General features: G+C 42.7%; 1 protein-coding gene across 5 annotated transcripts; it reads left to right on the top strand.

Annotated features, from left to right (window-relative positions):
- Positions 1-19,801: 19,801 nt before the first annotated feature.
- TMEM131L (transmembrane 131 like) lies at positions 19,802-103,479 on the top strand. 5 transcript variants are annotated; one of them, XM_050896709.1, is made up of 35 exons: positions 19,802-19,925; positions 20,302-20,372; positions 27,829-27,872; positions 55,950-56,021; positions 56,940-57,063; positions 58,129-58,245; positions 60,289-60,399; positions 66,659-66,736; positions 68,617-68,770; positions 71,044-71,102; positions 71,473-71,581; positions 72,546-72,651; positions 73,343-73,496; positions 74,153-74,323; positions 74,625-74,694; positions 76,693-76,810; positions 77,570-77,708; positions 78,717-78,826; positions 80,477-80,549; positions 82,683-82,825; positions 83,460-83,602; positions 83,934-84,120; positions 85,156-85,341; positions 86,943-87,092; positions 87,670-88,286; positions 90,670-90,824; positions 92,143-92,267; positions 93,822-93,979; positions 94,911-95,096; positions 96,180-96,258; positions 97,341-97,423; positions 98,750-98,870; positions 100,523-100,611; positions 101,450-101,592; positions 103,067-103,479. In XM_050896709.1, exons 1-35 carry the CDS (start codon positions 19,802-19,804, stop codon positions 103,343-103,345), a joined length of 4,848 nt encoding a protein of 1,615 aa, XP_050752666.1. In that variant the 3' UTR covers positions 103,346-103,479. The 5 variants fall into 5 exon arrangements, 4 of the variants coding, with proteins under 4 accessions (XP_050752666.1, XP_050752664.1, XP_050752667.1 ...); XM_050896707.1 differs by having other exon boundaries at positions 97,338-97,423; XM_050896710.1 differs by lacking the exon at positions 85,156-85,341 and having other exon boundaries at positions 97,338-97,423.
- The last annotated feature ends 6,557 nt before the right edge of the window (positions 103,480-110,036 follow it).

The following is a 110,036-nucleotide window of genomic DNA, read 5'->3' as shown; positions in this document are numbered from 1 at the left end:
AACTAGCCATCTGCATGCTCTGTACACCACCAAGCATGAACTCTAGGGCTCCTTTTCTGGTACTTGCAGAGCATTAAAATGTTAACAGTCACAAGGGTTTAGGTTTTGATGTAATTCAGCTGCTAAACCTTTCATTAATGCGTCCTCTGAAATGTCATTACTTTTGGGGGGTGTAGTAACCTACGTGTTTTAAAAGGGAAAATCCAGGCTCCGAAGCAAACGGCACAGTGATGCTGTGACCAAGTGGCAAAGCTGGAACTGAAACCTACTGGGAGAACGATGGGAAAAGAAACCCAACCTGTGATGGTGACTAAGAAGTTTGATGCAAGAGTTCCTTACAGAGTCCTCCTGTCACCCAGGCGTATTTCCACTAGTCAGATGATCTGGCCGATGCTTATCTTCACCTTGTTTCTTGTAGAGGTGAGGCTTGTATGATTATGTTTTCTGTCACTTCTCTCCTCCTTTTCCCTCCCAGGGTTTCTAAATTTTGCAGTGAATTTCAGCCAAATTTAGTCTGAGGGGCTGCGGTGCGAGCTCGCGATTTATCTGTTCTGCTTGGCTGGCTGCCTGATAAATACAGGCTTTCCCTTTCCCACCTGCCAGTTTAGGGACCCGAGAAGGGGCAGAGCAGGCTGGGGGTGGGAGGAGGAAGGAAAAATGTCAAAGATGGCTGTAAAAGACCTGGAAGCATTTGGTGCCTGCTGGTGGTGGAGTTTATGTGAGGGTCTGGCAGCATTGCTGGGGCTGAGATGGGACGGTGTGTGCATCATTTCAGTGGGAAGGAACAGGGATCTAGGAAACTGGTCTCTTGGCAGCCAGACTTCATTACTTCTGCTGCTCATGGAGCTATGATTATTAGGCTGGGGGTTTGTAGCACTGTAAATTTACACAAGGCTTTGCTGAGATGGTGATTAGATGTCTTGCCTGCTCTAGAGAATCAGCACACCCCAGAAGTGCACGTCTGGTGGCTTCAACAGCTGAAGTCCTTGGCTAATCCTCGGTGTCACACAGGTGACCGGATTCTTACATTTGCAGTTAGCTGCCATCTAGATACAATGCCTGTGTAAATATTCCTGTGCTTAAGGGATCTGCCTTCACAGCAGCAATAGCCTTTCTCTTCAGCTTCCTTTTCTCCTTGGCCCTTTTGCGTTTTCTCTTCCATCCCTCCACTGTCATTTCCCTTTCAGATCTGCTTACAGAAACTACGTAGGCTGAATGAGCAACATGCTGCAGTCTGTACAGATGGTCGTCTGTCTTACTCCTCCTCTTGCTGACACGCCTGTCAGCGCACACACCTTCCACTGCACAGGCATATAGGAAGTCAAGCATCTATACATTAGACTTGCCTCTTTAAACTGTATGTGCAGAAGGTTGCATGTCAAGAAGACTAGAGGACAAAAACGTCTGTGAACACCACAAGCACAACTGAACTTTTCAGGGTCACTTCAGAAGCTTTATAATGCCCCACAAATGAATGAACGGGTTTTATACTATGGATAATTTGGTCATCCCGTCATTATTTCACCTAACCTAGTCAGAAAAATTTTCCTTTTGGGAAAAAAAATTCCTGGTGAAGTGTTTATAAAGAACAGCTTTCAAGCAAAACCTGCTGGGCAATTTTCTGTTTCCAGTTGTTTGATGAAAACCCAAGTTATTCTGAGAAACGAAGAGCCCTTCCACATGGAAGACTTCATTTTAAAAAATAGTCCATCCTTTGGTTTCAAAGAACCTTACTGGTCTATCGGCAACCAGCTCTAAAGTAAATCCTATAACCAGTCCGAGGGGTGCCTTTTTTCAGGGGAGGTGATGAACTTCAACTGTGCTGCTGCTGCTGAAGCTCAAAAGGAAAAGCTGTTAAAAATGATGGCTCCTAGAGAAAGCCAGTGGAGGAAGGCGTTGTGTTTGAAGTGAAAAGGGCCTGAGTTACCACCTGCATACCGAAGCCATGCCTTACAGGGATCCACCTCTTTCCCTGGCCACCTTTGTTCGTGTCACCTGCCTTCAGGCCGTGCCTCGGTGGCATTCTGGAGATCAGATTTTTATGTTGAGGTGCAAAAACATTTTTTCTCATTTCTGCAGACTACAGTGGGAAAAACTATTATTTTCCCCCCTTCCTCTTTCTGTTAAGAAAAAAAGGGAGGAGAGGAAAAAGGTCAATCATATCATGTTTTCTTGCATTACCATTACTAGCCATGCAAAATAATGCCTCTGGCTGATCCTAGCATTCTGGAGGATTTTTGAAGGAAGATAAAAGTCAGATTTTCATATCTTGTTTTCAGTTTCTCAGAAAAATTAATTGGCTATTGAGTCAGATTAATTTTTTTTTTCCCCTGTTATGCTGTACTTGGTCAAAGACATATTCCCAGTGGCAGAAATGCTTTTTGATTAATTTTTTGCATGGACATCAATTAACCATCATAATAAACTATATTCCTCTGTAGGCTTTCTTTCCTCCTAAAATATATTCTAGGGAATATGCTTTTCACTATGTTTTTAAAAGTCACTCGGTTCCTGAGATCAGTGATCAAAAAACCAAAAGTCAAGGCTCTGTAGCAGACCTGTTTGCTATTCCATGGTCATTAATACTGTATCTGTTTGAGAAGGATATGTAAGAAATAACACTGAAGAACATTATACCAAGAGCTCCAAAACACCACTCTCGGTATCATCTGGTGAAAGGCAAGGGGCTTTAGTTTTGGTTTTCCACTATGCCCTGATTTCAATTAGGTATTTATCATTAGCATCCTCAGCTATTAAAGAAAAAAAAAGGAAAAAAGCCTGGATGATATGTTCCGGTTTTGGTGTAACTACTGTCAAAGGTTTAGCGAGTGAGTAATTTTTTTTGAACAGCTATTTTGAACAAACCAGCTTCAAATCCGTCTTTGGAGTCCATCAACTTTTTCTGGTCCTTTCAAGTAAAGGTGTTATAGAAGTACTGGTTTACTGTTCTGTCCTTAGATTGGAGGTGGTAAAAATGAAAATACTTAATTCAAAATCAAAACTTCCATTTAAAATGATTTGTTCAAAATTGGTTATCACATCTTTGAAGCTGTCTTTTCCTTTACCAAAAAAAAGAAAAGGCTAGGAGCCCTTTCCTTATCATTAACTGTCTAAATCGTTAGAAGATTGTACAAACCTAGGAAAACCATGCATATCTGAGTAGGACATATGTCTTCACTCTTTTGAGTAGGCATGATATAAAATCTGCATTTTGGGGTTGCGTATTTTCATTCTTATTCTTTCTTCAGTGCTTATGCTAGTTACTGAAATGGATTTTTCTGTTAAGTGCCCTTTACTGATATGCAAATTTGGCTGTTAACTTGATAGGAACTTGGGAAATGAAAAAGAGGAATTTAATTTTTAGTTCTTTTTAGGCTTTCGCCTCGTCAGTCTTGAGCCAACGGAGTGGGCATTGTCTGACCTCTGTTTTGGACCGACTCCCAGATTAGAAAATTATAAATGAAAAGCATGGACTCCTGACTTGCTATGCAAATATTTCCTATCTCAACCCCCAGCTGCATCATCCAGCTTTTGGTAGGAAGCAGGTATAAAGCAATAGTGACAGGTTTTTGTGAAGTTTTTTGCCTTTTTTGGTTACTATTATTGGTTAGCGTGTCTCCGTCCTGAATTAGGGCCACAGGGAGGAGGGCTCACTGCTTAAAAAGCACTAGCAAGATCTATGCTTAGATCTACATTTGAGAGCAGTTCCCCTCTCAGCTCTTCTAGACAATTTTATTTTTGACACAGTAACCCTAACAAACGCTTATCTTGGCAAGTGAGTGGTGAATAATTGTACTGCAATGCAAGTGCTTTTGCATCATAAACTAGTACGCAATAGCGTAAGCAATCATTTACAATTAAATAAAAAATTCAGAGGACCAAGCTTGCAGGTGTACTATGGAGTTACTGAAAGGAAGCATTTGATGTCAAGCTATCTACTTGACGATGTAATTTTTTTCAAGGTAATATATTTCAGAGGCTTTAGTTTCATTTACCACGCCAATGCTAATAGAACGGTTCTGTCACCTCTTATATGAAGGACGGCAATGATGGTGGGACACATGGCTTCAGCTTTTACTAAAATGAAAGAAGTTTTGCCAAGAAGCCACCAGAGGAAGAACCTTCTGAGCAGAATCAGTCTACCTGAAAAAGAAACGTTTCTGCAGTAAAGTCTTTACAGCTTGCTTGATTTCTGAGTACTTTAAAAAGCATCCAGATCTGATTACGTTAATTTATTTTTCTCATCCACTTCTGCGCTCACATCCTGCAAAAGCCCAGTATTTGCCTCTCGTCTTTGCTCCACCTGACAGGTGTCATCTTATCTTGGGTTTTAACCGTTAGAGGCTGGCCCCGGGAGTTTGGGCTGCGAGGTTCTCCTTCCAGCGCTGCAGGTGGTTGTGAGCGGAGATACTGCTCCTCGGTTACTTATGTGCAGAGAACAGCCTCGTATCTGTCTGGAAAGCTGAAAAGCTCTTGATAGCCTTGCGTGAAAAATTTTGTGGCAGTGCTAGTAGAACATTATTGCCTTTATTTTAGAGCTCATGTCCACGTATTCTTTCTCTTTGAAGTCTGAAATACAGATAATGCATGTGTCCAGCCTCCCATCCCTCTGCCTTCGAAGTTCTAGGAGAAGCAATAAAAATAGAAAGTAAATACAAAACAGAGCAAAGACTGAAGATGAGGGGAAGAAAAAAACCTCATGACTTCTACTCTGAAGTCAACATTTTAACAGTATGTGTCAAGAGAGACCCTAGAAATGTCTTTTCCTATCTCTACCTCATGCTTGAATCCCAGATCAATGTAAACCAGACTTTTTTTCTTCACAGAGGATGACTATTATCACTTGCAGCCTCGCGTGGCTACTCCCAAGATGAGAAACCTTGGGGCAATATATACAAGTAGCTTTTATTTGCTTGCATTTCCATTTAACGGGAATGAAAATTTTAGGTGCCAGTGACTTCACGCTCGCAATAACCATTATTATAGTGGCTTTTTATTCCCCGCTGCAGAGGGACGCTCTCTCATTGAGAATACCTCCGGCTGTGCAAGGTAGTATCTCCTCCTCCTTCCTTAGGACTTGAGCTACCCTGGCAGAAATTAACCCCTTCACCGTAAAGAGCAGACTCACAAGGTGATGGGCCCGTCCAAAAGGTCACAGCTCTTCCTGGCTTTTCGAGATCAAAGGGCTGGGAAAATGGGAAAACCCCTCCATGCTCAATGTAAAGGGGTGACCTGCTTCTGCTTCGGCTGGAGTAAATCACAGCTGGGCAGTTTGCGGCTATGTGCTTGTTTCAACGTATGCTAGATTTTACAGGTAACGTTAGTTGCTTTTTTCAGCGGCTTCCCCGCAGCTGGTGAGGAAAATATCTGCCACCAAGGTGTGCAGTCAGCATCACGGTAGCCCTTGGGGTAGCAGGCATTTCTCAGTTTCCCTTGTCCATGTGGCAGCCACAGGAAGAAGCGAAATATGTGAGCGTAAAGGCACCGTGGGGAGCAGGAGCACTGCCCTCCTCACTTTGGTCAGTCACGCATGCCCTTCTGTTGGACAACTGTGAATTTTCAGTCTACCGGGGGAAAAAAAACCCTCCTTTGTAGTAAAACTGAATGACACAAAAGAAAATGACAGGCTAATTGAATTAACTCAAGGAGAGGTGCTCATCAGTCTCTGGCTTTCGCTTGCCGAGAGATGCGGTGCCAGTCAGCCTGGCTAAAGCTGTGTCCTGGGAGAAACTTTCTTTCGAGTCCCCTCTCCACAGCTTTGAAGGTCATAAAGACACAGTGATACGAAGCTGTGACAGCTCCATTTAGCACTGCTGTTCCACAACACTTTAAAACGTGTTATTTTAGTTCTTTGGGCCATCTGATCAGGTTATCAGTCCAGTTAGGGGAATGGGATGCTGCTGGTTCACCATCCTTTAAAATAAGCTCTGTACCATAAATGCTTTCTTGTTATTCTCAAAATCGGTTTCCATGGTAACTCCGTCACTGGAACAATCTTTTTGTCTATGAAAACGAGGAAAATAATTTCCTTTTTAGGAATCCTCTGCTCAGCCTAGTAAAATTCCCTTTTTACTTGAACGCTATTCACCTCTAGGGAATCAGGATTCTTTTCTCCATTCACCTCCACCAAGTGTGCCCTGGGTTTCACCCCCACAATTTCCCTCTTCCACTCCTTTCTGCCTTCTGAGTTGAAATCGGTGCCTTTTGCTTCGGGGATAAAAATCTGGGAGGTTTGTGGTGCAGAATTCCTTGGCGTGTGGCTTCCATCTTACCTTTTGGCTAATGCTTCTTGAATTGCAGCCGGTTTTTATCAAAACAGAGTAACTTTGCTGGAGCACGCTCTGCAGTGGGTCTGGGAAGTAGTGTAATGCAAGATGATGCAGGATATTGTGCCTCTGGCCTTCCCCTCATTGCTGATTTCTTCTTACGTCTTGGCCCCAGGACGCATTTTAGCCGGAGCGCTTGATGCCATGGCAGAGTCCGGTAATCTGCTGTACGCTGTGGAGCTTCTCTCGAGGAAAACTTGTGATTGCTCAGAGATTAGTCATGCAAAGTGCCTCTGCGAACAAGCCTCGAACGCTCCGTGTTTTGTAATGTCTTGCTGCAGAAACAGCTGTCGCGTGTCGAAATGAGATGTGAGATGCAGCTTTAGCCCACTGTGGAGAAAAGTAGTGCGCTCTGCAGCATCAGAAGGCTTCGAGACTGAAGAGGTTTTGCTGAAAAATGTGCTTCCATCAAATGCAACTTACAGTGCAGTTGTATTGCAGGCTAGCCTCTGGAAGGGACCAGCCTGAGCATATCTTTTCATGAGCATCATAAACAGTATTGCAATTTTTTTTTTCTTTAAATGAATTATTTTTTACTTATACCTCTATTTTACCTGTGAACTAAGGAAAAGATCTTACTCCATGGTGTAATTTTTCCAACTGAAGCTTTCCTGGCGTGCTTTCAGCACAATACAGCCTCTTTTGCCCGGGCCCCTCAGCAGGTTATTGAGTGTTTTTCAGCATCTGCCTTGACGTCCCCGGGGGTTCGGAGTACAGCTCTGCTAAATGCCGTGCAAGGCACTTGGGAATCTGTGTCTCTTCAGAGATTTTCAGGAGACCAAGTTCTACTGAAATCACTGGCAGCCTTAAAATCTGAGTTAGTCTCAGGTCTCTTCCCTAGGGTAGCTAGATGAATTCAAGTAAATAAGGGAGATTTTGTGAGATTTTTTCCACTTAAGCTTTCTGTTGTCAAAGACAGCAGGATTGTAAATTATCCTTTATTGCAGGAGCAATTGAGCCTGGTTCTGAATACAGCAGGAATATGCAAACTAGATGAAAGTCATTTTGCTTACTACTGTTTTCAGAGCCCAAAATGCCTTGGATAGGATCTGGGGTCTCAACAGAGACCGGCAGTAAAGCAGATCTTTTTTTTTTTTTCCCCTGAATAACTGTTTTTTGGAATTGACAGAAGTCTCATGTCCTTTTTCAGTTTGAGAATCAGTCTCATCAGCTTTCAATGCTTTTGAAGGATGGATGCATTATCTTCAACTACTTAAAACAGAAATTGAAACTAACCAAGTTTCAAGCTTCGTCCATTATGCTTTTTTTCCCCTTGTTTTCTCGTTTGGAATGGGAAGGTTTTCCAGGAGAGTTAGAGGTGAGTTTGCACTCTTTTTCCTTGAGAAAGTTGCATCACGCATCCTCTGTTTTCTTTTCACATGTTGATCGTGCTAAATAGAATAAAAAAATCTTCTGAATTTTTCCCAAATGGGTGGAATTGAAATGCTTAGATTTGTATAAAGGAAAGAAAGATAGCCTAGCTCTCTTGCTGAAGATTCATGAGTTGGCATAAAACCTAGATGTGTCCCTTCGTAGGTTAAGAGTTACAGTATGTCCATGCAAACTCTTACCTCAGGTTGCTAGGACTATGAATCATGTGGAATATACAATTCTGGTATTTTCATTGCTGGTTACTTGCACAAAAAATTGACCTTTTAGAAATATCAGTCTGTCCTCCTTGCTACTGTACATCAGATTAGAATATAAATATATAAATAATTTTAGAACATTTTCTCCTATGACTTTTACTTTTCAGTTTCACGTATTTTCTGTTGGTAAGATGATTACTTAATGAATGCATTTAATTGTTTCTGATCAGCCACAATTGTATGGCCACAGATAAATCCAAGTAGCGAGGCACCAATTCAGAAGTTTGCATTGAGTAGTGATCGACTTCTTTATATGCTCAATTAAGAGAAAATAAAATATTATGCCAACAGACAATATAATTCCTTTAGACAGTATTTCTCGCTTGAGTGGTAACATGCTTTTACATCCATGCTTTTACATATGATTTACTCTCCCTCTCTGTCTGTCTAGTCCTCTGGTTCATGCTCTTCACACATGGCAATTACCAAATCACAAATGTATTTTCAGGCTGAAACTTTCACCCTTTTTTGCTGCAGGAAAAGAAGTTACATCCCTCCTCTTGGTGTTCTGGGGAATCATGATAGCGATTAAATTGCCTCTTGAGATTCCTATACTAACAGTTTCTAGTACATCTCCAAAAGAATATTATTAGCATCAATTCTACTTAATGATTCAAAGTGTTTAACCTAATTGTAAACAAGAAAAAGAAGTCAGTTGCTAAGTTTGGGGTTTTTTTATTGTACTGAGGAATGCATACCCATGTGCAAGACAGTAAGCCTGCTCCTGGACCTGAAGAGTTTGGAGACTGAGAACAGTCCTGGGGTTACCCCATGTGCACGAAGACGGGTTTGCCGTGCCTTGACCTGAGAGCACAGGGTTGCTCAACCACCCCTCAATGGCACGTAGAGCAGGAAGGGAAGACACGGGCAGATGTTGGCCTTGTGGCATTTGGGCTTCTCCTCAGGTCAGATAACGGGCTTTGGGCAGCTGGACGGTGGTGCAGGCTGCTGGAGCAGTACTGGATAATGCCTGTGGGGAGTCAAATCTACCCCACGGGATTTCATCCTGATTTTTTTCTTCCAGGACTTAGATGAAACTGCTAAACTGAGCCACGGCAATGGCGGGCAAGGAAAAAGCAGGTGGATATTCACCGCCTCACAGACCCCAGCACACAGCTCTAACAAGCCCGCACCATATTTCTGGCTGATTTTTTTTTTTTTTTCTTTGAACTTGCTCCTCAACTTTAATAACTGAATGGATCTCAACATTGGAACAAAACCGAGAGCGGCGGGGCCCTGAACATCCCCCAGAGCGTCGGCAGTGGGTGCCGAACCGCGGCGGCGCACGTGCCCGCCGGCTCCCACGCAGCCCGAGGGCAGGGCCGAGGGGCAGGCGTGGGTCCCGCCGCGGCAGCGGCTCGAGCCCCTCCGGGGCCTGCGACGGGAACACGTGCCGCGCGTCAGGAACGCACGCAGCTGCAGGAGGCTGTGGCGTTACCAGGCGGCCTCCCTACGCCCGCCTTTCGCCTACCTCTCCAAACAATTAACGCGCTCAAAAATAGTTTAGCCGCAGGGATGCACTAGAAATTTCCTTAGTTAAAAATGAACTGGCACTTTTGTGACTTGCAGGGACTACATCCCCAACTGGGGTTAAACAGGGCATGTGTTGTTGCCTGCCTTTTTACATCTGGGAATAAGCTAGTAGCTTGTTAACAGTACCTAGCAAGTGGGAGAAGAAAAGTGGCATTAAACCCAACTCTGGCAAGGAGAAAAATCAAATGGAAAATATGCATTTTTAATATGCCACTGGGTAAGTATATAAGAGCAGAACAACATTCGTTGTAACCTGATATCCCTCAGGAATGAGGGAAAAGCTGACTGCTTGCTCCACTGAGCCAAAACCTAAGAAAACATGTAAGTGCAAGTGTGTAGTCAGCAGCATAAGGAATAATGCTTCAGAAAGCTGAGAGCAAAGCTGGAGCGTTGAATGGTAAAAGGCTAATAGTTTTACACAGAAACACAACCTATTGTTTGTAACCTATTTGTATGACAGTCTTCAATATCCTACAGAAAGTCCCGATCCTTCTGCATTTCCCCAGCCACCAGATGGCTGTTTTGGCAGAATCTAAGGAAATATTGCATGTTGGCCATCTTCTGAGTTCTTGCTGGAAACTAAACAGATTTTGGATGTAAACATGTAATTCATTAGAATAACCAAAATGTATTTCCTAGGACGGATGCGTTGTTTTCAGAGGTCTCCTTGTTTAATATTTTATCAAGCCCTTTAGAGCAACACCGCAGTTGCATTTCATTTACGCATCACCCAGCATATATAACAGGTTTGGAAAAGCAACCCTGCGTGGTCTTCGGGCACCCAGCAGAGTATATTTTCAGCATGGCATGCGGAGAATTAGGCACCCGGCTCCTGTGGCTGATGGGATCTGCACGGCTCCTCATCCAGACTGTGCTGGAGCTGTACTGCTTCCCGTCCAGCTGTGAGTGCCGTGCCGCTGGGAATAGCTGGTGAGTGAAGGGCCACGGCCCCTGGGATGTCAGTACAGCAGATGAATGCATGCACGTCCCTGGGGAAAGGGCAGAGGTGCTGTGAGGTAAAGCCCTGCGCATCAAAAATGTGCTCCCCTACGGAACTGAAAGTACCTGCAATTATTTGGAAGGAGGCTGTACAAGTGCCAGTGTCATTTTCAGAAGACAATGACAGCAATTACAGTTGCAGGGAATTGCAGATGTTCTGTGAAAAGAAATGAAGAAGTCTAAAATTGCTTTCTGGGAAATAAAAAAAATCTTCAAAATGTCCAAATCATCTGATTTTTCTGCAAAGCTTTTCGAAGTAGCATTTGAAAGTGGATTAGAAAGTCGTAAGTATCTAGGCTGATCCCTGGCTATAGAAATAAGAGAAAAAAGTTGCTCTTTTGGCTTTTCCCAGGGCGGCCCAGGCTTCCCTGTTCCCTGCTGTGCTCTGGGGTCTACCACATGGCAAGGATTTCTGTAGAGCCTCCTCCAGAAATGAAACCATTTCAAGTGAGGGGGGTGATGTGGCTTCTGACCCAGGGCTTTCCTCGGCTGAGCCGTCTGTGGGGCACCACTTGGTTGTAGGTCAGCGGGGTGGGGGGTTCGGGTATATTTTGTGCCCTTTGAGGAATACTTGTTTGTAGCTGGGCACCCATGCCTGCCACCCCTGGAAGAAGCGTCCCATGTTCACACGTGACTTTTGACTTCAGTGGCGGCGGAATTGGGGCCCTGGAGAGGACTTCAGTACCCTGTATCTGCAGGACTGTCATGAGATACTCAGCTCTTGCCTAGGATTTTACTGCTCTATGCAATATAGGCATCCAGAAAGGACCGTTGTTGATGCTGTGGGTTGAGCTCGGGTCCCGTCATCCTTCCCATTTCTATGTCAGATGAGTTGTACTGCTCTATCTTTGCCTGCCGCCCACCCCACTGCTCCCCACGCAGCCTGGGTGCAAGGCAGTGCCTCTCCTCATCCCCCATTAAAACCAGCCCTGACATCAGTAAAATCAAATGCCAATGCTTTGGGGTGGTCACGGCAACTTTGTAATAGTGGTCCTTGTCCTCAGGGACAGATTCATTTTCTGCCTCATAACACACTGGCTTTTCTTTTCCCAACAGGATTAGCCCCTCACTCAATTTACTGAAAGAGCAAGGTGCTGGGGAAGGGCACTGAGTGAAAAACTGGCGGCTGCAGCCATGCCAGTTGTCTGGAAATAGGCAAGCCGAGAAGACGGGTTGTGCCCAGAGGTGATGCTGCCTCATCGCAGCTCTCGCACAGCAGGCAGCGAGCCCTGTCCCGGCTGGAGAGCCCCATCTGCGCGTGCATCGTGACACCCTGGCGCCGAGCTGAGCAGCGGCCAGCCCCCCTGGTTTCTTCGGGGGTGTAAAAAAAGAGATGGCCTTAAGGCTGTGGCATGAAAAATCCCTGGTACTTCACAAACCGTGTGCATTACGTTGTTTTTCTAGGTTACCTAAATTCCCCCCTCAGTTTCAGATGGAAGTGAAACTCTTATTTGCTGTCGAAACGGGGGGGGGGGATAATTTTGCACGGCAACATCTTTTTCTCAAACGAGTTATTCGATCAAGTAACTGCAACTCGCAGGTTTCCAGTTGCTCCCCTAACCGCCCTCTGGCCTGTACCACAAAAGAAATAAACACATTCAACTTCTTTTTCTTACAGGAGAACATCTGTGACCCATTAACGTGGGATCCTGGGCTGCAAAGCCAGCTTTGGAGCCAAGCCTGAAGCACGGCTCGGGCAAATTGGTCATTCACTTCTCTGGGAGTTTGGCATTGCTGTTCTCTAATATTTTATCAGCATGTTTATTTTTGTTATAGTAGCACTTCAGGACTTCAAAAAAAGAGCTACAGCAATATTTTACTGTGTTTAAGTAAGCTTTTAACAGTACTGTTTCCAATTTGGATGTATTTTGAAATCTTTCTTATTTTTGTGCTGTGTTCTTTTAATGTCATCAGTGCATCTTCCTCCCTCAAATGCATCTGCACACACATGGAACTGCTGCATCCTTGACACCTAAGCTTTTTTCTGACGTACTGCGGTACTAAATTGATTCTGGTTGCTTTACGTCTTTACCAGGCTTTAACCCTTTGGGCTAAAATTTCCCATGCCCGTTATCTGCCTCCAACTGGTTCATTTTCCTCATATTTAGTTGCAGTGAAAAACAGCTCTGCTGGACTGAGGTTAAGTAAAACTACATTTTACCCCTGTTAAGGCCTTCTACAGTGATCGAAGTTGAAAATTAAACCACATGGTAACTCTGCCATGGCTCACGCCGTCTCCTTTTCCGCTCCATCGAGCTTTGCCTGCAGCTGCGCCCCGATGAAATGCCGTGGTCTTACGAACGAGATGCAGCCTGCGAGACACGATGGGGCTCTCCAAGCACCGCCTTGGCACCGGGGAGCGCCCAGCTTTTATTGACCGTATTTGTGATGCTGTGGAATCCTACTTTTCTGTTTTATTTCTAAACCCACTCAGGCCCGATGGCTTTTCACAAAGCTGGTATTTACTACACCTCTTTGCTACAGACCGTCCTTTTGATCTGCTTATGGGCATCACGTAGCTGACTTGATCCATAAGGTACTATTTTACATGGATCATTCCTATTTTTGCATGGGTCTCCCTCTCCTCGTCATTCCTGCTGGCGGCCGAGGTGGCTGAGAGGCTGCTGCTTGCAGCTGAGCACTGGGGGTTTCATGGGGAAGTCCTACAAGGTGGGAGCAGGGACTTCATGCCACTGCAGCCCAAGGATGCGGGTGACCACCACAGCCCAAGCGAGGTGGCATGGGTAGGGTGGATGCTTATTTTTGGGACTCAAGGGGATGTTTTCCTCTCGCCTTGAGATGTTACCGGCACAGTTTATCACTGTGGTTATACAAATGACATGCCCTTGCCTAGAAATGGTGACAGGCAGGGTTGTACATTGAAAAATGAGTGCCTTTCAGAAAAGCACAGCTTTACTGATGCCTGTTTTGCAGCTATTTCCCTCAGCTCGTTGATAGCTTAGCTCTGCGTTAAATGCTGCCTCTTGCTCAGTCCAGGGATGTGCAAACCGCTTACACCAGCGCGGCGCCGCAGGACGGAGGAGTCACAGAAGCCGGACATCTCCCTGTGGCACGGCTGCTGCGTCACCGCTTGCTTTTATTGTGTGAGCTCCGGGCGTTGTTTTCTTCTATTCGTAACAGCTTAGAAATGCACATAGCAATGGCTTAGAAATCACTCTAGAACGAGAGAATAAACACGCATGGGTACAAATCTCAAGGGCAGGGAAAAATTAAGGAGGCTTTTCTTCCCGTCGGTACAGGCGTGACCTTCAGTAATAGAAACTCAACGCGCGACCCAGATTTTCTGCTCCCCGCCTCTCCCCTGCCTAGGTACCGCAGGGCTCTAAGAGCAGCGTGTCATGTTTTCTACATGATGCCATCACTTCAAACCGTGCAGTGAACTCATGGGTTTAGGGAGTCCAGCGTCATTGTCTCTGAAGCTTTCAAAGCTTCGCTTTAGTTTTAAATGCCTCTTTAAGCACAGACAATGCTCCAACAGGCTTGCTGAAACTAAATGAAGCTTATAAAGCTTTGAACGCTATTGTAACATGGTGGGTCCCGCAGGAGACTGCAAAATCCTGCTGTGTGCAAGGATCCACCACGCTTTCAAGTGGATGCACTGTATGTGCTAAAAAACGTAGGCAGAGCAGGGCAAGGAAAGGACAGAGCGTGTCAGCATATTTTTTTAATTACCTAGCATTCGATTGATAGCACAACAGTAATGTTGCTTTCTAAAACAAAAATAATTTACTATCCTTTTTTCTTTTTCTTTGGTACTCAGAGAAGTTTGGGACAGATATAGATATGTATACCGTTTTCTTATTTGAGATTCCAGAGCCAGTGGGTCTTTTTGAATAGATCTAACCATAAAAAATTGGGTCTTTTCCTCAATCTCTCATAAGATGCACTGTTAAAATAACTTAAGATTGTCCTACGTTCATGAAGTCTTCTATGTGATCATATAGACGCTTGTTTTTTTTTTTCCGATGAAAAATGCATGAGAAGGGGAGAAATGAAAAAAGTAGGCCAGGTAAGCACCCTATTTTTCTGGCTGTGTTTAATCACAGCCTAGAAAGTCAAAGCGAGCTGGCAAAAATTCTGCTTAGAAACAAGAGCGCAATGTTTGTCATCTGTGGTAATGAGTACGGTGTCGTTAACAGCTTATTGGGGCAGTGCCGTGCTGCCTGCTCGCTTTCCCGTCCTCAAACAGGCGATGGGCTGCTGACCCAGATCAGGCGCGTAAGACGAGAGCGATTCCTTCCCGACAAGCCCCAACAGCGACGAGTGGTCATTAATTGTAAAAATTCTGCCAGCGTGAGGTTTTAGAAACAATTTGTACTTCTTTAATTACGCTGCCAGGGCAGGCTTTGTCCTGGGCACTCTTATCAGGCTGAATTAGTCTTTAAAAGAATTAGGCTCAGCCCAGCAAGAGCTGTACTCACCGGCTTTGCTAAAAATCTTTGCTGGGGATGCGAGGAGGGGGGAGGCGCACGACGGTAATTGTCACGAGGAGGAAGAGAGAATCTCTTGTTCCCATATTGTTTTATTATTCTAATGATGCAGAGGCACCCTGACGGAGATCGCGGCCCCGCTCCGCCGGGAGTTACACAAACACTGAGATGGCAGGAGAGTCTCTGCTCCCAGAAAGCTGGCTGGCTAAGCAAGCTAGCTGGGCAAACACTGGGGAGAAAAGGGAGGGCTGCTTATCTTCAGTTGTCGCACAGGGAACCGAGCACAGAAATTTATGGCTGTGCCCTGCCAGCTCCTCTTTCTCTATTTTTTTTTCTTTTCCCCTCCCTGTGCACTCACCCGTGAGCTGGTCTTTGGGGAGCATGTAGCCCTGCGGCAGAGGTCGGTGGGACTCGGCTTTCCTTGGACTGATTTGTACCCTGGTGATTTGTCTGGTCACCCGGCTGGCAGGTGTTTGGTGAAATGCTGCCCCTTTGATGAAGAATGAGCTAGCTGGGTGAGGAGATGACCCAAGCGAAGGCGTTATCCCCCCTCAATCTCTCTTTGGCATTCGTAGCCTTATCAGGGGGGACTGGCCACTGCTGCACTTGCCGATAGGGCCAGCCCCGGGTGTGCCGGGCAGGTGTGGGGATGTACAGCCGTGGGGCTGATAAAGTGGAGCCCGGCGAGGGAGGGAGGCTGCTGGGGAGGGCGGGGAGAGGCCCTGGGCTCCACCGGAGACTGCTGCAGACTGCAGGACGGGCACATTTCAGCCCACGCCAACGGGGCTTATCACTGCCGATTTCCCGGCTGGGCATGGCAAGGTGAAGATAACACTCCAGAGCAGGCTGACCACTTCCCTGGGGCTTTTTTAAAAAAAATGTATCACCTTCGGTGCATACCGCCTCTCAAACTGTACCTAATGGAAACCCCTAAACAGATGACCAGTATACTTATGTTGAGCATTAACCGCATAGGGTGCAATACGTGGCTGCAAATGAAATGATTGCATACTTTGACTAGAAAGGCTTCTGCTGGGCTCAGTTCCCCCAGAAATTAATTTTGCCTAGTGTTTCCATAAAGTGTCATGTCTTTTTTGAAACGCAAGTAGCTATTCCCATGCTGAAAGTAATGGGGATTTGTGATGGCATTTAGGGCTGGATTAATTGCTGTGTGCTTTACGATTTGCAGTTTACAGCAGTATCTCCAGACTGCTGTAGGTAAAACTCAGCTCCTTTTCCTTGTAGTTCAAGGGCAAGGGAAACAGCAAAAATAAGTATTTCAGCAGCACATCCTACTACTGAAAAACAAGTCAAAGACCTTCAAGTATGCCAGCGCAGGGATTTGTTTCACATGAATAGTAAGTACATGTATAGTCTCAAAAAAATCTTCCCTAGCTGGAAAACAGCATCGTCAATAGGTCTGCAAGCTTTGGAAGAGCACTGACACATTTGCAGGTAGCTGGGGGAGCTGCAGGGGCCGGACCATGCCGGGTTCACGTGGCGGGACCATTCCCTCCCCATCGCCCGACGAGTTCCTCATCCAAATGTTTTAGCGGTTGTTTGCTTTTTCAGGTGGAGCGGGGTGAATCTATTGGCTCTGGATTAGTCACTAATTTCTGGGGAACGGAAGAGTACCATGGCGGCCCATTGAAGAGGGCCAGCAGGGACATGCTGGCAGCCTTTGTTTCCCCCCGCTGCGTCCTGCACACCGAGCTCCTTCTCACCGACAGGTCCACAGCGAGGCTAGAGGAGCGAGGCTGCTCTAAATAAAATCGAGCTGTGGTGGCGAGGCGGCGGCAAATGTAGGTCGGATGCAGTTGGAAAGCTGGTGGTGGCGGTGCCGATGTGTGCGCAACCAGACGGTGAGGGATGTGGTGCTAGGGATGCCCAGGCTGCCTAAAGGCGATGTGAGCAGAGAGCGGGGTTGCATGTCACACGCCGGCTCACTGCAGGCAGTGCCGCGGGCGAGGAGGAGCAGCGCAGCCCCCACACGCAGCGGGGGGAGGTGAACCCTCCCTGGGGGAGTGTGGGGCTGGCACCCGATGAGTGTGGCTGAGAGAAGATGGGGTGGCAGAAACCGGTGGGGCAATGGGTGCTGTGGGACACAGGGGTCTCAGGTCCCCTCCTGCACAACCGAGGCCACTAAAGGCAGAGGTTTCAGCCTGGAGGAACCCAAATATCCATTCTCTTATGATTGCAGAAGTCACTTCGAGCCTTACCTGGGAGGAAAACCTTCCTCCTCCGCTTCCCTTCTGCTCTGCTCACCCAGCATCGTCCTTGCCCTGTCTTCCCCTGCACCCTCAATGGCGGGTGGCAGCTCTCCAGGCTTCCCTGGGACTGGCTCAGCAGCATCTCTGTGTATTTAGCAGCAGGTACATTTCATTTCATCTCACGCATGAGGCACAGTCCCAGGCGTATTTTGCTGGTAAAGGGATGCACGGAGGCACAAGAGCGGGAACGTAATTAGGTTGCCTGCTCCCATCTGATGTCTGTTACGCAACACCCATCTCCCCATCCGATCGCAACATCTGCATCCCGGCCCTGATTTCCTCCCAGTCCTGCCCACAAGCCTCCAGAAAGCAAGGTGTTCAGCCGTGCCGTTGAGTTGGGGTGGCTCTGCCGCGACTGCAGAAAGCCTCATGCCCCCCCCCCCCCGCCTTTCCAAAGCTGCAAACATGCCCCTTGCTTTTCAAGGGGGAAGCGTCTCCCAGGTGAGCCTGGTCCCAGCCCGGACTGCGGCTCAGGCCACCTCTCTCGCCTAATATTTTAAAACCTGTTTAGCTAAACCAGTCTCAAGACTGTCTAGGAGAGTTTTCCTCTAAACCTCTACCTACTGCCAGCCAGACCGCTTTCTGCAGACACTGAAAACACAGGCGACTTTTAGACTCAGACAGGCAAAATCATCAGCTCATGCTGGCATCGGTTTTAAAAACTCGGCAAGAAGAAGCTAATAATTTAGAATAATGTCAGCTTATGGCTCTAACTGGTATTCCACCTGGGACCAGTTGCAAAAGTGGTGGGAACAGTTCGCTACTGAATGCACAGTATGTTCATGGTGCCATGCAGCCCCTGGCTGGGGTCGTGATATAAAGTTTACGCCATTACAAGCCTCTTTCTCTCTAAAGCAGCTATTCAAGCACCTGTCCTAGCGTGGCTGCACGTTCGCCGGCAGAGAAACATCCAACCATTCCCCTTTTAAAAGGAGCTGTTTCTCTGCAAGCCCCGGGGCGCTCTGGGGCACAGGCGGAGGGGTGCCACGGGGTGCGCCCATACAACTGGGGCAGTCGTTCCTCTGCCTGCGTGTGGGGAAGCATGTGCAACGCGATTAAAGACGCAGAGGGATGGGGTGGAAAACAAAAGACCCATCTAACAGGCAGAGAGCAGGAAAAAGGGGGGGAAGAGAAGAAAGCGAGAGGAGGATGTGGGCAGGAGACAAGACAGCATCGCCATACATCGGCCGTTGCGCAGTGTTGGCGAACGCCAAAGTCTTCTCCTTTAGGGAGGGGGTCAGCACTGCTTTTGCCGCGAGCAGGGACACGCTCCCCACACGCAGACCCACCCTCACCTCCAGTCAAACCTGGATGGCCTCTGGGTGGGAAAAGCTTTTACAATCGCTAAGCAGAGAGGGCATCGCGTAGCTGTCCCACTGCCGATGGGGCCGAGGTCTCAAAACGGCCTCATGTGTTGTCTCAGTCCAGGGCTGAAAATGGGGTTTGTCATTTGTTTGGCTTTATTTATGAGCCTTTGGTGAGTACGCACCATGTTTCCATTGTTTATGTGAGTTACTACGTGCAATCAGTAAGGAGAGAACCAGATGCAATTTTGGGGTTGTGCAAACCTCGTTAGTGGAATATTTGCTTTCTTTTTTTCCTCAAGGTTTGCAGAACTAGTTTAACAACTGTTTTTTTCCTGTAATTTAAGCATTTGAGGCTTTATTTTTTGAGGAAAAGGGACAAGTGCTTTAAAATACGATTAGAAGGGCGTGTGGGACGCATGTTAAAAACCGCATGACCAGCATATGCTATTGCTGGGCTCTGTTCTACACTTCTGTTTTATAAACGCCGTAATTACCAGAGACACCCATCAGGCACCAGAACAGCTACTTAAAACCAAACCGGATCAGAACAGCAGCGGTAATCCTCCAACACCCCGCGCTGCTAGGCAGTTCAAGGAATACTAAGGCAAATAAACCCCACTGCCCGTTTATTTTCCGAACCGTACGCCCGCCGTTCGCTTTGGCAGCGTCTTCCCTAAGAACATCTGCACGAAGGTCACCAGATCGGGGCTATTTTGGTTCTTTTCCCTCCTCTCCCCCCTCCCCGCACTCTTCCTCTCCGTGCTCTCCCCTCCCCCTTCGCGCTGCATCCTGGTTTTCTTCCTTCGCTCTTTTAATGCTTTTTTTTCTAAAAATAACGGGAGCGCCGAGCCCCGGCCCGGTGACATCCCGCACGGGCGTAAGGGAGGGAGGGGAGCTCCCGGTCCCGCCGCAAACCACGCGCCAACTGCACAAACGCGGTAATAAAACCGATTTTGCATCATTTTGCCCCAACGCCTCCCCCGCCTCCGGCGCTGCCCTCTTGCTTTTGGGGGGCGGGGGGGTGGGTTTGGGTCGGGCACCTCCGGGCGCACCGGGCGCTGGGGGGCGGGGGGCTGCCCGCCTGGCGGCGCGCCATGTGCTCGACGCTGCCGGCGGCAGGAGGGGGCGTGGCCGCGGGCGGGGGCGCGGCGGCGCGCAGCCGCGCGGCGTGGCGGTGGGCGGTGCCGCGGGAGCCGCGGCACCGCCCCCTCCCCCCCCCCCCGCTGCCCGCCGCCCCCGCCCAGCCGCAGCACGGCGCGGCACGGCATGGCGGGGCTGCGCTACCCGCAGCAGAGCGGCTACTGCCGCGCGGCCGCGGCCATGAACCTCCTGCTGGGCGTCTTCCACGTCCTCCTGCCCTGCTTTCGCCCCGGGGAGGCGCAGGGACAAGGTGAGGGCGCCGACGGGGTGGGTCGGGTCGGGTGGAGGGAGCGGGGATGCCGCCGCTTGCCCGCTCCGGGCGTGCGAGCGGGGCCGCCGCCGTCCCTCGGGCGGCTGCCGCGGTGGCAGCCCGGGGACACAAAGGGAGCCGGGACGTGGCTCGTATCCCGTCCCCCCGTCCCTCCGCTTTCTTCCCGGTCCTGCGCCCCGCGGTGCCCGCCGCGTCCCGGTGTCAGCCGGGCCGCGCGTCGCTGCGGGCCTGCCCCAGCGCGGGGAGCCCCCGGCCGCCGCCGCTGCCGCCTGCGGGCTCCGGCCTCCCGCCGCCGGCCCCTACGAGCGCGGCCGGCCCATCAGCGGTCTCTCTCTGTCTCTCTCTGCCCCCGCAGCCATCGAGCCCATCCCCGGCGTGGTGGAGCTGTGGCAAGCCGAGGAGGGGGAGCTCCTGCTGCCCGCCCAGGTGAGGGGGCGCCGGGGGGGGGGGGGGCGGGGACGACGTGGGGCCGAGGCCCAGGGGGTCGGGGGCCATTACGGGGCCGGAGGGGGGCGGGTGGGTTTGGGTTTGGGCCCGGGGGCGGGTGTGGGGCCGCGGCGGGGCCGGGGCCGCGGTGGGGGCGAGCCGGGCCGGGCCGGGGCCGCGGTGGGGCCGGCGGGGCGCGGGTCCGCGGGGGCGGCCTCGCCCGCTGTCACGCCGCAGCCCCGTCCCCGCGGCTTCCCCCTCCCCGCGCCTTGCCGCTACCGGGGCTGCAACCAACAGTGTGATTTTTCGGCTTTATTTTTTTTTTTTCTGTTCGTCCCCCCCCCGTTTTCTTTTTACTTTTTTTTTTTAATGAATGTACTTGTGCACGGTAAATACTGGATGTGCATATCATGAATATGCATGTATTTATATCTCAGACCTGCTCAGATGAAGCCATTTTTTCTCCTCAAATGACACATCATTTATGATGTTGTTCCTCTCGTCCTAGCGCATTTTTGTTTTGTTTTGCCGCTTTTGTTGAGTGCTAACAAGACTTTTAAATTCTGTATTGGGAAGAGGAGCCAATATGGTGAAATGCATGGCCGGGCTTGTAAGCGAGGAGGGGTGCTGGAAGCGGTGGTCTGGAGTTTATGGTATTTGAGGCAGTCATTTAACTTGCACTGACGGACTCTGCCATGTGTTGAGCTGGGCCTTCCTAGACTTCAAGGCACCAAGCTCGTAAATGGGAAGAAGCAGTCCTTAGGGACGTCATCTTATGTGAGAGGGAAAAGAGAGTAATTTATTTCTCTTAAGCCACTATATCATTCTCTGTTTAGTGCTCAGCCGTTGATATCCATTAACATAGGGATAAATAGCAGAAGTGTTATTTCTTTCCTCAGCTAGCTAACAATTGATGCTGCTTACCAGGGCCCAGCATTTTGTATCACAGTGTTATGAAAGTATTAGCTGTTGTAGATACAGATAATTTAAAAAAATACATGTATTATGCTGTTCAGAATTTGCCTGGTGCAGATGTGGTAGTAGCTAAGGGAAGGTGCAGAGTCTCTGTGCCCAGGGATGCTTAAGGAACTCGGCCTTTTGCTTGTGCATTTTTTACCTTGAAGACATTAAGATGCATTAGATGTAGAACTGTGTAATGCAGTCATTTATAGTTGCTTCTCATAGCGAAGCTGCAATTGAGTGATGATGACGTGATGTTTACTTCTTGAGGAGATTAGGTCCTCTTGGATAACACTTTGTTCTTGAGCATCCTCATAAAAATAAGCTGTAGCGTGGCTGAAGGAAAACCAGGCACGAATGGCCCGTGAACTTGGTGTGGTTGAGCATATGGTCCTGCCGAGTCCTTGCAGCAGTAAAAGGCAAAGCTGAGGCTGCTGCTCTGTTGTTTCTGTAGATGCTGCATTAGGTATGCAGGAAAGAAAACAGGTCTTCTGGTTTCAGTTGCGACAGAGCCAGAAGTAAAAATCGCAATAGGCTCGTTGAAATAAAAGGTAGATGCTAAAAGCCAGATGAACCAGTCCCTGAGCACTAGTGGTGCAGCGGCTGTTTTGCATGGCTTTCCCCTCCAAGCTTGGGGACCGCAGCAGCATCTGATGCATCGGTGACTGCTCAAGCTGAAGTAGAAGGGCCTGGGTTCCTCAAACAGGTTTGAAGACCGAAGCTTGGTTCCAGGCCGAACCCCGATGCCCAGATTTCTGTTCCCTTGCGGGCTTGGGCTTTACCCAGCACCTCTTGGACTTGAGGCCTGTGGCTGAATTTGAAGCTGCCTTTTCCAGTTGTCGGGGGGAGGAGGAAAGGAGATCTCTCTCTCTGTCCCTGTGGATGTGGTGAGGGACCCTACCAACATTGCTTCCATGGAGTCGTGGCACTGCTCTGCGATGGCTGGTTGTAGCTCTTCTCTGAGCGCCCGAGGAGTCGAGGGTTACCCACCCTGTCGCAATCCCCTGCAGCGTCTGTGAGGTCCTGAAGGCAGTTCGGCATCATCACCCTGCTGGGTGACCGTTCGGGTTGGTGAGGGGCATTGGCGGAGGTGCCAGCATCAGCTCCGGAGATGTGGAAAACCAGTTCATCTGTTAACATCTGACTGCCCTTTCTTTGGTAGAGGGATGCTTAAACTTGCAAGAGGTTTATTGCTTGTCAGTCTCCACGCTCCACTAAAAAAAATGGTCTGACTTACCCCTACGAGGAGGTTGTCCATATTCTCTTCCTTGCAAGAACAGATTTTCTCACTTAAACCCTCACAGAAGGTTGTTGCCTAGTGTTTGAGCACCACAGCAGTGGTGACGCACTGGTGAGGGTCTAGTAAGAGGAAGAACTTCCTTGCTTTTGAGTGGATAATAAACATTTGATAGGGAATATCCAAGCGTTGCTTCATTCACGTGTTTCAAGATAGGTCTCGGGGAAGACTTTGGGAATGGGAAGTGTCCTGGTTCCTTGATCTGGTTCTTCCTGTTCCCTTTTGGAGGAGGACGGGCGCAAGTGCAGCACAGGAGAGCGAGGACTTCGCATGCAGAAGTGAAAAATCCAGGGAAGGAACCGTGCATGCTCCTCTCCCAACGCACCTCCCTCCCGCCTGCGTGTCGCAGGCTCTGAGCAGGGATATGGATTAGGTTGCCCTGTCTACCCAGCCCTTTTGCATGTTTCTGGCGGGTTACCAATGCTGTCTGATGGATGTTTTTTCCTTTCTGTCGTGGCTTTGCACTATTATCTTATTTTCCATGCATCATCAGCTGCCTGTGACAGAGCAGTTTTGAGCATTCCTTGCTGCCTGCAGAATTTGAGGATGAAAGTTGGACGGGTCGGTAGCCCGTTCAGCTATCAGGTTGCCCGCGCGTGCTTTTGTTCCAAGAGTACGTAGCAAATAAAGACATCGTGTCAAGAAGCAAGGGAGTGGAAACAAAGCATTTTAATATTTGTAGTTGCTTTCTAGGCCTCTCACGGCATCGCTTTGTCTACGTGAACTGCATGAATTTGCATGCTGGAGCGCAGCCGCCCAGGGCCCCCGCGCCTCCACCCCGGTTGGTCGTTCTACCTTCTGTTTCCTCTTGCTTCCCTTTCATTGTTTTGTGCTTCTCGTGTGCCCACTCCCAGCTTCCCTCTTACATGTGTTTGTGCTTTTTCTTCCCCACCCCCACCCCCCCATGCTTGTGATCTTTTGATTTCGGCTTCCTCTGAAGCCTGCAGAGCCATTTGGGGATGGCTCACCTACCGCTCTTGCTCTGCAGCTGAGCCTGAAGGGTGCCCAGAGCATTGCAGTCGGTGAGGGTGTGCGTGGGCTTGCACGCCGGAGCTGAGGAGGAGCTGGCTGTATCTAGCATGCTGACAGTCTTCCACCGGTCTGCAGCTTCCTCCAGCGTTTTAATGTTTCTTCCTGGGTTCCCTGTTTGCTTTGAGACAGGCTGGGTTTCCCGGTCGGATGTGGTATCTGTATTCCCTTGCACCCAGTTCCTCTTTCTTGTTGAAGGTGGTGTCAAGTGTGGGGTAGCCACAGAGCTCCCACCTTGCTCTCCTTCTCTTCCTTGCCCTTGACCTCCTTTTTATAGCAAACGTCCCTGGAGTGGGTAGCTGGATTTTTGTTTTTGTTTTTCTTCCCATCATTTGTCCTCAGTGTGAAATGTGAAGTCTTGCCTGCCCTGATGGTTGGGAGATGCATGGAAAACCAGTTGGATTTTGACATGGAAAATCTCAAGTGCGAGAGGCTTGATTAGAGCAGTTATAGTTTTTATTCAGACTCCTTATAATTTTGTGGTTTTGTTTGCTTGTTTGTAACTTGTTAATACTTACTTAACTGAAATGCTTGGGAGAAAAGCTCGTTTGTGTAGGACTTGACACCCAAGCCCTTCACCATTAAAGGCTGAAAAATAAAAGGCTCCAAAATATAAACAGCCATGTTGGAGCACTTCAGTGCAAAGCTGAAAGGTGGTTAGTTTTATTTTTTTTGCTGAAGAGGAGGGGAAGGAGCCCAAGGAAAAGCACAGTAAGGGTATCGGGCCTGCTGTTTCCACGGCCATGAGTGTATGAAAGGAGAAGGACAAATGCTATTTGTTGTTCATGGTGCACACCACTTAAAAGAGCTATTGGAGAGTCATAGTTGTGTTTCTGTCTGTTGGAAACCGCTTTGGTGATTACTGTGAGCATCTGAAGGCAGGGGCAGGCTGGTTGGGTACCTGCAGAGCAGGGCATTCAGCGCTTTCTTTCAGCCCCTTCAGTTTCAAGGGAGGAACTACTTCAAAATGAAATAAGAAAGGTTAAGTTGTAGGTCTTGTTATCACGATTGAAAATGACAGTAAGTCATCAAAGGCAACATATACCAAACTTTTTTTGGTGTCAGTGCCACATCTGTCTGATGTGATGGGTTTTCTACTGTTCCTGCCTGTTGCATGTAGGAGATGAGTGAGATCTTTCATTAGAGGAATGCCTTGTGTATGTTTCAATTTGCTTGCAGATACTTAGGAGATTACAGTGACTGCTTATTTCATATTACTGTGATAACATTTCAGGTGCTTGAATTTCGGAGAAAGGGAAAGATGCCACAATATTTACTGTATCATAGTCTGTTACGGACACTGGGCAAATAGAGAGCTGCTGCCTGGGTTTCCACTTTAAAGGTTCTGCTCAGTTCTGAAAGATTATTTTATTATTTTTTTCTTTTCCCATGTAGTAGTGACTCGTCTTCTGTTCCTGTTCTTCAGTGCAGCTCAGGGGCTAAGAAGGTTAATTGTTCTGCTGGTTTTGAAAGCTGATGAAGACCTTGATCTTATGTATCCGAGATACACGGCACTGCAGTGTGTCATTAACAGAGACGCATCCCATCAGCTATGCACAAATTGAATGTACGGAGTCACCTACTTCAAAGCAGGGCTTGTCTGAAGGCGCACAATTTGTGTGAAAGCCTGAGACAGACTTGGGGTGGGAACTGTGTTCCTCTTTGGGCTGTTAAAAGGCTCCTCCAGCCTCCCAGCTGAGCTTCTGGATGGTGCTGATAGGACTTGGGGCTGGTTGACCATGCAGATTATGCAGAAGCTGTCAGCCCAGGCTCTCATGACTTGTGTGACATGAGAGGGGCGCTTTCAGGGGCTTTCTAGCACAAGATAAGCACCTGCCCCTATTCAGGATGGGGTTTGGAGGAAGAGGATTTTTTTCCTGTCATGGATAGGCTGCTGGGACCTGGACGTTGGCTTTAGGAGTCGTTCCCTTCCTCCCATCCTGCTGTAGTACTTGTCTGGCGATGGGGTAGTTTGAGAAAGTTTCCTTTTTTTTTTTTTTTTTAAAATCCTCAGTGTAAGTATACATGTAGCCTGTGGCATACAGAGGAGAGAAGATAGGAGAAAGCTGGCCATGGGGCTCTGTGTGCATGCTCAGAGTCAAGAGTGATTTTTTTTTTTTTTTTTCTTCTTGCACAATTGAGATTTTATGCTGTGGCTGCAGTGTAGATTGGGAAGGTTTTCTTCATCATTGCTTGAGGAAAAAGTGAGGAGGAGAAGTGGTAAGATCGCTAGTGTTAAGGGTGAGCACTATGTCATGACACAGTCCCAGGTTTCTGATGCCTGGCAGATGTTAAGCCATTTAAAATGAGGATAGCTTGCCAGCCTGTTGTGACAGAGAAGCTGTTTCTGGAGGAGGTGGATGAGGAGTCCTCTAATTCTGCTTGGTATCGTACTGAGGTCCTGGAAGTACTAAAGGAGCCTGGAGAAGCTGGAAAACAGATGATGGGTTTGTATTGTGCCGTACTGGTAGAGTCTAACAGCAAGGCTTAGCTCAGTCATTAAAGGAGATGGCTGGGTCTTCATGGGGGCCAAGTGCTAGGACCTCTGGGGAGGTAGGTCTGTGCTGAAGAGCCATGTGATGTGCTGCAGATCCTGGACAATTATCACGGTGTCTCCAACCTCCCTTTAAGGGCAGGTGTACAGAAAGATGGTCAGGTCCTCAAATTAACTTGTACTTCCCTGTCAGTCTTGTTACAGATTTGGTTATGCTATGGTGAAGGCTGTGCTGCTTCTGTTGGATGAGCTGCTTGTGGCAAAAGATTGAAGTTTAGATGCATCTGGTAGCTTTTGGCAAGATCTGTAATAATATTAGCCATAACATCATTATTTTAGCCATAATAATGTTAATTATGAATAATAATATTAACCATATTTGCTGCCTTAGTGTGGTTGTCATTTTTTCCCGCTTCATGAGGCTCAGGTCTTCAGAAATCCTGCTGTCCGTCCCATTCAGTAGATGAGTAGGGCCACCTGGTCTGCTTAAGCATCTGAAGCCTGTAGAAAGATGTTCGGTGTTTGTGCAGGTGATTTTTTTTTCCAGTATGTAGTGAAAATAGGAGCTAGAGTCAAAGCTGGTGACTTGGAGCCTGTTCCGTGATGCACTTACATGGGAAATGTGTAGGAGGGGTGGTGGAAGGTGCACCCTTTTAATTATAAAAGGGTATGGGTTTTTTTTCCTACCTTTTCATTGCTAAGGTCTGTAGCTCGTGTCTTGTGGAACCATCACCTGCAGAAGCAGTAGCTGGGAAAACTTACCAGCTGTTCCTGGCAGGATAACTGTGACCTCTTCCTGAAAAATGTTAATCTCCCTAAAGTTGTCCCTGGTTTCATCAGCATGGGTTGGGTGGCTGTAATATGCTCCATTTTGAGTTGTACCTAAAGCTTTCCTGGAGATCTCTGCTGGTTCAGAGCAGCTACCTGCTTGTTTTAAATGGATTTCCTGCAGGGAGCTCATTGAACCAACACTTGACTTCATTTCTGTAGACAGCTCAAAGTGGTTAGTTGCGAACTGCAAGCTGGCAGTTTGTTAACTGCGTGTCTCGAAAATGACCTTAGTCCAGCAACTGAGCTCAGCTGTTGTGTTTAAAGCTTCTACTCTCTCTGATTTCTGTATGTGCTGCTGATCACTGGTAAGATCTGGGCTTGGGGTCTCACTATCCCTGTTGGAACGCGGTACCTTGCCTTTACTTTTGGTGTTACCACGTGATCTGAATTTCAAGGCATTCTGCATCCTGTTTTCTCACGTACTGGCTAATGAAATTTACTGATGGGGGCAGATAGTTTGAAGGTGGAGGAAATAGTCTTCCTGTAGTTTGAGGACAATCGATGGTTTTAGATTGAAAGTGTATGTGCGACCAGAATTTTGTGTAGATGCATTTGTATAAATGGAAAATGAGTCTGTTCAATCAACGTTTGGAAAAAAAAAATGGAGTAGCCATGTTAAGTCACTATTTATCTTGGCAAAATGAGCTGAACCCTCAAATGGGATGGCCAGCATCCACCTTACTTGAATCATAAAGGAACCGCAGTAGAAATTTTAGATTTCTGAGTTTGTTTTCCAAGCAAGTCACGTGAGAGTCCATCTTTGTAGGAGTTAAAAATGGTACATAGGTTCAGTGCACCCTGTCACAATTCTGAGATTCTTACATAGTATTTTCTCTGTTTGTCAGGCTGATTCGGAGGAGGATGTGGAAGAGCATCCACAAGAGCAAAGGTAAGCAAAACTCAAATGAAAACAAGAGTGGTGAAGCTTTTTTTGGTTTTTGCTTTAGGAAATATTGAAGTGTAATTGGGCAGACTACTAAAAATTATTTTTTTCTGCTGCATTTTAAATAGATTTTCATTACTTGTGGCTTACGATTTTCTCAACTAATGTTAATACTAATTTGTTAGCAAAACCAGAAAATAGTGTGCAGCGTATGCAAGACTGAAATGGCCTCTTGCATCTTTCTCTTTATTCTATCTCTAAGCTGCATTTGCTTTTCATTGCTTTTACACAAAAAATTCTGTGTTTATTAATTCTGCTTTATTGTATATTTTGTAATTAATTTCTTTAAACAAGAGGACAATTTTGCATTCCAAAATTTGCAAACGTAAGTAGTCTTGGAGTGTTAATGTGTACCAAGGCGGGGAGGGAGGTAAAGAAGATTTAAAGCCAAAGGCTTATTAATGTGTTGCTGTGGAACAATAAATATCCTGCCTTATTTCTTGAAATCAGTTAAATAATAAAGCTTTTAAGAACTGTAGCCTCAACTCTGCTGTTTCTGTTAATATCAGGCCTCCTCTGTTTTGAAGGGTTGGGTAAATAGCATCACAGATTATTTTTTAAATACGCATTTTGTTTCCTCTGAGCGTCCAGATTAAAATGCTTGGACACCTACCAGTTAAACACTTCCTTCCTTTGGTATGTGTTAATGTGGGTACAGCTTTCAGTGCCATGCCAGCCAGAAAGATCACAAGACTTAAAATAAACATGTGTAATACCACCGTGCTCTGTCAGCTGCAGTTAGCCAGAAATGTTTTTTTTCATTTATCTCCCGTCTTTGCCCTTAGCTTGGGTGTGAGAGTGAATAGATCTGATAAAACACAAGCCTTGCTGGGAGCTGGCAGAAGGGGTAAGCCTGGGGGCGGGAAGGGAATGGTTATGATGGGTCTGTCCTGCACTGCAACGCTTCTTTGCGCAGCTTTTCCCCCTCTTTCTGCCCCATTGGGAGCCTTCCTGTCCGAACCCAGCATCACATGAGGGCTCCGGTGCCTCATCTCCGTGGGAATGACAAAGATGGTATAGGAACAGGGTGGGAGAATTACTGGTGCCTCTGACAACTGGTGCTGATGGTTTGTGCTTACCTACGTCCCCCAATTCCTACCTGCATAGGGGATTTTTTTTTTTCCCCCTCCTCCTCTTGCGAAAAGAGGGATAAACTATTGAAAGCTGGCATTTTCCCTGCACAAATACAGAACTTTCTGATTTTCAGCTGGGGACTACTATGGTTTTGACGCACAATTGTCACTGCGTGCCTAAGTGTGCTCTCTTTATTGAGAGGTAGTCAGAAGACAGCAGTCTCAAATGCTGTGCTTAAGGTGGTTTCTGAGATTTTTCGCTAGTAGGCAGAGAGATGTAGTTCAGGGGAAAAAAAAATCTCCACCTACCTATTTTTCTCTGGAGGTGGATGGAGTAGCTGGCTACTATGGCAATAATAAAAATATTATTGAAAGATAAATAGTTCTTGAGACTCAGATACGAAATAGGAAAAAGTGGTTTGACTGTTGGTTTTTTTTTTTTTCATTCAGGTGCTTAAAGATTTTTCTAGTAATTACTCATTTCCAAAAATGAACTTGTTTTCTGAAAGTAAAGTTTATAAGGTTCACTTGCATGGATGGAAACATCCTTCTATTGTCATACTGAAATGCTTCAGGAAGTTCGCCTAAACAGACACACTGGTTTGTGTGCATCTTTTAAACTGTTTTGGTTTGCTGCTGTATGTAAACACCGATCTGTGTGTGCTCTGTATACTGAAGGAATGTTACAGTGTAGACTTTATGAAGAAGGCCTAGCAAAGGTATGTTAGAAAGACTAGAATTTATTAGTTTCTTTCCATATTAACTTTCATTCCCTTGGCTTATATTACTATATGGTGAAATCATGGGGATTTCCTTTTCCTGTAGCAGCAAAACCTGAGAGCTTGCAGCATCTTCATCTCATTGTCTGCCAGCGTGCCCTAGGGAAATCAGCTAAAGCTACTGAAATTTGATGTGAAGCCCCTAGAAGCAAAGCACCTTAAAGTAGCGGTATGAACAGAAGTTAATGGAGATAGAGAATTCAAAATTTTCCCCAGAGCTGAAGAAAGTAGAGAGAGTTCAGCATCTTGGAGCATAAAGGAGAAAGTCTCTTCCCAAAACATTGTTTTATTCAGTTTTTAATTCTAGGTTAATGGGCTCTCTTGGGAGCTTGCTAACCTACTTTTAAAAAAAAAAAAAAAAAAGAAAAAAGTATTAACAGTCTATTAACTGACTTCCTGTGCATGTGCATCACAGGATCTTCCATTTGGGATGGGCTTCTTGGTTTGCTGTTGTTTTTGTGGCAAGTGCACAAGGGGGATGGATGTAGTCTCATTATTTCTGCCTTAGGTATGGCTTTATCAAATACAGAAGTTTGCATGGAGGTAAAAAGACATTGTCAAAATAGCAGTTTTTGTAAAGAGCTATTTTGGAGGTGAATGAGAAATGGTTGATTTGGAGAGCCGTGGGTTTGCAGCTGCCCTGAGTGAGAAAAAGGTAATTAGCAACTCCTCAATTTCCAGCCTACGATTCCTGCCTTTCTGATTGCTTGGATGCTACCACAGGTTGCTTTCCGCTGTTTTGTGTCTCTCTGGATCAGACTCTGAAATAAGAAATGTTGGACAGTAGATACTTGAGTTGCTGGATGTACTGCTTTAGGCCACAGTCTTTGACAGAATTAAAGTCACATGTATTTGGACGAGCCTATTTAAAAAGCTTCAAGTTTCCTTAAAAAACTGTTTCTCACATTTGAAAGTCAGCAGTGAAAAGATGCCTTCCAGAACAACTTTGGTTCAGGAAGTTTTGTTAGAAGAAAGTCAGTGACAGCTGTTGACAAAGTTTTTTTGTTTGATTGGTTGGGGGTTTTTTGTTTGTTTTGTTTTTTTGTTGTTTTTTTTTGTTTTCCTTCATGCTGGTGACTGTTCACTTGCTACAGCTAGCAGTAACAAATTTTGAAGATTTAGGTGCTTGCTTTTTTATTACGCTTTTGCTAAAGCAGCAGAATGAGTCAAATGCAGAAGTCTGGCACAGATAAAGGGACAATATTGTTAGGTGATGTGCCCAAATGATGCTATCAAAATTTTTAGCTTTCCACTTCAAGGAAGTAGACATTGGACTACCAGAAGAAAAAATAAATTTTCACATGTATGACGTTCTTAATCCTTGGTTTTGAGGACTTCTGGAGAAAGGGCTTTGAGGATCCAGTTTCCCAGCTGACACGTTAAAGAACATATGCACCAGAATAAATTGCTGTACTCGAGATGTGGAGCATGTATTCTTAATATGTGATGTGCATTACTAGTCCACGAGAAAGGAAAGCCATACAATACTGACAGTATGGCATACAATTAGCAAGTAAGAGGACATTTTCCAGCCTTTACCTGTGACAGGGCATATTTTGCTTTGAGTAGATAGGTATCAACTGCTAGGAAAATTATAAGTGTGATGCAGTTAGCTCGGTCAAGCATTTCTGTTGAACTTTTGCCTTTGATCACTGGGAGAGCATTTGACCCCGTGGACTGGAGCTGCTTGGGGCAGTAGATGGTATCAGCTCCCAGTGGGTTCCTACTAGGGTGACCGTGCAGCCCCGGGAAGTGACAGCTGGTGCCCGGCACTTTGACCTGTCCTGACTGCCAAGTAGGATTACTCCCAATCCTCTGATTTTTGCTGTGTCCGTGAAATAGTGCTCCAGACGTGGAAGAGAAATCGGAAGGTAAAGGTAGCAAGGGAGTAGCTTACTGCAAAATTACTCGGGGGTTTAGCGGATGCTTAAGAGATGTAGTTATAATGTTTGCTTCAGGAGAAATCCAGAGTGGCTGGGGAGAATGAGCCTACTTTGTGTTGCGAGGTCGTACGTGGCAATTTCTCACCAGCTGCAACTTCATCTCATCTCCAGTCAAGAGATACAGATGAGTCTGGTGCTGTGGATGGACTATTAAGACGCTTCAGAGGTGACTCATCCTTCAAAAAAGCCTGTGGTCTTAGTGCCATGATTTCTGACAGTCCAGTTCTTGGAAAGTAATGGCATGGGACTGGTGGTACGCCTGTGTACCAGGTCACTAGCTTGGGTGGTGGCTAAGCCAGGAAAAGAAAGATTGAAAAATAGGTTAGGATCAACTGGATTTTTTTTCCTTCTGCTTTTTCTTACTGAAAAGAATAAAAATTGATTTTTGTGCCAGAAGAAATGTCCGAATATTAAAAAAAAAAATTGGTTTATGTTGTGTTTACTTTTTAGACATCTTTAATAAAAGTCAAACTGAGTATCCATTGAGAAAGTGTTTCAAAATGAAAAGCTGAAGAGTAGTTTTGAGGGTGTCAGTGAGTGCTTAAACTGTTTGAAAGGAACCATCCTAAAACAATATTTTTAACCTAAGCGTCTATCAAGTACCGCTAATCATTTAGATTGTCATTAAACTTATCCTCTGAAAGTATTTGAAAAATTACATGAAGACTTTTCCTAGCATATATGCTTGGTCCTAACTTGTAATAGCAAAAGTTGGTTTTATTAAGTTTTTAATACTTTAAAAAATTTTTTTACAAAAGAAGCAGAAATCAGTGTGTGTATTAAAAAAGAAAAAAGCTGCATTTCTTGGGAAAAAGCTTTTTAGTCACCATTAATGCACTTGCATAAAGTAACACATTTCTACAGTATGCCCAGAATGGGTGTTTTTACTGGGTTGCACCAAAAACTGCTTCGATGTTGGTTAACTTTTATTTTTAATTGATAGGTCGCTGCTGTTGTATCCTACTTACAATTTCACCAAATCACCAAGGGACTACTAATTTCAAGTTTTACTGGATGCCTAAAGAAATTAAGTTTACTTTATATAATCCTTAGAAGTAAAGCACTCAAAATGAGATGCATACACCTACCTGTTATGCTTGGGGGAAAATCCCTACGGAAACACCTGTAGGGAACACAGAGAGGATGATGTGAAACTAGAATAAAAAAAGCTCACTGAAGAAAATTGCTAGAAGGTCAACAAAGTTGGGGGATCTCTTGCAGATGAAGAAACAGGTTGCTTTGGAAGGAACTATCAGTGTTACTCTTCCTCTCCTTCCTTACGTTTTCTGCCAGGCACAGCCAGGGTGGCAGGCTGAACTCTTGCTGCTTTAATCTTTTATCTCTGTTTTATGTGTTGTAATTCATTCGCTGATGAACTTTGCCTTGCTGAACTTTGTATTAAATGCTGTTAGGGACAGCTGTGCCCTCGTGTGCATTGCTTCTTCCAAAATATTGGTCGTTTTGCAAAATTGTGTTGCTTGTCTGCTGATACAGGTAGTAAAAAAAACCTGTTTTGTTTTGGTTTTTTCCTGGGACATTGCATGCCAGTGCTGTGTGCTAGCAAATGAGTCAGCTATCCATTTATTTATTTGTTTCTAAGTTGCTTTCAGACATTTCTGAAACGAGAGCAGCAGCCTAGGCCAGCTGTACTGTGTTTCACACCAGACTGAGGAGCTCATGCTATGGCTTTCTAGGATCTGGAGTTAATGGCAAACGAGACAGTCCTGCTGCGTTTTGCAAAGAGCTGTCAAACTTCTGTCCTCGGCGAAGGTCCTAATTGACCTTAACGGAAATATTTTAAAAGTGATGCATGGCCAGATTTAATTACTCTCTGATATGCTGTTGCAATCCCACTCATCGTCAAAATCTTGTCTGCTTGCATTGAAAAAACTCTGCTGGGATGTAGGTATTTCCCTTGCTGTTGTGAGCTCTTGGGCTGGAAGATGCCCGTGGTCAGATTGGTGACTGTTTGATCTGTACGTTGGCTTCTACACTGAGCTAAAATGGACTTTCTCATCTATGGGTGACAATTTGACTTTGAGAAATGAAGACAATCTTGGTGTGGTAATTGAGAATTGGCACTTGTGCTTTCATATGGCTCACGCTGCCTTGACAAGCCACACAGGCTGTCTTTACCCCAGTTTCTATACTGGTAAAAATAGCATGCAGTGACAGTCTCCTCCCAGCTGGGGCTGTGAGGTTATTGTTTGCATAGGGATTAGTGTATGTGAAGGAGCTGTATTTGTGGATATGTGCTACTGGCATAAACTTTCTCACATGTAATGACCTGTTTTAAACAGACAGATAAAGTGTGCTTTACGTTTTGGTGTCTTGTATTTTTCTTTTCTTCTTTTAATAATTTCTTCACTTTCTTTTCTCACTTTCTGAGTTTTCTGTCTCTTTTGCAGATGTCTTGTGTACCTTTTTATGGCATCTCTTCTTTCTTTTTCGTTTCTATCTTGGCCGTGCCTGAAACGGTTGTAGTCGCTGTACTGGAAGAGGAAGAGGCTGTATTGCCCTCTCTGTTGCCCTGGTGCCGTCCCATGCATCGTACAGCCCTACAGGTTGTATCGGAAAACTCCTCTGGATGAAAAGCACTTCCTTGTTTTATTTTTGCCAAGTTAAGTTACCTGTGATCACTCTCTGATGGGTTTCCCTGTTACTTTCTGTGGCAGCGTCAGCTGAAAACGTGCACAAAAGTTCTCCCTCGGTCTCTTCGTCCCGCTGTGCTGGATAGGTGCCGGACCTGACACCGGAGCTGTGTGTGGCAACGCGGCTCAGCTGCAGGACAGCATCTCTGTTGTGTTCCTCCCAAGCTGCTCCCAGGGAGGCCTGCCTGTGTCTCAGTGCAGCTCTGGTCTGGACCTCATGGCGTCTTCCTGCTCTTTCCTCGGTCCTTCTGTCCCCTGTCCTCTTCCATCTGCCTTTTGGCCTGCTGCTGTGGTGGGTGGTTGCATGGTGGTACTCGTGCCAAGGCTGACTCTCTGCTGCCTTATCTACTGCAGTGCAGGAGGAGCTGGGGAGGAGCCCAGCCAAATCTGCTGCTCTGCTCACTGTTGGTGAGACAGACGAGCAGGTTAGTCCCCTAAAGTGTGGGGCTGAGAGGGAGAGCATCTTGTTGTATGTTGAGAGTAATGCCTTATCAAATCAGTGGCTGTTAGGTAGGAGGAGGGTAAAGCATTTGCATCGGTGTGATGGATAGCCTTGGAGGCAGTTGATGGATTTTGGGTAGATGGTTTGGTGAATCACACAGCCTGCCACTGTATGGAAAGTTGAAGGCTAGTACACGCACACGGACATCATTTGTTGTGCACGGTTTAAATTTTTTTCAGGCTCTTGGTAAACCCCTGTAGCCTATGCTTTGGGACAGAGTCCAGCCAGAATGCGCGGTCTTTAGAGTTAGGACAATCCTGATCTGAGCAGGTGGGACAAGGGCATATGGTGTCTTATTTCCCATTCTATGTTTGTCTCGGTGCTGGCTGCAAAGCTATGCAGGAGCAGAGACAGATCTCGTGGTGGCACAGGCTGTTGGTATAGTCATTCAGCAAACACACGGGGAGGGTCAGCTCTTAATGCCAAGCAGCCGCATGCTGCGAGCGCTCTGCAAGTCCGCTCTAGAACATGGCATTTTTCTTGTTAAACTTAACCTGCTTTGTTTTGAAAAAGGGGATGTTAGGACACATTTTGTATGTTTAGAGAAGAGGAAAAAAAAGAAAGAAAAGCAAACAGCTGCTGTGGCTTGTTTGTCCTTGTCCTAATCATTGTAAACTTAGTGTCACCTTAGCCCATACATGCTGCTTCTATAAGTAGTTCAGAATAGGAGCTCTCTTCTTATGCTTCTACTTTTACATTTTAATACACTAATAATGAATTTCAGATGTGTGTTAATCTCAGGCTAATCCTTCTGATTTGTGGGCAGTGGGCCACAAAAAATTTAGCTTTATGTCTATACATTTACTATTAATAAATCTTTTTTACTTCTCTAATAGCTGCTTCTTAGTTGCCCTTAAGAGGGCTTAATTTGCAGTAATTTTAATTTTACCATTATGCAGGTAAACGATAGACATCTGGAATAATAGACCAATGTCAGCAATCTGCAAATTGACACCCTGTAAGCATTTAGCTTCATAGTTTTTTGGCTCTTGCAGATTGGCAAATTGTGACAAAATAGCAAAACCCAAAACAACAGCTTGCTCACTTTCAGGAATTTGCAGACAGTCCACTTCTGAATCATCAACCCCAGCACGCTGGCTTGATTTTTATAAGCTGAGTATAAAGTTACCTGAAATCTATCTGATGTGGTATAAAAAAGTGTTATAGGCAATGCTGTTACCTGCCTCACATCTTCCTAGAAACTCGAAGGTAACACAAACCTAGCTTATAATGCCTCACATATTTTTATTTGACTAGGAAATGTGCTCTGGGAAAGCTGCGCTCCTGCCCTGGCAGTGGCTCTGAGAGCATGACTTGTAGGCAAGTAGGTGAAGGAGCCTTTTCAACAAAGCAAATAGCTCATCTGTACTGCTTTCAGTTCAGTCTTGGTTATAAATTCAAGCCTAAGTTTTAAAAACCTCTTAGTTACATTGTCTTGAACATCATTTTTATCCACTTTCTTCGGTAGCTGATTTGGGAAGAGACTTTTTCTTTGTGGTGTTTATTGCAGAATGACCAACTCCCCTCTTCATCAGGACAAAATAGTCCTGTCCGCTTCAGGGAGAGGAAAAGTATATCAAATATTACACTTGCATGTGACGACAGTGTGTATTAACTCTTTTGCAGAGTTCTGAGTACTCAACTGCAAATATTTGCTTTATATTTGTAGAAGAGTTTGCTTTAGTCAAATAAGCTAATCGCCTAGGAGAAACACGTGGTCAGTATGAATAATTTAGGTGTCTGCTTGTCCTCTCGGGGGTCCACCATTCTATGTTACGTCCAGGCTGCCACCTGAGATAAGGAAGACGGAGGGCAAAGCTGACTGTTAATAGTCACCTTATCTTCCTCTCCACCTCCTGCCCCCGAAGTGGTGTACGAATAAAGCTGCATTTTTTGTGTGTGTGTCTTGGTAACTTTTAGAAAGTGCAACTGAAATATAATTAGACAAGTACAACTCAGGGTATTTTTTGTGTGTGTGTACAAAACAGACCTTGCTTTCTGTAGAACAAATGGACTTTATATAAATTTTCAACACAGGAATTCCTCAATCAAAAACAATCACCGTGAAGAAGTTTTTTTTGTTCAGAAGTATGAGGAAAAGGAGAGAGAAGGGAAAATGTTTTCCAAGAGAAGGGAGAGAAAGAAGTAGCCCTCTGTTTTTGGTGAAGTTCTCGTCTTCTGATAGCCTCTTGTCTGCTTCAGGATACTGTTGAAGTACCTAGTGAGCTGTAGTCAGTGGTTTACCATCTCACCCACCTGGATACCAGAACACAGATGTCAAAATTAAGAAATTTGAAGTGCAAAATAATGCTTTTTGTTACTGCCTGATAAAAGCCAACTTCTACTTCAAAACTTTGTGAAGACATATGAAGAAGCTGCAAGGACTTGGAAGTAAAAAGGAGAAAGTTAAGATGGTATATCATGTTCAGTGCTGTTGAAAGCACGAGCTGTGTTGACTCTGCTTGTGGTTTTGTTGTATTTCAGTTAGAAGTTGGACTTTCTGAGCAAGGAAGAGTTTTCTTCAAGTGTTTGTTTGCAACAGCATGCTCCTTAAGGAAACATGAGAAATGCAGAAAACAACTCACTATTTTTTTTAAGCCTAGAAACTGTTCTTTTGGATGACGGGGTGGTGACACTTGTAGTAATGTAATATAGCTCAGCTTGCATTATAAAAGACCTCAGTTCCTTTGCAGTCCTAAGATTTGAAACTGGTCTGGCCTTGGAGACGCTTGTGTATCAATAAGATGATAATTTGACGTACTTCAAAATGCCTGGGAAGACTTTCAGAAACCTGAATGATATATATGAAGAAGAAAAAGTGACCTTAAGTCGAAATTGTTCTGACATACATTTTCACTATGTCTTTTGCATATATAAATCATTATATATTGCTTTCCAATTTTTTTAATTGCTGTTCGTTGTTTTAATGTTTCTTTCTGGGACCTGGTTATTTTCTTTGAGAAACTGAAGCACAATTCCGTTGTCACATATCTCTGCACCTGTCTCAAAAGAAAAGTTAACTTTGAATTAAATAGGCAGTCTCAGCTTTACAAAGTAGATAGAGATAAATGACCAGTTTGTAATCTGCTTATCTTAGTTTCTGCTACTGTCTGCCTTGTTGGTAGCACATAAATGTTTATCTCCTGAGTGGGAATTTCCCAGGTTTTTTTAATCGTGTTTGAATGCTGCTCTAGAGGAAAGTTAATAATCTCTCTTGTTTTACTGTTCTCTGTTCTTCTCTGTGCCCCCTGAATGCTGCCGTGTTCTTACAGCCCTGTTTCCCCTCCTGATTCACTGGAGGGCTTCTCCTGGTCACCCATGTGGTGGGTATATGCTTGAAAAGTTTTTGTGGGCCCTAAGAGAGGGTCCAAAACGGGATTGTTATACAGACTGTCAGATTTCCAGAAGCTCTAGAGACAGGCTTTGAGTCACTGCAAGTGCTGCCATCAACTCATGCACGCTTCTTTCAGAGCTGACGGTGTTTGGCAAGCAGTGGATCCAAATGTTAATACTTAACGTTTTTTAAGTTTGTTGGCGTACTGAGGTCTTGACCTTTCCTGTGAAGCTGCTTCAATTATTTCTGCTATTTCTGGTTATCAAAATTAAGGCCCCCCCCCCAAAAAAAAAGGCCACCTGGCATCCTGCTTCCTGCTGGTGCTCTTTCCCCTGTGAGCACTTCCAAAAAGTTCCTTCATGGGCAGCACATGGGTTTGGTGGGATCGGGCAACTCTTTGCAGTCTTTCAGCTGTAGGTACTTGTTTCTTACCAGTGAGAACAGAAATGGGTTCAGCAGTCATGTATCAAACTGAAACTGGGCCATGCAAATACATGTGTATGTGCTTGAATGCTGTCTCCTGGCATTTAGGACACCGGTCCATGTTTGTCAGAGCAGTGTGTTGTGCTGCCGTTGGGAATACACTTGGAACAAAGAGGGACTTCGGAGACTTCTTTGACTCTGAGCCAGCACTCTCAGTGTGATGTGTTTAGCACTGGAGAGAGAAAAAACAGATGCATGCTTGTTTTTGTATTATTTGCGAGGAGGATCCTTTGTATGGTTTCCAAGGTCTTGAGGTTCGTGTATATTGTGCTGCCTTTTAACTCCAATCGCTGTAGTGTGCTCGGGTGGGAGGTGCAGTTTCCACAAGCAATTGAAAACACACATGTGCTGTTTTTTAAGGCTCTCGGACCTCCTCGCTACTCTGTGTCAGAGTGCCAGAGCAAAGTGCACCATGTTCTCAAGGCTTTTCTTGGTGGGAGTATGTAAAAGCTGTTAATTACTCATCTGTTACAGGCTGGGTGTTTTATAAACAGGTGGGGTCTATGGGTACATTTCACTCTCTTTGAAACCCATGTTCACCTACATTTTAGTGTTAGCAGTTGTCGTTGCACAACAGAGCTGAATCCTGAGAGAGCTGTAGGATAAAAAGCAAAACTGGTTGAATTTTCCTGAATTATCTGACAATACAGTAGTTTTATTTTCTTTGAGGATAAACTGCAGTGATTCATTAAAAAAAAGTTGGTTATGTTTGGTAGAAAATAAAAGCTGTAATTTTAAAGTAAGTACACTTTCGTGACTGCTGCTACTGAGGCACTGCTTAGAGTATGAAGATGTACATTGCATGAAATTTCAGAGTTGTAGATACTAGATGTCATACTGAAAGATTTGCAGGAGTTAATGCAGAAATTACTGTGTGAAGTTGTTTGCTCTCTACTTGAAAAGTAGTGACAGTCTAACAAGCATTATTAGAAGTGTCTGAAACTGAAATATGAAGGGTTTGTGTTTTCACCTTAGGACTCTAGCAAAGTTGTCAGCAATTGACTGTCATCACCTGCAGGGCTGGACACTCACGGTTTCAGTGCAGTCTGGGCATTGGGCACCAGCTCCTGGCTGAAGTAATGCTTTAGTAGGTCGGCTCGTGCACCATGCACTAGCTGCAAATCTGAGTGTTTCAGAGTAGCGATGCTATCAGTATTAACGAGTACTGCCCAGTGCCACGGTTACACCGGTGTCTTGGTATTCAACTTCTGGGTGGAGAGGCAGTGGGGTTTTGCTGCGGAACGTGGGAGGAAGAGGGGTGGTTTTCTTTCCCCTCATTGGGCCCACTGTCTGGCTTACTACCTGGCAGTGTTCGTCTTGCAACAAACTACATTGCGAGGTTGCACCGAGTGCTGTTTCATCCCCTTTTCATCCCCTCTGGGCTCATCGGACCCTTGTCCCAGCACAGCTCTCTCCGGAGAGGCTGCTGCGAACCTCGTGGATGCAGCAGCCCAGTCCCACTCCCTGATGGGGAGCCAGAGCTTGAGCGGCCGTGCATGTGAGGAGAAGGAGGTGGCAGCAAGGTAGCGGCTAAGTGGGAAAACCAGTAGTGTTACTGAGGCCATGAGACTATTTTGCAGTATTGTTGCCCTGTAATTACAGCATTGTGCGGTGTCCCATGTGCTTACAGTGCCATCATGGCATCTGTGCGTTGCCCATCTGTTGCTTGAAAGCAGGTAAATGTAGAGGGTATGGCGGTGGTCAGATGGAACCAATCATGATAAAAAATGTGTTTCAAAGCAACAGAAGAGCTGTAAGGACAGCAGCCAGGCAAGGTTGACCTGCCCCGTGACCTGGAGCTGGCCCTCGGTGACAGGCAGGATCCATCCCCACCACCAGTGTGGTCTCATCTGTGGGGAAGCTCCCTCCCTGGGCACCTGGGCAGTGGTGGAGGAGTAATTTTGGGGCAGAGCTTTAGGCATTGGAAGGCTGGTCTCCTCCAGCTCCTTCTGCAGTGAGAGAGAAAAAGATTTCACCAGAGGATGGTCAAGGAGTTTTAATTTAGCTGCTTTGAATCGTTCTCGGGAGCAGCCTGTTTTACCCAGTCCTTCAGAGGGAGGGGGAATGACAGGTTTCCTAATTTTGGAGCCCAGGGTGAGGGAGTGCTCACGTCCCCCCAAGCTCTCCTGCCTCCACTGCTTCCCCTGTCATGTGCAGCTTCCCCTTGTTGCAGAGGGCAAGGCGGCTGGTGAAGTTGCAGTAACTTTTTGAAACCCCCTGCATTTCTGACTTGCACAACGAGCCTGGCCTGCCCTCTCTGCTCAGGTTTTCATACAAGTTCAAAGGCTTGAGACGCCTGGCCTCAGTCTGTGTTGTTCTGGGGCAGAGGCTGTGGCTGGCAGTCTGGATCTTGGGTACTGCAGGACTTTCTGCTGCAGAAGCAAAGGGCACCCCTGCAACCACCAGACCTTTCTCGGGGAGCTACAGCTTAGGGCTCCAATCTGCTTCAGTGGACAGGGCACTCCTCTTCAGCCTGCTGCCTCTTAGCAAAGCTCACAGCAGCGTGTTCATTAACGCAAAACCCTACCGAAACAGGATGCCGCCATCCACGCATGGTCGCCTGGCTGGGGAGAGAGAGGCTGGGCAGCCGGCGAGTCGCACGTGATGCTGGTGAGACATCTTGCCTAACGCAGCACCGGAAGCCGCTCAGATGCGATGCTGAACCTGTCTGGGCTAGAATTTGGCAGTGGGGGAAGGATGAGGTGTAATGGCCAGAGAGGCGGGGCGGGAAGTATGGTAATGAGAAAAAATGACTAAAGATTGTGAAGAGGAAAAAAAAAAGGAAAAAAAAAAGAAAGGTGCCACTGATAAAAATGCAAAGTGAACAAAGATACTGGTAGGAAGGGAAAAATGAACGCTTGCTTATTTCAAGTGATAGGCAAAACTAGTAAGGGACAACAGCAGATTGCAATCTAATGATGAAAGGAACGATACACAATAGCAGAAGGGAAGTGAAATGAGAGAAAGGAGGGAGTAACTGATTCATAACTGCTTGCACCTTGTGTAACCACCATCTCCGTTTATGTAAAATGATTTTAAGGGTCCGTGCAAAACGGAATCAAGTCTCCCCACTCTGCCTGGCAGAAGTGTGCAACAGTCCTGCTGCAAGCTCATTTATGTCAGCTATTACACAGGGTACAAAGCAGTCAGCAAGTCAGACCTGACTAGTGACATTGTAGGTCACCTCTTACATTTTGCCTGCATACATATTTTTTGTGCTGAATTACATTGTCCTATCAACTGACGTTGTGGGGTTGACACTTTAAAATGAAGGTCTCTACAACAAACACATCAATAAACGTACAAACAGTAAAGACCTGAACACAGAGATGTTGAATATGCTAACCATATATAAGCATAAATTGTGTAATTCCTGTTTTTTTAAATGAGACTGGAACAACAAGGAGCACTGCGCTGCCCTCGGGAAGTGAGCAGCCATGTAATATTGTAGAATAAGTTTTGCAGTTCCTTATAGTTTTGTGGATTTAACGTGCCTGCTTAGTTTTTGTGCCTGCCTGCTAGTGCTGTGCACCATGTGCATCGCTGGTTTGTGTCTAAATCTTGATTCCTGGCAACTGGAGGAGGGTAGGGAGTTGAAGGGCCTGTACTTGACCGACTCCTTGACCCGTGCTTTACGTGCTTTGTTGCTATTAACTGCCTTTCTTCAATAGCTATTGTCTGATTTCTGTCTTGGTGTGTTCTGTCTTTTATTTGAGTCCTTTGCTGCAAGCCTGCTGCCTGCAACCCACGAGGTGCCTGCTGCCTGCTTAGGTATTTCTGTGGCCTGTTGCTGACCCAGTTTCTGCAGCATTTAAACTGCCCTTTTGAAAAGAGGGCATTTCTGGCCTTTGTGAGCGTTCCCAGTGTTGCTGGGATAATGTGGCTGATCCCGCAGATATGGGTAGTAACTTTAAAACAAACATACACCCCTGCCCTGGTCCCCATGCTTTCAGTCCTGCTTGGATTTTTTTTTTTTCATCCTTGTAAATAAAAACAATTATTAATGCTTTCTGGTCATTGAAGCTGTGGGCTGCATTTTGGTGGATGGTTTGTTCTTGGAATAATTACTGAAAAGTTTGCTGTGCAGGGAGGGGAGGGCAGTGCCCAGCCATAAGGAGCATACACTTCCAGATTTTAAGATGAGGACGTTCGCTTTTGTTCCCAAACTGAGGAAGCTCGTTTGGGACTTGGAGAACTGCAAGTTGCCCCATGTGTGTCTTGGCTTTGTCGCAAGGTCTGGCTTGGAGGTTCGGTCCTGCTGGGCGTGAGCACTGGGTTTGGGGACAATGACACTTGGTTTGAACACTCACACCTTTTTTAGTTTCCCTCTATCCGCTGAAGTGTTACAAGCTGTGGAAAGGTAAGATGAGATGTCGAAAACGTGACCTTGTGGTAGCTGCAGATCCACGTGTTACCTGCTGCTCGCCGTGGTTTGGGGCAGCACCTCACGCTTCCTTATTCCCTCTGTCTTTTTGCCACACTCCTGCCAAAAGCCACGTCTTCCATTTTGAAACAATCAGAGATCTGCCTTACAGAGCCTTGTTGCTCCTTTTTTAGTGTAAAATATTGCAGTGGAGTGACACGAAGAAGCATGTTCAGAGGTTGCATGCACTTGCCAAGCTTGCTTTCATGCACTTACGTCCCACACGCGTCCGTACTTTCGAACGCGTCCGTAAGAAGGGGCAAAGTGTTCCACGCTGGTCCTGCTTCTAGGCCCACCCCAGCTGCCGCTCTGCCCACGAGAAGCCCCGCTGGCTTCAGCAGGACTTCATGCACATCCTGGCGGGTTCCCATGCGGGACCGTGACATTTATTTGCTTATCTCGCAGAGGAAGGAGCAGTGAGAGATGTATGGCTAAGCTCAGTTAAATATGCCTTTGGGCTGCAGAGAGATCTTTGGCCTGTCTGAAGGCGCTTTTCCTCTCACAGGCAGCTTGAGAAGCTCTGTGTCAAATAGGTTAACGTGCGGAGCGTGCAGAAGCAAAGCGCATCCTTTCTTGCAGTGGAAGCACACCTCTGGTTTGAAGCTTGTTAAGAAACTAAAAATAGCGTTACTGATTCTTTGCCCTTAGTTTCACAGGTGAAAATTTCAAGTTGGTGAACTCCGATTAGCTTCTTAGCTTTGAAATAAATGAGGAAATGCAAGAATCTACAGGAGGTGGAGTCTTAATGTAGTACTTGTTTGCAAGTACTTTTTTTCTTAACTGATACAAAATAATCAAAAGCTGACTTCCTGCTATTTTTTTTCAGCTCATTTTTCTCCTCTTCCTTCCCCCACCAGCTATCCTGCTGAAGGAAACAAATGTTAACTTGTTGGCTCAAGGTGCCCCTTGCTGAAAGTCAGAGCTCTAGAGGTTAACGTGCCAGCTGTAACATACCTGAGGTTTTTTTGGTGGTAGACATTTTGTTAATAAACCTGTGAAACAGGGTGTGTTTCATATGGTTCTGCTTTGTTTAATAGCAGAAAGTTGCAGCATTTTGTCCGTCAGAAGAAATTGGCTCAGAGCATATGCTGTGCATTGGCTTCAACAGATCCCAGATGTTTTGTAAGGACCTGGTAATTTCTGCAATAAGCATTGTAACTACTAATCCTGGTAATGCCAAAATTTTTGAATTTTTGCCAGTTTGAATTTTCTGGTATAAATTTTTTCATATCTGTGTTTTCTTTAACAACATAATCTAACAAAGTATAGATATAAGGTAGTACTTAGGAGTAGGTCACAAATACACTGTGAGTGCTTTCTTTTATTAATAGCACTAAATCATGGAGCTGTCTTTTCATTTTGCATACCACAACCCAGAGCGCCGAGTGACACAAGACAGGCGAGCGTAGCAAGTTGATCTTTTCAAAAGGGGCAGCTGGGGGAATTCGGCAGGCTGTCTGCGTGGTGTCCTGCCACCGTGCGAGTTTACTGGCCTTAGGTGAGAAAGTGGAAATGATCCGATGCTGTGGAGGATTCCCCCATTCTTCTTCTGCCTGCAGAAGGGGATGTGCTTGGAAGTAGAACCAGAGTTTTGTATGGGGAGTTGGAGAAGGAAAGCTTTTACTTCAAGAGTAGGTGTATATGACTGGACTGAAGCGTATAGATGAAGATGAAAGTGCACAGTGCAATCAGTCAATAAAATATGAATGAACAATAAGTAGTCTGCAATTTTTTTTATCGCTATTGTAATTTTGAAAGGTTCTTCATAAGAAAAAAGTTCCATATTTTTCTGGAGAAAATACATGTCCTGGCTAATAAATAATACTACGTGTCACATCTGTAAAATGGCATAGATCCAATAGGTTACTGCACCAGAACAAAAAGCTTTGTCAAGTGACACCAAAACAGTTGGAGGGGGACTAAAAAGGATATAATACATCCCAACTGGGAGGAGTGGAAAACAAGAACAAGAGAGTTATGCTCCTGTGAGATGGAGGCGTTGATTTTGGGCTGAAGCTGCTCTTTTGGTGTTGCTATTTGGTTACTGACTTATCTTTAACTTTTCCTCCTTAAGATTTGGTAGCGGCCCCTGGGGTGTGGGAGAGCAGCTTTGTTCCCCTGCTCTATGCAGGACGACTGTGTAACCACAGCTTCACCCTGCAGCACCGTGGTTAGAGTACCTTTAAGAAAAGTGTAGCCTTGCTCCTTCTTTTTATATTTCTTCTTTGCATCGTATTTTCGCAGTCATATATTACAGCTTGTGAAAATGCTGTTCAATGACATGAAAAATTAGGTATTCTTAGAATGCTAGTATATGTAGTTTAAATTCTGGGTAGTTTGCACATGATTCAGAAAGTCTTGTGTGAAGTTTCACCTGTTAGAGGAGAGAATTAAGTTTTTAATAAGTCTGGCAATCAATAGCGACAGTAGTTTTTCTCCTTATAAAACTGAAACATAGCACTGAGAAAGCTGGTCTTGGTGTGTTACTCAAGCAAATGCTTGATACAAGGATTTTGAAAGAGGTGTGTGTATTTAAGTTTTTGAGAGGGACTTCCCCAGTGTCTTACCAGTATGTAAAATAATTTACTGCCTAATGCATCTAAATTATATATTGTAGTGTTTGCTTTTCCACATTTGTAGCATTTGAAGCTATCTGGTAAAGTTTTCCGTATTGAACCCATTTTGGTTGTCCATCTTCATATGCTGGCTTAAACAAGGAATGCTATTGGATGCTCATAGGTAAATTACTATGCTTAAAGGTTGGTGCTCAAAGATTATCCTTTGTTTTTAAAGATTTGGGCTGAAATTCACAAAAGAGAAGAAATGCAAAGTCCAGGCTGATGTTTTCCACTGTTTTGTCAAACTTGGATTTTGCAGCTTTGAGATGTGAACTTACTGACTTTTCCATGGCTTCTTTTCAAGGCAGGTGGTATCAGGTGCGTTGTCCAGACCAAAAGGAATAAATTAAAAGCAGAAATTATTATTATTACTTCTTTAAGTCCTAGGTCTGAGTTTTCTTGTATTTGCTTAGCTTCCTTTTTAGTTAATGTTCTTTTTTCTGTCTCAGGGGGGAAAAAAGGGGAGGGGATTTTTGGTACTTAATGGGTTCAGTGTAAAGGTTTCCTGTGGGCTGTTAAGATCTACCAAGCAAATCTGTGCCTTAGCTGTCCTACAGGCCTGTACTCTTTCATTATAAAAGAAACTAAAAGGCTTGGATTAATGCAGAAACAGCAAAAGGCAGCTCCCGTAGGAAGATTATCACTCTTAATTGCTGTAGGAAGATTATCACTCTTAATTATTAAGCAGGTCAAGCTTATCAGCGACCACAGAGTTCTTTCATGCATTTTGCTGAACTGTTCTAACTTAAAATGGTTTCTGTCAAGATGGAAGTTTTTTGGCTGCGGCTGTAAGCAGAAAAAGGAAATGGTTGGGTGCAATGATATTTGACAAGAATGTAACTTCCCATTGCTGTGAGCTTTGCAGCCCCACTGTGCTTCCTGTCAATGCCTCCCCCCTTCTCTCAAGGCAGGAATCAGATTCCGTGAGCCGGAGAAATACTGCATTGCCCTGGCATGTGAAAGTGAAACACTTGAAGGAGGGTTGCTGCTGAATTGACAGAAACTGGCCCTTTACTCTTCAGCTTGGGGAGATTTTTTGAGTAGAATTGTGTGTGCTTGATGAAATGAATTTTTATTTTAACTGGTAAAAATGGAATTGCAATTGATACATTAAAAAGGCGAGGTCTGTTTTCACTTGGATCTCTTCCTTCTGTACTGATAATTGTCCTGTAGACACTCTGCAGGAACAGAAAACAAGTTCATTGCTATTTTTAAGGGAATTAATTTAGTTGAGGCAGATGTGATAGAATTGGTATTTGTTTCTTCTGGAATATCAGTCTCTTCCTTTATTAGATTCCTAATTATGTTAGTACACGACTGTGCTTAAAACAGCCCTTGCCACTAAAATCTTCTGCCATGGTTTCGCCGTTGCAAGGACAGAATTAAATACTTTACTACCTAGTAAGTAAAGATAATAGCGCTCTCCTTAGGTACAAGGCAGGTGGATTTGTGGTCTATCTTCTGCCTTTCTTAAGGTTGTTTTATTCTACCTCTTTCACAGGGCCATGCTGTGAAATTTGACTGCTTTCAGTAAAATGCTTTGAAAACTGGGTAGGGAACGGTCATTTAAATTTCATGGTATTTCAGCACAAGGCTTGCAGTTAGTGCTTTGCTTTTAGCTGGAGGAGGCAGCATGCTGACACTGTGGAAGCCTTTTCTCTAGGTACTTCTCCGTGCGCTCTTTCTCTAGGGTTCATGTTTTCAAAGTGTCTGAAAAAGGCTATGAGCAGCAAGCACATCTCCACTTGAAAATGTTTCATTTTCAGTTTAGAGACTCTGCGCAGGAGCTTGGATAAACAGTGTGATCTTTCAGAGCTGTGGAGTCTCATAGCTCCTCTTGAAGTGATTTTGAGTTGTGAGAGTTGAGCACTGTTCTTCAAAAAGCAGCCATTTATTTACATGTATAAAGTAGGTGAGGGTGCTTGCAGGTTTGACTGCCTTTCTTAATGCTTGTTAATTAAGTAAGATAGGCAAAAGTTAACATCTCAGAAATGATTTGTGATCTTACCGTCAGTTTTTGAAGAACAAAACTGGGTTATGCAGGCAGTTTAAAGGTGGTGGTTTTTTGGGTTGGTTTTTTTTTTTTTTTGGCGGGTTTGGCAACTACAGGGTAAGCAAATCACTTGAAAAAAGTGGATTTGGCTAAAAAGCTTTGAGGTTGAAAAAGGAAAAAAAATATCGTGAGCTGTTTTGTGTGCCTTTGGGGTTTGTGGTTTTATTTCGCATACTCATGGGCTAGAAGCATTCTTTAAAAAGACATGAAATGCAGTATTTTCTCATAACCCCAGAAGTCCAGGACCTGGTAATTCAAGATAAAACGTCAAGAATGCCAAGGCTCCTGATGGAGCCAAAAGTGTGTGTTTGTATTAGGCAAGTGACTCTTTTAATTTGTTTTGGGAAGAACTAAAAAAAAAGAGTAAACTTTATTGTTTCTGTGATTTTAACAGTTTAACAGAAGATTGCTGACTTAAAAAAAGTTAAATTGTGAAGCTTAAAAAAAAAGGCAAACTAAAAGTTTTGTTTCAGAGCAGTTATCATTGTCTTAAGTACTTAAGAGATCGCCTTATGAAATATTGCAGTATGAACAAGCAATTATTAAATTATACAAAGCAAAAAGGAAAATGAAGGTTGATGTTCTGCTTGCCAGGATATTTGGGATTTGCTGGCAGTGGTAGAAATGCTTCAGAGGAAAATACGTTTGATGTGCATTTTGAACTACTGGGCCCCGTACACTCATCCAAAACAAATAACTTAGATATTTCTTAGCCTAGCTGAAACAAGACTCCTTTTTTTTTTTTTGTGTCAACAAGTAGTTACAGGTTCAGCTTAGGCCACATGGGTGCCTGATTTGCATGCCCAATTCACTGATAACCCACTTACTGTTCTCCCAGGTCTGTGCTTGGGGTTATCTAGGGGTTTATGTACCTTTTGATTTTTAAAATTTCTGCTTCCCTCCCCCCCCCCCCGGCTCAAGAAGACTGTCCAAGATGCCCAAATAATACAGGGTCCTCCTGGACAATCTCTACAGAGTGTTGGTTGTTGCTTGAAATTTGGATGGCTAAAGGATTTCGAAAGAAGAGGTTTCAGAAAACAATTTCAAATGAACTCAAGTCATTGTGAATTAATTTCTTAATTTAGTACAGATTTCAGTTATTTCAGAAGTTGCGGACTGATTTATAGGAGGGAATAATTCCGTTCTGCTGTTAAACACACTTTATTGTGCTGCTGCTGCTCAAATACAAACCACAGGCACATCTGGAGAAGAAAGCCTTTTCTTTTCACCGGGATGCTCACTATAGCGCTTCATGCCTCACTGCTCATCATCTCCACTAGATTTCTTCTTGAGTCTTATTCTGATTTTTATCATGGTCCGCATTTAACTTCTTTGGAAGGTTTTCAAGGAGACTGTTTGGGTGTGAGGGTAGGGAGAAAAGCCAGGTTTTTTATCTGTGTGCTTCCATTTACATCCTGGTGAGAAATGCAACTTTATAAGCGCTGTACTGTGAGATACTGTGAGTTTGGTGATTGCAATTTTGTTGTAGTTTTGTAATAAGTAAAACCGAAGCACTGCTGGCTTAGGTAACTATTCTATGAAGGGTTTATGTGAACATTATTGCAGGATTTTATAGGAAGAGGGAGCACAGGCAGTGAGAGGAGAGAGGGTTACCCAGAAAGGCAACTAACAGCAGTGGAAACACCAGGGCTAGAGGAGAGGACCTGAGGAGGCTGCTCATAGTTGCTGAAGGAGAGCGATGCACAAGGGGCCGAATGGAAGTAACGGAGAGTGGCTTGTGCTTTACACATTAAGCTCGGCTTACATACCTCTTTATCTCAGTACTGTTTAAAATAAACTAAGTATCAGCCCATTGAAACTTTAGTGAGCAGGTCTTGGCTATATGCTGCTTCGCCAACCTCAGAAGCTTAAAAAAAAAAAAAAAAAGAAAAAGATTGCTAGACCTGTCTGCCCCCTTAAATCATGACTTTGGCTATAAATCATGGCATTTGTTTTTAGAGAGATTGTCTTGTCCATTTCACTGGTTTATTTTGGTTTAGCTCCCCTTTCCTATTTTCCTGTAGCCAAACCATGCAAAATAGCATGCATGCATGCATGCACACATATTATTTGATGGGTAACACCGTTTTGGCTTTTCCTGCTTTCCACAGTCTAGGATTCGGTCCCTGATGTACGTAGCATAGTTCAGAGAAAAAGACGACCACTCTTCTTCCAGAAGCAGCACAGCTCTCTGGTAAAGCATGTAAGTGAATTCCTAACGATGGGTTGCCAATCCCCAAGCATTCAGAAGCACTGAGTCAGTCCTCCCCCTCTTCCCTAAACAATGCGGTGCTAAAAATACCAGTCTTTTGCCTTCTAGGTTTCCAGTGTTTAAAATTCACATTTTTGTTCTTTTATCTGCTGGATGTTTTTTTCCTTTAAAAAAAAAAAAAAATCCACAGACTGGTTCATCTGTTATCAGCTAAGTCTTATGTAGGTATGGGACTTTGGGAGAAGTCCTGTAAGTCTCCAGAGCCAAGGTGGCGAGCATGGCAGGGCTGAGGCCATGGGGAGCTGTGCTTCTCCAGGTGCTGCACAATAGCTTGCCTGTGAGCTGTATCGTTGCAAGGTAAACTTATGTTCTGATTTCTGATGACTCTTTTTGCTTCTAGGAAAAAAATTAAGTTTGGTTACAAAAAATCATGATTTAATAATGTTCCTGTTTGTGTGTTTGGCAGAGTTGCCTTGATGGTAAACAAAAGTTTTAATTTTGTATTTCCAAACAATTTTATCACCTCTTTTAAAGCCACTGTCTGTCTTCCAGGAGCTGCGGTTTAACCTTCATAACTACTGCTTGGTGCTTTTATGGCCTTTAGTAAATGGGAGGTTGAGAGAAGAGAGGGACTAGGTGATGTGACAAACCAAAGCTTCTTATCAGCTCTGCAGAAGACTTTGGTTCAGCTGCTGCTGGAAGCTGTTTCTATTTCTATGTTAATTTCCTCTCAATTAACAATTTTCATTTGTCAAAATAGTTTCTTTGCATCAGCTGCAATCAGAACTATTAAAAGTATTTGGGTTTGGTTGTCTCTGTACGTGTGAACCTCATCATCTTAGTCTGCTTTTTGTTTATCAGGTGTAGTCTAGAGAAGTGAATCTAAAATTAGTCAGTAAATGAGGTTTTTTAAATTTCATTTCTCTGTTTCAGTTTACATATAAAAATTGTGCTTTCCTATACAATACATACATGCTTTCGTATCTCAAAACCTCATCCTGTGGGTTCGTTAATATTCCTGCACTGAATGTACGAAGTGTCAAAATGCCAAACAAGTCAAATTTTACTTTTATCAATATACTGAAAAAACAGTACTGCCTAAGCAGATTCACTCAGAAGGACTTCTTGTACATTAAAGAATCCAGTCCTTTTTGCCTGCTGCTTCCAATAAAACCCTGCAACCATAAAGAAAAAGACCCGACAATAAAAGGCCTTCCCCTGACTTGCTTTTTCTTCATCTGCTGTGAACAAAGGGCACAAAAAGGAAGGATGAAGAAAGGGCACCAAGTAGCAATTACGATTATTCTCAACTACAGACGTTGCTATCTGAATCATCAGATAACATACATCCTAAGATAATCTAAAGTAATCAATTAAAGTAAAGAAATAAAGATACAAGGAAGACTTGAAGGAGCTAATAGAAGAAAAAGGGACACTGGGATAAACTTCCTTCCAGGAAATGTCCCTTCGCTTCTGCTCAGATACAGCTTATTCTGCAGATTACTGAGTGTTTTATATGTATAATTAGATGCATTAACTCAGTTTTGAAGTTTTATTTAAAAAAAAAAAAGGCACAACAAAACAAAGAAAAACCAACACACAACCCAGCAATTTATTCAGAGTAGATTTGGTCTTTTGTTTGGATTTTTAGGAGAAATACTTCTCTTGTGATTTTGGCCGGTGAATTATGAATAAATCTGTTATGAAGAAAGATCTTTTTCTGTTGGACTTTGGGGGAAATAAAAGGGTCTTCGCTTATTTGGAACAAATGTTTGTGTGTAATATACATTGCACATAAATATTAGGGTTTGGGGCTGTGAATAAATATATAAAATCATACTGACCTGGTTGTTTAGCTGTTTTTGCTAATTACATCAAAGAGTAACAGAACTGAAAGAAGCGAGGGCAAAACAATTTCAACTATGTATGTAACAGTGCTCTCAGCATCCCTGTAGTAGCATCCTCTTTTGTTAGTCCCACATCAACAGACACCAAAATGTTCTTTCCTGGAGCAGGAAATGTTGTAAAAGGCTGGAACTTTTCCATGTTCTCTGATGCCCTTTTCCCTACAGATAAGCACTTCTGGGGCTTCTCAGTGGAGGGAATATGATGGCTTAAGATTTTACAGCTCATGCTGCTTTTAAAAAAACAACAAAAAAAACCCCAAAATGCTGCCCTGGAGTGACACATTTTTCTGCTTGCACAGGCGGTCGGGGCTTCTTGCATTCCTCCATCCTGCTCTTCTCCCCTGGTGTCACCCCTCTTCCTCACCCCACGTTCCCTTCCAGCCCCTTTTTGTCCACTCCACATCCACCTTTCTCCCCAGCAAGCATCCCTGGTGCTGGGAGTTGTGTGCACGCTCAGGATTTGACCCTCTTTGCTGGGTGTTTTCTGTGAATCGGGGTGATGAGCTGGAGCTGCCGGTCTCTCGGGCTCACCCTCTCCTTCCCCTCAGAGCCTGCCCCCCATCTTCCCCCTGCCCTTGGTGCTCTGGGTGGCCGTGTGGAGCCCTCCCTCACCTCCCCAATGTTTCAGCTGTTCTTATTCTTTTTTCCTGGAGATGGATGGTCCAGGGTGTCAGCATTTTAAATATATTGTGAGGATGGAAAGGAGGAAGGGCATTGAATTGTTGGGCTGGCAAGTGATAATGGGGCCAGTTAAACTAGTTTTTTGATACAAAGGCAATTACTACTAAGTGTTCAAAGTAGTTGCCAGGAGTTCCCTTCCCCTCTTCTATTTCTTTCTCCTGTTTCCCTCCACTTCTGTTCACTTGTGCTTAAAAATGTCTCCTGAAATGTTGGAATTGACCTGCTGTATCAAAATTTATCATTCAGAAGTTGGTGTTCAGCTGATCTGCTGGAAAAAACAGAGATGCCATTGAGTGTGGACTCCAGCTTTGTTAGACGACATGCTTAATGTGATGTTAGCTGATTTTAAAAGCAATTGAAGAGTAGTTGGAAACCCGGCTTCTTCTGTTATGAAGAGAACTGTTTCTCCACGTTTGTTGTTTCAAGACTTCCATTCTTAGGCTGATATTTGTGTGTCTTTCCCAGGCCTGTAACATTCTCATGAAACGATCCGTGTACTTTTTTAGACATGTCATCTGCAGCCAAAAGAGAAATTTTTGGCATACTTTGAGGTGAATCTATTAGTGAAATGAGGTTCTTTAAAAGAAAAAAAAAATCCAAAAAGTAAATGTTTTGTTTTAAAAAGTGAGTTCAACTTTTAAATGTCTTAATAAATTGCCTTTGACATTTATTTCCATGTCGGATCCCCTGCAGAGATCTGAATGTGTTGAATTGTGTTTGGAGCATGGGGATGCAGAAGGGTGTTCTGCCAGCTTCCAGCTGGCTTTAAGAGACTTGCAGGAACACATTGGAGAAGTACACTTCTAATGTAGATGGGCCTGTCCCTTTCTCTCTACAGTGGTGGGCTTTAAAATGCATCCTGGTTGTGCAGGTGCGATGGGCAGAATGATCCCCTGCCCATTCCCGCTATTCCAACCTGTCGTCATCTCCCTTGGGGGGAAAAAAAAAAAACCCAAAACAGTGGTGGATTTCTCTTTCTACTAGTCCTGCCGTTGAATAAACTCAGCTCTCAAGTTATTTTTTTTGGCACTGCTTTGGGGCCACTGATAAGCAGTGCAGACGCCCTGGAGCTGGCCAGCGGGCAGGGTTATGAGCACAGCGCTGTAGGAATGTGACTGTTCTGCTTTCGGGGCCAGGCTGGGGCTTGGAGCAATTTGGCAGCTTTTGTGGGGCGCAGAGCAGAAGCTGGATATCTTGTAACAACAGTCCTGTTCCTGGGGCTCCTGGGGAGCGGTGTGCAGGGATGCTCTGAAATTACCTCCCTGCTGAGGAGTCAGCTCAGAGCCTGCAGAGTTTGTTAGCTGAGGCTTAGCTTCAGCTATCCCAGGTCCAGGCTGCCTTCTCCAGGAGGAATGGGACAGCAGCCCTGGGATCCTGCTGCTGCTCTGACTGGGCTTTTCCCGTTTTCTGACTAGTAGAGGGTTGGCTGTAATTGTTGACTGAACAGTAATACAGTGCACTTTTAAGAACCAGTGCTACAGCATGGCCTTGTTCACCCAAACTGAATGAAATGCAGTCTTCTACATCCACAGCTGGGTTTGCACCCAGTTGGTACATTGGGTACCTATTGCAGAGAGCGAGGGTTCAGGGGAAAAGAGCTGATGCTGCTAGAGCTCCCCAGAAGGAAGATAGTAAGTCTTGGAGAGCCAGTGCTAATTACACAAATTGGCACAGAGGAGCACTCAGCTTCTTGCCGTTCTTAGCAAAGGTGTTTCTGGTGGGAAAAGGTATTTCAAGCAGTACCTGTAAGATGCTAGAAACTTAAGCGGTGATGGGGTTCAAGGTGATACTGTAGCGCATAAACCACTGGCTTAACTTTTATTTTGCTATATATGTGTGTGCATATAAAAAAAGGATCTGAAGACCCTTAAGAAATGTGCCTTCCCCCAAAAGTCTGGTGCTTTTACTGTAGTAGTAGTAGTTTTAATTTCTGTGTGTTTACAACAACAGTACTCAGACTTTCCTTCTGGGTACGTCTCTGAGGTTGACTTTTGGAAGGGGAAGAAAGTGCTGGTTGCTGCGGTGTTTCTAGGAATGGAGCAAGAGTTGGCTGGGGCAGAGACAAGGTGGTTGGAAGGAGACTGTCAGTCATCCAGACTTCATAGTTCTGCATCATCTGTTCTTTCTTTATTTTCTAGCAGCTCCCCAGAAATGCTACCTGGATATATCGCATTCCTCTTGCTATAGCAGCAAGGGAGTTTGCTCCCTTGTATGAGAAATGTTTTCATAAAAATTGTGGGTTTTCATAACAACTGATTTTTCCTGACTGGTGGTAAATTATGATGTCTCTATTGGTTTGGAATATAACAACAGAATAATGTAGGTACTTTAATGTATTAAAGGTGTAATGTTACAGAACTACATTTTTAAATTGGGGACCAATTAACTGTACTACCACACATTATGCAAAGCAGCTGGATAACTAATGAGACCACAGTCCATCCCTCCCTTCTCAGACTCATCCCTGTTAGGATGCTTATTAGCATCATCCAGTAAAGGTGACACTGGTTCTGGCTATGCAACATGCAGACTGCTTCTGGGGAAGTTTTTAACAGCATAGCGCTGGGTACGTAGATGTAATGAACAAGTGCTGAGCTTGTTTTTACCGCTGTGGTTGTTGGGACTTGTGGAAGACAAGTTTTAATTGAGAAAGTGGTGAAGATATCTTGGGATTTCTATGTTATAGGGCATTGACTCATGTTGAAATAAGCTAAAAATATGCTAGAACTGATGGGAACTTTATTGTGAATTTTCCTAGGGCAAAGGAAAGATGATGATGTGTGTGTTTCACATTATTTCTTCATCTCTTTTGCATATAAGAAATGAGTTGGCTTTTGCATTAAAGCCACAGCTAGGCAAGCACTTCTTTTGATGTCGGCTTTTGCCCAAGCTGCTATTTACTTCTCTACCTCTGCATCTCTTAGGTTTGCTCGTACCAGTGCTTGTGTGAATGTCGAATTGACGAGACTGGGGATCTGCTCCATGCTGACGTAATTTTCGTTCCCCAGGACTCTTTTAAGTTGTTTTCCCTCTGTAGTTCACTGTGCAGCCCCATAAAGAGGTGTATCAGCATGACTGGGGGGATATGTGCAAGGAAGGGAGATTGTCCAAGCCAGCATTGCCTCTAAAATGGGATACTTCTCAAACTGCACTTTTATTGGCACGAGCTTCCCAGCATGTGCTGTTGTATGGAAACCTTCTTAAAAGGTCAGTCTTATGGCAGCGAGAGGAATGTTTGAAAAGATTTGGAAATAGAGCACGTTTAGAATATAGAGTCAGAGCCTGTAACATATCTTCCTTCCCTGCAATGTGTAGCATCATGCCCACTAAATATTAATTGTGGCTTCTTTTCCCGTTTTTTCAGCTTCTCGGCAAAGATGCCTCCAAATGGGAAGGCCTTACATTTTCACCCGTCAGTTCTGCATTTTGGAATGCAGTGAGTATCTTACGTTATTGTTATTTTGATTAATAACAAAGTGGGGAGGAAAAACTACACTGGGCTACATTTGGGTAGAGAACATTAGCTGAGATCACGCTATCCTGTGAAAAAAAGATAAATAGTAAGTAATTGCCACAGAGTTGGAACTGTGTTTCTTGCCTTGTAGTACTTCGTAAATGAAAACCAACATAGTACTAGGAAGGAGGAAGAGGGAATAGGGAACTATAACACACTCTGGGTACGTTTCAGGTGATTCTGCATGGATGTCAAATCAGTTCTTCACGCTGGTTGTTCATTTCTTGAAAAATTGCCTTCCTAGTGGAGGGGGACCTTGTTGCTTCCTTTAACTTCTGAAAATAAAATCCAGAAAGTCCCAGGCAAACATACCGGTAGAATACTTGAGATTTTTCTTTTTAGTTCTCATCTAAGAAAACTTTAAAAATTATTCTTAAATGATAATCAGCCTTTGGTCTATCAGTAACCGAAAAGAAACACAGTCCCCTTGTGAGTTAAAGGAATGTTTCAGAGGATTCACAGAATGAGTGTATAAGATGCTGGGGTTTAGGATGTATTAGCTAAAGCAGAAGCCTTAAGAGAATCGTTGCTTTAGCTGACAAAACAAGACTTTGGTTATTTAAACTTTTTTATTCAAAAATTTGTGCCTCATAAGGGTTGTTAAACTCCCGGTGACTCAAATGAGTTTCGGCTAAGTGCACCTATCACATCCCAATGTTACTTATTTGTCTTTGTATACTAAAGGGCAAAATTTGTTTGGCATGTTTCCAAAGAATAGTAACCACTAGGAAATTGTTGCATATCAACATGGTTTAGAGTGATTTGTGTTTGTTGCTTTTTTGTGCATTGCCTGTACTTATAAAGTGAATAACTTCTTTCTCTTTTTTTCCCCCCCTTTAGATTACTGGGGTTACCCAGAGCTAAAATGCTGCATGCCTACAACCCTAGTAGAGATAGAGAAGTTGTAGTGAATTCAGTGTTTACAGCTACTAGACAGTTTCATGTGTCTCCTGCTCATAGCCGGGTGAGTGTTGATGTACTTTTGGAAACTATGTAATGGCCAAGTGCCAAGCCTTCGTGCTTCCTTTGGCCTAAGCTTTTCATTCTGTGTTTTCTCTTTGTGCTTTTTTGTAGGACCTCCAACTTTTTTTCTGTTTTGCTAGCATTTTTTTTGCTCACTTCTGCTTAGACTGGTAAGGGAGAAGACGTCAAAACCTACAGTAGGAAATTTATTTTACAGTAACAGAGAAAGAGAAGAATTTTTCAGTGTTAAAGAGACTTGTTTAAATCTCATTCTGCTCTATGCAGCATTATGCAGTAATCCACAGGCATGTGGGTGTTTTACAGCCTTGAATTTTCAGTCTTTTGAATGGTCTTGCATATTCCTCAAAAAAACTGCAGTGAAATGTTTTATGCATTTTGTATTGCAATTATGAGCATAATTGCCTTATGATCTAAGACCATTATTTTAACTCTGAATTTTAATGATGTATAACAATATAACGCATGTTAAGAATGAATTGCTGTGATCTCAGTTTGATGAAGCCCAGATTTTATCCTCCGCTGATGTGCAAAGGGTTTTTATTATGCTTTCATCTGATTTGTGTTTTTACTATGGCTGAATGGGTATTACTGTGCAGACATAAGCATCATTGTTCTTTCTGTTAGACCTATTTGGTAACTAATTGTGTTGCCCAAGTTCAGCTTTGATTCGTTTGACTATGTATCACAGGGGGGATTGATTCACTTTGTAATAGGTATCTATATGAGGGGAAGCATTTTTGTGCGTGCAGAGGCTGTCAGTGCTGCGTGATTAACTTCTCTTGCAAAAAGGAGTCTTGACTGACGAGGCCCAAGCTAGCTGAGAAATTCCAGCCATAATATGGCGAGTTGCTGCGTTGTCTCAGTTCTTCTCCATAGTAAGAGTCGAGAGTTGTGGACAGAAGAAACTTCTCAGGACTGAGGTTCTGCTTAGTGGGACCTACAGATAGAGGTGTACATGTGGAAATGTCTGTTGGGCTGTGCGACTGAATGGTGGGTGTCGTGATCACTGGCACCGAGCAAGCAGGCTTCTTTGTGGTCTCTGCAGGTGATTCCAGCGATGGGAAAAATTTCTTTCAGAGTGCTCTTCCTGCCAACAGAAGAAGGCAGTATTGAAAGCTCATTATTTATAAATACCTCATCTCACGGAGTACTTTCATATCAGGTAACTACTTGTACTTTTAGCTTGAGTTTTGGATTTACTTGCATTTTAAAAAGTGATTTTCATACCTTTTGAACTTAGAGACTTTCAAAGTTCATTGAATTCCTGATACAAATCAGGTGGGGTAATGTTTACAATTTATCCCTTTTACCAGATCTTGCTAGTCTCATGATCCCTCATACATGTATATGGCTAAAATTACTACTGTTAGTGGGACTACTTGCGGTAGTAAAGCTAAGTGTATTTGTATATGTGTACTTACAAGATCATGGTCCTGTCACTACTAGTTGGTTTCATGTAATAACTGCAGTCTAGAGTGCACTGTGCTGGAATGCATTTGTCATGAAAAGCCTATTTGGGAAATATTTTAGGTGGTTTTCAGCTACTCTGCAGGATTTTATGTAAACACATTGGGGATGTAGCACAGGGTGAGAGGTTTAGGCCCTTAAAACATGAAAGTCAAAGTAATGGTTGTGCATTAAAGCCATCTATTGTCTGATTAACTAGTGAATTCAAGCAAGTCTTAAGCTTTTTTTATTTTTATAAGGGCCATTATATACTCCAAATTCTTTGCTTTTATTAATTTGTTAAAGAAAAATCTAACTCTAAATTCAGTGATTTTTTAAAAACAATGCTGGCTTTAATGAACCATCCAGCTATTCCATTCCAATACTTTGATACTGTGCTGGAAAACAAAGCTCCTTAAATTGAAGCATAGGTTAAGTTCAAATGAAATACATGTTTTTTAATACAAATGTTGCATTTATCTAGTATTTATTAGAGGTAATGCCACTTGGCAGGAACTTTTCGTCAAGGATGAAGGAAGAGTGCATTATAGAGTGATTGACCTTTTCTTTTTGACATCTCCGCTCTCCTTGCACTCACTCCTGACCCCTTGATTTATTGCCCGGTCAGCTCAGCCAGGGCCTTTTATCAACAAGTTGTGGGGAAGCAGTTGTCAGTGCCACCAAAAAATGAGTTTGTCTCCTGTTGGACTGCTGCTAAAATCAGTAATGGACTGGTTTTCATGGAGAGTTTCACCAGCCGCCTGAAACAAAGGAAGTAGCTGCCCATGATTTCAGCTTGCATTAGGTTTAAGAGTTTCAAAATTGGGCATAACTTGAGTGGATGATGCACAGTTACAGTGCTCTTGAGAGCCCAAGTGCCTTGAAACATGTTTGATGTTTCTAATGCATTTATGCAAGAGTGTGTACAGAAGATTCACCCAAATAGAGAAGAGGTACCATTATAGTAAAATGTACTTTGTAAGTGCCTCCATAAAAAAAAAAAAGCATATTCCCTTTGATCTCATATTTTCTATCTGTAGTCAGAGATCTTCAGTGAACATAGAATGCATTGTATTATCATCTTAATTAAAAACGTGGTTTTTTCTATTAAAAGAAAAAATAAAAAATCTTTGCATACAAGTGAAAATCCCCAAGGCGTTTTTCTTAACCTCTAATGATTTTTTTTTTTTCCTCGTTATCTTGCATCTCATTGTCATAAACTAATCCTGGTGGAATGGAATATGGATGCAGTAAAAACATTCAACTTACAAATCTTATAGTGCTCTGAAAACTGCAGACTTTAATAAACAAAATGATCAAAAATTATTTTACTCAATTTCTAAGGCAAAGCCATTAAATTCAATATGCAATTGGACTAGTAACAAAGTTTTTCCAGAAATTACTGCACTGCCAAATGGTGATATGTGTATTGTAATTGCCTGAAGAACAGTAAGAGAGTTTAGATACTTTCTTTTTGAGATAACCTGATGCTCTGCTGATGAGTGCTTTGTTTTGTTTTTGTAATAGTGCCTGAATGAGTGAAGATGTTAATGCCATTTATGTGTATAGTCACTTTCCACATTGGAACTTTATATCTACAAATTGTCTTTTAAAATAATCTAATGTGAAAAACCAATCTGTTTCTTGGGAAGATTGTTATTATTAGCAAAATAGTTTTGTATGTTACTGTGATAACTGAAATACTAGATGCTGATGAAATACTAGATGTTGATGTAATGACCTTTTTTTTTAACACCAGGTTTTTGGAACGGGAACTCTGACGTCTTCTCCAGAAGAACCTAGAGTGCAGCTAGCAAACGCCTACTTACTGCTTCCACACATTCAAAACATCCAGGCGTCACACACGCTGGTACAGTATACATTTCAAACAGAGATGAAACATAAATCTTCTTAGACATAAAAGGTTTTTGTCCTGAGGTTGTTGGGATGCAAGGAACGTTAACAAAAAGTCTAAGTACCAGTGACTGCAGGTGAGAGATTGCAAGATACAGGGCTACTGTGATCAGCTGGTGTTCTGGTTTTATGAGACAGTCTTTGGCATTTAAACTATTCCCACTTGTTCTTGTTCATGCTCCTGTGGCGTGCTGTCCTCTCAGTTGTGCCGACAAAACTATTTGTGAGGCCCTGCTCTGAATTAAACTGGAGAATTGATCTGTCCTAAAAAAATGATCTTTGTACTATAAAGTTGGGCGGGGAGCTGTTTTGGTTTGTTCTGTTTTTTCCTTCAGACCCGTTCCCCATGCCAGTTCACAGCAGGGCTGCGCCAACGGTTTGCTACAGTTAAAAAGCACGGCATGCTGCATGGATGAGAACGAGAGCTGGGAGTCAGGCTGGAGTATCCCCTCCTGCCTGTATCAGTGCTGAAGATAACAGCTTTGCTTACCTCAGCTTGACTAGAGCAGGGAGCTGTGGAGAATACAGCAAGGTGGATTTAAGAGGCATAACTATTTCAGTTGAAAGAAGCTTTAACGATTTCTGTCATTTGATTGCAGTTGCAGGTATTTTCATAGTCTTCCGGGCCATACAGAACCTTTCAAGTTAATAACTAACTGGAAAAATTGATCTTTCACATTTCCTTTTGTATTGTACACAGATTTAGTTTTTTCAAAAACATATTTAGAATATCTTAGCGTATAACAGAATTTAATCTTTTATCTAAATGTAAGCTGTGTTGATTGCCTTCATGATGTCGTCTTCTGTTCTACCTGAGAAAAATTTTCAGCTCAGATCGTATTTTCCAGTCTGCTACGCATATGGTAGGTCAGTCTTACCTCTACCTGAGGATAACGCACAATTTCCTTCTCTTCCTTTCTTTTCCTCTGTACCAGTCTCTTTCCTGTAATCACACAGGTGTGCTTGCTTGTGGGTGTACACAGACACAGTCTTGCGAAGGAACCAAAAATCTTCAGGTTTTGTAATTTGGGGCGCTAGGGGTAGAACTGAGAAGGGTTTTTTGGATGCTGTTCATGACATGTCTCTCTGCATCTTCACGTTTAGCCTGATGGGTTGTTGTCAGGTACTGTCTGAAGTTTGGATGCAGACTCTGCTGCTTCGCAGTTCTGTCTGAATTCCTGAGTACGGAAGCTTTGGGGAGCATTTGACATTTTCCTTACTGTATAGTGAGGAACACTTTCCTATGCTTTATTTCTCTAGCGTACAAGCTTGAGGTCATGTTTGGCAGTGCAGCATGATACCACCTGGCATCAGTCTTGTCGCAGGACATGAGTTGTGAGAGAGCATTGACTCAGTTCTCCTAGCTGTGGGTGTAATTTTCCTGTGCCGGGCTATAACTGAGGAATTACTCCAGTTCACTGAATGTTACCGATTTGGACAGAAATGCTGCAGCAGTGGGACAGGCTCCTCAGCTGTTGAAGGTGGTAGAAAAGATCTAAATACCCAAGAGGAGCTTATGGCTTGAGTTTGGGTTCCTTTTAGAAAAATGCTGCTCTACAGATAGCTGTCCTCTCCAGAAGTGCTGCCTCCAGTTCACCCTACTAATATTCTGATCCAGATCCCATAAAAATTGGTATGATTCTGTTTTGTCCAGTTTATATTTTAGGCTCAGAAACTGTGGAAGGAAGAGAGGTCTATGAGGTTTGAGTGAGTGACTACACGTGTGCAAACTTAAGGATGCATAACTCTTAAACGTACAATGGAGATTTGTAGTGAAAAAGCATTTAAAACAAACCAGTCATACTCACTTAACTGTGCACATTTGCGTTCCCCTGTTTATTTTTAACTGAAGTAAAATACCAGTGTAAGTTCAGGATAGCATAAGCCACATTTACACATCCCTTGTCATCTTGGGGTGAATGAGTTGTAACCTTGGGCGACAATGTCTAGTTCAATATGCTAAATACCTTTGCTAAATACACTAAATAGACTTCGATACCTCTGAAGTCTGCTGATACTGCTTGGAAACCTGTGAGAAAGCTCACCGAGTGCTGCATGGTGTATGTCTATTTTTTGCCTCCAATTTCTCCTGTTTTAAAGGTGGTTGTGTTTAAGCTGTTTGGTAATACTGACATCCTTGATCATCAAGGCCAGAAAGGTAACGTCATTTGTTCCCGTCATGTGCTTGGTAAAATGGCTTCTCAGAATTGCTGGAGGCATTGTTGCCGTAACCCCAAGTACTTGTTCTTACTCCTTTGCTGGTTGGAAACCTACACCTGGCTTCCAATCTGAATTGCTTTGCAGCCGGTTTATATTTGTTTGTTAAGATACGCATTCAGTTTCTATAACTCCTCCTCCTTCTGATGCTTATACCCAGAAGCATTTGCAGGTGGCATCGCATCTTTCAGCTTTTGCTTTGCCAAGCTGAATGGTCCGTGCTCTGTAGCGTCTTCTTCAGTGATGGGCTGTCCATTTCTTAACCAAATTGACAACCCCTTTCTGCAGCTTCTCCAATTTGTAAAAATTTCTTTTGAAGGTGAATGGCCAGAACTGTACATAGGGATATGGATGAAATTTTGCCTCTCCAGAGTGTTTATGTTGGAAATATGATATATCCCTGGGGATTATAGATGAAAGTTTACCTCTACAGTAGTATTTCCATTGGAAATACAATATGCGACAAGTTTGTGTTTGCATTTTTTGTGGAAAATGAACTTCCATTGATATTGTGGGTTGTTTTTATCCTTTAATAGGCAAAGGTACGCAGGCCTTTCTTTTTTCTCCATCATTCCCCCAGGTTTTTTTAGCAGAAACTCTTGTAATTAATAAGAAAAGAAAAAGACAAAGTTGCCTTTTCTACTGTTGAATTTCACCCTCTTTCTGTTACTCTTTTCAAAGTTTCAGCTTTTGAAGGGTTCAGGATCGGCATGCTCTGGCTGTGGTCCTGGATCCTAGGATTTCTGGGCTCCTGGCTCACTCGTTGGGAGGAAAGAGCAGCTGTGTCCAACACTGTGAAGTCATAGTATGTCCACGTGGCCATTCAGCAGTGGCTCGTTACCACTAAGCCATAACAGATGGTGGAGCCCATATAGGTCATCTTTGTTTATCCAGCTTCTGGATGTAGTCTTTGCTCCAGTTGCCTGGTTTTTGGCATTGTTTAGTATTTGGATGGCGCTAACAGGGCAGCTACATCACTGCCTCGTTGTGTTCAAGATGCTGTACAAACGCAGTGGAAATGTCAATGGAGGAGTGACCTGCAGGGCGGAATGTCTTATCGTAGGAGACACAGGCATCACTTTGCTGACTTCCCAGAGGAGTTTATGAACCAACAACATGGGAAATGCTGCAAGTACTGGCAGGAACCCAAGACTCCTTTAGCTATGTTTTGTGCCGGTGGACAGAGGATCAGAGAAGCAAATGCGTGCAAGTGCGGTGCTTGGGTGTGGAGAAGGAAGGTAGTAGGACAGTAGGGTTTTCTTGGTGTGCTGTCCTGATAACTGGCTGCAAAAAACTGATGAAACTCTGCTGAATCATTATTACAGGGACGGCTTATTAACACCATTCAGAGTGGAAATAGCTCTTTAGGGCCAGGGACTGTCCAGGACAAACTATGAAGTATCAGCCTACAGGAAGGCGGGGAGGCTTGTTCGATGTTTGTTCTTTTTTAATTATATTGTAGCCAAACACCAGGGAATGATTTGAACTCTACAGTCCTGATAATGATGCAAGAATATCTCTGTGAAAATCTTGTATAGAGCCATGTCTGATTGACAGGGCACCTAAGGCAGAATAAGGAATTCATCGCCTAAAAGTGACCTCGGGTCTGTGGTTGCTTGATGGCTGCTGAGCTGTCCTGTGTCAGCTGTCCTGTTGACGCTCTGTCTCTCTTTTGATGGATGAATTATTTCCTAAGTAATTGCCTACCGTATGGACCCCCAGCAAGAATCCTAGACCTTCGCTAGGAGAGTGGGGCTCCTTGCAGATCAGATGGTTCAGGTTTTTAGGGTTTTTTTGAGAGGCCCCTGTTTCTTTAAATTTTAAATGTAAAAACTTAACAAAACTGGTAAGAATTTCATTCGTGTGGCTTCTATCAGACTTCTCTGTTCAGTTCATATAGGATTTGTGGATGCTGAGTGTGTGTGTACGTGCAGGTATGTATGCATGCGTACCTAATACAAAATAGAGGCACCAGGTAATGAAGTGGCAGTGGTTGTATTGCTTTGCAGTGCTCTTTCTAACCTTTCCCCTTGTACCATGCCTCTCCTTTTCAATTCGCCTCTGGTGCAAACATATGCTGCATAACTCAGCTCTCTGCTCTGATTCATAGGCAGTGATATTTACAGTGTAAACAGAGCGCTTGCACTGCTGGGAGATGTGGACATGGTCCACATGGTTCCAGTTTCTTGGAAACTCCGCTTCTGACAGTGTTTTCTTCTCAGATGCTTTATCTTCTCTTTATGGTTAACGCAGCTGTCCTACCAGTGTTGTAAGATAGTGGGCATGACAGTTATGCATCTATTGTCTGCCTTAGATAAATGAAAACCCTTTTCCTTTTCTGAAGGTAGCTTCACAAAGAGAAATAAAACTTCCCATAGAAAACAGATCAACATCAAATACACCCCAGTAACATTTTTTCCCCCTCTGTGCGTGTTACATTAGCAGCTTCAATTTTAAGGTGACAGCAATTTCCCATGTAGATCTATGCCAGGTCAAGAAGTTAAAAAGTTGGAAAAATATGATTTAGCTGTTTGGTTTTTTTATAGGGGCATGGGGTCTTAAACTACTTTAAACTACAATGGCATTGAATAAGGGCTAACAACTCCTTATTCAGGACCATGAAAGCGGTAGTGTTCTCTCAACAACCACTGAGAAGGGAAGTCTAAGCATCAAGGTTTATCTGACCAGAAAAGCGGCCCCCAAAGTTGCTCTTTATATAATCTTACTGCCTTGTTAAAACTCCGCTAGCAGTCATGGCTGTGAGAGGTTAGTACGTGGTGCATGTTTTGGAATCAAATGGGGTTTTTTTCTGCTCTCAAAATTTGATGAGGACAAAAGCGTTTGTAAAAAAGAAAGGAGGTGGCATGGGTTTGCCTCCTCCTGAGAGCTGTGCTGGGGACTGCTAACTGCCTTTGCAGAGGTTACATCGCCCTCTTGTGTGAAGCCGCAGTCATTTTGGTATGAAATCCGCTTGAATTGGGAATGTAGAATGTATGTTGGCTTCCTTTTGGCTGTGCTTTTATAAAACTGGATGCCGGATGCACCCTGCCCCCTTCTGCCTGTCCCAGGGAGATATGAAATAGGATGTTGGATACTTCAAAAACTTTTCTTCACAGTTTCGCTTTTCAGCATCAAATTATTGACATTCTTTAAAGTCAGTTGCATCAACATTTTCAGAAACTTGAACCTGCAGATACCCCACTCATATTTAGTTCAGTATCGGAAGAGAAACTGGGGGAGGGTTCCACATCAGTCTCAAAATCACCAGGTGATTTTGCTGTAATTAAGGCACTGATAGAGCGACAGGTCTGTCATTCTGAAATTTTTTTTTTTTTTTTTTAATTTAGAATCAAGGTATACTGGCTGAGCAGTTTGTGCAAGTAATTTGGCAGTCCAGATTTCCAGATAGCTTTCATGAACTATGCTTGGCTTTGTCGGCGCTGTTGCCCCGTTAGATTTATGAGTGCTTTACAAGCTGGCACAGTCGTCTTTTCTTTTCTTTTCCCTTTCCAATCAATAAAAAGGTGAAACAAGTATTTTCTCTCTGTCCATTTTGGCATGAAGCCATGTCCAAGAAGCATTATGTTCTTGGCCTAAGAACTGTATTTCAGTACCCAATCAGCAAAGAAAATATACAGAAAACAAGGAAAGAAGCTTTATATTATACAAAAAAAGCTCTATTGACTACAGTTTATTGACATATGAAAGTTCATAAGGGTTGCTCAAGCTGATGCTCTATAAATATTTAATAATCATGTATAATAGTAGTTTGATAAGTAAGTAGATATTGATGGAGTTCCTGAGAGTTGAAGATTGATTGCTGGCCTACTGTACAGAGTAATTGTATTTATTTTAAAAAGTTTCCTTACATTACTGTGTTACGCATATGCGGAAACAGTCGTATTCTCTTTATAAATTGTGGTGTGTGAATTGGATTCATATGATAACATCTTTCGAAGCAATGTGCTTGATGTTTTCTTCACTTTTCTTTCTTACAGGCAGAAACTATGAATGCCAGTCTCTTACATGTTCACCTTGAATGCAGTTTACCTAACGACACATATCAGCAAGTTAAAGTATGTTTTATTATCATTTTATATCTATTTAAGTCTTCTTATTTTAATCCAAGTTTAGAGGGGCACTTTCCAGAGCTCTAGAAGTTTTAGCAACAATGCAATTTCCAGTGTCTCAGTTTAAAGGGGAATTGTGCTTTTAGCTATGCTTTTGTAAAACCGTATCCTGTGGCATAAATTAAATGTCACACACGTCACACTATAACCTTTAGGAGAGGGGGAGATGGAAGAAGACATCCAGCCCCCCCAAAAAACCAACCCAACAGGCTAAGCGTTTTAATGTGTAGGTGTTGTATTGCATACATGCAGTACAAAAGTGATTAGATTCCTGTAATTTCCTTTCTCCAGAAGCGTTTCACGAGTTTCTGGTTCACACTGACGAGATCAGTGAGCTGAGAGGCTGAAGTCTGGGCTGTCTGGGCTGTGTGTTCAGGAGGCTTTGAAGGTGGCCTTGATGTTGGGCAGAGCTGAGGAAGGGCAAGCTTGGTAGCAGAAAAGCCCCCTCCAAAAGCTCTGAGCGTTCAGGACAGTAGGTCTCCTCCTCCTCCTGGGCAGTGCCATCCAAATCTCCTCTTCCCCTCTCTCCTGAAGTGTCCTTACACAGTAAATGGGTGTTGGTTCACAGCAGTGATGGTGCTCGATGGGCTGTTTTGTTGGATCAGATATATAGGCCCGCGCTGTAGTCTGTGGCACCTTTCTTTCATCAAGTGTGATGAGGCCCAGACTCCATAGCTGTTTTGCTGTACATTACACATCACAGTGATCCTGTGCTGTTTTACTCCCATATTTGATTCTTGCATTGCATTGCTAGGCTTGAGATGCACCTGAACATTTGAGATTGCACGTAGTGCAGCTGCCTGCTCTTTGATGTGGGCTTCCCAAGGGCACACCATCCCTGTGCTCCAGTCTCCACAGCGGCCTTCTCTCCTGTTCCTGGCAGCCATTTCAAGTGCTGAGGGTTTCTTTGATGCTGTGTGAGCGGTGAACTGGCATCCTATTCCCAGAGACGCTTCCCCACTCCCGCTGTACCTCCTTGTGGCACTTCAGATTAGCTGAAGGTGTTTTGCTGCCACTTCACGACAGCACTTCATGTGCCAGGGGTGGAGGTTCTCTCCTCCTCCTCCTGAGCAAATTAGTCCTCTTGGTAAGGCATCGGAGCCTGAGTTTAGCGACCTTCATGGTGTGATGCAGGACGAATTTGTGTTACTCAGTGTTGATTGTCTAGTTTTGTTTTGCTTTGTTGGCTTTAATTTTTTGCGAAATGGTGTCTGTGTCTGTAGTTGCTAACACTCAGCTGTCTTAACAGCAGCCACTACTTAGAGAAGGAAATAAGATCCTGTTTGTATTTATCTGAAGTATTCTAGCCAGACAACAGTGTTTTCTATTAAGAATTGTACATATATGTTTGTTTTTTTAAAATTACTTCAGTGAGAAATGGAGACAAAAAACACAGGATTTGGAAAAATTAACTATAAACAGACCAGTGAACATGAACTGTCTTCCTACCATTAAGACACATGCATCAGTCTGTTTATGGCACATTTTATTGAAGGCAGAGGATTTAACAAAGGAAACTGTTTTGCAGTCCCTGAGGTGAGACTGACTAAGACAGTTCATAAATCTGCATTCTTTCAAGGTTCAGTGTCCTTTTTAGTTGTTTTTCATCTTTGTTTTTGCTGTGCTGTCTGTACCTGCACTGTCTTTGGTTTCTGCTGAGATTTTAGCAGAGGTCCTAATTACTCCTGTTTTGCCAGCACTTTGGTGCTGGAAACCTTGTCTGTTAGATAATACCTTTGATTAACTTCTCAAGATATCTTACTGTAATTAATTTTTCCATTCCCTCCCCCACCACATACACACCATATCCCCTTGTCTCACTCCAGAGTTGCTGTTTTATGTCCGATGACCCAATGCTGCTAGAAATGAGCTTAACGGTAAGAATGGAAAATGCCCAACAAGATTTTGTGGAGCACAGACAATACTTACTGGAGAATCTTTTTGTAGTTTATGTAGCAATGGAAAAAATGAAGACCTCGGGTAAGTCCTAAATATGACTGTTAATTGTAATAGAACTTGGTTTTATACATAAGTTGTAATTTGGTGTGCTAAATTGAATCAAATTCAGTGACAGTTGAATTTTGCGAGTAAGGGAAGACAAATCAGTTTAGTTAAACACAGCTTGTCAGCCACTTTGTTTAGGGCGGAGTTACTGTAAGCGTATCCTCTCTATAAAGGTAATGGTGGTAAAGTAGTAAACTAAATCTGTTTCATTCTTTAGTCCCCCATGCCTATGCATCTGCTTAAATAGTACGGAAAGATGTCATGGTCCTTCAGTTTCTACAGCTGCATTTCTGGTTTCCTGTTAATTAAATTAACCATAATAGGACTATGAAGGCAGAATGATTTGTACAGTACTGGGGATAGTGGCCATTATGGAAAGTCAGGTAATGAGGTAATACGGATGTGCGCATCATTTGTTCTTGTAAGCTAGAATTCCACAGGCAAAACAGTCAACTCCTTGCAGTTTCTTTATGCTAGCATTTATTGGGTGAACAAATACTCTAAATCCAGGGGATTTTAAATTATTTATAGAGCTTTGCAGTCTGTTTGAATAGCTTTTTTTAGACATTTCTGCCAGTTTTACTTTCTGATTGAAGAAGAACGAACTGCTTAAGAATCCAGATTAAAATAATATTTTTTAACACACTAGTAAAAAAAGAACACGATCTTTTTGTCTTTTGAGAAGTTCCATTCAAGATGTAGTCACAAAACATTATATGCTGTTCCCCCCGTGCCTGTTCTGTGATGTGATACTTGCACAGAGCTGAAACTGAAATACCCACTGTAAACCTAGTTTCCCTGCCAGTGAGATGCCAGTGCTTTGTTAATGTTGAGTTGTGGATGTACGTTTATTCTGATGCTGGTACAGAATTGTTCACATCTGTCATGTCAAAGGTGCTCGCTGTTAACGCTTTAGATGGTTAAAGTACTAGAAGTATGCTTTTAAGGCTGTTTTCTATTAAATATAATGCAATTATAAGTTCTCACTGTGTTAGAGGTTGGTCATATAAGTCCCTTTGGACTTGCTGTCGGTGGGAAGTTCCATGTCTTGCTCCATCAGTACTGGTGGTGGCTTTACCATGTCAAACAGCAATGCTTGCTTGCCTTCCGTTTGTATAATTAAATGACACATGGTCTTGAGGGAAAGATCTAACAAAAGGGAATAAGGTGCTGTATTTAGTCTCAGTGTACAGCACACGTGTTAGCACGTAGAGTGGGACAGCAGGTAGGCGAGGTCTGCACAGGGGAGCTAGCCAGCTGGAAATGTTGAAGAGGAGTATGTGCTTTAAACAGCTGGGGGTATGTGGAGCATCTGCTCACTCAGAATCAACAGCTTGAACCCTCTTTTGGAAGCTGGCACCTGTAGTCTTGCTTTCAAGCAGCTGAGCAAAGCACACTCATTTTTAGAAATTGTGCCTGGTGAATTGGGAGAATGTCCTTTTATGTCAGCCTGCATCTACTGATGTAATTCAAGTATAAGCAAGGGCAAGCACTCAGGTCATCTTCATGGAAGTGTGATGACCACCCTGGTATAATAGTCATCTCTTGTTCTGTCCTGCTGCTCTTCTTTTGGTCCTCTACATCTTCCTAGTGTCCTGTGGACGGGAACATAGTTTTGACAGTGACGAAAGGTGGTTACCCAATATAGCTGTACCACCTTATCAGCAGGTGAAAGCTAAGTTATACCCAGCTCCTGTTGCTCTAGTCAGTAGGTTACTACCCTACCAGGTGATAGGACCATTCCTGTTTTAAGCCCAAAAGGTGTTAAGCACCGAATCCAGCTTCGCATTGTGTCCTGAGAATGCTGGCTGTTCAAAGCAGGTGAGCCAGGATCTTGTGTAGCTGTATGCGTATACAGAACAGTTTTTACTGGACTCTCTCGTGCTATTAATAGGTTGGCCCTTAGACTTAGAAAGTTATGGCAGCGTCAGCCATCCTTTCCTTCAGCTGTGCCTCCTGTCTCCCTGCCTGTAGGAAAGGGGGGAGTTGGATTTAGGAGATAGCGAAGGAAGATTCCCTGTTGATACTTGCCTTCATGTTTGTGGCCAAAAATCTTGTTGAGTGGATTTTTACTCCTTTATGAAACGATTGCCAGCTCAAGATGTGAATAGTTCCTCCTTTTTACAAGGGTAGCTGTCACACAAAGATTTTTAAATTTAAATCGGGATTGCTTCTCATATGACTATCAGACAAAGCAAGAGTGCTTCTGTCCTTGGTGAACTTACCTCGGTGTTCATTCTTTTGGACAGGTGATTCCTCAGTAGATGTGTACGTCATGCATTCTGGGAACAGCCTTGTGCATATACAGGTAATTGTGGGCTTCAGGAAGTTGTATTTTAGGGTGTTGCATTTTATTGGGGAATTAATTAGCCTACTGGCTTATGCTCTAATAGCAGACTGATTTTGCTGGTGGCAAATGTCATGCTTCTATATTTTTAAAATGTGCCCAAACGTCTAATAGATCTTTTGGATGACGAGTTGTAGTTCAGTGATGGATTTTTTTTTTTTTTAACACGTAAGAGCTGTTAACTTGAATAAAAATCCATGGGTTGATTTAGAAGATGTGAGAAAATGGAAGATATTGGCTTGCAAATTTGACAGGAAGATACACTAATACAGGAGCTACAGTAATAATGGTAGTACTGCTACAAGGATCATTGTGTCTTGTCTTCATGCAGGAAATACAGCAGTTGTCACAAAAAGACACATCACCTGTGGAGTTTGAGCCAGTACTGCTATCTTCATCATCTACTAACTTTACAAAAGTTGCTTCTATTTCTTGTAAAGGTACAGGATATTTATACTTATAGATAATATGATTAAACAGGATTTGATTGTAAAAGGGTAGCTTTTTTCAGCAGATAGAGACCCTGAAAGATCTCAAAATCAACTTGTCTGGACTTGCTTGAGGAGGAGGAGGAATTCTTTCTGCTAATTGTTTCCACCATTTTTGTGTATATATGCTTCCTCTTATGCTGATCGAAGGTTCTAAGCTATGCATATTTCAAAAAGGAGAAGAAAACATTTGCTAAAATGTTAGCTGATTTTACAATAAGCATAATTATTGAATATGCTTTTTCAACATCCTTTTATGATTTGTGGTTATTTTTCTGTTTCCAATATATTTTCTAAAAGGCTATTGTGCTTGGGTGGTCATTTTCTATGACATTTCTTGGCAGGATCATTGAAAAGGCTTGCCTGAGACCAGGCGTGTTTGTGGAAGAGCGAAGATTAACATTTAAGCATTCCTGACTCCAGCCTGTTTCCTATTCTGACCACTAGACTGCAATGCATAGACTTTAAACATTTATGAAACAGGCTGCTTTCATAATGACATTGGGACTTGTTTTTCCTAGCAAAAAAGGGCAAATAAGAAGAAAGAAGGGACTATATGTTAAGTGATACTTTTTTTCAGAACAGTTTTTCATTTATTAAAAGGAGGCAGTGTGCACTGGTAAGTAAGAATGCTGTGCCAGTGACACGTGGTTAAAATTGGCCAGGTTGCTTTTCACAGCCTTGTGCGTGTGTTTTTTGAAAGCATGTAGCATTCATAAATTCTTCTTAAAGCAAGGTTTGGAACCTCTGAAAATTAGGACACAAGCAATTAGATGCTTTGCTCACTTGTGTGAGAATTGGTCCAAAAAATGTTCCCCTTTGTAGTGTTCTTCCAAGTCCTCACATGACAATCATTGTGGATGTGCTTTCGTTCTGGCTGATGTTGCATTCTCCTGTATGTCTGTTCTTTGCCCAGCTGCATCCTGTGGCAGTGAAAGTCCTTATGCTGACAACAAGAAGAATAATCTATTGGAAGGCACTACAACACTAAAAGCCTGTCTTTCCTGTCCTGTGATGGAAGGGTAGGTTGACAGTGGATTTTTGTTTGCTTGTTAACATTCACTGATGTTATAAGAATATCGTTTGTTTGTTAACGTTCACTGATATTATAAGAATATTGTACCCTGCTTTAAGAGATGAGGTTAGCTTGCTTTGTCAACGAACAATTCCAAGGACAGTGAAGAGGCTTCTTCCTATTGTTGCTGTGTCATTTGCCAAAACAGACCTGTGACATTTCAAGCAATAGTTCTGTATTTTATCCAGGAGGAATTTCAGGAGCCAGTAAAAAGATATGCCTTAGCAGCTCATATCGTATAAACATTGCTTAGAGTCTGTGACAAAATTTCCACCATCCTTTTTTCTCCAATGCAGAAGCAGGACAGTTATAGAAAAAATGTGAAGTCTTTTCTTCAGTCTCGTTTTGCCAATTTCATCCAAACTACCGTATGGCAAAGCAGTAGGCAATGTTGTACTATAGCATAGCAAGAGGGTAGAGTGATTACCTGTGTACCCCTTCTACATTGTTCTTGTCAATTTTTACTCTGATATTGTATGTAAATATTCCAAAGGAAATAATTTTGTTATTTCTCCTTAAAACCTTAAAAGAGCCTCATTATGCCAGAATACTACAGTTATCTTCTCTTGTGTGGACCGCTTATGTGTGCTCAAGGACAATTGCAGATGTATTTATTTTTCTTCTGTATTTACTTACAGATATTTTGACGTAGATCCTTCTGCAGCATTGTTTCATATCGAACCACATCATAATACATCAGGATTTTGGTCCATATGGTTTACAAACAATTTTGACTTCAGCATTGAACTGAATGAAGTCTTCATAGCCAGAGAAACGAAGAACATTTTAAAGGTAAGCTTTATTTCTGCTTCATACAATGTTTTGTCTTTGGTTTAAGGATACGGTCCTTTGACATACAAAATAGATTCTTTGAAGACTTGGTGTTCTCAGAGCTGGTTGAAATCAGTTAAAAATAAAGGTATATGTACGCCTGTAACTGTTAGGTCCTGAAGAGCTTACTCTCTCAATAGGCATTATTCACTGTCCAGCTTGTTTTTGTATTGTTTTATTAGCAACTGTTCTTTCATTTGAGTTGCAGCTACAGATGCATCAAATTATAGACCATTTTGCTCTGTTCTCAGAATTGTTGCAGTGTTTGTGCTCTATAGGATTCAGCATTTCTTCATAGGCTGTAATGGAAGTCTTTAGTACATAGATGAGCTTTGAAGTTTAGAAGGCGAAGCCAGTAATTTACTTGTGCAATTGCTTGATTCAAACCAGACAAATCTGGTTTATGAATAAGCACATGATGTAGGCATCTAATTGGCTCTTCGTATATTTAGATAGGAGATTTACATATGTGCACTGTATGGATCAGTTATGGGCACATATGTGTGTGTAATAACAGCAAAAACACGAAAGAAGAGAAAGTTTACATTCTTTAAAGTACTGCTTCCATCAAAAATACTGTGCCAATTTTAATTCAGTTGTCGTTTGATTCTTTCTAGATTCTGAACTTTGTCGAACCTTTGACTCTACCTCCAGGCTGCTGGAATGTATTTTCTTTGAAGCTCAGTGTGAAAGACACTGTAACAAATGTGCTTTCTAGTATTTGTTTGGCCACAAATGTGGGAGTAATGTTTGAAATACCTCTGCAGATATATTCGACTGTGTCCAAGGTATTGTATTCAGTTGTGTTGAATGATTATTATGCACTGCAAACCAAACTGCAGCAGCCTCTTTCTTAGGCCAGAAATCTGTCCCTTAGTCCTGAAAGAAAAACTCAGTACTAGACCACTCTGTGAAACCATTCTGTAGCTTGAGAGGTTAAGCCCCCGGAGTTGAACAGCAATGGAATTACAGTTCTCTAGGCAACCTTAATTCTCTTCTTTGACTCGTCCAAATTATGCACTGAGAAGGTGGAATTCATCCTGTTGTTTTGCCATGCAGTCAGTTGTAGTTTTTGTTTTGTTTTTCCAGCAGGGAGATCTTCATTTTGAAGCAATTGCCCACTGTGATATTCAGTGTTACTTGGGAAAGTCTGATTCAGGTAGGCTCATGTTGGGTTTTTTTAGGTATCTGATGGTAGTTTTATTATAGAAAATTCATTTTATGTAGCAGGACTTGTAATGAGAATATTGAAATTGTTCATACAAGTACTTAGTTTTAAGTCTTTTAAAAACATCCACTTTTCTGGGAGTATATAAATGACTTTGAGTAACCTGTACTGAGTACACTGTGCAGTATTTCAGACCTCTAATTCCATAGCACGTGCTAAACTATTGTTCTGTCTTGAAACATTTTTTTGGACGTAATATTTAAGACTCTGCTATAAATTCTCATTGGTGGTGTACTGCCTCTTGCTTTCTTCATATGCACGTTCTCCAGAGATACTGAGGTAGAATGATAAAGCTGTCAACTAGCTCAAAGTGATTAGAAAATGTGCATAATCTGGGTCCAGATCCGGGGAAGTCTTTGATGAAAAACAAAAAACAAATGTTGACCAATATCCTACCTTTAGCCAGAGTTAAATTTGAAGGCCTTCCCTGTATCTGTTTCTCACAGCAATGATTTCATAGATTTCTGCAAAAGACCATTTATCAGGCTTACAAAACAGCATCCTTAACGCTGTATCATGTGAAACAGGAAGAAGGGGTCTCATTCTTTCTGGAACTGAGGAATCTATCTCCAGATACTGTAATGCTGGGAGCTGTTTTAAGTACCTGGCTGGCATTTACCAAAATACAGTGTTAGGTATTACATGGACATGATACTGCCTGAAGAATGTTGAATCTGATGAAAGCTGATTCAGAATACTGGTTTGTTTTTTTTTTAATCTCTCCTCAGTAAGGAATTTCAGCAGGCAGCTGGGTACCGTAGGCTTTAAATGTTTAAGTGAGTGCTCTCCTGAATGTGTTTTCAAGATGATGCTTTCCTAAAATGTATTTTCGTATGAGGATATGAAGAAGGCAGTAGTATTCAGTCAAATGTAAAAAGGAGAATTGAGGTGATATATGGAAACACGTGGCTTGAAGAATTACTAATACATATACACACTTAGGTACATACCTTAGAAGCAAGTGTTGGTTTTTTGTTGTTTGTTTTTTTGGTTTTTTTTAAATCTGTATAAAGGAATATTACTGATACAAGTGAGTCCTCGTTGCTTACTTTCTTTCCATTCTAATAATACACATAATCAGATCTTTACATACAGGTATTGTGCCTTCTAATTTAGGATACTCGTATTTGTTAAATAGAGAATTCTAATGCACAAGCCTGAAAATACTGACCTAAAGAACTTGTAGCTGGATTATTCCAGTCATCATCAATCTCAATTGCTTACTTTAAACACTAAGGATTGTAAAATAAAGTACATATACTTTCAAAATAAGCCATTTTTGTTTTCTTTCAAAAGAAATTTGCTTTTTAAACTCCTTTCTGCTACGTGAAAATGCTTGAACCAATATGAGTCTAACTCTCTCAAAGGCATTAATCTTTAGACTGATGTAAAGCCTTGCAATTTTATCTTAAGAATTTGAGAAAATTATCAGCACCTCGAAGAGAGAAGCTAAAATGAAAACACCGTTTCTGCCAAAGTATGGGATTTATTTTGCTCCCTGCTGTGCTGTGATATTATGATTTTGTACCACTATGTAGAGAACAGTATATGATCCTGATACTTTATTGGCATCAATGGAGAGTTCTGTGTAAAGACTACTGATAACATAATGACTTTTCAATAGCATCCATTAGAAATAGCAACAGTAAAAAGGGCTTACTAGAGCATACAAAGCCTGTGCAATACCCATACTCTTGTTTGCATGTAGAATCACTGTGGTTTTGCAGATGTATTTCTTTAAGCAAATCAGATATGGACAATAGTATATATACCCTCACATATGCTTGCTTTGAAGGGAAAAAGTGGGTTGCCTTTTCTATTTTCGTGTCAGGACCCTTTGCAGATACTGATTACTTGTGTTCAGAAGTAGATTGATGGAAGGAGCAAATGTTATCTCTGTAAAATATGAAAAATCTGTTATCTTTTTAGCAAATCTGCTTTGGCAGAAGAGTCTCTCTCTGGACCGTTCTGCCTGGGATGTGGATTCTGAGCTTGCAAGTGAACTTTATGAAAGATGGCAAAAAATAAGACGTGGGGAAGCCTGCAGGTCTGTACAGAATCTGTTGAGGTTCTTAATTCAAGCCAGTACAGTGTTGTAAGAAAGGTATTTCTGTTCTGAAGTATTCTTAATTAGAACAAACGTTTTTGACCTTCCTGCACTTGAGTTAGTTATCTTGAAGCACCTGGAGTTTCAGAGCACCCTAGACACCCCCAGCTTCTATTTCAAGGCACTGCCAGCCATGAGTAAACGTTTCAGATGCCCAAACTTTAGAATGTAAATAATGTTCTGACTATAATAACCCCACCACAGCTACCCAGTGTGAAAGCAGTCAAAGCATGTTTTACCAGATGCTTTATGGAGTTGCATGAGTCCTTCACCAACAGGTTGCATAGCAGTCTTTTCAGGATCAGGGTCTTTGCATGGGTTTTAAGGTTTTTAGTCCCTGGCCTAATGGATACTGCATACTGGGGATGTTGGGAAGGAAGCAGTCACTGTGACTGAGCAATTCTTGTAGAGATGGTGCATCAGTGACATCAGCCCCTTTCCAGAATAAGGAGGTAGAGCTGTGAAAACCACAGTCGTGTTGCAGGTGGAAAAGTGGAGACTGAAGGGATGCATGTAAGTTACACTACTCTGTACTACTAGGTTACAGCTTTATGGGCTTTATTTTCTGAAGAACATTTTCAAGGAAAGATTAGTTAATGTAATTATAGGTCCTGGCAAATCATTATTTTTTTTGTTCTTTGTTTGAAAGAAAAAAGAAAGTAAAATTAACAAAGCTTTCTGGTTTTGTCAATGAAACAGGAGAAGTATTTTAGGATCGGCTCGCTTTATTCAGCAGAAGAAGCCTGAAGAGGAGTCCTTTGCCTTTTTCTTGCCACGAATGACTACAGAGCCTGGCCTTACACTCAACTTCAGTGCCACAGCAGTTAAAAGTAGTATGGTGAGGATGGTTGTTGTTACGCTTTTTCTGAGTTGATGTATGTTTAGCTTGTTTAAATAACAAAGTCTGCAGTTAATATTTGGTGATGCTTAGCATTTTCATAGTGCTTGTAGATCAGTGTTTTGAAGTCTAATTTAAGACACCAGATTTGTATCCCTTTGACTCTTTGGTAAGTTCTCTAGCTACCTAGTTGTAACGTTTTAATAGAAGGAGAGGAGTAAAGCAGTGTAGGTCTTAACTAACAATTGTTTGTGGTTGTTAAAGCTTTCCTTGCATCACTGTGTAAGTAACATGCTTGTGGTAAAATAATTGAACAAGGGACTAGGGATAGGATGTACTGTCATTAACGATGCGTGTGGTTGTGGAATGGCCTTCCTCATGCCACTGCCTTATGTAACAGAAGTGTGTAAAACATTTGCGAGAGATACAACACTTGAGAAGTCAGCAGAACAATGTGTCTTCCAGCCACACTGATGGTTGTTTTTCTCGTTTGTCAGATTTAGGTCACTACTAACCTAGCCTGGGCCAGAACCAGTCATATGGAGATAGTTTTCATATGCACATACTGTGAATTACCTTAGTATTCCATTTGTGCCATTTAATTGTTCATCATTATAGTAACGTGTATAACCTGCTTGCACTCAGACTTCTGTAAGAAAGGGTGGCAGCTCACTAACTTCACCTTCTTCTTTGGAAGAGCTTTGTTCATGTCTGCCTGTGTAAATCAAGATCCAAATGAAAGGGTTGTTTGAGGGGTGGGGGAGGCCTGTATTTTTGCACATGCGGTTCTTCATGCACTCTTAGCTGTTTTTGCAAATGATGACATTGTGGTGACATGTCCTGTTGTTCCATGCAGTTTTGTGCACATATGAGTATATTGCATTAAGACAGAAGCCAGGTTGAAGTCCCTTGAAAATGCAGATCATATTACCAGTGCTGAATCATTTTACCTTCCAGTTCTCAAGTATGTAGTTCTTAACTTTTTCTTTTCCCCTCCAAACTATTTAGGTAAAATATTTCGTACTAAGAAACCCTTCATCCTTCCCAGTTACGTTGCAGCTTCTGCCTCTTTCTTACTACCCTGATCCCCAAGCTTCACTGAGTCTGCTCAACAAATGGTAATGAGTATAACTATCTCAGGATACTGTTTTCCCTTTTAAAAGATCTATTTGCCGTGCCTTATGTTTGTTGCTTATTGTTTGTTTAAATTTTTCAAAGTGTAACTTAGGTGGGGACAATGTTCTGACCCATTTTGGAAGATATAATCATGTTCATAGCAGCTCCCTATATGATGCATGACTTAGTAATGTACCTGATCATTGATAAAACCAAACTGAGTATGTTTTCAGCAAGTTTATGTCTGCCAGCCGTAAACTATAATTGGTCATCTTTTAAGATCTGAGGCTTAGTGCAAGCTTGTGCAAGCTGCCCAGGTGAGGGGAGCAACTTGCAGAATTGGGGATGTGCATCTCCCTGCAAGGCTGGTTGGGAAGCATACAGAGTCTGTAGACTGATCAGTGAGGAGGAAGGTAACTGGACCTTCCCACCAGAAAAAATTTTCTTCTTAGCTTTTTCTTAGGTAAAAACCCTGGTTGAAGAAGAGGAAACAGGAGCCAGGAAGAAAAATTCAGGTCCAGAGCCAGGAACCCCACCGTAAATGTTTAGGGCCAGCTAAGCAAATGTTTCTACATTGTTTTAACTTTCTGTTTTAGTACTGAGAAGATCTAATGAGAAATCCAGCTAAGAGTTAGATGAACAGTATAAAGGGTCATGGTGAGGTGGGCTGAAGTTCAACAAAATAAGCCCTGGCTGTCACACTTAACTTTGAAAAACTATGTAGGTGGTAGGACTATTTGCTTGGTTGGAGCCAGTGGGACTACTCACGTGCTTAAGTGTAACTTGCTTATTTGGGGTCCAAATCCCTGTGTAATTGCTTCCTTAACCTCATTTCTTTACATATGTATGTGTATGTGCATATATATATGTGTGTGTGTGTATATATATGCACATTAGTAACTACATCTCTTTGTATACTAAATATAATTTCCACATAGACACTTTCTAGTGGTTTGAAATTACATTTTCTCTGTATTTGCACACTTGTTTCTGGAGATCTTCTAGGTTTACCAGAAATCACGTCCACTAACTGGTTCTTTTTAAGCTAATGTCATAGAAAGTGAATTTCCAATTCAGTGGCTGGAGGTCCGTTAGCCCCTTATAATCTAAATTTTACCTCTTGGTTTTCTTATGCCTGTTTGTAATACCTTAATGTCAAATGCTTATGATTTGCTCTCAGGCAAATAATCAACTGCTGTAAGTGAATTTGATTTGCAAAGTATGTGAAAGAAAATAGGAATTTGTCCCAAACAAATCATGAGCAGAAAGAGGGATATTTGAGTAAATTAATAAGATTTGATAATGATTATTTCTTAACAGTTGTGTGGGCAGAAAAAGCTTTGGGGCATTTGTGTTTGTGTGGCTTAGAAATTTTATTTCTTGATTGTGATCTTTTGCAATATTGTATGCTGAGAGATCTAAAATGCCCAGCCATTTGTCTGTTTTCCAAATGTGTGGAATCCACATAAAACTGATTTGTAGTGTTTTCTGTTAAAATGCAGACCCACATTTCCACCATATTTCACATCTGCCAAAATGCAATTGTAAAAGTATTCTTCATTTAAGAATAAATGCTATCATGTAAAAATAAGTCAATGTAGTTCTGACAGACTACGTTTGAAGTGCTTAATTTTTTGTTTTGGTTTATTTAGGTTCGGCATAAATGTGCAAGCTATTAATTTCACAACCACTGAATTCAGGCTCATGGATGAATGTTCTTACAGGGTAAGAAGGCTAATTTTGATAGAAGTGGTCTGACACACTAGAAAAAGCTTTTTCTAGCTACACTACATCTGAGTTGTTCCCAAGTGCTATTTAAAGCAATTTAATAGTGTTTTCTTGAGTCTCTGTCAGGCTTGTATCTTTGCAGGTAATTTTTTTTCAAAGTTTGAGTCTGTTTTGAAAACGACTGTAAGGAGGGAGTGTGTGCATGCCTGCATGTATTTGTGTATGTGTTGAAGAGGCCACCATTTGCATTCTCTGTTGGGACTTACATTTAGCCCCAGGTTGACAATGGAGTGTCAGGCTTTTGAGTCGGTGATGTCAGAAGCTAGCTGATAATCTTTTCAGTAGAGGGAAATACTGTCTGATAGTTCAAGGGAGAAGGCGGCTGATTTCTACGCTTCACCTCAGTCTCATTGCAACTCCCGCATTCAGGTTGGAATGTCGTGGCACTCTCTGGTTCCCACTGCCTCATTTTTAACATGAGTGTGATAACACTTGACTGTGTCACACCAGTGCTGAGCTGTGGTTATACCCTGAAGTGTTGTGTCATGGATGACAGAAACAGAGAGGATGCTGTATCAGGGATGTTGGCATATTCTGACAACCAGAGTACTGTCCAGGGTACCCAGAGAATTTCTTCTTAGACTTCTAGTTTGTGCAAAAGCCTGGAATTGACATACTTTCCTTGCTCTTTGGGCATGCTGCAGCCACATCTTTAATGTCCTGTGTAGATACGCATTTCTGCTCATATGCTTTAAGACCTTAATGAAAGGTTAGTACCTTATAAAAAGAAAAGACTATGTTTGCTACACTGATCAAAGCTGACCTTTCCTTTCTGGCAACAGTTATAAGAGTTGTTGTAAAAGAGAGGAGACAGCAGTTCATAAATCCTAGCCTGTAGGCACACACTGAAAAAGAGAAGGTAGTTCCACTAGTACATGGGTAGGACTGAATTTCCACAGTCCCATACACTGTACTTTTGACCAAATGGAAAAATAGCAGTAGATCTTTACATCAGTGTGTGTAATATCTGTTTTTCATTAGAGACTTGAAGAGCTAGATATATGGTTAGATAGGTATTCAGCACGTATGAGACGGATCTTGGCTTGTTAACCACATCACTAATTGTTAATATTTACATTTTTGAATTTGTCATCATTTCCCTAGTCACTTTATATACATGTGTGATGAATTGTTAGGCTCACATTTGAGTGCATGCGTATCTTTGTTTGTAGGGAGTGACAGAGTAAAGTTTGCAAATGCCATATGTGGTTTGCTTTTAATAAATATTGACTGTTAAATGCAGGTTCTGAAACTTTTTTATATGTTCTTTTTTCATAAAATAGGCTAAGAATAAAAACATTTTGGACTGGAAAAGGTCAGAAAAGCCATTAGTACAACAGCCATGGACTGAAAAACAGCCAAGCAAGAGCCCATTTTGTAATGTTTATGGTTGTTTTGACTGCTATAGGTGTCTGATCACCCCTTGCTAAGAGGATACCCCCAGTTCTGGAATAGAAAGTTTTAGGGCTATTTTCATTTTTTAATGGGAAAAAGAATAAACAGCAGTATTGAAAAAACAACAACAAAAAAATTTACATTATTTCCAGACTCAGTGAACTTCTGGTAGTTCTGGTCTTCAATTAATATGGTAGGGAGTTCACTTTGGCTTGTTTCCAGTGACTCAAATGATCAACATATTTGCCAGCAGTCACTTTCTCACTTAAATCAAGTTGCAAGTCTTACACTGAGGGTATAATGGTTGCCACATTTCCCTGTGCAATCAGTATACTGTCAGTTCTCATTGTGTTGTGAAGTGTTTCAGGATTCCTTGAATATGAAAGACACTGTATAATTTCTTTTCCATCTGAGCAAATAAAAGCTGTTTTAAAAAATGAAGTAATACATTCCTCATAATAATAAGTGCAGTAATACGAACTTTTGCTCAAATAAACAACCTTATCTGATGTTTTATGTTGTCAAATTGAAAGACTTTTGTATAACAAGTTAGCAGTTATTGCACCTTGCCAAAAATATCTTATGTGGTGCTAAGTAAAGATGTAGTGCTTTCTTTATTGAGATCTTCAAACACACATGTTTTCTGTGAATAAGAAGTGCATTTTTGTTTAACAGAATGCACATCAAGAGGATCTCATCAACAAGAAATGCAGTTCTGAGCTGCTTTGTTTAAGTTTACAGCCACTGGAAACCAGAAAAGTTGGTGTAATTTTTACACCGATTGACTACAAAAGAGTAGCTTCCCTTATTTTAATCAGGTAAGCCAAGTTTCAGTTGTAAGTGAGAATTAAACAACTCAATGTAAAAATGAATTTGCCAAATCTTGCAGCAAAGACAAATGGTCAAAATTTGAAAGTCAGAATACCTCCAGTTTAATAAAAATTGCTTAAAGGGTCTTTGTGCCTTATGTCTCAGTCATTAAAAAAATAGAGTCTTTTTTTCTTGATATGTGATTAGTGGGTTATAAAATGCGTATGAATGTACTGAGGCAATTTTGAATTAAGAGAGGAACACATTGGGTGGCTTTGCTATTTTCAACTTGACTCCATAATGATAGGAATTAAGTATCCAGTGAGTCTAATATGCAGCCACACATTGGTTATCTCTGGAGGAAAAGAGAGTTTATGGAAGAAGCAACCATTTTTACTAGGTGGCACTGTTGTTATCCGGTGGCAGTGGACACAAAGCTTGTTCCTTCACTGTGTGAAATTCACCGGTGGCTGGTTCCAGAGTGATCCTGGCTGTATTTAGGGGAAACCTATCCAGGTGTGGCCAGTGATTCTGTTACTGAAACACTGTTGTCTTGGATTGGCACCTAGATAGCAAAGCCATGATTTTGCAAACTTCATTTGTGTTTTAGTGGCTGATTGCTTGATATTTATATTATGGCAGAAACAACTTGACTGTTCTGGACGTGGTCAATGTAGAAGGCTTTGGAGCCAAAGAATTGCTTAAAGTAGGGGGAAGACTACCTGGTGCAGGAGGATCTCTTCGATTCAAGGTGCCAGAAGCTACGCTAATGGACTGCAGACGACGTGAGTAAGAAGAAACAGGTCTCTGATTTTGTAGCTGGCTGCATTACTCCATAGTGGTACTGATATGGTACAGTAACGTTAAGTAAACAGAATGTTGAAACAGAAAAAGCTGAAGAGCTTGGTCATGAGAGGTGTAGATTCTGTTTTCTCAAAACACTGAGGATAGTTACAAATTCTAGAAATACACTACTGCAAAACAGTCTGTATTAAACTGTTGGTCACTTCTGAATTTTTTATTAGATTGAAAGTAAAAATAGCAATTTATTTATAAACATAAGAAAATAATTTTTAAGCACTGTAAAATAATAATTCTTTTTTTTTTTCCTTTAAGAACTGAAAGACAGCAAGCAAATTCTATCCATTACGAAGAACTTCAAAGTAGAGAATATTGGGCCTCTTCCTATAACAATTTCATCAATGAAAATCAATGGTTACAGTTGCCAAGGATATGGATTTGAAGTGTTAGACTGTCAGGAATTTTTCCTGGCTCAGAACTCATCACGAGAGATCAGCATTGTGTAAGCACTGACAAATTTGCTGACAAATTAACTTAAGTGGAAATTTGAAATAATTAATTGCAGTAACAGACACTCCAGTAGCACACTCACACACAAAATTTGGTGAGCTTTGAATATAAATTTCATAAGCATTTCCCCTTTTCAGTAAGGGTAATACTAACAAACTGATAATATAATAATGTTTCTTTATAAGACTCCATTATTTTTAAAAAGCAGCATACATGCTTTTATCAGTGCATTATGAAGTAACAAATCAAAGCAAAAGAGTTGTCACAATAAAAGAGTACGAAATGTTTTGCCACCGGCTTTTTTTTTATTTCATTGTTATTCTCTAGCTTGTTGCAAGTAGCCTGACCACAGTCTAATCATGTTTTCCTAACATTGCACATAGTCTAAAACTGATTCTTTTTAAAATCCTGTTGAGTGAAAGTCATTACTTAAACGTAAGTGGAGTTAATATTACTGTATTACAGTAACTGCAGTTTCATATACAACAAGTATCACCGCTACTGATTGGAAAGGCAAGTCATACCTTCTAGCAGTACCCATAGCAGTCAAATAGAATAATGGTATGGGTCAGGGAAATAAGTGGAGGAAGAGACAAATCTGATGTTTTCTTCTACTTTCCTTATCTTTCCAGCCTTGTTCTAGACTTACCCTAGTACCTGGTCCTTTCTGAAGTAATGCTGCCTGTACACTTGACAGCTCTGCTTTTGGTGGAGAGTGTTTTGGTTAACATGAGTTGATCACGTGCACCTCCTTGAGAAAAGGAAAACGAGTCACAGTAACAAGAGTATTGTGAAGAGTCACAATAAAAACACATATTTTACTGCTTGAAGATGACCTCAAAATCTTACCTCTGTTAGGTGCTAATGCATAGTCTAAGCAGATAGTGGTCACTTATTTCATTGTCTTTTTTTCATATTATTAAATCAGCAGTTACTTTGTATTTTTTGATATCAGTGTGACTTCAGAAAATGAAATTCAGCCCAGCAATGGGAAAATAACACCAGCTCTGTCTGCTTTTCCTGACAGATTCACTCCTGACTTTACATCTTCGTGGGTAATCCGGGAGCTTACGCTGGTGACTGCTGCTGATTTGGAGTTCCACTTCACGCTCAATGTGACTCTTCCTCACCATCTGTTGCCGCTGTGTGCAGATGTGGTGCCAGGACCCAGCTGGGAAGAGTCTTTCTGGAGGCTCACTGTCCTCTTCGTAAGGTAATGCTCTCAGGGCCCCTGCACCAGTTTGAAAGGGACTTGCCAGTGAAAGATCAGCAAGCGCTTTTGGCTTGTGTTAGATTTTTAGTAGTGATAGGGCCTAAATCTCTACTGCATCTGTCTCCTGAGAGTACTGCCAGCTGGCTGTGACAGCTTAGGTGTGATGCAGTAGGGTGATGGAGTTGTCAAGCATTTCTTGCTGCTGCTCCTGGTAAACTTCCATGTTAAGTGGAAGTTGTCCACTGTACCCAGTGGATAGTCCCCTTGCTAGAAGACTTACTCCCCCCGCAGGAGAGATGCACATCTAACATATTAGTATCTGAACGTCATAAATAGAATTGAGTGGACTGGTAGATTATCTTTAAGTATTTCTGGAAAATTAACATGGATTTTATTTATAAAGTTTCACACAACCAAGTGAGGACCTGATTTTCCTTCTGCTGCTTTCCTCCTTTCACTTGTTAAAAAACATTCGTGTTTATTGTTAGCTTTTGCTAGGCACTCTGCTACAAACAGGCTACCCGAGAACGATGATTTGGCTTGTGTTAGCTGACTCATTGCTTGCACGTGGTAAACTGATTTTAAGAGGACTGTACCTTTGTACAACAATTAAGGGTTCTGCTCCTATGCATATTCTTTTTTTTGTCTTCCTTTACTAACCTTTCACAGTGTGTAGTGCGAACTGAATGTTGCGTTTGTCACAGATGATGTCCAGTGCTTTCATCACAGCAACCCTGAATTCCTACAATCAGTACTAACAAGCAGTGAATGTCATAGTGATACATACATGTGCCATTGCATACCTAACTGAGGTCCTGATGCACAGTGTGGTTCTGCTTGCGTTGGTGTTCTAACACTGAAAACAATCAGAGCACAAATGAAGCAACAGTAATGACCATGTTACATGGTTCTAGATGCAACAGAAGGAGACTACAGGGATCTGTAGTCAGGAATTTCTCATTCTTTTTTCCTGCTGACAAAACTTATACTGCATGATTGAGATGGTGGTTTGATGAATTACAAAGTTTTTTGTTCTGATCAATTTATATTTGGTGCAATTTATACACCGTAGAGAAAGAGAGGATATTTTGCAGCTTCACATTTAGTTCAGAAGTATAATGGCATTTGTAGCCCATTTTATGCCAGCATTTTCTCTAGGAAAAGAAAGAGACAGTATTAAATAAATACCAAAATAATGACATAACTATCATGAATGAATAGAAGGTACTCAGAAGACTGATAAGTATCATACTATGATATATTGCCATTGTGTTCTAGTGAGACTGACTTCTAACTGATCTTCAAATCAAGTATTAGCTTTGTTAGAATGTATTTTTTATGTGTTAGATTTTTTCTTTGTAAAGCTCATGGCTGAGTTATTTTATTGAGAGAATAACTAGCAAGGGCTATAAGGAAAAAAAGACAAGACTGTTACAACTGTTACTTACTTTAAACTGTATTTTGAGTTTTCTCGTCTGTCTTCTTACTTAGAATTTACTAACAAAATATTTGAAAACTGCATCGTGTTAGAAGCTTTTTAACTCTTTCACGGAATACTTCTGAAAATTGTAGACACCAGTATCTGTTGTTTTCTTTGGCAGTTTGTCCCTGCTTGGAGTGATTCTGATAGCCTTCCAGCAAGCCCAGTATATTCTAGCAGAGTTCATGAAATCAAGACAAAGGCCAAATCCTAGTTCTTCACTGCAGCAGAACAGCAACTCTGTCGACGTAATCAGCTCTGATTCCTACAAGTAAAAATAATTTTTTCTTCTTTTGAATTGCCTTTTTTTGTACCCTGTTTATTGTGGAGTCATGCTTTCTGTCTGTTTGTATTTTGATATTGCTGTGGGCTGGTTTAGAGGAGATAGTGTTCCAAGCAACTTCTTTCAGAGAGCTTTCAGTGTTGTGGTGCATATTCATCTCCACAAAAGAGAAGTGGAAGAACTCAAGGGTTTATTAATCTTGTATATTGTTAGTAGTACATAGGGTAAAAACTGTGTGATGGAAGTAAAGGATACACCATGTGCGGCAGCCAGGGAAAGAATGGAAGATACATTAATGGTCCTCAAATCTGACCCTCTTGGGTGGTCAGTTAGGCACTTACTGAAGCATATAAGTGTGTTTGAAGTCTGAGCACATAGTTAGAGTCTTGCTCAACTTCCACTGAAATCAGAGCGTGCTTAGCTGGTATGATAAATTGAAGACCTAATGCAGTTTCATGGCTTGTGAATATGCCCCCCTTTCTTTTCTTACAAAAATATCCCATAAAACAGTTCGTGATAGTTTCATAGATAAAAACAAATCTCAAATAATTTATTTTTTCTCCAGGGGAAGCTGCAAGACATTTATGGATTCCTATAGTTCCTCAGATAAAGGTAAAGGGAAGGGCTTCCTGTCTGTAGGCACTTCTTCCAGCCGAAGTCAGAATGCAGCAAAGAGAAGTCCTGCGACCTACAGCCACTCTCAGAAGAAACACAAATGTTCAGTTTACTACAGTAAGCAGAAACCAAACACAGCAGCTGGCAGTGCCATTGCAGCTACTGATGAGAAACAAAATCAGATTGCGGAGAACCAAATCTCAGCACCAAAAGAGGACATTTGCACTGATGTTGTCAGTGAGAACTGGGTAACTCTAAAATATGCAAATGGCATAAATGTTAACAAGAATTTAACTCTTCCAGAAAACTTTCTGGGTAAAGAAGAAAGTGCACTGAAAAATACAGTTCTCATTAAAAATACTTCTTCAGAGTGTGATCTGAAGGAAGATCTTCAAACATGTATGTTTCCTAAGGAAACTAACCTTAAAACTTCAGAAAATCTAGTTGAGCTCAAAGAACAGGAGTTCTGTCCTGTGAAGATGTCCAAGAAGCTACCTGAAAGTCACTTGTCCAGAAATTCACCTCAGCAACAGCCGGAACTGCAAGAAATTTCTAGGAAAAATAGTGGTAATTTTTTTTTTTTCATTTTCTGTCTATTGAAACTATTGGGTGAAATCTTCTGTTGAGTTCACTGTGACCAGGATTTTGTCTTTTGCGTGGGACAAGGAGGTGTGGTATTTCTTAGGTGTTCGCTATGATTTATCTGTTTACATTCCTAAGGAAACAGCTTGCATTAAAAGTTGTTTCATAAATCACAAATTTGCGTTGGTTTACAAATTTCAAGCTTGTGCTGTAGCATTTTAATGGTTAAAATAATTGATGTCATAGATCTGCTTATAAGACACAAATTGCCCTGGTCAAATATTCAGAAACATCCCAGTTTGCGATTTTCGGGTCCACTGAAAATCTGATGCCTAATTTTTAGAGTCACCAAGCAAGCACATTCAGTACTGGATATTCAGAACTCCTTTGATAAAACCACCTAAAATAACAAAAGCTGACATCAGAGTATTGTGAAATCATATTTTGTAGGAATCCACAGATCAACATTTCTCTTATTAACTGCATAGCTGTATTTTTTATCTTGGGTTTTTTTTTTTCAATTGTGGAACTAAGCTGCCTGGGAAGTCTTACCTCGTAGCTTCACAACTCAAGATTTTAAGAGCAGCCCAAGAGCACCTGGGGAAAATCAAGAGCAGGGTAGGAGTATGTGTCCTCTGGAAGCTTGGCTTTACTTAGACACTCAGCAAAGCAGTTGAATGCTGAAGACTGGCATTTGCTGTAGCTGTGACAGAGTTTGTTTAGTGAGTGAGCCATCACAGAGGGATTTCAGGTCCTGCTGTAGTGTGTAGCTGTTACCCTGGGCCCATTGCTTCCCCTTGTGTCGTTATCTGTGAGATACAGCGGATACAAGTGTGCTGTCTCAGGTGGATAATTTCACTCGTACTTACAAAGTACTTTGACATTCTTCATGTGCTCCTGAGCTGCAGTGTGTTGTTTGTTCTTTGCTTTGAATTAGGAAATCAGATGAGGGAGGGGGGAAATCAGTAGTTATGTCTTAACTGTATTTACATGCCCGGGAAAGTAACTTTGAGTACAGGCTGTGGAAATCATGGTTATACATAAACCAATTGGGCGATACTAGACTTATTTTCATTGACAAAATTTCCACCGTGAGAGAGTGTTTCAGGAGTACTGATGGTTACTTGTATTCAGTGGTAAAGCACTACAGGTAATCTGCTGTGTTGTCTATTAGCAGTTGTGGGTTTCTGCACTGTCAGGGATGTGAGTATTTCTGTGTTTCAAGAATTTTGGTAGGATAAATGAAGTCTAGAAAGTGCCATGTTGCAGTGTTTGTATCTTGATTATAGCTACAGACCTGGTTTTGTGGAAAGAGGGAGTCTTCAAGACTGCAGATACTCGCATGTTTGTATGCTGGAGAACAACAGAGCGTTTTTTAGAGCTCTGGCAGCCTCCCTCACCTGGTGTCTCCGGTGTTTCATTCACATGGGCTCCTTCTGCAGTCATCGTGACTGCCTGCTCCAGAGGGGAGAGGGTGGCTGACTCAGAGCTAGGGCGTTGTAGTTGGTTGGTAGATAGGAAACTGTAAAAACGTTTGGGTGTGCCTTTCCCGTTTGAGAAGACCAGTTCAATGTGATAAGTGATGGCATTTCTCATGCAGAGCGGCTGAGAGTCTCGGTCGCAGATCACTGTGGATGTATTGCAGATATCAGAGATGCTTGGAACCCATTAGAGCTGAAGTTAATTCTGTCCTGTCCAGCATTGGCAGGGCCCAGGTGGAGGACTGTGACTCGACTGGGCAACTCAGCTGGTTGTTAAGGCGGGCTTCCTCTCATTTTCTTCATCTCTTGGATTTTGTTACACAAGAATAATTCTTCCTCATAAGCCTCTCAAGAAAATAAATTTTTAACGCGGAACCCATCCTAAAGAAAGGGTGACTTCCCTTTGTCTTCATAGTGAATGCAGAGGGCACTTCGGAGATGTAAAGCACCAGATAAAGGCTGTCCTTATTTTGATCTGCCCATTTTTGAAAAATCTCCTCCCCACCCAGATTGCAGGTTTTTTTCTGTTTGTTTTTTAGCCCAGTATTCTCTGGCTTCAGATTCTACCTTACAGACCCATGGCTGGGACCCAAATAGCTCAAATTCAGATGAGATGAGCAGGACTTGGGTAGTTTATGCATGTGCTAGGAGTGGTGTGCCCATGAGCATGAATCAATACAGAGCTACTTTTTGCAACTGCTGTAAGAATTTTTATACAGCATTAGCTTTTGATTTGGAAACTTTAAGCATCATCAGCCTAGAGATTAGTCTCCTAGTGTTTTGGAAAGCAACACAAGTCTGTTTTTAAAGAAAGGTAGAAGATATTGTGGTTATGATTGGGAGCCCATTCCATTCCCAAGGAAACTGATGTTACTGCTTAATTTTAGGGAATAGCCAGCAAGTGCCTCTCAGGAATGAAACAGAAAACTGTGAGACTTTAAAAAAGCAGATCAACCTAAAGCCTTCCATGGAGAAAAAGATTAATAAAGGACCTAAGGAAGAGACTCCATGCTGTGCAAAAGAGGAGATCACTACTTCTGAGGTTTGTATTGTGATCTTTCCGCTTTTCAGATTTAAAATCATCTTTTTGTTGTTTATTTATATATGTATACACATATAGGTATGTATGTGTCTGTAGAGACTATTACGTACAGTCACAGATCTGAAACACTGTAAATCAGATGAATGAGGAAGTATGCAGACGTGCTGTCCCACATCCATTGCATATTAATGCTGCTTTATAGAATGATGAACAGTTCGGGTAAAAATTAAAACAGCCCTTGTATTGTGATATTGGCCGTGTCACAACGAGAGGTATGCTTAGTTAGTCAGAGCAGGCACAAACATACTGGAATCTAATGCCAGCTGTCAGCCACAGTAATGATGTGGGAACATACTCCAGAGGGGAGGTGTCCTCGATGGGCATATCGGCCATCATTTGCAGACCTGATCTCCAAATACAGGGCTTTGCATCAGAAATTTGCATTTGAGAATACAGCAGGCGGAAGCCCCTTAACAGATTGTTAAGCTGTTGAGAAGGGTCATTCTTCACCCCTGGTTTCTGAGCACGATAAACACAGCAGACTATACCTTAGTTGCAGGCAGCATGAAACACTTAAAAGAACTTAATCAGGTAATTAGTAAACCCAAGAATTTGGATTATGTTTGTGTCCGGTCTACTGGATAGGAATCCCATGGCAAAAAGGTGTAAGGAGGAATTGCTTACCATGCTTGAGGAATATATATCAGAAAAGACAGGATCTAGTCTTGTTTTGGGAACTGTTGTTACAAACTTCTTTCCATGTGTGGCTGATGGTGCTCAGTTTGTTTCTTGCATTTTTTAAAATAACTGTTATTTGTTGGTTAACTTACCTCATAATTTCCTCAGTTGTAATTCAAATGAATGCCTCCCCCCACCCCCCCAGCTGCTGAGGAAAGGGAGGATTTATTGCTGCTGAACTTGCACACAAACTGATCATAAATGTGGCAGATGTTTTTTGGTTTTAGCACATTGGGAATTTTATTGACTGCTTTCCTTTTTCTCCCCCTATTTTTTTATTTCCCTGGAAGTCAGAGCTAGATGCTGTGAGGGGGAAAATGCTAACATTGGGAATTCAAAAATTTCTCTCTCATCGTCTGTTGGTGTCTTGAAGGACAGAGTCTTGGAAAGGCTGGTCAAATTGATGGTGCTGGAAAGAGGATGTGCTGTGGAAAGGCACTAAATCATGAAGTAACTATGCATTTGGGTCAGGTCGTTTTGTCCAGAGAAATTTAGCTCGAAAAATCCAATGGAGTTCATTTACTGAGTTAACTTCATTTTATAATGTATGTATTGTCTCAGCTCATATTTTTACCTTTAGCAAGAAGATGCGTATAGGAAGAAGAAACCTCAGGAGAAGAAGGAAGGAAATGTACCAAATATGAATTGGAATAGAAATAGAACATCTAGAAAAAATAAGAAGAAGAATGTTAATATATCTACAAGGTATGTATTGCCTCACAAATCATGAAGAAATCCAGAGTTGCTGTAGTGTTTCCGCAGGTTTTGCATAGTACGTTAGGCACGATTGCTTTATCTATTTAAATAAACACACTTTAATCCTGGCCAGAGCCTTTATTTTTAAGAATGTGCAGTACTAAGTATCACCAGCAAAAAAAAAAAAAAAAAAAAAATTTCCATTTGTAAATCTGCATGTATATAGACACACCCCATTCTGCATAGCAGTGGTCGCTCTCAGTTAAAGTCTGGAATTTGCTGTCTCTGAAGTTTGGATGGTTAGCTTCCTTTCCATTGTGTATTGTGTGGATAAAATCCAGTCGTGTATTCTCTTCAGTGAAAAAAGGAAAACAAAATTGTTGAAATGGTTCCACCTTCAGGAGAATCATCTGCTATATTGAGTAACTGAGGGAATGTTTTCTTCTAGTAGTTTTGGAAGAGGAAGGGAAATGTGTAGAAAAGAGACAGTGGCTTACATTTTTGCCGTAATGATTGAAAAGATCAGAGCAGCACTAGGCTCAAAAGAATATTGAGAGCACCTTGGGAAGTTACTTTTTTTTTTTCCCTTCCTCCTGAGGTTTGTTTAAATGCATTTCTAAAGTCAGCTGTAAACTACTCTTAATTATTTTTTCATCTATTTTAAATTTATTTGGATTGTTGTTAAAAAATACCAGTTACAAACTGCTGCTAGAATAGAAACACTTATGAGGAGAAAATCCTCCTCCTTCCCCTCCCCCAGCCCTTTGAATTAAGGTCATGATCCTACAAAGCCTTCACAGACTTTATCTTTATTGCAAGTGGTCCTATTGAGGTCAGTGGATTTAACAAGGAGATTGTAAATCTGAAGGGGCTATTATAACTCATTATAAACAAATTACTGTTCATTGTGTGGAAAGTCAGCACACGTGTAAATCTTTGCAGGATGCACACCTTTGTAGATAGCAAGGATAAAAAAATGGAAGTGAAATACTGAAGTTTGGTGTCTGTTCCTTGAACTGATTCAGCAGTTGCTACTTTCTGAGTTAAGATGTAACCATTTCCTTCTTGTAGAAACTTAACAGATGGATTTTATTACTTTTCCCTTAATACTCTCTGATTATGGTATTGGATCCAGGTATTTCAGTTTTACTAGCAAAAACTTAAGATTACTTCAGATGATGGTTTTATTCTAGTTATAATTATGCCGGTGAAATAGACATAGGGCACATTTTTCTGTGTATCTAGATCTTCGTACAGTGCTAGACTGTGCTTATCACTATAAGACCTGATTGCCTTCTGTAAGTGCATTAGAGAATGGAGTTAAACGTACACACGTTGTTTTGCTTCTCCCCCTGAGAAGTAGTAGTCTGTGTGGTGGGATATTACATTTTGGGAAAGGTATTTCAGGTTTCTGTAAAGTTATGGAGTAAGACTCCTAAACCTATTCCTTGCCCCGTATCCTGCCTCCATAGCCGTGTGAGTTGAAGTGTTTAATGCCTGAAAAGGAAAAATGCAGCTGAAATGTAAAATGCAAACATGTTTCTTTGGGTGTGGTTGTATTAGGGTCCCTGAGCAGAGTGAGTTGAAGCATATGTGCAGTGAATTTGAAAGGCCGGATCTGAGAGCGAATATTGGAATAAGAGCCTGGTGTCCTCAGGGTAATGGGGAAAATTGTAAAGCAGACCAAAAAGCTGGGAGCTTGTCTATACAGGGAGAAACAGGTACGCAATCTTAATTGTCTTAAATGGGGGAAGAAATGTAATGTGTTTTTTGTGGCAGTAGAGCTGTATTCCTTCCTTGAGAGATTTGTGCTTCTCTCCCTTTCGAACCCTGGCATGAAGACGGCAGGACTGGCATGATGCAGTGCCTGACATAATAACCGGCTCGCTTCTGAAGTGCTCCGCATGCTTTCTCCATGGGGCTGGTTGGTGGTGCAAATCAGAAGATGAATCAGTCTGAAGCCGTAATTCATCAGTCCCGGGTGAAGGACTGACAGTCTGCTTGCGTGTTGCAGTTAAAGCCGGTATTAACTGAAGCAGCTGTATTGCGAAGGCCACCTTTAGAATAGGCAGCTCGTTTTTAAAAACCACCACTAGCTTGGGTACCTGCTTCCTGCCTTTCCGTCAGGATTTTAATCAGCTGTTTTCCCTGGCTTTTGGGAAGAGGAGGGCTGAAGAAGGTATCAATGTTTATGGGATTGTCCTTTGCCTCCCTGATGAGATAATAAGAAAGGAGAATCTATCACTTATGAATTTGTTACTTGCAACATTTGTCATTGCTTTTAGTATGCATGTTCCTACAGCTAGGATATGTTTCAGGTTTAAAATATTAACTATATGTTTCAAAGAACAGTATGGGCTTTCTATTTCAAACTATTGCCTCTAACTGCACTGTGTCCTCGCTTGCATTCATTGTACTACGGATGTCGTGTAGGTCATAAGCTCCTCGTGGTAGGGGCTGGTGTGTTTATCTTGAGGCTATCAGTAAATATTATTTTCTGTCCTATTATCTGTAAATTTAGAGAATCCAGGTAAATTCAGAGAATCCATGTAAATTCGTGTTCCAGATGACTTTTCCATGAATCTTCAGCTGAAAGGCTTTCTTAAATGTTTTGTGTTGGTTGTTTTTTTTTTTTTAATGCAACTTCTTTAGAAAGCTTTTATCAACGGTCCAAAAAGAAGTGTTTGGAGAAGTTTTGTTCTGATTCAAGCTCAGATTGTGGAAGTTCATCGGGAAGCGTTCGTGCCAGTCGTGGGAGTTGGGGTAGCTGGAGCAGTACCAGCAGTTCGGATGGAGATAAAAAGCCCATGATTACTGCCAGGCATTTTCTTCCATCCAGTAAGTTCTGCAAGTATCACCTCTGCACAGTAGTGGGGAGAGTTTCAGCCTTCCTTCTGAATGGAAAGGAGTACGGTGGCATCGGGCATGTAACTTGCCTTTTATAGGGCACCTCTCAGAAACACGAGGAGAGATTTAAAGAACTTGGTACTTGAAAAAAAGTACCACAAGTTTTGTGGAGATGAAGATGAGCTGTCAGGCTACAGAGAAAGTGTCAGGTTCCTCACTGAGGAAGCTGTACAGTTAGTTTTCATGGAAAGATAGAAGAACTGAGAGTCACTAGTCAAAGCAATTTCTGCCTTTGAATTTATGTTACATCACATTATTCTCTTAAAAATGTTATAGCTATTTAAGAAATCCACAAATGAGGAATGTGTGAAAGCAGTTCAGATCTGAGGATGCTGGGATTGGATAGCTGTATTCGAGGCATAAGTAGCCAGGAGACCTGAGCCACTTGACTAGTATGAGAAATGGGAACTGTGGTTCATTACTGCAGTTTTTTGGATGCCTGAATATCATTAAAATAGTTGAAAGCCTAAATCCTGTCACTGCCATCACTATCCAGATTGATGTAGCACTAGAAGTAAATTTTAAAGAAAGTGCTGAAGTGACACAAGTAAACCCAGCTTTGAGTACCTGAAAAAAAGCTGTTTTGAATAATGTAAAAATATGCATGTACTTACATGTGTATGTATAAAACTTTACATTACCAAAAGATAGTATGTGATGTAGCTGAACCCGCGATCCAATAGATAAGGAATTGTGTGTACGTGACTTTTCTGTTTGTTCAAATTGTAACGCCTCTTAAAAAAAAAGAAAATAAGTCATTTCAAATTCAAAATTAATTTGGTAGTAACAAGGAACCTCTCCATTAAGAGTGTAGTAATCACTTACAAGTCATAAAATACATTTAACACCATGTGGATGTAGATAGCACGCTTTGAAATTAATGCAGTTAGTGATACTCCGGTCTGAGAGAAAACTTGATTAACACCGTTGATGATTCTATTTGTGTGTATGTATATTTTGTGCATACTTCTTTTTTTAGGATCTTTGATTTTTCACAGTCATTCTTTTCTTTAGGAGAGAATATTTCACAAAATGATTTTCGATCTGAAACTCCTATCACTTTAAATCTGTCTCATAACATCTGCAATACCAGGTAAAAAATTTGAATCTACACCCGTAAGACATTAAAGAAACACCGCCAACTTGAAATCTTGTCTCAGTTTGATAGTTATACCGACCTGTTATCTTGTCGTTTTTTGTGATCATCTAATTGTACTTACTAGTTGGAAGAAGAATAATCTTCTTCAGTACATGAAAAGATATATGCAAAATGCATTATGCTGGGGAAATACGATAAATGCTTCCAAATATAAAATAAAATTGGGGAAAAAAGGAAATTGTTTTTCCCCTCTCATTTCTTCCAGGTCTTAGCAACTTACTACGTTTCCATTACCACTTAGTTATTTTAAAGTAATAATGGTTTAAAAAAAAAGGTGGGAGTGAGACTTTCAAGTTAATGTTATTCTTTTAATGGAAATAATGTTCTCCTAGGATATACAGTATGAAAATTGATTCCCCCCTCCCCAACATTCCTTTCTACCTCTTTACTGTAGTAGAGATAGCATCGCCAATTTTTATTACTACGAGTCCTCATTTCACTTCTCATTCATGACTCTCTGTTTTCACTAGCAGAAGTAATTTAATCCTTTTCCTCTGGGATTCTGGTGCTTGAAAATGTTCCCTTTCCATTCATATTGACTAATTTCTTTGATGGGATTCAGTGAATATGAAGTTGATGTTCATGTGTGCCTATGTGTCTTCATGCACATAAAAGTAAACTTGCCTGAAAGTTGTTGGGAGCATTGAAATATTATGAGAGATCCTGCTCATCTTCATGGACTATAGCTTGTTTTCCAATTTTAGAGAAGAGCTGTTGAATTAATTTGCAATAGGTTGATAGTTTGATAATAAAAGCGGGGTAATTAAGATGTATTGATTTTATTCATTTTGCATGTGTAATAAGTAGCTGGCTTTTAATTGGAAAAAAAACTTCAAAAAATTGCACAGCGGTTAATTCAAAACAAGAAAAATCAGGAAAGAGTGGGAAAGCAATAGCAATCATGATGTTCATTAGAGTATTTTTTACGTCTCTGTATATTTCCTTTTAAATACTTTGGATTATGAAACATGACAGTGTCTAGACTTAAGAAATTAAATTTTCTTTTCATTCAGCAGAGACATGAACAGCATCCCCCAATATCCTGAAACCTTATGTCCCAATTTCACTGACATAGCTGCAGATCCTGACAAAAATAAAGGTCAGTTACTTTATTAACAATTAAAGCTTTTTTTTTGCACATTTTGTCAAGCAGTTTCAGTGATGTTGCTAATAACACTTGTATACACCAACTTGGTAGACATGTTGTTATTAGAACTTGACTTAGTTCTAAATAAATTAAGAGCGAAGTTAGCAAACAAAAGCTTGTAACCTTGACATTTTTTGCTGCATCTTCTCTGTGTGAAGACAGCATTTAGCTTCCAGCTTAGGTTTTAGGTATTCTTTGTTTTTTACTCCTCTTGCTTTGCACAGATCTATGTCCAAAAGTAATGCGGTTGGGAGAGCAAGAGCACTGGTTGCTGTGTTAAAATGAAGCTCAGCATCAAATCAGATATGACCATTTTTATCTCTAAATTTCCACAGTCGGGACTTGCTCTCTTTGAAAGCAATAATGAATGAGGTTGGGTTGGGCTGTTAAAACTCGTGTGTTTTCATTGTTTGTATCTCAAAGGGAAGTAATATTAACTTGTTGAGCGGGATTCATAAAAGCAACAGGCTACATGGTGAGGTGTAGTTTGAAAGCTGGTTAGGACACATGGTTCTTTGGGCAGCAGAACTGCCTGCCAATGGCTGTCCCTTCTGCTGTAGGTTTAACTGTGTCTGGTAGGATACAAATGCTGATTAAACTTTTTCAGCGGCAGCAATATTCATAATATCTATCGTGTGAAATAATGAAATAGAGCTAACTTTGCAACTGTTGTCTCATGGAAACTGCTAATTTGGATTTTTTCCTTTCTTGTTCTCACATCGTTGATAGGATACCAAGTATCTGTGGGCAGTCAGGGCACTCAGTCCATAGAGAGCAGCACAATGAATATCTGCCCTAGGGGCTAAATACAGCCATAACGAGTTCACGTATTGTTTGGTTGTGAATGGCTCGACCCTGTTCCCTCTGCATTCGTGTGGTTGGACTTCAGAGATGATTACTGACTGATGGGTGGGGGCGAGGGAGAGGCTGGTGGGGATCCACCTCCCTGCCGTCCATCCTGCCATGAGGAAGGGTGCCGTCTTGGCGCTGGCGGCTGATCATTTAACGACTCTCTGTAGGAATTTCTTGCCCAGTTTCGTTAAATTTCAGCTTCTCAGTTCAAGTCTTTTTATATATATTTTTAACAAATAGAAATTTTGAGATTTGTTTAAAGATGGACATTCATCACAAAAAAAATAATTGGTTAGTAATTCTGGATTTTTTTATCTAGGATACAGTCCTTATTGTGGATCTGAGAATAAAGTGTCATTGTGATATTCAGCGTTTGTGGAGCCTCCCTCCTGTTGTTCTGCATTTCATTCCCTTCTCCCTTTTTAGGTCTTTACCCAACAGGAGACTTGTGGCCTGCCCAGCCAGTCTGCCTGACGAACAGTTTAAACTACAACCTTGAGAATAATATACCATGCATGATCCAAGAAAATCCCTCTGTCCACAACAGGCAAGTTATGTTTTATGTAAACAGTATGGATAACGCTTTGTTCAAGTTTCTGTGATGCAGAGGACTGTACTTGAGTTTATCTTACTATATTTGTAAGGCAGGTGATAGTTAAAGTAAAATTCTTGCTGTCGCTTCAATCTTAGTTCTAGTTGTTTATGCTCTTTCATTAGTGCCTCATGATTAATTTTGCTAAGACCAATTCACTGGTGTTCCTGCTCATATATAGATATTCCAGAACTTCTTTCAAATTTAATTAAATACTTTTTGGAAGGCTTTTAGTTTCTTCCACTTCTTTTGCATGGCCAGGCAGAGGGCCTGGCTTTTAGGTTCGTTGCCCTCTTGCTAAATATCTAGCTTGTGTATATCATGGGGTGTGTTACGCAGTGTGTACTCGTGTTAAATGGCATGAACAGAAATTGTTAAGTAAAGGCAAATAGTCCAGTTTGAAGGTGGTGTAAGGATACAAGTTGGTCTGACTGTTTCAGGCTCTGTGTAGGTTTGGGTTGATCTTCCTGTAGTAATGAACTTCAGTAATTCTTGTGCTTTAGACTCTCCACACTGCAAATTTTACTAATGAAAGATGCACCACAAACTAGTGAGAAGGAATACTCTGCCACCACGTAGCAGTGAAATACGGCCAGTTCTTCAAGTCATATCCTGTCATCCGAAATGACAGAGTGGTAACACAGAAATCCCCAAGTGATGGTCTTGTGATCCCAACCAGCCTGCTAACCTCAATTCTAACTGTCACGTCAACAAATTGCAGCCCTAATAATTGGGAGCAATGGCCAGTGATCTGTCCAGCTCTTAAGTCAGATGAAATACATGGTGATTTGTGGCAGATGCTGTATTATGCTGCTTTGCTTTCATACGCCCATCTCAATTTGGACTTTATATGCAAAACTACATGTAATTATTTATTCATATGAAGTAGTGATAACTTATGATAACTTCTTGCCTGAACAGTAAAAGTGAATTAGCACAACATGAAATCCTTTTATATGCCTACCTTGTCCAGACTAGGTCCAGACTTGCACTTCTTCAGGCTCACTGCATAGCAGGGCTTGTTTGACTTCTGACATATCTTTAAGAATTACTTTTGAAAAGTCATCTTGAAATTCTGAAATTATTTTAATTAAAACAAGTATAATCCGTACAAATTAATGTGCAGTTTAGAAAACATAATAGTTTAACAGGACTTTAACACATGTGGTAGGGACAGTAGAAATCCCCATTTTAATTGCTATCCTCAAGCATTCAAATGCTTGAGAATGTGTTACATCTTCTTCTATTTCAAATCACATTATTTCACTTTATATCTACCATTACCATGGTTGTGGGAAAGAAGTACAATTATTTTCTTTTTACAGAGGAAGAAGTTGAACGCAGTTAGATGTTGCAGGACTCTGGTAGCTGTCATTACAAGTTGTTCATCCTCCCAGAGGAAAAAGAGCTCAGTGAGAGAATTGCTGTGATTATGTAGTGGCACAGAGTAGATACTGGCAGAATTGGCAAGCAGAATGTGAAAAGCCTCATCATCCGTTACAGGCATTTTGCATCCAACAGCTTTACATTAAATAAGTATTTCTAAATAATTTTCAGAAGTTCTGTGAATTGTTTCTGACAGCAGATTTTTCTTTCTCTTGGGACAGCTTCATCGACTGGAATGCAGCTTGTGACAGCCAGTTTTCCAACATGTATTGTCCACTAGAGATGAATGAATATGGTGCTTTCCCAGAAGGTGGGATGAAATAAAGCTTAGGAATTATCACTGAGCATGGTTTTTTCTCTCGCCTTTTGTAGAACAAAAGGCTGAGCTTGTCTATAAACATCTGGGCGTTCATTGCTTAAGCGGACTTTACGGTTTCCAGCTGACTGGGTGCTCTGTAGTAATAAACAATGTCTGCATGTGGTGGATGAGAAGACTGATCTTCGTATGGAGTTATTAAGCCTGAAAAGCCAGTATACAGGACTCTGTCTGAGAGGGAATAGAGAGAAATGCTTGTGACCACAGTATTACACAAATCTTTTTGCACAATTTTCTTTGTTTCCCTTCTGGCAGACTTCTGCCTTCCCGTGTGTGAAACAGAATGCCTCTTGTGACCAATTACCTTTCCAGGCTAGAGTTTCTTGGCTTGGGAAGCACACTGGCAGCAACCTAGAATTCTTTAGCATTACCTAAGCAATAATTAAAGGTCAGGCTACAGTATCACAGGCAGCACGGTGATCCCTCGGGTGCTTAGAGCTGAGGCATGTTGGCAGTGAAGCCTGGGTAGGCTCTGCCATGCATGTTCTGCGGCTAATAAAGACTCTATTCTCCAGTAGAGAGATTGCCAACTCTTTATCCCGTCCTCCTGATAGCAATTTGTTAGTGGGTCTCTAATACAGAGTGGTAGTCTTGTTAACAGAAATTGTTACGCTTTGCTGCTGTGCTGCCCTGAAGCTGCCTGAAGTCACTGAAGGCTTAGGTTGTTCCAGCCTGGCTCACTCCAGGAAGATTCAGTGTTCCTCCACAGAAATGTTAGTAGTGTTTATATTGCAAAAGCCTTATTTTGTCTTCCTGCTTTTATAAACTGCAGAAAACATGAACTACCCCAGTGGCTTCCCGGGTACTGCAGCGGTGCAGAATACAGCCTTCATTGACCAGAACTGTCCCTCCACCTGGAACGCACCTCCCAACATGCCGCCTACCTGGGAGCCCGCCAGTTACGTCAACTCCACAGTGAGTATTGTCACTGTGAGGTGCTGCCTTCGTGTGCCTCTTCAAAGCCTTCCCAGTGCATTCCTGTCTTTCCCCTACCTGTTGCTCACATGTTCTTCATGAATCCTTTAAGTAGCCTGATGTGTGTATTTGATGCTGGCATGGTAGCATGGCTTTTTCCCAGCTGTTGGTCAAGGTTGTTACTGGACCTTGTCTGTGAAATTTTAAGACAGATCCTTTTGCCTGAAAATTGACTAAAATCATCTTACATATGGAAAAATATTTTGGACTTGCATAGTCTACTGAGACTACGTCCTATCAAAATCAACCTTTCCATGTGAGAGTAAAACACAAAAAGTGCTGACAGCAAAACCCAAAGAGATTTGGAAATTGTAGAGCTGAATGGACAGCTGCTCTCAGTGACTTTGACAGGTTTTTTTGCTAGGAAAGCCAAGTGATTTAAGCTGGATTTGTGCAGATTTCTGAATGCTGACTTTGACCTGTTATGCTCCAGACAAGCCATGTTTATGTCATCCCATAGTGCAATGTAGTGACTTCAGTTCAAGGAGGTCTTTAATTGTAACCACCTTCTCTTCTGCTCATATTTCAAAATCTTCTATTTTAGAAATTTTTTTTATTTACAATAGGTTTATTTTGAATAAAACTAACCAAATAAAGCAAGAAATATTTCCAACTGCAAAAGTGAAAATTCTGCTGTGTTAAAAAGTGGCAAAACTGGTAGAAGACTGTTTCCTAAAATAAACATGGCTTTATTTCATATTTTATTCAGGAATGCCAGGAAACACAGAAGGTAGAGATTGGAAAATACATTAGATAATTCAGTTCATTTCCCTGGCGAGCTTTACCCCACAATACATTTCAGTGTTTCATTCAGTTTTAAAAGTCCCAAGACTTCCATGACCTTCTCCGAGAGACTTCCTCACAGACTAACACATCTTGCCCTCCAGGAGGTTCTTTATAAGCTTTCGAAATTTTCTAACTAAATTCCCTAGCTCCCAATTATAGTCTCTTTTCCATACTGAATATCCCTCTCTGCTCCTAGTGTGCATAGTCTTTTGGTACTGACACATACTTCAGCCTTTTTCTTGTCGTTTCTTAGGCGTCCTTCTCTTTTAATTTTAACTCTCAAAACATGCATGGTGCTTTTCACGTGTCTTCCATTTCTCCCTTATTTTTGTTAACAGCCTGACCAGAACTGAATATTGTATTCCTGTTACAGCAATATCAATGCCGTGCAGGGAGGAGCTCATATGGCTTCATTTAGCGAAGTGCCTTTGCACGCACACACTAATGCTGCTGTAATATTTTCGGCAACCATATTGCTTTGTAAACTCGTGTGCAGTTTTCTGCTTGTGCGTTTCCCAAGTTCTCTGCATAAATGCTGCTTCCTCCCATTGAGTACTACATTTCCACGTTTTCTTTGGCAAATGGTCCATTTTGCAGTTTCCCATGCTGATTTTATCTTGCCCTACAGCCCTACCTCTCAAGCACCCGAAGCTTGTCTCCAATGTCTGGACTTTTTGGTTCCATCTGGGCACCTCAGAGTGATGTTTATGAAAGCTGCTGCCCCGTCAGTGCCACAACCCAGCACTCAACCCATGTGGAGAACCAGGCAGTTATGTGTAAGCAGGAATACTATCCGAGGTTTAACCCCTTCCGTGCCTACATGAACTTGGACATATGGACTACAGCAGCCAATCGAAATGCAAATTTCCCACTTTCGAGGGACTCGGGTTACTGTGGAAATGTGTGAAAGGAATTTGATTTAAAAATGTGAATAAAGATGCTTGCAGTTTTGATTACTAGACTAAGCTGGTTGTTGAATAGATTACAATGTTGGTGGATATTTTGGCACTTTTATATTGAAAATAAATTTTTTTTACTGAAGTCTGAGCATTCAGTGCATTTTAAAAAGCAAAGCATATTCAGGATGCTGTTATTGTCAGGTGAAGGCTATAAATTTAAAACTCAAAATTTTTCAAGAATAAGGACAATATTAGGTTCTTAAAAGCATCCATGAACCTGTACTGCACATGTCTCTTCTGAAGTTCACATTCTGTGGTATAAACTAGGAGTGGTTCAGCATTTGTAGGTACAAACTCACCCGTAAGTAATTGATCTGTACGAAACAGTAACACTGGGGACCTACCTGTTGATGCTGATCAGAGATTTTCCAAGTGGTGCCACTTCTACTGCTGACATAGTTATTTGTGGGTGTAAACTTCTGGCAGTAGAAAAAAGGCTCAATTGTGGCATGTTTATCTGGCTTCAAAATGCAAGCTGTCACTTGGATGATGTTATGCTTGTGCAGTGTGGGTGAGTGGGCATTTCTTCCAGGAGCTTTTCTTGTGAGTGACTCCTGACATTTTGCATTTATATTTTTAGCCTTCATGTTGCAATAGCATTTTCAGGGCATTTAATTGCCCTTGTTTAAAATGCCAAAGCTTGAACTGGAACAAATATTTCTTTGAGAGCAGAGTTCACACCACTCTCCAAAACAGAACAGCATTGTGTTAGCTCGTGTTATGAGACTGAATCTTTGTAGTGGGAAAGGCAACCAGGGAAGTGCTGCTGCCCGTGTCAGGGCCGAATCCATTGTTGAAGCTGTCTCTGCTTACCGTTCCTGTAGAGCCTTTTCTGGCATGGCAGAGCATGTCTGGGGATATTCACTCTTAGGTGTCAAAAAGAGGGGAAGGCATCCCTTCGATTCAGAGGTGTCCTCGGCAAGGGGACTTGTTAAGCCTGGAGAGAGAGTGAAGGGGGATCCAGTAGCAGCCTTGTACAGCTGCTTGAAGGAGAGCCATAAAGATGGCAGAACCAAAGCCTGTGTGGTGGCTGCAGGCCTTAACGGCAAATGGCAGCAGTCCCAGGTTGCCACGTGGGAGGTTCAGGTTGAACATGAGGAAGAGTGACTTGCCTTGGAGGGTGGTGCTGCAGGAGAACAGGTTGCCCCAAAGGGTGGACAGATCTCTGTGCTTGGAGGTGTTCACGACGTGGCTGAACAAAGCCGCATATGACCTGCTGTAGCGATCCTGCTAGTCCTGCTCCTCGTGGGAGGTCAGACTAGAGGCCACCAGGGTCCAGTCACCATTTTCAGGATTCTGTGAACTTGAGCAAGTTTCTTACTTTTTGCTACTTCAGTTGTTTTCCTCTTGCCCTTTGAACACAGACTGACTGGAAGACAAGAACTCTGACAACAAGGTGTTGAGGCTTTCGCATTTGGTGTTTTTTTTTTCAAAGGCAGAGCAGAAAAGGCGCTGCAAAATAGCTGACAGCCTGCGTGCAAGGCTACTCAACAGTCTGGGCTCCCAGACCTAAATTCTGGCCCTGCCAGTCTTGCCACATTGCTGAGCTATCGGACCAGCTCCTCTGACTTGCTGGTTTCAGCCAGAAATGCCATCCCAGATCGTGAAACGTTTCACCAGAAACAGCGCGTTTCTGCAAAAAGTTTGTTTCAGTAAATCAACAGTTCCTGCAAAGAAAGCTTTGTTGAAAGATACCCTGCCAGCTATGCTTTCACCTGTGTTTGAGTTAGCTCAGAAGGAGGTAGCAACTGGGTGGAATACTCAAAAGCTGGTACATCTACCCGCTTTAACTGCTCATGCGGAAGGTGCTCCTAAACCTTCCTTTGGTTTCGGTGTCAGAAAAATGGGATCGTCACTGAATGCTTTTCAAAACCGTGGTGTTTTAATGGCTTGATCAGGAACTAGCGCCTGGAGTCTTTGGCTGCTTTCCATGATGCGTCGTGCTGGGCAGGAATCTGTTTCACCCTGGAGTTTAATCGTAATTGCTTGTGATTCTGAAGGAAAGTTCACATGTTCATATGAACTTCGATGCTCCTGAAATCAGTACTAAGCCATGAGAAGTAGTCATAACCACTGACATGCTTTCTGTGCACCTCTTGCCTATGGCAGGAGACTTCAGGAGGAATAGAGTGGAAGTGCGAACACAATAAATACGGATTTTAAAAAAAAAAAGTGATCATTTGGTTTGAAATGCAATTAAGTTCTTTATTCCCTGGATAACGTTGCTTGTTGTATAGCATGTTCATTGAATTTTGGACTTGCAAAGGCACAGGAGAGAAGAGAGGACATGCAAAGCTGTGTTTAGTTAGCTCACTCAGCTCATTCTGTTAATTGTTTTAAGGGGATCTGTATTTCCATGCACTGAAGTGAAGCTTTTCCTCGAGTACCAGTGTAAGGAGATGCTTTTCTTATATGTGCAACAAACTGTAACAACAACAACAAAACCCCACAGAGTTTGATCAGCACCAAGTCCCTGTTGTAAGTAACATGTATGTTCTAGACAGTATAAATCACTGGAGAAGAGAGAAAAAAAACATGCCATAAACCAAGTAAAGACACTGGAGAGTTCAGGGAGAGCAAAAAAGGTTAGAAATGTTTGGAAAAGATGACCTCTGTGAAAAAGTTGGTCAGAGTTGTTAAGTGCCAGCAAAAGACAAGGGAAATGAGCCGCAAACAACTTGAGAAATATTGCTGAGAAAGAAAACAATCATTCTCTTTAATCAAACCAGAACAGATCAAGAAGTAATTCCCCTGGGAGCTGTGTAGTATTAGGCAAAGTATTTCATATAACTTTTCATAACAATAACTGAGGAACGTAACAAGCTCATTAAGATTACCAGGAATAATTGTTGCCATCAGGAGACATCTGTAGCTTAATTAGCAATCCACTGAATGCAAGTGGATTTGGGCTCAGTTGAAAATCATTCTTCCTACAGTAAAGGGGAAGTTGAAATAAATAATTCCACTACAAATTTCTTTGTACCGAAATGTTTATAATTCTACTGGAGTGAAACTGGGGAGGTTGCTCTAAAGACCTCTATCTCATTGTCATGAGCAAAGTAATTCCTAATATATTGCCTTGTGCCAGGAATTCCTTATAGCAGGATCTAGAGGTTCACTGATCTCTCTGAAACTGGTACCTTTTTTTTTTTTTTTTTAGAAACTTCAGCAAAAGAAGTTCTCGGTTAACCCAAGAAATACTTAAGATTGCAAAGTGAAAAACAGAAGTACCAGTATAAAAGAGGAATAGCTTGCACAGTTCACTCGTAGGGCTGGTGACGGAGGGGGGAAAAAAGTCTTGGGCAGTTCCAAGTGTTCAGTGTTGATTTCTGTCACAGTGTGAACGCTACATAAACTCAGGACATTCAGCGTTTTCCCAAGAAGAGACCTGGGAGAAGCGACAGCCACCCCCGCTCCCCACTCCCAGTGGGTTTGTGGCTTCTTATATGTGCGTTGGGAACTGGGGGTACCAAGTTATTTGCGCAGGGCATCTTGGCCAAGCCTGCATGGTTGGTCCAGTGTTTCCATCCTGGAGCCAGAGAACATTCCTGGCACATTTTGTGAAGGTTTATAGGTACTATGAGAGACAGCATTTGGACAAAGCCAGCATCTGCTGCAAGGGTGTTCAGCTGCCCTAGCCTTGCCATGCTGCAGCAAGTCCCTCCTGCGGCTGAAATTTGCCAGCCCCTCACAGCGTTAAGCTGGAGAGCTGAGGGAAGAGGAGCATCCAATGCAGCTTCCTTGTAGGAGGGGGCAGTGCTCCGCTGGGACCCTGTTTCTTGGTAAGTGGGGCTGGTACGGTGTTGAGCTTGCTTCTGCAGGGAGGGATTTGGACTGCCCAGGAGCCTGGCTGCCACCGGTCTGGCCTGGGAGCCGGGTTTGAACTGCTTGGGAGCAGCAGACTGGCCAGATGGAGCTGCAGGTACCGCCTGTGGGGTTCAAAGCACGTGGGGAAGAGTACAAGTCAGGCTCGGCTGGGGAGCACGGTTGTTGCTTGCTCTCGTGACTTTGTCACGAGCACAGTGACAATTGGCGGGTCTGTCCTACAGCCCCTGCAGCTGGACTTGGCCGCGCAGGACCGTTCCAGCCGCTCAAAGGAGCCATGACCAGCAGGCAGCTTGCTGTTGCACTTGCAGAAATGAGCCTGAAAGCTTTGAGGGCAGCTGAGAGATCTGATTGCCAGGGGGCAAATGAGCTCATTAAAGAGAGCTGTTAACTATCTTAATCTGCTGAGGAGGGTGGAAGGGGAGGAAGTAGGGGAGGTGCTCACCACCTGCACTGGGGCTGGCAGTGCCTTCAGCTCCAGCAGCCAACTCCTCTCTGCGTCGGGAGAAGCCCTGGTGCCACCTCGGAAGCTGCAGCCTCGGCACCACTGCAGGTTCCTCTGGAGCCGACACCGCCGTCCTGCCAGGTGCGCTCTTGGCTAGTCTTCACGGTCATAGGTTGGGTGTTTGCTTTCCAGCATTTGCTTTGTTCCCTTCCAGCCTCAGGGAACACCCATTGTTTCTTTTTCTTAGTCATCGAGTCACCTCTATCTTCTTTTGCCCTCTCCACGTATTTGCTTTGCTTTGCTTTCAGCAATTTGTGGAAAAGGTGCACGGCGGCACCTCCCCGTCGCCATGGGCACGTTTTACTTGTACCTTTGCCCCATCCCGTTGTTCAGTCTGCCTGTCCACTTCTATGGGTGAAGTGGCTCAGGACAGGGCTTATCAAGTCCTCTTCTGCAGCACCCTTGGGTGGGCTGAGGGCTCACTGTCTCCCCAGGGGTGCTGTGCTGCTGCGGCCGTCCTCTGTCCTAGCGGCAGTGCAACACTCACCCTGCCTTTCTGACTGGCGTGAGGCTGGCAGAGGTAGGTGTCCCAGCTGGAGAAGGAGGTCCCTGGCGTTGGTTGGGGCAGTTGCCCAGTCCTGCACTGGAGGAGGCTCTGCTGGGCGAGACCCAGCGATGCTCCCCGTCTCCGCAAGCTGGGGGATGTGGAGGAGCAGGAGGCAGTGGGCGAGCTGTGTTCTGCCCCATCGTGGGCGAGTGACAAGAGCAGAGGAGGGGGAGTATTTATTGTCCCGGCCCTATAAGGCGGTGTTGCAGCTGAGGTCCTGGGAGCTCGCACCCGCCTCTGCAGCTCATCACTACTGCACTGACACAGGCGCTCCCCCGCTGCTGAAAGCTGAATATTGCTGCTCCTCCCTCCATCTCTGGAGTGGGTTTCCCTGCAAGAGCCGTCTGTCCGTGCCTGCCTGACAAAAATGCCTCCTTTGTCACTGTGGGTTGCACATCATGCGGCTTGCTTTTTCCATGACCTCTGCTGTATTTAATTTCTTGCTGCTTTCTTCAACAACAGCAGCAGCAGCACAACCTCTCAAACCTTTTCTAACTCCGGAGTTGCTCTGAAGGGCAGCCGTTCCTGGTCACTCCCCTGGTTGTGTGTGAGAGCTGCTCCCTGGGCTGTTTGGGGTTTTAGCAGCCTTGTTCAGAGGTGGTGGTGGTTTGGTGTTTCCATGCAGCCCTACGTACCTCTCTGGAGGTTTTTGTTGCTTGGAGGCTGCCAGAAACCTGCGTGAGCGAGGACCATGCTGGCCTGGAATGAGGGGCCTCCCCAGTGTATGAACCGGTGCCAGATGAGCTTCTCTAGCTGGTGTGGACAAGCTTCTCATCTAGCATAAACCAGTTATTTAATCATTGTCAGCTAAACTACCAGCAGCCAGGCTCGGCTTGCAGTCGAGTGCGTACATATACATCTCTTGAAGGAGCACGTCGCCTCCATGAGTGACTGAAAAGCCCCCGTCCTCTTCAGTAAACCCCCGTGCAGTGATTTCAAGAAGGTGACAGACCATACCCCTGACCATCCCCACCACGCTCAGCCAGACCCCTTTTTTCCAACCACGCTGGCAAAACACTTGGTTTGCTGGGAGCCATTTGTTTGGTTTTAATTTTGACTGAATGTACAGCTTGCAAAGGGAAGCTAATGCTTTGACACGTGTTCGTTAGCACAGATGTGGGGAAAGCCTGCGTGCTGGACCTGCTCTGGCTCTCAGAGACGGCATCGTGGAAGGCGAGCCGCCTTTGCTGGGCTGGAGGTCAGCGGGTGCTGTGGTGCAGGGCTGTCTCAAAACTAGAAATAACCTCCTTCTCACGCAACGCTGAGGTGCTGCAGCAATGCACTTGGCCATCAACGCCCTACAAGAACCTGCTACGATTGCTGGTTCTGATTTAGGGAGAGAAATGTTTCACTTCCTTCGCTCAACACAGCCTTGTTAGATGAAAGGTGTTTTGCAGTGCGGCGTAGGAGACGCCGAAGAGTGCAAACCAGATGTTGAAGCTGATAAGGGAACCTCACAGAAACGGCAGAAAATGCCATAACCTTCCCACTGCTCTCCTCAGACCTGTGAGACAGCGGCGTGGCCGTGGGAGCTTATTGCTCATTTCTCAGTGGCGCTCATATGAGTGAGGCAGCATCTTGGTGGCATTCCTCCAGCCGCTTGCACGCAGGCTGGTTCACCCTTCTTCCAGCCCAGCTTGTGACAGCGCGCGTACCTCCAGGATGGGGCGCGTGGTGCTCATGAGGGAATGGAAAATGACCTCATCGCTGCCCTGTTTCTGGAGCAGCGTGGGAAGCCCTTGCTTCCCCTCAGCTCCCCTCA

Source organism: Gymnogyps californianus, chromosome 4, assembly GCF_018139145.2.
Source record: "Gymnogyps californianus isolate 813 chromosome 4, ASM1813914v2, whole genome shotgun sequence".
NCBI classification, from domain to species: Eukaryota; Metazoa; Chordata; class Aves; order Accipitriformes; family Cathartidae; genus Gymnogyps; species Gymnogyps californianus.
This window is presented reverse-complemented; position numbering and strand designations above follow the sequence as displayed.

What these genes read in the sequence shown, in the direction of transcription:
- TMEM131L (XM_050896707.1), top strand. Translation starts at nt 19,802, where the DNA reads ATGGCGGGGCTGCGCTACCCGCAGCAGAGCGGCTACTGCCGCGCGGCC. An exon ending in CTGAGTCTGCTCAACAAATG is followed by an intron (nt 78,827 to 80,476) that starts GTAATGAGTATA and finishes TGGTTTATTTAG; the next exon opens with GTTCGGCATAAATGTGCAAG. An exon ending in GCTTCCCTTATTTTAATCAG is followed by an intron (nt 82,826 to 83,459) that starts GTAAGCCAAGTT and finishes ATATTATGGCAG; the next exon opens with AAACAACTTGACTGTTCTGG.